Genomic DNA, 144,179 nt, shown 5'->3' on the forward strand with positions numbered 1-144,179 from the left:
AAACCAACATAGTGTTCCATCCAAGAGAATAGTGTTCGATGATGAGCCACGTACCAAGTCTTGTACTTATAAGTACTTTGTTTCCTGCAAACCCCGGGATTTCACTGGGGAGAAAGGAGCAATTGATTGTATGACCTGGTTAGATGAAATGGACACTGTTGTTGATATCAGCGGTTGTGCTGAAAGGGATATAGTGAAGTATGTATCCCAATCATTCAAGGGAGAGGCACTGGCATGGTGGAAGTCTCTCATTCAAGCTGCTGGGAAGATCCCGCTCTACAATATGTTGTGGGAGCAGTTTGTTGTTCTCATTAAGGAGAACTATTGTCCACAGCATGAGGTGGAAAGGATTGAATCGGATTTCTTATCATTGGTGATGCAGAATTTAGATTGTCAAACTTACCTCACCAGCTTCAACACCATGTCCAGATTAGTCCCTTACCTTGTGACACCAGAACCCAAAAGGATTGCTCGCTTCATTGGGGGATTAGCCCCAGAAATCAAAGCCAGTGTTAAGGCTTCGAGACCTGCTACTTTTAGATCAATTGTTGATCTATCTCTATCCCTCACCTTGGATGCGGTCAGGTTAAGATCGCTCAAGAACTCTGAAGAGAGTAAGAGGAAGCGTGAGGAGGATAGCTCACGAGGGTCGGAGAAGAAGCACAAGGGAAACCCTGAGTCCAAGAAGTTTGGGTCTGGAAAAGGTAGTCAGCGAGCAGAGGAAAAGCCAAAGTGCTCAACTTGCCAAAAACACCACTTTGGAAAATGCAGGCTTGAGACCAAGTCTCAATCAGGATCACCTGCATGTGGGTTATGCAAGTCTAAGGAGCATAAAACTATTGATTGCAAAAGGATCAAAGATGCTACCTGCTACGGCTGTAACGAGAAAGGGCACATTAAGACTAACTGCCCTAAATACGCCAAGAAGCCTGAGGAAGCCAAGAAGACCAATGCTAGGGTCTTCCAAATGAACGTGCAGGAGGCCATTCAGGACGACAATGTGATCACATGTACTTTCCTCATAAATGATGTATATGCTAGAGTATTGTTTGATTCTGGCGCTGATAAGTCGTTCATAGATAACAAGTTTTGTAAGTTGCTGAATATACCTGTTAAAACCTTAAGTGTGAAATATGAGGTGGAGTTAGCCGATGGAACCTTAGAAACCGCCTCAACCATGTTAGATGGATGCGTTATATCTTTTAGGAACCACTCTTTTCTTATGTCTTTGCTTCCTTTGAAGTTAGCCGGATTTGATATAGTATTGGGCATGGATTGGTTATCGCATAACCAAGCCCAGATCATCTGCAACAAGAAGCAAGTGGTGGTTAAGACTCCGTCTGGTGAGTCACTTACCATTCAAGGAGATACCCAACACGGATTGCCTGAGCAAGTGTCTATGCTCAAGGCATCTAGGTGCATGAAGAAGGGTTGTGTCATTTATATGGCACAAGTAACGGTCGACGAGCAAAAGCCCAAGATTGGAGATATTCCAGTCATTTCTGAATACCCTGAAGTTTTCCCTGAGGAACTACCTGGCTTGCCACCGGATAGGCAAGTGGAATTCAGAATTGATATCATCCCCGGAGCAGCGCCTGTTGCGAGAGCACCTTATAGGTTGGCACCAACAGAGATGAAGGAATTGAGGACGCAGCTAGATGATTTGCTAGCCAAGGGTTTTATAAGACCTAGTTCGTCTCCATGGGGAGCGCCAATTTTATTCGTCAAGAAGAAGGATGGATCAATGCGTCTATGCATTGATTACCGTGAGCTTAATAAGGTTACTATCAAGAATAGGTACCCTTTGCCCAGGATCGATGATCTATTCGATCAGCTTCAAGGGGCAAGCTACTTCTCCAAGATTGATTTGAGGTCGGGCTACCATCAATTGAAGGTTAAAGATGAAGACGTACACAAGACTGTGTTTAGGACTCGCTACGGTCATTATGAGTTCTTAGTGATGCCTTTTGGGCTCACTAACGCACCAGCCGCATTCATGGATCTCATGAATCGTGTATGCAAGCCTTATTTGGACAAATTTGTCATTGTTTTCATCGATGACATCCTCATCTACTCAAAGAGTCAAGCTGACCACGAGAAGCATCTCCGTTGTATTTTGAAACTGCTTCAACAGGAAAAGCTCTATGTCAAATTTTCAAAATGTGAGTTTTGGCTTCGCGAAGTCCAATTCCTTGGACATATTGTGAGTGAGCGTGGTATCCAAGTAGATCCCGCTAAAGTTGAAGCTGTCATGAACTGGCAAGAGCCAAAGACGCCCACGGAGATTCGCAGTTTCTTAGGATTGGCCGGGTACTACAGACGATTTATCGAGAACTTCTCAAGAATTGCAGCACCCCTGACTTTGCTGACTCGCAAGAATAGTAAGTTCAATTGGGGGCCTAAGCAGCAAGAATCCTTCGATATTTTGAAGCAAAAGTTGAGCAACGCTCCTGTTTTGACGTTGCCTGATGGAATTGATGAGTTTGTAGTATATTGTGATGCATCACACACCGGGGATGGGGTGTGTGCTTATGCAGAAAGGCAAGGTCATTGCCTATGCTTCACGTCAGTTAAAGGTGCACGAAAGGAATTACACCACCCATGACTTGGAGCTGGGTGCCGTTGTATTTGCACTAAAGATTTGGAGGCATTACCTGTATGGAACGAAGTGTGTAATCTACTCTGATCACAAGAGCCTTCAACATTTGTTTAATCAGAAGGACTTAAATATGAGGCAGCGACGTTGGATGGAAACTTTAAATGACTATGATTGTGAAATAAGATACCATCCAGGCAAGGCAAATGTGGTTGCTGATGCCTTAAGTCGAAAGGAAAGGATAAGGCCTATAAGAATCAATGCCAAGAGCATTGAGATAAAGAATAATTTGAATGAAAGATTGTTAGCAGCACAGAAGGAAGCAGTGCTGGAAGCTAACTATCCTGATGAGAAGCTAGGAGTAACTGAGGAGCAGTTATCCTACGGCAAGGACGGAATCCTAAGGTTGAATGGACGAATATGGGTTCCAATTTATGGAGGACTTCGGGATGTTATCCTTCAGGAAGCCCACAGTTCCAAATATTCCGTTCATCCTAGAGCTGATAAGATGTACCAGGATTTAAAGGCGAATTATTGGTGGATAGGCTTGAAGAAGTCTATAGCTGCCTATGTAGCTAAATGCTTGACGTGTGCTCAAGTCAAAGCTGAACATCAGAAACCGTCAGGTTTGCTACAACAGCCTGAAATTCCCACTTGGAAATGGGAAATGGTGACAATGGATTTCATCACCAAGTTTCCCAAGACTAATAAAGGAAATGATACTATTTGGGTGATAGTAGATAGACTGACTAAGTCAGCACATTTCCTACCCATTAAGGAAACCTACAGTTCTGACATGTTAGCCCAGTTGTATGTTGATAAGATTGTATCTCTATATGGAGTACCAGTGGCTATTATCTCTGACAGAGATACCAGATATACGTCACATTTTTGGAAAAGTTTCCAACAGTCTTTGGGCACGCATTTAAATTTCAGTACGGCTTACCATCCTCAGACGGATGGGCAAAGTGAGCGTACCATTCAAACCCTGGAAGACATGCTACGTGCGTGTGTGATTGATTTAGGCGGTAGCTGGGATAAGCACCTGCCATTGGTCGAGTTCTCCTACAATAATAGCTACCATACAAGCATTCAGGCTGCGCCTTTTGAGGCATTATATGGTAGGAAATGTAGAACGCCCATCTGTTGGGCAGAAATAGTAGACACTCAATTATCAGGACCTGAAATAGTTTTCGAGACGACGGAATCGCCTGAAAGCTGCCAGGGATAGGCAGAAAAGTTATGCTGATAAGAGGCGAAAACCTCTCAAGTTTGAGGTTGGTGATAAGGTCCTACTTAAAGTATCACCCTGGAAGGGAGTGATGCGATTTGGTAAGAAAGGTAAGCTAAGCCCAAGGTATATAGGACCATTCGAGATCATCGAATGTGTTGGGTCAGTGGCTTACAAGTTAAACTTACCTGAAGAGCTCAGTGGTATTCATAATGTATTCCACATCTGCAATCTGAAGAAATGCCTAGCTGATGAATCCCTAGTCATCCCACATACAGATGTGCATATAGATGAGAGCTTGAAATTTGTGGAGAAACCTTTGTCGATTGAGGATCGACAGGTTAAGAAGCTTCGGAGGAAGCATGTGCCTATTGTAAAGGTTAAATGGGATGCCCGTAGAGGTCCCGAGTACACGTGGGAGGTAGAATCCACAATGAAGGAAAAGTACCCTCATTTATTTCAGTAAATCTCGAGGTCGAGATTTCTTTTAAGGGGGTGAGGATGTAACACCTCAAAAATTTATGTCCAATAATGTATCGATACGTGTCATGGACTTAAAACGTGCAAAGGATTGATTTAGAAGGACTAAAGTTGACAAACAAGAAATCTATGTGCGTAAAAGGATTCAAAATGTCAACAATGAGTAAATATATCTTTCAATAACCCTACATGATGTTTATACCCTTAAACGAATAAATCATGGATCATACGAAGCTAATTGTGAAAGAAAGTGAGGAGTTACAAACTACAGGGGCTAAATGTGTCAACATGTTTAAAGTATACCTCTGAGTGATCTTTTAGCAAACCCAAAGCTTTGTAATGGTTAATTATACTCACAAGAATGTGTGATAAAAATTTCACAAGGTTTCGATGAAGTATGAGAAAGTTATGACAATATTCGTATGCGAGGGGTTAAAAGCGTCAAACCGCAAAAGTATGTCAATTCGTAAGGTATCGGACCTTCCGGAATATGACCATGAGTTTAGAATACTCAATTTAACCTTAATATAGCTTAGATATAGGCTTAGAGGTGTTTGGTGCGCAAAAATAAACTTTTATGTCATGCAGGGACTAAAAGTGTCAAAAAATGCACAAGTTTGCATTTTCGCGCATATCTTGCATTCTGAATATCCCCGGACACCCAAAAATTTATGTAAGCACTAAAATATTTTATTTTAGTGTTTGGCTTGATAAAATTCCATTCGTCGTGTAATTTGGTTCGTTTTTAGCGTCCGTCCGTGTTTCGTCGAAATTAGCCGAACAACGGGACCGTACAACCAAACGAACCGACATCCGGCATATTTTTTAGCATGTTTCATGTTCCCTATGCCTAGGCATCATTGTAGAGCCTTAAAAATGGTTTAACGGGCCTCAAATGTGTCGGAAATGACATTTGGGAGTGCAGGGGCCAAAACTGTCATTTGTTGAAAGTTCCCATGTGCAGCCAAGGCCCTTACGGTCCGTATAGAGGTGCCAGCAACCAGATTTTTGAAACCAGCTTTGGTTTTGCTCTTGTCTCTCAATCCTTGAATCTAGGGGTTGCCCATTGTTTTGTAAACTATGGGTAATAGGTGTATGACTCAGATTTGATCACGGTTTACGAGAAACGATCCTAACGGTTCTCAAAAACCTATAGATACCCCCCCCCCTTTGTTTTGGGTTTCACTTGCACCATTCATTCCTTTCTGAATTCTCTGCATTTCTTTGAGGGTCTTGAGCTTCTTGAGAACCTCTTTCAAGTCCTTTGGACTTTTGTAAGTGATTCCTTTCATGCTTAGTTATTTGTTTAGCGTTTAAACCGAAAAGTCAAGCGTTATCGATATACACTTTGACTTTTAATCGGTTGAGCCATTGTTCGCGTCAAACATGGCTACGTGATCGTAATTAGGTAGGTATTTAACCCTCTAAAGGGCACCTCCTAATTACCACGTTTACTTAGTTTAATTGTCGGGTCAATTAAAGTCAAATGGGTTAGTTCAAATAAAATTCATAACTAATGATATAAAAGTTATAAAAATCAGTTTTGTCACTTAATGACTTGGTAAATATTAGTTGAACATGTCTAAGCATGATTCAACCCGACAATTCGAAGTAGAGGCTCGGTTCGCAACCGAAAGTCGCAAAGTTTGACCTTTGCTTTGACTTTCAGTTCTGACCCGAATTAGCTTGAGTTTATTTATGCCTTAGGGTCCTTTGTGATCATGTTATATGATAGTATAACCTCCCAAAGTTATACTACTTGGTTCTTTAGAATTAAAGACCATCGCATGTTTCCATAATGCCTAAATGTGACCATAATGCCCTTTAAAAACAAGATTTTTTGAAGATGTGAAAGGACTAAAACCTTTATTACTGATCTATAAGCATGTCCATAAAATTTCACATCAGTTTGAGGTCTAGATTAGGAGATATGCTCATTAGCGTAATTAAGAAGCTTTTCGGTAAATTAACCGTATGATTAACATATAGCCTATCTAAACCCAATTTTTAATACCAAACTTATTACCCACTGATGTAATATAATATTTTGGGATTTTTAAGGATTTTTATTTATTTTTAGGCTGAGCATAACTTAGAGTTCTAAGCTTGGTTCGGGAGTTGCCGGTTTTGCCCTTTTAGGCTATAAAATGAGTTTTACAAATCCTTTTAACCCCAAACCTTTTTCTACTGATCTAATATGATAAATAAAGTATTTTGAGCCTTCTGGAATAATAAAATTATCGGCCTTCCTCTGAAAACCCGGAAATGGCTCCAAATCGTCTTTTTAAGCGTTTTTAACGCATAGTATGTATTAAAACCATTTTATAAATATAAGGTTTGATGCTTACTGATATTCTTAGTAAATATTTACATTCTAACAGTAAGCAAAGGTCTTAAGCTCAGATTTCCGATTTTGACCTTTTAGGCTTATGTGAAAATTACCAAAATGCCCTTAAGATGCATAGTTTGGTTATAAAGGATATATTTCACATATAAGTTATACCTTACTGATATAACTTAGTAAATTGAGTATTTTTACTGATTACGTCAGACCCGAAATTCAGAAACATATTTAAACCCTTTTATAACCTTTAAAATGACCAAAATGCCCCTACGAGGCATAAATTGGTTTTAAATTCGTGTTGGGCATAATAGAAGACATCCTACTAATGTCACAACATATTTAAGGCATATTAACTTGTGGAACATATTCATGACTCTTATGGTTACCCGTTACGCATGTTTCGCGTTCGGATCGGCCTATGTGACTAGTTTGCATATATTAGCCGTAACGGGTCAAACCATATCGTTTTTGTCTCAAAATCCAGAATGTGACTAAGTTACCCATATTAAACAAGCATACAAGCTTGTTGGGTCAAAACCACATTCTAAACCGGTCTTCGCTTTATCATGCGTTGAACCGTGTCTTTCTTTTGAAAACTAACCGGTCTAAGTATAAACTTAATTAAAGACCCGTTAGGATTCTAATAGGTTATTAAAACCTTCGTTCCAGATTAGGAGCCCAGTAAAAGCTACGTGCACTTGTTGTATTTGAATTATACTATTGCTCAGGTAAATACCCTTAACTTATTTTCCCTATACGGGCTTGGGATACGGTATTATAAAAGTACCGCTTGGTCGGGTGTATGTAGTCATTTAAATCGTATTGTGATTGATGTATTTACATAACCTGTTTGATATGTATTATTAGGTGTGTGGCCCTTGGGGGTTAAATGACCATGTCCCGGATATCCTTGGCATCATTTATGAAATGGCCACGACCTAAGCACGGGGTGTAGGCGTACACCTGACAGTTGCATTATGTAAAAACTGGTATCCCACTATAAGGAATCGACCTTGTGGGCATTATACTTGTGGCGTGTCAGTTAACTTAAGTCCGGCCCTACAAACCGGCCCTAATGGACGACAAATGAGTAAAACTGTATACAAGATTATTTTGAATAATTGTCCCAAGTTATAAAATATTTTTGGCCGAAGTGCATTTAAATCAATTTTCAAACTCTTTTCAAAATGAGTCAGTTAAGTTGTATTTACCAGTGCAAACTGACGTATTTTCCAAAAAGGCTAAGTGCAGGTGCTAGACGAAATAGGCTGGCTACTCCAGGCATCATTACTCAAGTCTCGCAAGCTTTAGATGTCAAAGTCTGTTGAGCAGTTTTCCTTTTTATTTGATCCGCCTGTGGATCTGTTTCGACTGTGTTGTAATACTTAAACATTACATTTTGTTCAGTTGAAATAAATCTATATCTTTGCTTCCGCTGTGCATTTTATATGTTGTGTTGTTTGACTATGATGATATCAATGACGTCACGATACTCCCCACCGGGCCCACCGGTGACACGTGGAAAAACTGGGGTGTGACATAATCAAATCAATCATCGAACTCGAACCTCGAATTATGCGAGTTTTGGTATTGCTATATGTGTGTGTGCCTTATGTGTTACTTGTGCATGTTTACTTTATGTTTAGTGTGGTATTCAAGCGAATCAATCGAAACTCGAATAGAAACTCGAAAGGCAATCAAACTCAATCGGAACCGACATCGAAACGTGACTTATAGATGATTGTATGTTAGATATAGTAGTTGGGACTGAAAGTAATTTGACTAGGAACTCTATCGTATTCGTATCATCGTCTACCGAAATCGAAATATCGAAAACCGTCGCGAAACATTCGAAAAGGGTTGCTGATCGAATAGGAAGCATCCTGATCGAACAGGCCAGCCGATCGGATAGCACCTTCCTGGCCGATCGAGCAGGCCATTCGATCGAAGATCCTGGCCGATCGGTTGACACTTTCCTCTTTGGGAGGCCTATAAATAGCCCTGTCATTATCACCCTTTCTATTTTTGGAAAACTCTGACCGAACCAGCCTTGTTCTTCACCTTTTCTCAGATTTCTCTCAACTCTAGTAAGTTTCACTCTAATTCTTGTCCGTTTTTGATCATTACATGATTCTACACCTTTCTATCTTTCAAAACTTGATTTCTAACCATGAAACCACCAAGATCTAAGTGTTCTTGAGTGATGTCATCATGGTGTTCTTGAAGAACATCATACTTTGGCCTCATTCAACCATGAATAGCTTAGATCTGACCGATTTCCACATAAACAAACTAAGATTTGTAAAAATCTTAACATTTTCATGGAAGGATTTCCAACTTTTCTTCAACATTTTACACTCAAAACCTTAAAAACCGATAGAAACGGAGCTCGAACCAACTAACTAATCATTCTAACGGTTAAAAGGTTCAAGATTCGGATACTATCTACAAGGTTCACCGATTTCGGGTTAAACATCAAACTACCGTTCCGAACAGTTCACCGGCCGGACTTGGGTGATTCCTGTCCGAACCGGTGAAGCAAATAAGAACCCACGTTCTATGATTTAACTCGCTGTCAGAATACCTTAAAATCATGACAAATAATCAAACAGCCAGGTGTTAGACGAAAGGCCGACCAGGTCAGAATTGCTGGCCGAACGGCTAGGCTGTTCGAACGAACAGCCCAGCCGATCGAACATACCAGCCGATCGGCCGGGCCAGCCGATCGGCTAGCACATGGTTCCACACTTTTCGAATTTCATGAAGTATGCTATTGACGAAGTGATGTTCGATCGAATATACTACTCGATTGGTAAACATTACTCTTCGGATCATGAGATACTATGCTTCAACACTTAATCGATTTTGCAACTCGTTCGTAGTAAGGAGTGCCAGCCGATCGAACAGGCTGTTCGATCGAGTGACATCCAGCTGAGAACTACTTCTGAAGTTCCTAACCAATCGGCTAAGCCGGCCGATCGAACAGACCGTTTTATCGATCGACCTGGAGGGTAAGGACACTTCAGTGTTCTCAAATACTGCAACGAAAACTTCAAAAGTTCAAACCATCATACACAAACACATCAGAGGAAGAAACAATCCACTCGAATGGTCCAGCCGATCGAGCCTACCGGCCGATCGAACAGGATTATTCAAACGTACTTTCAAGCCAAACGAACAGCCTGTTCGATCCATTCACACTTGTTTGCATTCCGCGTACTCATTGTTATGTTATCGAACTATTCAGGCTAACCCTACTCTCAGCGCTCCCTTCAATCCATAATCAATCACTATGAGTATACTCTAACCCTTTTTGCTTTAGCACTTTTGGGTGTTACATACGTTACTTATCAAAATCACAATCGAACACACTATTCAAACTATTTGAACGCTAACCGATTGCATGTATATGTATGCTTGTTGTTATGTTTACACGTGGAATGTTGTCTACCTGCCTTAGCAACATAGTACTATAGTTTGGACTCAGCACCCGTTCACACGGGGGTTGTTAAGGACAATTACTTGCATGGATTACGCTGTTAATCATGTATTGCGAACTGTCTCGGACAGTCAACCCGCAGTCGTTGGTATCGATAGGTCCATGTCGATAATTAACATGCATCATTTCCCTCTGTATACGTGCTGGTTATGCGTAAACTATTCGAACTCTATATGCTATTATTAAACTTGTATGCTCACCTTTACATTTTATGTATTGACTTTATTTTAACGTATGTGACAGGTGTTTAAGATATTTGCTTGCTAGGGAAGTGAAGCTAGAATAAAGCCTTAGAGGCCCCCAACAAATAGTTGTCTGTCAGGAACAAGCAACTAGGGCATAGTTGTCTGTAGATCTTGTCAGGTTGGGTCTTTAGGAGCATTTGAACAATATTTATGTTTTGTATTAATTTAAATCTGAGTTGTCGGAACAGAATTACTTGACTAGTGGTTAACTGTAATAATTTATTATATTATTTGGGATACGGTATGGGACGTGTCATTTTAAACTGGATAGTAATGATAGTTGTTATGGAAACTACTGGACAATCTATTTCGCTCAGTGTCGCGCCCCGATGATTCCGCCATCGGTTGGGGTGTGACAGTGTAACTGAAACTCTGATTCGAACCGTCATGGTATACCACTAAGTCACCTGCACCCTCGGGTAAAGACGATGCTCGGTGCATTGCAGAGTTGGATTTCAAAAGCTGTAAAGACGTCCTCCTGTTTGTCTCCCACGAATACACAGCACCCTGCTGTGCTGAAGAGATTAAAGCTGCGCAATCCTCAAAAATCCTATGATGAATCTGGAATAGTATCTAATGAGACCAAGAAATTGTTTTATCCTCGAAGGGATCTTTGGTGTCGGTCAGTTTCTAGCAAAATGGATCTTAGCGAGATCCACGTGTATTCCCGCTTCGTTGTTTATATGCCAAAAAATGTATCGCTCGAATCCAGAAATTACCTTTAACAAGACTTCGTGCGTAGTGGCTCCGCCCTCAGGATCTCTATAATAAGATACATCTGCCGCCCATGTTATTCCTTTCTCCTGGTAATGATTCCAAACGTCATCAATAAACACGGTCGATTCATGTGGTCCATAAAGCTGCTGGTGTATTGATTAACTCCAAGTCGCACTGGCCGCATTGCGTTCGATAAGGCATTCCAAGAACATTCTCCCTTGGACTTCCATTTGACAATAGCTTGTTCGTTAATCAATCCTCGAATGGGAGCTTAACCCTCGCAGCTGGTTAACAGGTTATCACCTGGTTGACTTCTCGATACTCAGTACACATACGAAAAGGCTTATCTTCACGGATATAACTGGGGCTCCCCAATGCGAGAAGAAATCACAAATGAAAGGTCTTCGGGTAGCTCACTAGAAGAAATCACAAACAGTTGTTGGATCCTCGATCCTCTCCTCCTTAGTCTTAATGTCCGTAACGGGTGTTAACGTAGCGGGGTAATCCCTCCGTAGACACTTCCAGACCTTCTTTGCTGGTATGATACTAACCTTTACACCACTCTGACACTTCAAAGCATAAAGTGACGCAAAATTTCCTTCCCACAGGGTATATCTACTCGGTATCCAGATAACCAATCTACACAACTACTGCCTCGAAACCACCAAGGATAACAGAAGGAAGTTCGATGTCGAACACTTGTCCCACAAGGTCGAGTTTACACCCCAACGTACATACGAGGCTTCAATTGACTTGCCATTAGCCGGTTTCACAACAGGTTCGGTTTCGTCAGGGTTAAACAGAACCGTGACGAAGCGATTTGCTACCCATATAAGCTACCATGTTGCTACTATCCTGGCGTCGCCCACGCCAATCCTAAATGCCCTTCCATGAGTTTCATTTCCGGTGTTGCTGTTTTCGTTACAGGAATTTCCAGTACTACCGTCGTTTCTTTGGTTGTTGTCGTCTTGATCTAACAACGGCTATTCTATGTCGTAGGCATCTTCTTTTCCATACTGTAGGCTACGATTTACAAGTACCTTGTTATTGCCGTGACTGTTGCCTCTAACGTCATTGCTTGAAACGGAGCCCTGCGATCTTTCCCCAACCAAGTCCATCCTTTCACATTCTGTGCCACGTCCAAAAACGCTAATCATGTGCTGGTAGTCACACATTCCACACTATAATCAATGGTCATTGCTTATGTCCCGATTATTTCGTAAGAGTTGACTCCCGTGAGTCGCTGACTAGGGTTAAGGATTTAATTGGAGTCAAATTGCTGATGTTCGTTGCCGGTAACCAGGGTTGTCCAAATACTGATGTCGGTAAGGTACTACGCTCATCCTCTAGGTCGTCGATCTTGCAAGTTGATTGGGTATTACACGGTATGTTGCTAGAGTGTTTGTAGAAGTGATCGCACTTCGGGATCTAAGGTATAAACCAATCATTCGACGTTGCGACATCCAACTCAGAGACTTCGTACAAGCACCTAACATTCTACCCAGTTTGCTAGGTGTTCAGATGGGTGTTTAGGTAATACTTGATAGCATCGAGATTCGTAAGGATTCAGAGAGGAGTGAAAAGATCACGTTCGAGTAGGAGAAAATCACTGCTATGACTCCTATAGATTGTTGTGTTTTAGATTGATCAATTTGCGGGACGGAACCCCTTTTTCACTTGTTAAGCCTCACAGGGACTCACATGCACCCCACATTATTATTATGTGTGCACCCACAATAATACTGTGATTTGCATGCTCGTCTCAGTTCCTCTTAACTCGTGTCAAATGGTTCCTCCAACTCGAGTAGCAAACAAAGGGCGTCACGAAACGTGAGTCATGCATGTTTAGGGAAATACCACCCTATCAGTAACATAACACATGCAAGTAATACATGAATTCATGTTGTTGTGCTAAACGCGCAATCACATGCAATATCATATGTAAGTGTTCACTAGTTATGCAGTACAATGAGTATACGAGAGATGAACCTTGCAGTCTGGAGCTGAGTGTCATGGTCGTATTCAGAACTTGTTCCGTTATAGTCTGGTTTTATAAAAATGTTTTAAAACCAAGTTCACTATAACCAGTGGCTCTGATACCAAACTGTCACACCCCCAAAATACCACCTAGGGAATGTCCCTGTTAGGCGTGTGACGTACCAACAACGAGCCACTAATTACATTGAACGCGTACAAGTTTCAAAATAAAATCCTTAATTATTAATGAAAAATACCATCAACGAGTTTAAATGAAAACCAACATGTTCAGCGGAAGCAAATAGTAAACCAATGTTAAACTGTTTCGAAAACCAATGTATGATATCAATAGTCCAATCACATTAATCTCTCCAGTCGACCCATGACCACTCCAGCTTCTCCAGACAGCAAGTTCCCAAATCAAGATATCTAACGACCTGCGAGCATGCAACAAGTGTATCAGACAACGCTGGTGAGTTCATAGTTTTATGAAAACGTTGGTTACCAAGTGTTTAGTTAATCCATTGAATTTAATTCCGAAAGTAATGTTGATAATACCCTGAATACAAGACGGCTTCTGATTATTTTGCCCTTTCTCCAATGCTCCTATCAAAGCATTGGTCATGACTAGGTCATTAGTTCAACACCCGTCCTCCCAGGTACAGGGTGAGGTTGCCAAACCGAAGTAGCGCTACTAAGTAATACCATGTTACCTCCCCGGTAATCAAACAACACAGAGGGACTTTAAAGGTGATAGGAAGAGTATATTATCCAACATTCCCGTTTTTACCCAAAAGACTTATCCCTCCCCGGGATACCCACTGACTGTCCTAACAACCGGGACGCATGCTCAAGAGAGATGAACTCACCTTTGATTTGCTCGGTAAGATTAGTTACTCTATTTAACAGGGATTAAGCACGTCCTAGCATGGTACAGATAACAATCAATTTCATGTGCATACATAATACGTATCTTACGTATGATCTATCTACTCATTACTCAATTACGTACCACACAATTCTAACATATGAGTAACACCCTTATGTTTCAAGTCATAGCAATTATCATACCGGCCTAGCATCATCGAGTAGACTTCTAACATGTAATCAGTTTATAAGTCAATTCACTCAACAAGTTCATATAAGCAAAACACATATTGGTTAATCCCTTAATGCCCGAGCATGTGTATCGGTCTATTTATTGACCCTCTTAGGCTATTGCGGCCCAATAACAAGTCATCAACAATTTAGTGAACAACACTTAACGAACAACACTCTTTATCATATAACACTTAAACGAACAGACGTATGGGCTCATCTACATGAAACTTCCTAGATGAAGCCGCTCGGCCCAACCGGTCACACGGCCCAACTGTGATAGATAACCCGGCCTCCTATATGCAAACAGTTAGGCTTGTGGCCCAACTTTAATGGAGCGGCCCAAGTTAAAACCAATTGTGTGTGGCCCAATATCTAATAGACTAATTTAAATGTGTGTGTTAAACAATTATGTGCGGCCCAAACGTATGAAACCCAGCTGAATGTACAGCCCATAGGGCTTGTGAGATTGACCAAACCCATCCCCTTTTTATGTTTTTCGTACCGTGATCCCCCCATCATTCCATAACAGTTACATGATCCATTTAATTACACATACGAGCTTGGCATAACCCTAATAATTATTTAAATCACTAACATCAATTAATCATAATTGTTCAATGAATACTCATCAGTTAATAATACTTCATTCGATACAATTAACACAATGCATCTCTACAATCAGGCGATCGAGAGATATAAGACTATCACTAACAAATCTGATTAAAATCACAATCACCACCATTTACATCGATTTTCTATAATCAAAGTTATTAAAGTATGTGAATCACCTATGCCACATTAATTGATCGATCATGTCATGCACAGCTTTTAATACAACCCATGATCAAGGTTAATAGCACAAACCCTTCCACTACATGTTTGATTCCCCATGCATCCATGTGACATATTACGTAACCCCAACATCACAGCCACCAGGGTTTGACTTAGCTACATGATAGGTATACTCACACACATGCAACCCTAAACTATTTACATAACAAGTTCACACAAAATAAGGAACAGTCAATCAAGAGTTACCAACCTCAGAATGGTGATGTCGAGTACTAGAATGGTGCTAGATAATGCTTGGGGAAACTCGGTTGAAGGAGATGATGTCTTCGAAGGATTACAGCCGTCAATCATTCCAAAGGAGTATAGGGTTTGCAACATTTTTTTAAAGAAACTGTGTGCCCCTCATACATTTACGCATACAAAGAAATAGGAAAAGATGGGCTGGGCTCGGTTGGGCTTAGGGGAAACCGGGCCCTGTTTGGGCTTCGCTTCAGCTCTAAGCAACTAGGCCGAGGACACCCCATAACCAATGAGGGAGGTGTGCGACATGGTCGAGGTTGTGTGACTGAGTTTTTCGTTGGTAGACAAGACACAACGACACTAGCTAAAAGGTTGCAAAAGTTCGGGTTGTCACAGGTTATAATAAGGCTATGGGGTGTGGGGCATTGGTTGCGACATTATTTGTCACATAGGACTATTAATCACCACTCTCCTCCTTTATTGATGGTGGTTCGTATGGATTGAACCACGTTTACCACGGCCCTCCCATTTGATGATTTTGAGACAAAAAAATAGATTAAAAAATAAAGGGGATATTGGTTTGTATCATGATCACACCCTTAGGGTAGTGGTGGTGGATAGTGGATTAGAGGTGGGTGACACCCTTAGGGTCAAGACCACACCCTTTAGCCTAAGTGTCATCTGCGAGTTAAGTGTTGATCAGTTATGTCAGTATGTAATGGAAAACATGTAAAAGTAATACCTGTTACAACATTAGGGTAACAGATAATCCAGAAACAGATGCAGCCATGGAGTTCGACATGTCAGTCAGCTTGATCTGATTCCCGTTTAGGATGTATATAATTGATGGTTGTTCTGAGTTCGTAAAGGTGAAGAACTTGTGATTATGGAAAGAGAGAAGGTCGAGATTGTGATGTTAATATGAGAGTCTAACCTAAAACCCTCTCTAGGCATCTACTTAAACACACCCAAGGGAAACCTTTATTACTTAGTTAATAAAGATAATATTGTCCATCAACAATATTGATAAGGAATAAGTATATTTAGATCCAATCTATATATATATATATAAACATGATAAATAAGGGCTTATGTGTCATGTTATGAGGACTTGGAAAATGAGGTGGCATCACCAGAGGGCTTCTTGAAATTGGTTTTGGCTCCAAAAACTTCCGTGTTAAATCTTTGGAGAAACGCGGGATCCGAACCCGACTTTGATGACCCGTTTGATTAATGTCGGGTCCTTTAAATACATTTCTATCCGACAAATTCCTCATTCCATCTTTCATTAGCTAGATCAAACCCTAATTGTTCTCTAGACCGAATGGTGATTTCCCGTGAAATCCATCAAGACCGTTCATCTTATTATCTTCTCCTATTTCTTAGATTTAGGGTTTTTAATGGAGATTTATATACCTGGAAATTCAGAAGATGTAGGAGGTGGATTCCATCTCTGACATGTATCGATCTAGGGTTTTTTTTCATTCACTGCTCTACAATATTTGATTGCTACCCAAATCGATTGGAGACAGTAAGGCTATTGAGATTCCGTAATCAGGTTTGCGATTTGCAAGATTTAGTTTATGTGTGTGCTTTAAATCTTGTCGATTTATGTTAATGATGTTAGGGTTTTCACGTGGAACAACGGTGGTGGCATTATTGTGGCTATTGTAACATTTGTGCCTATAATCATCATGAACAGTTCTATTATCAATAAAACAATGTTATTTGATCCCAATGTTTGTTTGGTTATGTTTTACATTTTTCATGTTTTGACTTTTATTCAATTCCAAACTCTACATCGCTTTCTAGAGAGTTATACGCTAACTAGTGCGTAAACGTACTTAGTTTAATGCGATAAATACTCCGGAACATCAACATATACTCAACATACCTTAAATAACCTTTACATAACTTAGAAATAAGTTTTGAAGGCTTTGGTATAGCGAAAACAAGTTAATTCGCTTACAGGGACTAAACTTGACAAACTGCGAAAGTATGCCAATTTGAACTGTAACGAACATTCCGGAACATGTCCATAAGTTAAACATACCATAAATATCCTTTACATAGCTTAGAAATAGGCTTTGAGAGGTTTGGTATGCTAAAACAAACTTTTGGATCATTCAGGGACTAAAAGTGTCAAAAAGTGCACAAGTTTGCACTTTCGTGCATAACTTACGTTCTGAATACATCCGGACATCCAAAAATTTATGTAAGCATCCTTATATTATGCCTTATTGTTTGGCATGAGAAAAATCCATTCGTCGCGTCATTTGGATCGTCTTTCACGCTTATGCGCATTTCGTCGTAATTAAGCGAACATCGCGATCATACGGCCAAACGAACCGACATCCGACATATTTTTGGGCATGTTTCATGTCCCCAATGTTTAGGCATCATTTTAGGGCCTTAAAGATGGCTTTACAGGTCTTAGAAGGGCTGGAAATAGCTTAAACACGCAACAGGGACCAAATGTGTAAATTCTGCAAGTGGTGCAGATCAGAGAGGGCCAGGCGGCCCGCGTGAGTTTTGCCCAAATGTGAGGCGGGCTGCGTGGGGATGTCTGACAGAAAGATTTTGCATTTAATGCAGAATCTGGCCTTTCGTTCGATCAAGGGGCGATGCCTTTTCACCCAAATGAAGGGCCAAGGGTCAAGTTCACTGAACTTATCCACTGGACACATGTACGCACGAGATCAAGGCACGATATTCGATAAAACGATCCTAACGGTTCCACTTTTCCTATAAATACCCCCCCCCCTTTAGTGTAAAAATCACAAAATCAGATCCTAAAGCTCTAAGTTGAAACCATTGTTTCATACCTGAGCTGTTTGGTCTTGATTTGCACTCGGGGACCCTCCGTAAGTCTTCTTTCGCACTTTTATTCGCTTTTCGAGTCCGAAAGTCAACGTTTTGTTGACTTTCTGCATTGACCAGCTTATGGTCGATGCGAAGTTCATGGAACTTCATAACGTGAGCGTGATCACGATGGTTATGGTCCATAGTGACCATACCTACTGATCACCACGTTATCTAGGCTCAGTGACGAGTCGTAGTTTCGGCCAAAATGTGCATTCTTGCATGTTTTGTAACCAAACTACTCGTGAGCATCAAAGCCGTTTGTTTTGATGCCAAACCTATTTTCTAAACTAAGTTAAGCATGTTCTAACATGCTTAGCTCGTCACGTTTAGTATAGTGCTTATATAGGGTCGTAAGGTAAGCGATCTAAACCATCGCTTATACTTCCGAACCCGACCCATTTGGTCGATCTTTAGGATCCGACCAAACATATTAGGTGACCATAGCTATAACCTTCCGAGGTTATACCTTGTGGTCGCAATGTTAGGCGTTCCGAACGCGTTCTACGCGAACGACGCGTAAGGTGGCATAAGCTACCTAAACGGGTCGTGCTGGACCGTAAGCACTTAGGTTAAGTTTCATTTTAGTATGTAGGCTTTGTTAAACCATATTACACGAGTCTCCATACTCGTTTGGTTTTCAAACCCGCGTACTGTCCGATCCTTCCGATTTGGTCCGGTATATTAACATAAGCTACCTATTAGGTGCCGTTGATATTCCGTGATCTTTAGCATTATCTGGTTATTATACAAGGAACTCAAAGCAATCTCAGGTGAGTACATAGAATCCCTCTTTTACTGTTTTCTAAACTGTTTTGGGGTGAAACACATGTGCCTATCTGTTACTTTCATGCTTTCCATGTTTTCACATCGTATATCTGCTATGCTCATTAGTACATTATAGTACATGATTTCATTACATTTTATGCTATGTATGCCCATTGTGTGCGTACTTAGTACATTGATTTACATAACATTTTTGCTGCATATGTTTACTCAGCATATGGGCACATCGATTTACATGAACATTTCTGTTGCATATGTTTACTCAGCATATGGACACATTGATTTACATAAACATTTCTGTTGCATATGTTTACTCAGCATATGGACACATTGATTTACATAAACATTTCGGTTGCATATGTTTACTCAGCATATGGACACATTGATTTACATAAACATTTCTGCTGCATATGCTTACTCAGCATATGGGCACATGCCTTCATTTTGTTATGACATTTGGTTTGTTTAACATGGGACAATACATTCATTAACATTAGCTACGCCGTTCGTTAGTAGGTAGTGGTACCATAGGAATTGACAACTCCCATTCCTGAAGTCCTGGGTTTGATAGGACTGGAAGGAATGACCGAATTCGATATACATAACTTAGATAAACCTTTAATTTGTTTAAGGGTTTATCGCCGCAGTCTCAAGGCTTGGATGTATGCATAGTTTACAATACCGCATAAATGTTAATATCAATAGAGCATGCATTTTCCGCAGAACATAACGTTGATTTAAACCACGTTTTACTTCAACGACTTGTTTTGTGCATATGGTTTAAGTTGATACATTTCGCTTACCATACATGATACATTTTGGGATGCACATTACATGATTTACATTGAACATAAACACGTCGACATTGACATACACATTTGGTGGTTTACATTTGAACATAAACATTTGACATGGTTTACAATAACACTTGACATTTGGTTTACACATGAACAATTTACATGGTGGATTGGTTTGGGTAAATGATTTAAGTAACGTGGCATATGTAATATGATACAAACATGGTGGATACGCCGCTGGTACTTCCTATATATAAATGTTTGTATAATGTTACATATTGTGGCGTTATTTAAGTCATTTCAGTTTAGACACATTACACTTTACATAAGTAACATATTCTTCACAAGACATTATTTTCACAAACAACTTAACTTATTCAACTCATTTTACTTGGTTATTCGTTTAACCTTGCACTTATCTATACATATCGTTTGATGTTATCGTTTTTCAAATGATTTACAAAGCAAAACAAATTACAAGGTTCATGACTGACTGTTATTAAACATTCTTTAAAACTCAAGTCATGAACCCCATTTTCACAAAACCTATGTATCTCACAGGCATTTTTATGCTGACGTACCTACTTTCACATGTGTTTTCAGGAGCTATTCCATAGGACGATGATCATGATTCTAGGGCGGACCTGTGCCTTAGAGCCTAAAAATGAAGTTTGAACTAGCTTAATTATGTTTTGATTTCCGTACTCTCTTTCCAAGACAATGTAACACCTTTGTTTATAAATAAAATACAACTTGTATGCCATGGTTATGAAACAATTTAATTCTGTCCACGACACTCCCCGGCGTTTCCGCCGCGGTTGCATGTTACACGCGGCCGGGGTGTGACAGCTATAGGGTTGGTATCAGAGCCATTGGTTATAGGGAATTAGGTTATTAGTAATGCTTTGACCTAGACTATAACTTTCTAGGACCCTAACACAAGTTATCTTGTGTTTAGAGTTTAAAACATGCACATCACCTATCCTTAGGTGATAACCACAACGGGAACTTCGGTTCCGAATCCGCTTCGAAAATTAATCATCTGTTCTAGGATGATTGATTACTAGGTTTTGAACCCTCTATTATAAGGTTTTGAACCCTCTGTTATATGGTTGCGAACCTCTTTGGATTTCAAAAATCCCGTCAAAGTTTTGGGTTAATAGTGTGAACATGTGCGAACTGGAAGAGTGAATGCCTGTACCCTGGGTTTTCTGTCTAAGGCTAGAGTGTTCGTACAAATCCACATAATCGGACCAGTCACTCTTACCTGGGAACTCTTGGGGTGAGTGTTCACTTATAGGCGAGCATGTCTTCGCGATACACTAATCCTGACCCATTTACTTTGACTAGACATTTCACGTCGCTTATTTGCTTTGCGATGCATAACCGCCATCTTTGCTTTTGATTGCTTTTGCTTCATCTCATTCTCTTCATCCAATCATCTCACTCGTTTCATTTCATGTTTTTCTCTTCTAGAATGCCTCCTCGACGCGACAACCAGATAGCTACTGCCGAGCTGGCGGAGATTATTGCGCAGCAGATGGCTGCTCAATTTCCGAATCTCTTTGCTCAATGGAACCAGGCCAACAACAACAATGGTACATGCAAATACAAGGATTTTAGCTCGGCTAAGCCACTCAAGTTTAGTGGTTCTGAGGGAGCAACTGGGCTTCTTCAGTGGTTCGAGAGCATCGAGAACACTTTCCGTCATGTGCAGTGTCCTGACAATCGCAAGGTCGAGTTTTCTTCAAGCGTGTTTTAGAAGAGGGCTCTTACATGGTGGAATGGGGTTATGAGAGATCAAGGTGCAGAAGTTGCTCTAGCTCAAACATGGGCTGAACTGAGAGCTCTTATGATGAGGGAGTTTTGTCCTCGTCATGAGCAACGAGCGTTGGAGAAAGAATTTGATGTGTTGAAGCAAGATAGTGGCGAGCACAGGGCTTATACAGATAGGTTTGAGGAGCTGAGTCTTCTTTGCCCAACTATGGTTACCCCACTCGATAAGGCCATCGAAAGGTACATCGACGGCCTACCTGACTCAGTACAAGACATCCTTACTGGTAGCAACCCTACCACACTCCGTCAGGCAATCGAGTTATCGGCGACGTTGACTGAGTCGCAGATCCGAAAGAATAAACTACACAGGAAGGGTGACAAGGGCAAGAAGCAGTCGGCTGACAAGGAGGATAGTAAGAAAGGTCAGAACAAGAAGGGAAAGGACTCTGGTTCCTCAAGGGGGTCAAGGAAGCGTAAGGCTTCCCAAAATTTTGCTGTGACTGCCCAAGCTAACCAGGCAGCTCCCAACCAGCCTCCAGCAAAGAAACCCTACTCAGGAAGTGCACCTTTGTGCAATCAATGCAACAGTCACCATCAGCCGCAATATCAGTGCCGTTTCTGTACTAACTGTGGGAAATCAGGTCATCTTGCCAATGTTTGTCGGTTTGCTCAGAATCACGCAGTCCAGAACCCTGCTCAACAGGTTGCTCAACAACAGGGTCAGGCTGCACGACCAAACTACCCACCAGGTGCATGTTATAATTGTGGGGATCTGACCCACTACAGAAATCGGTGTCCAAGACTAGTCAACCAGAACCAGAATGCAAACCAAAATCCGGCACCGGCTCGAGGTCGAGTCTTTAACATGAATGCACAAGAAGCACAAGCAGACAACGAGGTGGTGAACGGTACGTTCTTTATTAATAATCAGCCAGCATCTGTTCTTTTTGATTCGGGTGCCGACAAGAGCTTTGTGTCATTGTCTTTTGAGACAATGCTTCGCGTGTCTAGAACGAAACTAGGTAAACCTTTGACAGTAGAGGTTGCCAGTGGTGAACCCATTGTTCTAAATTCTGTTCTGCGCAACTGCCAGTTGAACCTTAACGACCATATTTTTCCTATTGACCTCACGCCAATGCAACTTGGAAGCTTCGATGTTATTGTGGGAATGGATTGGTTATCTAAGCATCGCGCAGAGATAGTATGTTCTGAGAAGATTGTTCGTATACCGCTGTCGACAGGCGAGATCCTACAAGTTCGTGGTGAGAAGCCTGCCGGAGGTCTCAAACTCATGTCTTGTTTTAAAGCACAGAAGTATCTGCGAAAGCACTATGTGGCTTTCTTAGCGCATGTTACAGCAGATAAAGGCAAGGGTAAGTCTATTTCAGATATTCCTGTCGTTCGGGATTATTCCGAAGTATTCCCTGAAGACTTACCTGGTCTACCTCCAGCACGCCAAGTCGAGTTCCGTATTGATCTCGTACCTGGTGCAAATCCCGTTGCCAGAGCTCCATATCGTCTTGCACCATCCGAGATGCAAGAGTTGTCTAAACAGCTTCAGGAGCTCTCCGACAAAGGTTTTATCCGTCCTAGCTTTTCACCTTGGGGTGCTCCCGTTCTTTTTGTAAAGAAGAAGGATGGATCTTTTAGGATGTGTATCGATTATCGTGAGCTTAACAAGCTCACCATCAAAAATCGATATCCCCTACCTCGCATTGATGATCTCTTTGATCAATTGCAAGGCGCTTCTTATTTTTCAAAGATCGATCTACGATCTGGATATCATCAGCTTCGTGTACATGAAGAAGATATTCCAAAGACAGCGTTCCGTACTCGTTATGGACATTACGAGTTCACAGTCATGCCATTCGGTTTGACTAATGCTCCTGCTGTTTTCATGGACTTAATGAATAGGGTCTGCAAGCCTTATTTAGATAAGTTCATCATCGTTTTCATTGACGACATTTTGATATATTCTAAGACGCGAGCTGATCACGAGCAACATCTTCGTCTTACATTGGAACTCCTAAAGAAAGAACAACTTTTCGCCAAATTCTCCAAGTGTGAATTCTGGCTTAAAGAGGTTCAATTCTTAGGACACATTGTCAACGAACAAGGTATTCATGTAGATCCCTCCAAGATCAGTGCGATTAAGGATTGGGATACACCTACTACCCCTACTGAAGTTCGTTCTTTTCTTGGTCTAGCGGGTTATTACCGCCGCTTCATAGAAAATTTCTCAAAGATTGCAGTTCCTCTAACTGCTCTAACTCAGAAGAACAAGCCATTTGATTGGGGAGTCAAACAAGAGGAAGCGTTTCAGACTTTGAAACAAAAGCTTTGCGACGCGCCTGTCCTAACATTGCCTGAGGGCAACGATGATTTCGTCGTTTATTGCGACGCATCTAAATTAGGTCTTGGCTGCGTCCTGATGCAAAGAAACAGAGTCATAGAATACGCATCAAGGCAGTTGAAGATACATGAGAAAAACTACACCACTCATGATCTTGAGTTGGGTGCAGTTGTCTTCGCTCTCAAAATCTGGAGACACTACTTGTATGGTACAAAATGTGTGGTTTTCACAGACCACAAAAGTCTTCAACACATCTTCAATCAGAAAGAACTTAACATGAGGCAAAGACGTTGGGTTGAACTTCTAAACGACTACGACTGCGAGATTCGCTACCATCCTGGTAAGGCGAATGTCGTAGCCGATGCATTGAGTCGCAAGGAACGTATTAAGCTTCATTGTGTACGTGTCCAATCTGTTATTCAAACCGATATCCAAGCCCGTATTTCTCAGGCTCAACAAGCTTGTGTTTCACAAGGTTTAATGGATAAGGAATTCCCTTATCACATAACACCTGCTCTTGAACTGAAAGACAATGGATCGTACTATTTCATGGACCATTTGTGGGTCCCAAGCCAAGATGATCTTCGTACCTTGCTTATGGATGAAGCCCATAAGTCTCGTTATTCCATTCATCCTGGCTCAGATAAGATGTATAAGGATCTTCGTATTCAGTATTGGTGGCCTGGTATGAAGAAAGACATTGCCTTATACGTATCCAAATGCCTTACTTGTCTTAAGGTTAAGGCTGAACATCAGCGTCCTTCCGGATTATTGGAGCAACCAGAGATCCCAGTTTGGAAATGGGAAAACATTACTATGGATCTCATTACTAAACTTCCGCGCACAAAGAAAGGTCACGATGCCATCTGGGTAGTCGTGGATCGTCTTACAAAGTCAGCGCATTTCTTACCAATCCGTGAGGATTTTTCGGCTGACAAACTTGCTCAAATCTACGTGGATGAAATTGTAGCTAGACATGGTGTTCCTTTGAGCATCATTTCTGACAGAGATGCTCGTTTCACTTCTCACTTTTGGAGAACCATGCAATCTGCTATGGGGTCTCAACTTAATCTGAGCACAGCTTATCATCCGCAAACGGATGGTCAATCTGAAAGAACAATCCAGACACTGGAGGATATGCTTAGAGCTTGTGTGATAGACTTTGGTGGTAGTTGGGATTCACATCTTCCATTGATTGAATTCTCCTACAACAACAGTTATCACTCCAGCATCAACATGGCTCCTTTCGAGACCCTCTATGGTCGAAAATGTCGTTCACCAGTCTGCTGGAATGAGATTGGCGAGGCTCAACTTACTGGACCTGCCCTCATTTTGGAGACAACAGAAAAGGTAAAGAAAGTTCGTGATAACCTTCAGACAGCTAGAAGCCGTCAGAAGAATTACGCGGACCTAAAACGCAAACCCTTGGATTTTCAAGTCGGTGATCATGTATTACTTAAGGTCTCACCTTGGAAAGGTGTGATCAGATTTGGAAAGAAAGGAAAACTTGCACCTAGATACGTTGGACCATTTAAGATCGTCGAAAGAATCGGCAAGGTTGCCTACAGACTTGAGTTACCTCCTGAACTTGGAAATGTTCATCCAACCTTTCACGTGTCCAATCTCAAGAGGTGTTTAGCTGATGAGAACCTCCACATACCGCTTGACGAAATTCGTGTTGATAAAACTCTGAAATTTGTCGAGAAACCAGTGGAAATCATGGAACGTGAAGTCAAGTGGCTCAAACGCAAGCGCATTCCTTTGGTCAAGGTTCGCTGGGAATCTAAGCGTGGACCCGAGTTTACTTGGGAACGTGAAGATCAAATGAAAGCAAAATATCCGCATCTTTTTCAATCAGTTTCCTCTAAATAAATTTCGGGACGAAATTTCCACAAGTAGGGGAGACTGTAACATTTGTGCCTGTAATCATCATGAACAGTTCTATTATCAATAAAACAATGTTATTTGATCCCAATGTTTGTTTGGTTATGTTTTACATTTTTCATGTTTTGACTTTTATTCAATTCCAAACTCTACATCGCTTTCTAGAGAGTTATACGCTAACTAGTGCGTAAACGTACTTAGTTTAATGCGATAAATACTCCGGAACATCAACATATACTCAACATACCTTAAATAACCTTTACATAACTTAGAAATAAGTTTTGAAGGCTTTGGTATAGCGAAAACAAGTTAATTCGCTTACAGGGACTAAACTTGACAAACTGCGAAAGTATGCCAATTTGAACTGTAACGAACATTCCGGAACATGTCCATAAGTTAAACATACCATAAATATCCTTTACATAGCTTAGAAATAGGCTTTGAGAGGTTTGGTATGCTAAAACAAACTTTTGGATCATTCAGGGACTAAAAGTGTCAAAAAGTGCACAAGTTTGCACTTTCGCGCATAACTTACGTTCTGAATACATCCGGACATCCAAAAATTTATGTAAGCATCCTTATATTATGCCTTAGTGTTTGGCATGAGAAAAATCCATTCGTCGCGTCATTTGGATCGTCTTTCACGCTTATGCGCATTTCGTCGTAATTAAGCGAACATCGCGATCGTACGGCCAAACGAACCGACATCCGACATATTTTTGGGCATGTTTCATGTCCCCAATGTTTAGGCATCATTTTAGGGCCTTAAAGATGGCTTTACAGGTCTTAGAAGGGCTGGAAATAGCTTAAACACGCAACAGGGACCAAATGTGTAAATTCTGCAAGTGGTGCAGATCAGAGAGGGCCAGGCGGCCCGCGTGAGTTTTGCCCAAATGTGAGGCGGGCCGCGTGGGGATGTCTGACAGAAAGATTTTGCATTTAATGCAGAATCTGGCCTTTCGTTCGATCAAGGGGCGATGCCTTTTCACCCAAATGAAGGGCCAAGGGTCAAGTTCACTGAACTTATCCACTGGACACATGTACGCACGAGATCAAGGCACGATATTCGATAAAACGATCCTAACGGTTCCACTTTTCCTATAAATACCCCCCCCCCTTTAGTGTAAAAATCACAAAATCAGATCCTAAAGCTCTAAGTTGAAACCATTGTTTCATACCTGAGCTGTTTGGTCTTGATTTGCACTCGGGGACCCTCCGTAAGTCTTCTTTCGCACTTTTATTCGCTTTTCGAGTCCGAAAGTCAACGTTTTGTTGACTTTCTGCATTGACCAGCTTATGGTCGATGCGAAGTTCATGGAACTTCATAACGTGAGCGTGATCACGATGGTTATGGTCCATAGTGACCATACCTACTGATCACCACGTTATCTAGGCTCAGTGACGAGTCGTAGTTTCGGCCAAAATGTGCATTCTTGCATGTTTTGTAACCAAACTACTCGTGAGCATCAAAGCCGTTTGTTTTGATGCCAAACCTATTTTCTAAACTAAGTTAAGCATGTTCTAACATGCTTAGCTCGTCACGTTTAGTATAGTGCTTATATAGGGTCGTAAGGTAAGCGATCTAAACCATCGCTTATACTTCCGAACCCGACCCATTTGGTCGATCTTTAGGATCCGACCAAACATATTAGGTGACCATAGCTATAACCTTCCGAGGTTATACCTTGTGGTCGCAATGTTAGGCGTTCCGAACGCGTTCTACGCGAACGACGCGTAAGGTGGCATAAGCTACCTAAACGGGTCGTGCTGGACCGTAAGCACTTAGGTTAAGTTTCATTTTAGTATGTAGGCTTTGTTAAACCATATTACACGAGTCTCCATACTCGTTTGGTTTTCAAACCCGCGTACTGTCCGATCCTTCCGATTTGGTCCGGTATATTAACATAAGCTACCTATTAGGTGCCGTTGATATTCCGTGATCTTTAGCATTATCTGGTTATTATACAAGGAACTCAAAGCAATCTCAGGTGAGTACATAGAATCCCTCTTTTACTGTTTTCTAAACTGTTTTGGGGTGAAACACATGTGCCTATCTGTTACTTTCATGCTTTCCATGTTTTCACATCGTATATCTGCTATGCTCATTAGTACATTATAGTACATGATTTCATTACATTTTATGCTATGTATGCCCATTGTGTGCGTACTTAGTACATTGATTTACATAACATTTTTGCTGCATATGTTTACTCAGCATATGGGCACATCGATTTACATGAACATTTCTGTTGCATATGTTTACTCAGCATATGGACACATTGATTTACATAAACATTTCTGTTGCATATGTTTACTCAGCATATGGACACATTGATTTACATAAACATTTCGGTTGCATATGTTTACTCAGCATATGGACACATTGATTTACATAAACATTTCTGCTGCATATGCTTACTCAGCATATGGGCACATGCCTTCATTTTGTTATGACATTTGGTTTGTTTAACATGGGACAATACATTCATTAACATTAGCTACGCCGTTCGTTAGTAGGTAGTGGTACCATAGGAATTGACAACTCCCATTCCTGAAGTCCTGGGTTTGATAGGACTGGAAGGAATGACCGAATTCGATATACATAACTTAGATAAACCTTTAATTTGTTTAAGGGTTTATCGCCGCAGTCTCAAGGCTTGGATGTATGCATAGTTTACAATACCGCATAAATGTTAATATCAATAGAGCATGCATTTTCCGCAGAACATAACGTTGATTTAAACCACGTTTTACTTCAACGACTTGTTTTGTGCATATGGTTTAAGTTGATACATTTCGCTTACCATACATGATACATTTTGGGATGCACATTACATGATTTACATTGAACATAAACACGTCGACATTGACATACACATTTGGTGGTTTACATTTGAACATAAACATTTGACATGGTTTACAATAACACTTGACATTTGGTTTACACATGAACAATTTACATGGTGGATTGGTTTGGGTAAATGATTTAAGTAACGTGGCATATGTAATATGATACAAACATGGTGGATACGCCGCTGGTACTTCCTATATATAAATGTTTGTATAATGTTACATATTGTGGCGTTATTTAAGTCATTTCAGTTTAGACACATTACACTTTACATAAGTAACATATTCTTCATAAGACATTATTTTCACAAACAACTTAACTTATTCAACTCATTTTACTTGGTTATTCGTTTAACCTTGCACTTATCTATACATATCGTTTGATGTTATCGTTTTTCAAATGATTTACAAAGCAAAACAAATTACAAGGTTCATGACTGACTGTTATTAAACATTCTTTAAAACTCAAGTCATGAACCCCATTTTCACAAAACCTATGTATCTCACAGGCATTTTTATGCTGACGTACCTACTTTCACATGTGTTTTCAGGAGCTATTCCATAGGACGATGATCATGATTCTAGGGCGGACCTGTGCCTTAGAGCCTAAAAATGAAGTTTGAACTAGCTTAATTATGTTTTGATTTCCGTACTCTCTTTCCAAGACAATGTAACACCTTTGTTTATAAATAAAATACAACTTGTATGCCATGGTTATGAAACAATTTAATTCTGTCCACGACACTCCCCGGCGTTTCCGCCGCGGTTGCATGTTACACGCGGCCGGGGTGTGACAGCTATAGGGTGGTTAGCGGCGGCCAGGATCCAAATCTCGATTTAAAAATATGTGAGTTCCGGCTACCGTTATTTTCTATTTTAGTGTTTTTGATGAATATTGATATTCAGATCTGTGGCTGTCATAAGTTTCTGGTTTATTTAAATTTTCCATGTCCATATGGGTAATGCATGTTCTTATGACACATGGGTATGCAAATAGGGACAATATGTCAAGTAACTTATTGGTTTGTTTATGTTTTGTTGATCGACTGCCAGAGCTAGAAGGTTCATTGTCTCTTAAAGAAGTATTCATTGTCTCATTGATTTGTTGATCTTAGATCTTAACGTTTTTGTTTTCTTGTGTGTCAATTAAGCATGTTCCCATTGAAGACGCCAATAAGGTGAGCCATCTTTCTACTGTATACACAATTCTACACATTCAAAGATAATAGGTATGCTAAAGGTGAAGTTTATTTTCCATATAATATAATCTAACTAAAATATAGAATGAAGCCTTAGTAGACAAGGGTTGATGAAAAACATAAAATATATAAAATAATTATGTATATGATTCGGGTATATGGTTCAGGTATATAGCTTTTGGTAATTGGGCAGGTATCACCCAATCCCATACCCGCGGAATATTTTTTTTTTCAAATCCCATACCCTGTCCCATACCCATCGGGTTTCAGATATACCCCTCTTGAATGTTTGGGGCTCGGGTTTTTTCACCATCCCTAAATGCTTGGATATTAGTTAATTATCTAAATACCCTTCAATAATGACAAAAAAGAGTCTTACAGACCACATGACCACCATAACTATCTAGGTGTGTTACCATATTCGACTTTAGTTAATATCATTTGATCCCGGTCTTTTGGTCTTTTTGCAGGAATTTTTTTCTAATTTAATGTTTCATCTTGGTCAATATTATTTGATTGCGGTTTTTGTTCTATTCGACTTCAGGAAATTTGTCGGTTCGGGTCTCAGCTAATAGTTCAGATGGAAATTTGACTGGTGGCTTGAAGCACTGCAGCATTGGTTTGTGGTTGATGAAAGGGTTTTTAGGTAATTTATGATGCTTTTAATTTACTGTTTGAGAGGAAATTTAGTGGGTTAGCTGTAGTTTTCCCTTTGATGTTCACATCAGATATGTAGTTGTTAAAGTGCATAGCTCGTGGGCTGATTTTCGTGACTATTTTAAGCAACAGGTGATTTGAATATTCAAGCTTTCGGTTTAAACATCTTTAGTAACATGTTATTTAATAACTTAAGTTATATGTAATGTACGGAGTAGGGAGAAAAGGTTACTCGCATTTACCATAAGGGGGACAAACATACATTTTGTAAGTCATCGAAATTCATTATTTATTTTTAAACTAATTATGAAAAATAATACTAAAAATGTGTTTGGTGCATGCAGGATTTTTCATACAAGAGAGGAGAGTGGCTCGTGTTTGGGTCCGAAACCAGTGAGCTACCACCCGAGGCTTTGAATGAGTGCAAAAATGAGCCGTTTGGTGGTAGGACGCTTAAAATTCCAAAGGTTGAAGTCGTGGAGGCGGGTTTCTTTTCTTTGGAGACGATATATATTATCCTTCACGTGTTGTATCAACTCCTATGTCACAAGCTTATAGGTATGAGGCACTCGTATGCAGATTTTGGTAGAAACTAGAAAGTTAATAGTTTTTTGATGAAAAAATTAATTCATTATGGTTTCAGAAAACACTACTCACCTGGGTATGGAGAAGTCATTTATGGTGGAAAACCAACTAGGCTTAAGAATCTACTTGTAATATTTGACAGTGGAAATTCATTTACATACCTAAGTTCTTAGGCTTATGAAGGCTTACTTTATTTGGTTAGTTTTCTATAATAAGAATAAGTAAAAATATCACCATTATTATTATTATTTTCATTTTCATTATTATTTTGGATGGCAGTCGGGTAACAGGTTGGAGATTATTCCGAACACAACTCAGACTTATTCGTGTCAAAACATCAACTCTGTCTCGCACAGACTTAAAATCATTAACTCGAACACCAAGTGTGTAGCCCATTTATCTAAACGAGTTGAGCACGTTAGTGGATTTTCGAGTTGTATTCAAATTCCAACTCATCCTCAAACAATGGCGGAGCATTTACCATCGCTTTTCGGCATAGAAAAGTATCAAGTGAATTGTCCGTTATATTTCAAGATCGGTTCGAGTAAATTTTAATGTTTTTTTTAATTTATGAAACTATTCTGAAACTTGAATGTTTTTTTTAGTTAGAAACAATTTGAGTAATTTTAGTAAAATATTACATATTCTGATGTTATTAGAGGGGTCTAATGTTCAAACTGTCTTACTTGTGTCAAAAGATGGTCAACGGGGATTCACATTCCTTAAGTACAAGTGGTAACAAAGATGTTTAATTCCTAAGGTGTATACATAACCGATATTTGTCTTTTTCTTGATGTTTTTGTACACGGCTTCTAAAAAAACTTTGTTACCATTTTATGTAATGTCATTTGATTTGCATTACTTTAACGACACACTTATCGAATGATCTTTTATTGATAGAATTATTTTTAGAGAAAGTGATTTGTTTTGACCCATACAGCCCAGTTTTTTTTATCATGTATCGAAGTGGATTAGTCGGGTTAGGTTGCCTTGACCCAAAACATTTTTTCTCCAGAGAAATAACTTAACATGAGTCGATCTATTCAAGGTCATGAACATACAATTCTGCTAAACAAGGCGTACACTGTGCTAATGAAAGGCGATTTAAGAAAAGATTATGATGCTTCGATCGGCCATGTAAGAGTTGGGTTCGGAGGAGATGAACTGAACAACGTTACAGCTATTGGAACGGCCCATTTCGACCCCAAGCACTCTTTGTTGATGAGGAAGCTTGCATAGGTAGTGTTTAGTAGCATCTTGAGTTAAACTGAAGCAAATTTTGTATAACATTTTATTTTTATTTTGTGGGACCTAAGTAAAAGATAAAGTGGCATAACTGAACACATCATAAGATGGTTTTATTCATTTCCTACTCTTAAGCTATGATCAGACTATAACAGATCAAAATTTGAGCTTACAATTTAAAAAAATATATATTTAGATATTAGAAGTTACTTAAAAGCTACTTTCAAAATAACAATCAAATACAAAATTAGGTTTTTGGTCAACCCACATACATGTTTAGCTTAACGGTTCGTGATCAGGTCGATGTGGTGAGTTTGCAGGTGGACAGGTTTAACCGGCTTATTTTTTTTTTTTATAGAAAATGTGTTTTGTGTCATAATTTTTTTACCAATGTTGTACTTTATGCCACACTTCAAGTCTTTAAGAGCATAAAGTTTCTATAAAATAAACGTAATTGTATACTTGTATAGATTATTATAATAATTTTTAATTTTAGAGTATTAATATACGATAAAAATTAAATTCGGGTTATACGGGTCGTGTTAGTGTTAGGGTTCGTGTCAAACTTTTTGACTTCGACATGCCAACCCGCAAACATTACATGACCCATTCAACACCCCTAGATGACCCGTTACGCTGGATGCAATTGTTACAGGCTGCAGAGAGTGTGCACAATACCAACCTAAATGCTATATCAATTCATCGCTTCAAATGTGTATCCAGAGAATGGCGAGACGGGCTATCATCCTTTCATCTTGGTCTGAATCATTCTACGTACGTAGAAAATTATCTGCTAATATTTTGAAAATTATATGGTAATTGTTCCCATTGAATCACTGTATAAATATCTTCACAAATTTTATAAAAAAAAACCCTTGTAATAAAATTAAAAAAATATTCATATCCTTAAAATAGAGCGACCCGTGGGTACCACGGGTTATAACCTAGTATTATATAAATGATTATAATAGCCATCTATATTAAATATAATAAATATATTTTATCTTACATTAAGAACACGATGCTTGAGACCAAGCTTGGCAAATTTGACTTGCCATCCAAAATTGGGTTGATATGGATCGATGTTTCTTATTGAACAGGTGAGAGTAGGTAATTGAGAGAACGCTAACTGGTCAGAATGGGTTGGTGTTATTTTTCAAAATTCAAACCAGTCAGCATGGTTTAGTGTTATTTTTCAAACCTGGGAGAATAGTGTATTTCATTATGCGTACATCAATTAATAAGTTGAGATAGAAGATAACAACATCCGTACAAATCTAATATCGCAACCCGGTACATACGTAACCTCATGCCCGGTCACTCGTGCAGAGACGATTATTTGTGTTGAACGTTGGATTAAGCGTGTAGCGAAGCTTGATTACTGTCGTTACGTGACGTACGTAGGACGGGTGTTTTCCGGTGTTGTCCTGCATTTAATAACGTGTAACCAAAACTGCGCCCATAACCAAAACTGTTGTTTGGTCGTCTATTTATTTAAATTGCTTTTTAGTTTAAAAATATTTTTTTTTCCAAAACAAAACCAAATTATTAGGCTAGGGGTTGATAAAGGTTTAGTATCAAGAGTCGCTAGATTGTGTCCACGGTTCGATACTGGGACTTACTTGTTTTACTATCTACGACCAGTACATTTGCCGGTGGTGTGTGGTTTACGGGTTTTTTTCCAATTTTAAAACTTGTTGAAGTTAATTAAGACATATTTCACACATCATTAAACAAAGTTACACCAGAAGCTGGAAGCCGGAAGCAAGAAGTTGTCACACCGACCATATTAAATATTTTATTCTAGTTCATTGACCTGTTCGTACAGGATCAACGTATGACCATATTAAATATTTCATTCTAGTTCGTTGACCCGTTCGTACCGGATTAATTGTATTACCATATTAAATATTTTATTCTTGAAAATTTTAATGTCTCTGTAAATTATTTTTCATACTACACTACTTAACATTTTTTAGACAAGAAGCATCATATATACACATTTTGGGGTGTTACACTGTGCAGCTCTTCGGCAGTGGTTATCGTGATGGTGCGAGCAACAGGTGATGGTGGGGGTGGTTTTCGGAGGTATATGTTGCGGTGATGATGCAGTGTTAAAGAGAGAGAGAGAGACACGAAGAAAACTAGACACAGAGAGAGAGAGAGAGTGGAAATGACTAGATGGAAATGGCGGTTGGTGGGTAGTGGCATCGGTGGGTATGGTCGTGGTGATGTAGAGAAGGGGAGAAAGTGAAAGAGACTGTGTGTGTATATATAATAATGATAATAATAAAAAGAAGTTTAAAATAATTAAAAGAAATCTAGAGTAGTCATTTTCGTCCCTGAGCTAACTAAGTTTTTTAACTCGGGCTATTTTTTAAGACTAAAATGCACGTTTTGAGAATGACAGGAAAGAAAATGATATAATTTTGAAATTTGACCTGAAATGACAAAAGTTGACAAACCATGAAAACGTAAACTACACTTAACTCTTGATTATACAACTATACAATCTAGCAAGGTATATACAGTACTAAATCATGATTAGTTCTTTTAGCCGTTTTGCCACGTGTATATATTTTTTTAACTTTCCTTTATAATTTTATTCTTTAAGAATCTATAAAATATATTAATTTGTGATAAATAATATACATAATATCATTATCCTCAAAATAATATTTGAAACATTTAAAAAGTTCAAAATTTTATAATATTAATCTTAATAAATAATTTTCTATTTCATAGCATATAAATATAAATAATGTAATAAAAATATATATATTCTAAAAAAATGTTTATTTTTCAAATAATAAAGCTACTAGAATAAAACATTACTAACAACAGCTAAGAGTAAGTAAATATAAAACTTAAAAGTTTTCGGGTATATAGCTTTGGACAGACGGGTGTAACCTAATCTTATAATCGTCTCATACCCACAAAATATTATTTTTTTCTAATCTCATGTCCGTCAGGTATCGGGTATACCCGTCCCAAATGCTTCGGATTTCACGATGCCTGTTGACATCGAACTTTTTTGTCATCCCTGACAACTCGCGTTCAAATATGGCGGTGTTGGTTTTTTAATTGCATTTTCTCCCTTCTTTGCTTATAACTATTTATATAATATAATATTGGAATATTGAATTTTTATAATCTCAACTATTCAACATTGGCTGCCAACAGTCTCAACTTCAAAAATAACAACTGGCAGTCCCAACTATTAACATATTGGCCTCCAATGGACCCTGACTAACAGAACCCTAACGCCGTTAGTCTCCGGTTGCCGGAAAAACGTTTTTGACCGGAAAATGGTTCCCAAAGGTTACAAAGAGGTTTAGGACAAAAATATTGAGTTTTACGGCCAAAAACTTGAGTTTTCTAGTCAAAAAGTTCTCTGGCAACAAAGGAGTTTTCCGGCGACAAAAAGGTTTGGGATGAAAAAGTTGAGTTTTCAAGCCAAAATGGAGTTTGTTGGCCAAAAACGTTTTTCTAACGACCGGAGACTAACGTCGTTAATGTTCTGTTAGTCAGGGTCTATTGGAGGCCAATATGTTAATAGTTGGGACTATCAGTGGTTATTTTTGAAATTATGACTGTTGGTGGCTAACGGCAAAGTGTTAGGATTATTAAAATTCAATATTCTAATGATATTTAACTTCTGTTTTAACCACAGGTCCATGTTATGGACCCGTATAATCATATGAACAAGCAAAACATCACAACCTAATGCCATCAAGCCATTCCACACATCTCTTCACCTTAACCTATCAAGCTTCCCAACAAGACATGAACAAAAGACAAAAAACCAAGAAACATGTGCATGATAAAACCTAAAACACACAAATCCCAGGATCATTCATCCCAAGTAATCAAATATATACGCATACAAATCCATCCATAAACAGAAAACACGAAATCATAATCATTCTAAACAAACGACGGTTAACAATCCTACATAAGAAAGCTAAAAACACTTACCCTCCCTACTACACACTCACCCAATTAAAGCCGCTGAAAGCCCGACATTTTTTTACTTTCTCTTCTTAGCAGGCGGTTCTTTCACCTCATCCTCGTCTTCCTCCTCTTCTTCTTCCTCCTCGTCATCATCATCACCGTTATCAGCATCGTCGTCATCATCATCATCATCGTCGTCATCATCATCCTCATCATCTTCATCACCGTTCACCTCCGGATTCTCATCGGGGTCTCCAACCACATCATCTTCTTCACCTTCTTCTCCTGAGAAATCATCATCTCCGGCATTATCTTCTTCTTCTTCTGGCTCTCCTGCATCATCTTCATTTTCATCATCGTTATCGTCCTCTGTGTCACTTCCGTCTTTCGCTTCGGGTTCGGTTTTGTTCTTTTTGTGAAGCTCAGATAAAAGAAACCTGCATCTGTCCAGTTAATTATATATATGTTGATTAGAATAGATAAAATATCTAAGTGCAAACTTTTAAATAAAAAAAACAGAAAATAAGAAAAACAAATCGATACCTCTGATCAGTTTCGACCAATGTTCCAGTCTGCATAAACAAGACATATATGAGATATAAGGGCTGAAAAAATGGGCATTCTAAGCTTGAATTGGGGCAAATACCTTTTGTATTTTTTTTCTTATTTTATTTAAATAAAAATGATTGGAAAATTAATATTATAATAATAGGGTCAAGTTAAAGGCTCATAATTATAAGAAGGATTTATAGAGTGACTAGTTTCCAATAACCTAAAGTTAAACCCACTACATCACCACCCAAAACCTAAACACCCACCCCACCCCACCACCACCACCACCACCCAAAAACCTAACCCACCCCCCCCCCCACCCACCCACCCACCCACACACACCACCCTGGCAAAAAAAAAAAAAAAAAAAGACTATACCTCACTAAAAAAACCCCCAAAAAACCTACCCCCCCCCCCACCCCCCAAAAACCTAAAAAAAATCTAAAATAAACTAAACACCCACCCCCCACCCAAAAACCTAAACCCCCACCTCCCACCCCCTAGGCAAAAAAAAAATTTTTTTTTTTTTGAGGGGGTGGGTGATGGGGGAGGGAGTGGGGGTTTAGGTTTTGGGTGGTGGTAGATGTTATGACTCAACCCATTTGACACCGATTTTACCCGTTTTCTTGGTCAGTTAAATATCGAAGTTTAACCTATTTGACCCATGAGCATAGTTGTCGTTAGCGAATAGCTGTAAATAGCGATAAGCTACCTATATGCTATGTAGCGATAGCGATGGAATAGTGTCCGCTACATGCCTACATGTTTAGTAATAAAGTAGTAAAATTTTAAGAAATATTTTACATGTATACTTTATCAAATATAACTAAAATACGCTATCATTAATCATCTAAACACGCTTCTTTTTCCAATCATGAAACAAAAAAAAAAAAAACCACCAAATGGGCATGGCTATATTTATTTATCAAAATAATATTTAAAAAAATACAGAAACGTCGCTATTTGTTGCTAAACACCCTATAGTGCCATATGGACGCATCGCTACGTAGAGCGCTATAGCTGCTATGGACAACTATGCGCGTGAGAGATAAATATAAACCCAAATCGACCATTTGTAAACAGGTCGAAATTGCAATCACTATGAAATATTCTAACAAGTCTTTTTAGAGATGTTAGCATCTGGATTTGTTTACCAATCCCACTAACCAAAAAGGTTGGTCAAATAAACAAATAGAAAAATCCAAATGGATGTACTTTTATATCTATACTATCAAAAGAGCACTAGAAGCCAAAATCGAACAAAGTATATCCTAATTAGGATACCTTATAATATTAAAAAAAAACTAAGATGTAACATTAACCATGGTTTTAAAAAACGTTAGAAACGTACGCCTCGAGACGCGCCTTGAGGTGAGGCGGTGAGAAACCGATTATGAGGCGGCGCCTCAAGGGTTACTTTGGTACGTACGCCTCTAACCACTGAGGTGGTTCGGTCGGGAACGTGTTTCACTGAATTATCTTTTTAAGTCTATTGTATTTTTCTTTTACTCCTCTTTATTAAATTAACCTTTACATATTTGTTTATCTATTTTAATTATCTTCTACTCTCATTATTAGTATAAATTTATTTATTTTATAAGATATATAACTTCATATTTATTTATTAATTCCACCTAGGGCTTACGCCTCATTAGGCGAATAGAAAACACCTCGAGGCGCGTTTCCATTCTTTTAAACCTTGACATTAACAACAATCTTTTGAATTAAATGCAGATGCATGATGGTAAGCACCTAGTAGTGTATTTTCAGTTTAAAAGTTAGCTAGTAGAATACATTAGCTCTCAAATTTGCAGAACAGAACCTAAAAGTTAAAAAGATTGAACACAAAGAAGAAGAAATTATCGTAGTAACTTAATTTCTAAGGTTTATACAATGATAAAAAAAACACACAGACATACAGCCTAAACTCGATAAATAAATGATTTTCTCTAGACCCAAATTCAATGTATTCAGGGTCGGACCGGACGTAAGAACCGGAAGGTATCGTAAATATTATAAAAATTAATAGGGTTAAATTTGAAAAGATATATAAAAAACCGGTCCAACCCTTCCAAAAACCGGCCGGTTTCCTGGTCCAACCGCCGGGTCGTCGGTTCAACTCCGGTTAATGCATTTCCGGCCCGATACCATGACCCGGACTGGCTCAACCTCCGGTTCCCTGTCCGACCGGTCCGACCGGCCGGTCCTGTCCGGATCTGAAAACACTGCCGCCAAATTGTTATTATTATCATCGTTATCGTTATCGACGAATAAATACCCACCAGAACATATCTTTCTTGTATTCCCAGTAATAATCTACCAAGGTTTTATCACAGAAACAATGCATTTACATGTACACAACAAGGAAAAACATATAAACAGATCAAAATTTGCATTACTATCCAACAGGAACAAAACATCAAACACCTGGTGAGCATATACACATATCAAAACCCCAAACTATTTCACATAAATTCAAGCACCAAAATATGCACAAAACAACCAAGCATCAAACTCTACAACCAAAAAGCCCAAATTTATAGCAAAGTAAGTCAAGAAACACAAACAAAAATTAGGGTTTATGATTAAAAATATATACCATCATGAGCAGAAACGTTATGGTTTCAGAAACCACAGCCTGAGTAACAAAAGACGCCATTTTTCTCTGCAAGAAAGTGAAATCAGAGGTGAAAGATTTGGCTACAGCTTCCATTGTGAAAACCCAGAAAAAGTATCTTGTAAAACCCACTAAAGATCAAGAATTTTGGGGAAATTAGTGAAATTGGGGTTAGAAAGAGAAACAAATGGAAAAAAAGAAGTGAAAATAATAATACTAGATTGGGAAAGTGGAGGGAGAGAGTGAGAGTTAGATTATGGGTATGGGTTAGGGTTTGGATGTGTGGATTTTTGGGGGTGTTGTCGGGACAAAGGGGATATTGTTTATTTGAAAAGAAACAAGATTGGTGTTTTAGGGTTTTGTGGGGTGTGAAGTGTAACTTTTTGTAAAATAAAGGGGTGAAACTTTTCAAAATTTAATTTTGACTTTAAAGTTTGAACGACCGTTGCATTAAATTAGAAGTTGACATATTCTGTTTGATTAGATGAATTTCAATTTTTTTTAACGGCAAGTAACGATTTGCCAACCACCGTTATATCATGTGATGTGGTCAAGGTCGACTGTTTGACCGCCGCCAGCTTCTTGGCTCTCCCTAGATGCGTGAAAACTCGACCTCCACCTGCCCAAAAGTACGACAGTGGAATAATCGGTAAAACTTTGCCTCCCATCCAAGTCAAAGCGGCACCACCCGTGTTCGCTCTTCACCTGGATACCACTGAAAATAATGAGAAGAGTGGGAATTGAATATGCGTCACAAGATACACCATTTTTTTCTCCAACCACTCCACCACTACCTCATTGGCAGAGAAATTTCAATCTAACCCGGACATTTTTTATATTTACCTACTTATTTTCGTTTACAACTCAATATCAAATTAAGCCATATTTATATAATACAACTTTATATGCACTTTTTTATTTATGTTGTTAAGAGGTGTATTCGTGTTGCATGTATTTTTGTATTTATGAAAATTTTATGAGAGTCGTAAACATTTGAAGGATACATTAAAAAGTGGGTTTTGCGTAAGTCGCTTAAAAATAATTGTGATGATGACATGTGACACTTCTTATACGTAAGAAGGAAATACATTTTGGTATTAAAACATTTTGTTCCTTATAAGACCACCCGTAGTGGGTTTTTTTGGCTTTTTCCCAAAAAAGACGCCCAAACACGCCATTCAACCGCCCCCATGGGCGTTTTTCTTGAAAAAATTGGTTGGGATGTTCCAAATAAAACGCCGGGTCAAGATATGTTGGACCAATCAGATCGTTTCAAATCAAATATCATTAGTTTTAAACTAAAAAACAAAAAAAAAATAATTGGGTAATCATTGATGGGCCATTATTGGGCATTATCCCACTACACTCATTTATGAAAAACGTCTCATAATGCTCCATTGTTGACTGGACTGCAACATGGTGCAAGACGCCAAAGGTGGGGGCATTATTTAAGTCTTCCACTACACATGGTCTAAGTAGAAGTGTGAAGATGACATGTGACACCTCTTTAGTTTTCTAAAAAAATACAGCAAAAAATCTAGTACAAAAGAATCTAGCACAAAAAATATCTGATACAAAAATTCCAGCACAAAAAATTCAGCAAAAAAATAATACAGAAAAAAATCAGCACAAAAACGTAGTATAAAAATCAAACACAAAAAAATGTTATACAAGATAGAAACACAACACATTTTTTTGGGTGTTTTTAGTTGTCATATTTTATATAGCAATATGGTACTCAAATGAAAAAATAAAAAAAACGCTTGATTTTATTGTGAAAATTTTATGAAAAATAATGTCGTATAAAAAAGTTATGAACATTTAAAAATGAGGTAGAACTAGAATTAAAACCCGCCGCAATGCGGCGGAGATTCTTTAGTGATAATTAAGTCGATTTAGTGCGCGCATGTTATGTTGAACATATCAAACAGGAAAAAATAGACGACGTAAAAACGTTCACCCGCAAAATTTAGAACGAAACGTAAAAACGTTAAACCAAAGACACACGTTGTGGTGTGTTAAGTCACAAAATTTAGAACGAATGATAAAGCTAAAAATTTGCGGAAAATAAAAAATATAAAGGACCAAAGTTGAAAGTAAAAAAAGTTGTGAGGATAAATTGCAACAGATTAAAAGTTTGTGTTAAAAGTAAAAAAAAATAGTTTTGGGTTAAAAGTAATTTATAAAATACTTTTGGGTGAAAAGTAAAAAATCAATTTTTTTTTAAAAACCCCCAAAGCCAAGGTTACAACAGCTATATGCATAACCATTTTTTCTTTGAAAAAACCCCAAAGCCAATATTACAACACATAAGTAAAAAAAATCAAAGTGGTTAAATCGCAAAAGATAGAAACTTTTGAATTAGAAGTGAAAAAATCAAATTAATTAAAGGGGTTAAATTACCAAAGATTAAAACTTTAAACTTAAATTGTCAAAGATTAAAACTTTAGGGTTAAAAAGGAAACAAAGATTAAAATTTTAAACTTAAATTGCCAAATATTAAAACTTTAGGGTAAATTGTCAAAGATTAAAACCTTAGGGTTTAAAAGGAAACAAAAATTAAAACTTTAAACTTAAATTGTCAAAAAATTAAAAGTTTAGGGTTAGAAAGGAAAATTTCTATTTTTTTTTTTTTTTTTTTGAAAGACTCCCAAAGCTAAAGTTACAAGATATATATGCACATATAAGTTGATTCTTTATAAGGTTTTAATATTCATATGTCTTTACATGTAGAAAGAAAAAGTCAATAAATAAGATTTTTCAAAGATACCCTTACAGTCTCTTTTTTCCTAACATTTTTATCTCAACCATTGATTTAAAAAATGAAAGGTTAAGATTTGTTCTTATCTTAGTTAGGCAAAATAAACTTTTTATTTGATGATACCCCAAGAAATACAATGAGACGTAAATTGCCATAACACTTATTGTATATAGGGTTAAGTTCACGTACAAAGTGCTTTATCGTACAAGACGCACGAAAGGCATGAAAAACCTAAAAAAACACAGTGACATTTTCGTAATTATTTGTTTGTAGGGTAATTATCAAAATTACTCTACAAGTGTATCTTGTAGAGTAATTTTGATCTTGTATGGTAATTATCAAAATTACTCTACAAGTGTATCAAAATTACTTTGCATTAAAATTACTCTACAAGTGTATCAAAGATTCAAAATGACTCTGCAAGTTTATCAAACAATATACAATTCAAAATTACTCTACAAAATCATTTGTAGAGTAATTATGATACAAAATTACCTTAAAAGATCGAAATTATCATACAAGATCATTTATAGAGTAATTATGATACTCTACAAAATTACTCTACAAGATCAAAAATTATCCTACAAGGACATTTTACAAAATTACTCTATAAGATCAAAATTACCCTACAAGATCATTTGTAGAGTAATTTTGATAATTACTCTACGAGTAAATAATTACGAAAATTTCAACGTGTTTTTTTTACATTTTTACTTTATCAAATGTATGATAAGAGTATTTGATAAGAGTTTTTTTGTATTTGATCTTTTGTTTTGTAGATAAACTACTTTATATCCTATCAATGTTTATGTTTAGATTATGAAAATTCATATAAAGTTCCATCATTTCTAACATATTCTCACCACTAGCCTCACGTGTATTTTACAATCAAGAGTCAAGATCACCAAAACTAGATATGTGTAACGTAGACAAATTTTCCATATAAATTTATTATATCACTAGCCTAAGACCCCGCGAGTTTTGCGGGTGGCTAAACACCAACTAAACACATAAAATAATTTAAACATAGAAGCGTTAAAGTGTGATTTGTTAAGCCTAATATTTTGAGAGATTTGAGCTCGTCCCAATAGTACATCTACATGATGTTCGTTACACATTAAGTATTTGTATATGAAACCTTCATTATTTTTTAAATATTACAAACCGACAAAAAAAGAAATGAAGTCAACACATAACTTCAAATGTTGTATTAAACCAATGAAAAAAGAAAATATAATAAGGTCTTTAGTTATTCAAGTTAAGAAGGATATAATATAAAAAAACTTGAAACAATAAAATAAAAATTTCTAAACTATAGGCGACATAGTGGTCTCGATAAATAAGGCTCCTTTCGGACCAGTGTAGTCATCAACATGTTCGAGGTACTTGAAAGATTCGTTGCAAAGGTCAACTTCAACAATACACCCCAAATGCTTGTTATGAGCCACTTGTTGTCTTGAATTATATTAGTCCTTCGACGCCTTTCAAGATAATCAACAATATGAGGCGTATTGAAAGAAAACACCTTGATCCAAGCCTCATCTTCAAATTTGAACAAATCAGCAAATAGCTTATTAGACCGTCCAACAACAATCACATGCAGCTTCATTGCAATGCTCAAAAAATGTCCTTGCCAAGGATTCACTTCCAAAACCTCGGGAAAAGGAAGAGTGCTGAAAGTTTCAGAAAGAACATCGAAAGCTACTATGTGTCTCTCACCTGGTGGAAACCAATAATTGGAAACCATGAAATATATGTTTTTCCCCGAATAAATTCCGGGAGACCATGAGTAATATGTTGAAGCAAAATTAGTTACGTTCAATGAATTTATCATTCTCCATGACCCACGACGACGTGAGTAAACTCGAGCATTAACAACATTACGGTAACGTCTGATGTGAAGAACTTTGAGATCGTTCGAGTCGTCAAAGTACATTCCACCAGTATCAGTGTTTCGCTCGAAATTGCGATCAAAGTAGTCATCGGCCAAAAATTTAAAGCGCCTTGTTGTTGGATTCCAAAGTATGAGCTCACAACAAAACATTTCATTGCAAATTAATAACAGACCTTTAAAGGACGCTATAACACGTAAGAAAGAAGGATGGACATTCAATGGAGAAATTATGGTTTTGGTTGTATTGGCTTGCAAATTCCCGCCTGCTATGTTGTCAACAACAATTGAGTTATCTTTTAAGGAGAGAAGCTTCTTTTGTAGCGAACTTAGAATTCGCTAAGAATGAAATTACGATCAAAGTAGTCATCAGCCAGAAATTTAAAGCGCCTTGTTGTTGGATTCCAAAGTATGAGCTCACAACAAAACATTTCATTGCAAATTAATAGCAGACCTTTAAAGGACGCTATAACACGTAAGAAAGAAGGATGGACATTCAATGGAGAAATTATGGTTTTGGTTGTATCAGCTTGCAAATTCCCGCCTACTATGTTGTCAACAACAATTGAGTTATCTTTTAAGGAGAGAAGCTTCTTTTGTAGCGAACTTAGAATTCGCTAAGAATGCATAATCTCAAAATTATCATTTGACAGTTCGTTACGATAAAATTTGGAAAGACCTTTGAAACGGCCTATAGCTTTTGCAGGCAGCCTTGTGAAAATTTCATCCACAATCAATTCAGACCCAAGCTTGTCCATTTTATGATATACTTTTGCTACAATGGAAGTAGGGGTGTTCAAAAAACTCGTTGCTCGCAGCTCGCTCGAAACTCGCTCGAAAAAAGCTCGAAGAAAGCTCGGCTCGAAATTGGCTCGGTTGTTGACGAGCCAGCTCGGCTCGGCTCGGTTTGTAAACGAGCCGAGCTCGAGCTTGGTCTGGCTCGGCTCGTGAGCTCGTGAGCTCGTGGGCTGGCTCGATAAGGTTTACATCCTTCATTTTTTTTGTCCCACATCGCTTAAAAAACAAAAAGTAAGGGAGTATTTCCCCTATAAAAGAAGGTAAAGACAATGTACAATGTGAATTAACTATTTATACTTGCATATTTAGCTTTATGGTTAAATTAAATGGCAATTATAGCCCTTAATCTATGAAGAAATTCATTTTAAGGGCTTTTAAAGTAGTAAATTTTGCGATTTTTTGTTAGTTCGAGCTAGATCGAGCCGAGCCGAGCTAGCTCGAATTCTAATCGAGCCGAGCTCGAGCCTCAAATCTCAGCTCGATTTGAAATTCGAGCTCGAGCCAAGCCAGCTCGAATCGAGTTCGAGCCGAGCTCGAGCTGGGTCTAGCTTGACTCGACTCGGCTCGTTTACAGCCCTAAATGGAAGATATAGAAAATGAAATAAAATAGTTTATATATATATATATATGTTAAAAAAATGTAATCAGAATTTATATCTGTGATGAGACTAAAAATTTATAATAGAAGTGATTATGTGTAACAATAAAGGCAATTAACCTTAATATTAGAAACACGTAACCATCTTAAAAATTGTATTAAAACATATAAGAACGTTAATTTTACTTGTTACTTTAAACCATACATATATGTATAATAATGTCATTATAACAATGAAAAAATGAACAACAAATACGAATTGTAATTGTAATATACATTAAAAGTTTATGTATATGTTACAATAGATATAACAATAGAAGATATAACAAATCAAATAAAATAGTTTATGTATATGTTAAAAAAGGGTTGATCAGAATTTCTATCTATGATTAGAGACAAAAAATTTACCAAAACCAAAAAAAAAAAAAAAACAGATGAAAAGAAAGCATAATATGTTAGGTCGATATTAATATAAATTGATGAATGATGAAATGGATAATACCCATACCTTTGATCGTAATTCGATTCACAAAAACTCCAAATGTTAGATGTGAATGAAAGAAAATGAAAGAGAAGTATTTATAATAGATGGTGGTTAAAAATTTTAGCAATGAAATTTGAAATTTAAATTCTGATTATGAACATTTACTAAATTAATCAAATCAAGGTAATCAAATTTATTTGATTAAGCAGTTCCCAAAAATAATGTTAATGTTAATAGTACTATAAAAGTGGTTTTTTAAACTATAAAAGTTAAACATATTAGGTAAAATCTTACTTCATAATAATACATTGTCAATTTGTAAACAAAATCATTAACTCAAATTAAAAAATAAATATATGTATCGACTATGGAGTATACATTGGTAAACATACACGAAATACTCAAAATTACAGAGACAAATTTCAATAGTTTGTTTGATTTACAAAATTTTATAAATTTATATTAACAAACGAAAAAAAATTAAAGATACAATATAAATTATTAATGTTAAGTTTTTTAACAAATTCGAAACCTTAAAGATATATATACTTTGATTTAAAAAATAAAAGAAAGTACTAAATTTTATGTTATTGTGGTTTTAAAATTCAAGTTGTCTGTTTCTAAGAATAAATTAATTTGGAAATTCAAATTGTTGGTGTAATAAAATATTCATGTGTCTTTATTGATCAAATAAAATAAAGCATTGTATCCAAATGACTTGTTTCTCAAATATCCTTTTAAAGTACGTTGTAAAGTTATTAGGTGGGTTGTATGTAAAATAATAGATGTTTACATTGCTTAGATTTATGCTTATAATTATAATGTCTTTACATAAATTAGGAAAAAAAATTTAAAAATAAAATGTACTGGATAGATTAAATTGATTTCCAAAACCAATTAAATTTAATTAATACCTCTAAATAACATGGCTTCATATCATGATTGAAACTTAATCTTTACTTTGATAGGTAACATTTAGAAGATATATATTAGTTATCATAACAAAATCCAATATCGCTTCATACAAACAAAATTGTATAATTAAGTTATAGACACACATATTGAAAACATCAATGAGTAGCATAGCAACGCATACGATAATAAACATAAACAAAAGTACTTGTTCAAAACACAAACGTTAACCAAAAAACAAAAGCTTAGTTCATATCAACCACCAGTTAACTACGAATTATAGATATATAAAGTTTTACTAACCGGATCGGACGTTTCTCAAGATTATGGTGTTTTTTGAAGTAACAAAGGTGAAATCAAGCATCACACCATCAATCAAGTTGTTGTCAGCCATAAATTTTTGCCAGTTGTCGACCGAATAACGTTTCGCACATCCGTTTTTTTTCAGTCTTGGCTGTGTAAACAACAACATGTCCTTCCAAGTTCTGAACTTTCAATGAATGTTTCTTCTTTGTAAACCCGGCTCGATTAGCAACCTCAGCAGGAAGACGCTGCATTTAACAATGTACATTAAAAATCAAAGCTGTTTAAAATTATTTAATAATTACTAAAATGTAAATCGAAAGTTTAAGAAACGAAAAATTATACCAGCCTATATTCTCCTTTACGTGTAAAGTCAAAATTTTTAGCATCTACGAGAAAATTCCATGTTTGACCTTTCTTCGGGAGGATATGTTTCTTCAAACTGGAAGTGCCAACCGAGGGTACATTTTGCTTTACCTATATGATTGGTTAAACATATAAGTAATATTATTCTAATGACAATCATTAGGATTAAAAGTTTAGATGATCACGTGGCATTAATAATACAATGTAAATCATTAACAAATCTTGTCTTCAGTTTGACAAAAATTTGAAACAATTGATGTTTTAGGGGGTGTTTGGGGTTGAGTTTTGAAAATAGATTATGCGTTTTGAATAATCAGAATCAGATAATTAGCTGTAACAAAACGTGCTGCAGAAAGACAGTATTTGGATTTGATTATGTTGTTTGATATCACAATAATCAGATAATTAACATTGTTTGGATTTGATTATGTTGTTTGATATCACGATAATCAGATAATCAACTATTTGAGTGTTTGGCAAGTATATATATTTTAAAAAAATAAATAAGTGAAAACGTAAAAAATCAGTTTTTGGATTATCACGTTTTCCTGCAGCAAGGGGTGACCTACTTATGGATTATCACGTTTTGAACTCTACAAAACGTAAAAAATCACTTTTTATTATTTTTTTACCAAACACTCAAAATAGATTTTTTACGATTTCAAAACACAATAATCAAATAATCAGGTTGAAAACGCAATCCCAAACACCCCCTTAAAGTTGATGTTTTAAACTTATAAATTAAAAGAGAATTGTTCACAAATTGAAGATATAGATTACCATTTCGGAGGCTTTTTTCGGTGCTTAGAACGCACACGACGACCATGAAAATAAGATTTAGCTTCTCGAATAAAAGAATTTTTCGAACCGAAGCACCTCTACATATCTTCAACTTAATATCCACCTACAAAATCCCAAAAAAGGAAAAATAGTCAAATATGGCAAAATTGTAATAAGTTAGAGTAAAATCCTCATAATTGTATCTATCAAAATCAAAGTCAAAATCAAATTCAAATTCAAATTATCTCAATTAAATGAGGTTTAATGCTCTTAATTGAGTAGCATTTGAAGTAAATCAATCAATTCTACCGATAAATTTCTTCAAAATTTGAAACAATTCCAAAAATAGCCCTACCAAGAGTCGTGTGTTGTAAGGCCATTCAGGTCATTTTGATTTTGAGAGCTGGCAAACATTTCCAACCAATGTACAAAAAACTAATGTACAAAAAACTGGATTAAAACATTTTCAATAAACTTGGATTGAAGATGATAAATATTAATCAATAACTCACTTGCAACCATACTGCAATCAAATGAAATTCCCCACCTGTATTATAAAGTAAAAACAACAATATGAATAAAAATAGATATGCAACTTGATACCATTTTTTTATTAATGTTGTTTAGAAGGTTGTTGTATGCAACAAAAATGAAACAGTTGACATTCTTTTCTAGCTATTTCTTTTACTTAAACAAATTTCCAATTACCTGATCTTGCAACTTGCACCAGCTCTGTAGAGATATCGAACTGAGATGAACAACGCCTAGCAACTTGCTCAGGATCAACTTGTCGGAACCATAACCTTCAACATAAAAAACTTATAAATTAAAAAAGAATTGTTCACAGATTGAAGATATAGATTACCATTTCGGAGGCTTTTTTCGGTGCTTAGAACACACACGACGACCATGAAAATAAGATTTAGCTTCTCGAATAAAAGAATTTTTCAAACCGAAGCACCTCTACATATCTTCAACTTAAGATCCACCTACAAAATCCCAAAAAAGGAAAAATAGTCAAATATGGCAAAATTGTAATAAATTAGAGTAAAATCCTCATAATTGTATCTATCAAAATCAAAGTCAAAATCAAATTCAAATTATCTCAATTAAATGAGGTTTAATGCTCTTAATTGAGTAGCATTTGAATTTGAAGTAAATCAATCAATTCTAACGATTAATTTCTTCAAAATTTGAAACAATTCCAAAAATAGCCCTACCAAGAGTCGTGTGTTGTAAGGCCATTCATGTCATTTTAATTTTGAGAGCTGGTAAACATTTCCAACCAATGTACAAAAGACTGGATTAAAACATGTTCAATAAACTTGGATTGAAGATGATAAATATACAAACCATAAGAACACTTGCAAAAAAACATTAATCAATAACTCACTTGCAACCAACTGCTGCAATCAAATGAAATTCCCCACCTGTATTATAAAGTAAAAACAACAATATGAATAAAAATAGATATGCAACTTGATACCGTTTTTTTATTAATGTTGTCTAGAAGGTTGTTGTATGCAACAAAAATGAAGCAGTTGACATTCTTTTCTAGCTATTTCTTTTATTTAAACAAATTTCCAATTACCTGATCTTGCAACTTGCACCAGCTCTGTAGAGATATCGAACTGAGATGAACAACGCCTAGCAACTTGCCCAGGATCAACTTTTCGGAACCATAGCCTTCAACATAAAAAACTTATAAATTAAAAAGAATTGTTCACAAATTGAAGATATAGATTACCATTTCGGAGGCTTTTTTCGGTGCTTAGAACGCACACGACGACCATGAAAATAAGATTTAGCTTCTCGAATAAAAGAATTTTTCGAACCGAAGCACCTCTACATATCTTCAACTTAAGATCCACCTACAAAATCCCAAAAAAGGAAAAATAGTCAAATATGGCAAAATTGTAGTAAAATAGAGTAAAATCCTCATAATTGTATCCATCAAAAGCAAAGTCAAAATCAAATTCAAATTCAAATTATGTCAATTAAATGAGGTTTAATGCTCTTAATTGAGTAGCATTTGAATTTGAAGTAAATCAATCAATTCTAACGATCAATTTCTTCAAAATTTGAAAAAATTCCAAAAATAGCCCTACCAAGAGTCGTGTGTTCGAAGGCCATTCAGGTCATTTTGATTTTGAGAGCTGGCAAACATTTCCAACCAATGTACAAAAGACTGGATTAAAACATGTTCAATAAACTTGGATTGAAGATGATAAATATACAAACCATAAGAACACTTGCAAAAAAACATTAATTAATAACTCACTTGCAACTAACTGCTGCAATCAAATCAAATTCCCCACCTGTATTATAAAGTAAAAATAACAATATGAATAAAAATAGATATGCAACTTGATACCATTTTTTTTTGTAAAATATAAGGGTTTTTTTTTCAAACAAATTTCCAATTATCTGATCTTGCAACTTGCACCAGCTCTGTAGAGATATCGAACTGAGATGAACAACGCCTAGCAACTTGCTCAAGATCAACTTGTCGGAACCATAACCTTCAACATAAAAAGACTTATAAATTAAAAAAGGATTGTTCACAAATTGAAGATATAGATTACCATTTCGGAGGCTTTTTTCGGTGCTTAGAACGCACACGACGACCATGAAAATACCTGTTGAATATTGACCAAACATGAGATAGAGTGATGAACAAAACGGCGATAGATTCTAGGGTTTCGAGAAGCAACTTATTAGGTCAAAATCCAATCAGAATTAAAATGCATGAATCAACTACAAAAAAAATGATTAAACAAAAATCAAACATACAGTACCATCGGTCTTCAACATTAGGGTTTCCGAATTTTAAAAACCCCCCAAAATCCACACTACGATTGAACAAAAACATTAATATAACCTTAATCGAACTATATTAGACAATAAGATGGATCGTATTTGTGGCTAAAAACTTACCGATTTAAGAATTCTTCGATTCACCAAGATACGACAGAGAATTGTGATTCAGAGTAACCTCAAAACTGGAGGATTGTGGCTAAAAACTTACCGATTTAAGAATTCTTCGACTCATCAAATAAGAGGATTGAAGAAATCAATTGAAGAAGATGAAATGTGCGGCGTTATAGATCTAGGGTTTTTGATCAGATGGAAACTCTTTTGTGGTTTGAGAGAAGATGAGAGAATGATTGTGTGGGATTTAGGAAATTATTTTGGTTTGAGAAACAAAGAATACAAAGCGTGTATTCAATTTGTCGCTCAAAAGAAAAATTGGGGAAACAATAGAAAGCCACGTGTCAACTGATAGGTTAAGCTAATGACAAGTGGCAAAAGATTATTTTGCTTTATTACAAGTAATAGATTAGAGCTAACTTGGTTCGGTTAATTACATAGCGGTATGGTATTGCAACCTAAAGATAAAATTCAAAAATAAAGTTATGATATGTTCAAAAGAATATCGACACGTTTTTTATATCAATCGAAAACCATGAAAGCGAATATCTTGTTAGGTCGGAATCGACGTGGTGTCGATATTGCTAGGACAATATTTGTTTTCACTATAGCTTATGATATAGAAAAGATTCTCTCTACCGCTATCGAAGTTGTTAAGATGGTGTTGGTTCGGTTCGTCGCAACAAAAAACAAAAAAAAATCAATTATATTTGACTCAAGGGCGGAACTACAGAGGGGTCAGGAAGGTCTGTTGACCCTCCGGCGACGCTCCCGACAACCCTTGTTCCATGATCTTTTCGGCTACAAGTGCCTCTTACTTAGTCGTTTTCTTTTGTTTTGACCCTTGTTGATATCCATAGAGTTGATTAAGTGAAGAAATATGATAAAAATATTTTTTTCGGTGTTCTCCTCGGCTTCGAGTTGAACCTGTTCTGGCCCTTTTGGCGAAGTGGTGGTGGAAAGCAAACAATGATAGCAATTGATGCAGTCTCGAGTACAATCAAATGGCTCAAAAACGATTGATAATGAAAGACGATAAATCGAACCAAAGGTTCCAAGAACAAAGTTCTTATATAATTAAATTCAATCAAAAACTACCTAAACAATAAACTTTGATCCCTTTTATGGTTAGGAATCTAAATTCAAATAGAAAACTAAATAAGATAAAATAAAAATTCAAAATATAAATAAATAAAAGATATGATCCATTGATCCTACATTAGTAATAGTATCTGGTTCCAGGTGATTTTGATTTCTGATATCCACTATTTCCAAAGAAGTTGGCCTTTCTGTTAAAAATATATCATAACATTCTCAATTCCATAGTATATACATAATATATATCATAATGCTTGTTTTACATATAATAATATTCATTTTTATGTTTTTGTGTTACATGTGGGCCAATAAGTTACTTTAGAGTTGGACAATGTTGCTGTTAGACTCTAGATGGACTTACTTGGGCTTCTACATAACAAACCCTAAGAAACCAGGTATGGATAGCTTATACCCGGGTGTATAAATCACTATCCATATGCTTTATTCATTCATCTGAGATATTTTGTACTTGGTTCTCTGTTTTCTCTCTCTAGTGGCGATTTAAGGTTTTCATCTGAGAATCACTTTGATTCTCAGTTGTTGTGAATCTTATTGGTCGTTTGATAAAGATCATCATGTTGATGATCTTCTGAGAGTATTGAGAGCTGTATTTGTCTTAGATCGTTTTCTGTATTTTGTTCAGATGATTCATTCTAGGGTTAATAACATTTGGTTTGGGCATTTCTGAGTTTGTATGGGTTTGATACCATAAATTTTACATGGTATCAGAGCTTGATTAGGTATTGTGTTTTATATGTGGTTAGGGTTTTTTTATCATATCTCCGTTGTGATTCTTGTTAGATCTGTTCTTTTTTGGTGTTTTCTTCTGGGATCTGGGTAGATCTTGAGTTACCTTTTTAAGATCTGAAAAAATCTTGTGATCACGATTTTTTTTTTTTTTGTGTTATTTGAAGATCCCTTCTTTTAGGGTATGGGTTTTGTGACAGATCAATCTGGATCTGAGGGGTTACAAGGAGATCTAAGGAGGCTGGGTTATTCTTAGTGTCTGTCTATTCCAGATCTTGGTGCTTGGATTTTGTACCTGTGAGAAGGCTGAAACCCTAGTTCTAGGGTTTGTGCATTTGAAGCTGTGAGGGTGGTTCTTGATGGTCTTTGTAGTTTTTCGGGATTATAAGAGCAAACTAACAGAATCTTGGTGTTTTTTTCTTCTGTTAGTTACCTGTAGCCTTAAGTGAAGGCTACAGGACTGATTGCTTGGAGTTATGCACATCAGGTTATGTTCTTCCTTTCTTAAGTTTTCCTTTTTTTTGTTGCATTAGGCATTGCTGTTGCCGGAGTAGTTGGGCCGATTTGTTGCTTAGGACACATAGAGGGTACACTATGTTGCATTCTTTGTGTGTTTCTTTGTTTGTTGTTTACTGTGCTTATCCTTTTGATAGTATAAGTAGTATTCGGCTTTTGTGCAAAGGCTTGGGTAGGCACCTTGAGTGATGAACCTACTGTTTGGTCCCTGACACAGTTTCGTAATGTAGGATTGTTTTTTTACTGGTTTGTGTTATGTATATTGTGGTTCTTTTTTGTTTGTTTACCATGGCTGATTTGCTTAACTTGTTTGGAGAAACACTAATTAGTAAACTTGAACCAGACAATCCTTTGCATTTACATGCAAGTGACTCAACATACTTAACTATTGTTAGTATTAAACTAAAAGGAACGGAAAACTATACTGTTTGGGCTAATCCAATGAGTCTTGCTTTAAGAGTAAAAAACAAAATAGGTTTTATTGATGGTACACTTGAAAAACCAGATGGTAATGCAATTCTTGAAACACAATGGGAAAGGTGTAATTCAGTAGTCCTTACTTGGATTCTGAATTTTGTTTCTGAAGAATTGTATTTAGCTCATGTGAGCTCCAAATCTGTTGTAGAGGTTTGGAAAAAATTAAGGGACACTTATGATAAGGTTGATGGGTCTGTTGTGTTTGATTTTTATCAAAAAATTAACTCATTTAGTCAAAGTGGTTTATCTGTGGCTGAGTATTATCACAGGTTAAATATTATGTGGAAAAAATTGGATCAAAATTTACAAATTCCCACCTGTACATGTGATGCTGCAACTCAGTATAATAATTTTAATCATTTGAGTAAACTCATGCAGTTTTTAATAGGGTTAGATAACATATATCAATCTGTTAGGACAAGTTTGCTTATTAGAGAGCCTCTTCCATCTGTGAAAGAGGCTTTCTCTATTATGTCTAGGGAAGAATCTCATAAGGGGCTAATGTGAGTGGGTCAAAAGAACAGAGTGTTGGTCTTTTTTTCAAAAGTCAACTCTGTGATTGAAAACAAGAAAAATTTTGTTAAAGTTCAAAATCAAAATCTAAAATGCTCACATTGCAATAAGATAGGACACACTATTGATAAGTGTTTTGAACTAATTGGTTACCCTTCTTGGATGAAACCACCCAGAAGGAATCAAGGGAAAAACAATGTTTCTAATACAAGTGTAGATGAGTCAAATATTCCTGGGACTTCATTAACTTCTGATTAGTTGGTCAAATAAGTCTGATAAAGGACAAAGCACCTGAAACACCACAAAGCTGCAATGTTTCAGGTGAGTTTTTTTTGTTCAAATGTGTTCACTAAACTTATATATTATTTTGGAAATAAAATATGGAATGGTACTGGCAGGGGCAAATAATCACATGGTTAAATCTTAAAAAGATTTGTCAGTGTTTGTGGATGTATCTAGTTTGAAAATACAGGTAAAACATCCTAATGGTATGGTGTGCTAAATGTGGTCAAATAAAAATAAACTAAGTTAACCTAAATTAGACACTCTAAGCTTTAAATTTATAAATTCAGACTCGATCTAAACCTAAACCACACAACCGGCAAGTGTACCGATCAATGTAGTAAAGCTAAAGTAAGTCCGAGTATCGAACCCACGAGACTCTCTAATTACGTTAACTAAACTCTATCTAGACCTAGACTGACACAGACACAAAACTAAACATTTTTTGTATTTAGGGGGGGGGGGTTTCTAAATATCCTAAAATTGCAAATTAAATTAAATTGATTAAAATAACGAAGCACGAATTAATTACGGTTTTACTCAATTGATGGAAACAACTGGCTAGACTGGATTCCTGATTTATTATAGTAGTGACTTTATTATGTTTATTAATTATTATGGAGCCAGGATCTTTATGTACTACACATACCGAGATACCGAACAAGACCCTCAACCCTTCTTAAGGAGACACTTATGGAACTCTAAATAAGCTACCGTTTACTAGACTCATTCACATGTTATCTAGGTTTACAAAAGTACCCTAATTTGATTGACTCCCTCACGGGTTATAAACCTAGGATAAGTTTGGAATTTCAGTTTAACTTGTTAGACAGCTATCACTAAGAAAACTATTTCAGACTCCTCACAAATATCTTGCCTAGCAATTTAATGACGAAGACCTAACAATAATTTCGCACCTCACAGCTATTGAAATTAGTAGAACACTTTAATTTATTAAATTACCAATTATTACTTCTAAGGTATATTGCACAATTAATCCTAAAGATTATAAATTTATTCCGTGATATAGACACTCGCCAAAACTTATAACCTAGTATGAATCTATTATGTGATATAGACACTCACCAAAATTCATACGAAGCAACAAAAGTCAATAAAACACTTTAAAGTATGCAAACACATTAAACCAAAATAACAAACCTGTGACAACCCTCACAAATCCAGGTATCCGTACAAATTAATTAGTGCTTAATTACTGTGCTTGATTACAATTATGATTAAACTGCTTTCTGATTCTGATACATACTTACTCATGCATCACATTCTATATTGTCACTTTATTATTACACGCAAACAATAGTGACAAACTTGATGCACAAAGCACAGTTAGCACAGTGAGCGGATAACCCAGTAAACATGCTGACATTGCCAGCACAAAACAGACATTGTTTTTGAGGCCAGAATGAGCCAGGAATAGAATACTACACTAGTAGTGAGTGTAGGGAAGTGAGGATCATAAAACTGCGTCACTAGGTGATAGTTATAATGACCGGAAGTGCCTAAAACATACTTTAATTACAAAATTCTGCACTACATACCAAAATTCAGCATTTAGCAATGCTAGTAAAGTGCAAAAACTTGGCAAAATAGTCCTAGATATTTTCCAAAGTGTTGGAAATTTAATGTGTCACTAAAAACAATATAAAAGATACTTTAAAGCTTTATTTAGCACTTTAACGGATTAACATCCAACCGAACAATCGGACTTTACCCGGAACATAAAAATATTGCCAAACACATAGTTTTTACTTTTCTGAGCTAGTTAGGGTCCCCGAACACCCTAACACCCTTTATATTAGTTAACACACTAATAACCTAACTAAAATCCTAACTAAAACTAACTAGATAATTACCATTCCATTACACCCCAACCATACCCCTCCCCCTCATTTTGACGGTTACAAGGGGTGGTACACCCCCTTGCTTTCTTTGATTATTTAATTATTGTTGTTGGGTATCTAGAAGACATAATACATGATGGTTAATCTTGCAATTGGTTTATAAATATACACACAAGACATCTCACTTCTCTCATCACAACACTTACAAAACTTTCTCTCCTCCCTCTACACCACCTCACGGCCGCCACCACCTCCCCATACTACCACCATCATCCACCTTTGTTCAACCATTTCTCATACATACAAAGGAGCAAGGAGTCCTACAAACAAGCTCGGTGCACTCGGAAGTTCAAGAACCACTCTAGTTTCTTTTTATCCACCACTTTTACTCCTTGTTTCTTCCCTAGCCTTGTGCTAGTAGTAAGTGCTTCTAATCTTCATCTTGTTCTTGATTTTAGTGGTTAATAGATGGTTGAATGATGGAAAGTTAAGAAACTCTAATGAACCTAATCTAAAGTCTTGAACATAAGTGTTAAAGGGTGGATAAAGAGAAGATATGTGTGTAAATCATGTGGATCTTGTGTAGTTATGATTATTTGATGTTGTTGGATAGTAAAAGTAGGATGGATCATCATCTAGACATGCTAGTTCATGTTCAAGAACATGAACTAGTAAGTTGTAAGTGTTAGAAATATGAAGGATGATGAAACCATCCATCCATGAACTTGAAACTTGAACAAATGTAATTTTTCTTGAAAAATAAGGTTACAAACTTGTAGATCTAAAGATCTACAAGTGGTTTTTCGGAAGAACCAAGCGAAAAATATTAGTTTTACTAAAACCCGGATCTTGTATGAACTAAAAGCATTTTTGGTAACTAAACAAATGTATAAACACTTGTGTAACAAGGAAATTTCATAAAGAAATATTTTTGTGAATCTTGACTAGAAGTTGTGAAACTTCAAATTCTTTAAAAATAAAGTTTTCAAGAAACTAATCATGTTTTAAAGATAACAAGACCTACTAAGTATGATACGTATAATGTCCTAGGATTGTGTGTGATTTATATATGTAATTGATATGCATATAAATTGTGAATAATTAACATGCATATGACTTGCTTATGGGTAGATATTACGGATTTCATTTGTTTAGCAATACTTCTGTTGGTCTCATTGTTTTAGATAACATATATGTTATATGTATTGCCTTTTGACAAGTTAAATGTGTTAAATAAATTAATACAAATTTCATTGGTAGCTGGTTACCAAAACAACTACGCTGAGATAAACATTGGTTATGCTTTAGTGATTTGATATTTCAGCTTTTTACAATGCTATGCATAGTCAACATAATTAATTGTATGGTTATTCTTCTAATTGCTTGTTGTTGCTAAACAAATATTAATAGGCATTGATATAGTCGTTAGAAATGTGCCCTCACATGAAAATGATGAAAAATAGCTATGAAAATAATTAGTGGACTTTAGCTTAAGTAAACTACTATGATGTTAGTTACTTAAATTGATGGATAATAATTCATTTGAGTTAGTGTTGATGCTCACATGAATACTAAATCAATGATGAGAACCCGAAGTTCTCCCAAATGTATACAAAGTCCCGTTTGTTTTTAATAATGATTTTTCAAGTTCAACCCAAACTTTAGTTCATCGCACTTGGCGTTTTTGGCTAACATATAGCCTAGTGATGGAAAACCTTATGAATAGTACATGTTTTCCCTCTAAACAAAGGCTAAAACTATAATATTTCACGTGGTAGAGACGCTATTGATACTATTTCACGTGTTAATAGCATATTAAATGCTCCAGAAGAGCATCGATAGGTTACCCGCTGATATCGAATTTTGTAATTCATAATGCATCATATTCTAATGTATACCGAAGAAATTTATTAAGTTTCCACTATGTTTGAATGAAAAGTCATCACCTTGGAATGGTGTAAAAGAAAATGTACTAATATCTAAAATATATCATATAGCAAATATGTCCAGAAGACTATATTAGAAGTTACTAGAAATGATACTAATTTTCCACAATATCCCATTAAATCAAATATGGTGAGTAACCAGAAGTTACTAGAATATTTATACGTTCACCACATGGCATGACCAAATAGGTCATCAAGATAGCATCATGATATGCTAAACAATCAAACATGCTAACCGGTACCTTAGCACCTCTAAGTTAGTTTTTTTTTTTTTTTTTTTTGTGGCAAATAAATTTTTATGCCCTTCCAAACAATAGACTCCTACAAACAATCCCTCTTATATGGGACCATTGAAATGTACAGTTGTGTGGATTGTGGCATTCATACATGGTTACATGTGAGTTTTTAGCTACCCGTATGTAGCATATGCCCAACACTATGGAACGTTGTTTTTTTTACATGGTTTAACACTGTTCTTTGACAACCCAATTGTAGGGACCATTGTTGGGCACAATGTGAAATATAGTGAGAGGCATACGTAGTCGAGACGGAATTCGTCGATTGATTATATCAATTCAAAACCAACTGCTTATCACAAATACTCCCCATTACAACTGGTCTCCTGAAGAGAACCAAGTTTCCCATTTTTTATATATTTTGTTATGCAACCTATCTACCAATAGCACCACCATAACATATAAAATGGGATATGTACATCGTATTCCCAGTCTTAGGGGGAGACAAGAAAATGAAAGACTGGTAACATAAAAAAAAATGCATCATATTATATACCGACCCCTGAAGTGGTCAATGCAAATCTGAAGTCCAAAAGAAAGAGCATGTATTTGCAAATAATAACAAATGAAATACAAGATGCATTCACTAAAACAAATAAGGTGACAAAGTCACATATACCAGCTTAAACTTATCTGCTCGAATGGAAGTACTCACAAAATGATTATCATATCAATAAATTGTGAGAGATAAATTGGTTCCAAAAAAGATAAAACCCACAAACACAAAAAGAGCAGAGTAACGCAGTTGGTGTAACCCCAAAAGATGTGGCACACAAAAAACCGTAAGTGGTTGCATACAAAACCCCAGAAGTGGTTGCATACTAAACCTTAAAGAAGGTTGTTGTCAAAACCCCAAAAGAGGCTAATGGAGTTCTAAAAGAAACTCTAGTACCAAACAAATATGAGATCGCGATGAATTATGTACAAAAATAAGTACAATATGGAACCGTAATGAAACACGTGTAAAATGATATATTTGATTATGCTATAGTAATAGATGTAATCGATGAAAAAAAAAGAGATTACGTATATAGAAAGTGTGCAAGAGTGTACACACACAAATAGCCAAAATGGCTACATGACTTAAGGTTGAACTAAATTTGCTCGACAAACTAAACGTTTTCGAACCAGCAGTTCGAACACCCATAGACGTCAAACCAGTAGGTTATAAATGGGTGTCTTCAAATAAAAGGAAATGTAAATAATGAGTTTTTGCGATGTAAGGCACGCATTTTAACATAAAGATTTTTCCCAAATCCCAGCAGTTGATTACGAGGAAACGTATACCCCTGTAGTGGATGCGATAATCTTTAGATGTTTAAGCGGCCTCGCAATCTCAGAATGACTTCAGATAAAACAACTTATGGATGTCATCATCGTATACATGTACGAGACAATTGCAAATGACATCTGTATGAAAACCCCTGAAGGATTAAAAATGCTCAAAGCATTATGAAATAATAACCCCATATGTGTTATATATATGAATTTTAAAGGAAACTACTCGTATGTGGTACAGTCGACTATATTCTGAAAAGAGAGATATAATTTTGATAAAATGAGCTACATCTATTTAACAAGATTTCACTCTTACAGTGATAATGTAAACATTATCGAGAGGGAACTCTCAAACTAAAGAGGAAAATTTTTGAATGACCTTGGCACGGTCTAATTATTACTCGAACTGCAGTTCGAGTATATATGTAATTATATTTTACTAATCCCTCAAGTACATCTAGAAGACGATGTTTGGATATTTTTAGTATGGACATAGTTGAACCTTAAAGTATGTTAAAGGTTGTTAAGTCATTTGTTATAAGAAATGCCTATTATCATCCCCTACCATACCATAGTAGAGATTCTCATTCTAGAAGTACCATCATTAAATGCATAAGTGCATTAATATGTTTTGCTAGTTATGTATGGTTATAATATTTTTCACTTGAGCTTATTGTCATGATATAACCTTTGTCAAGTGAAGAGACATTGGAATGAATTCAAAGAAATATTTCAGGTATAAACGATATTTGATTATATTTTACTAACCCATCAAAACAAGTTTGGTTAGTCTTGTAGATGCAGGAATGTAACAAAACACAGTCGTGCACATTAAGGGATCAAGCGACAAATCATTGGCTACAAAAGCTTTGTTCGACTTTCAAGGAAGATGGACACATGTCACTTAAGGATACATGTTAAAATGAGGGGGAGACTTACTCAAGTTGCACTATTTTTCCCTTGACTAAGTTTTATCCCATTGGGTTTTCTTAGTAAAGTTTTTAATGAGGCAACATACCTGATCCAGAAGTATTAGGGGGAGAAAATACGTGATGTACTCTTTTTCCTTAGTTATGGTTTTATCCCACTGGGTTTTCCTAGTAAGGTTTTTAACGATGTAGCATCACCTAGCGTATTAAAAGAATAGTAGACTATTATATTTCATCATGTGGATAGTCAAGGGGGAGTGTTATGAATGCACCATAATGTGGTGACTCTCCACATATGTAACCACCCTCTATTGATTACCTTTGTATTAATGTAAGAACATTATATATAGAGTTCTTTTGTATTGCATGTTTACATCACAATGAAAAGAATTCCTATTCACTTATTCTCTATAGTCTTGTTCTCTCATGTTTAGTATAGTTGTATGTGGATTGCTAATAGACCGTTGTTTTACAACAAATTTAATCTTAAAGTGGACTTATTTTTTCAGCTCTGTATATGAAAAAGTAATGGACGTCCAACAAATCGTTTCTATGCTTTTGCCGTTATATCTTATAAAAGGATAACGAAAATGATTTGTTGAATCCCCTAAAATAGTAAAATGATCAAAATTGTTTAGAGCAAAGTAACTTATAAGATTCGTTTTCAGGAATTTGTTTGGCAATAAGCTATTCGAGAAAACTGGAGAAAATCGGCACTAGACTTGTTTACACTATCACACCGATGATATTAATCTAAAGACCGGTTTGACAATTATTGACGTTACATGTAAACTAAAAAAAATGAATACGATGAGTGCTCAACAAAGATATAACCTTAAGACTAGTGCTAATACCCGCGAACATCGCGGTTTTGACTAAATGATATTTTTTATAGTTTGACCAAAAAGAATACGTTTATAATGATCATAAAAAATTGTATGATATGGAAATCTGAAGTTCATGATGTAAATACAACGAACCAATGTACTATTAATATAAATTAGCAGAAAAGATAAGTAAATGATGAAATTAACTTTCTGTAGTTTGAAATATCCAATAGAAAGCTTACTAATCTAATATTTCTGTTTTTTGGATCTTCGTAACCAATAACCTCCCATTCGTTGTTGGCCAATTAAAAAAAACAATCATCACCTAAGAAATATCTTCAATTTGAATCGTATCATACCATCCAATAACACTAAACCTATTGTAAATAACGTATATCAAAGAAAATATATTTGTAACAAATTGAAAATTGTAGTAAAAACTAAAATAAAATTAATCAATAATATGAGTATTGCATTGACAAACATTATTTGATCATCAATATTCTCTCTACGGAGCTTCATAGCCAAGTATTTCCATCAAGAACTTTATATTCATTTCAGAAAACTCATCTAATCCACATAATGTTAATACCCGTGAATTTCACAAGACAGAAAAAAATAATGTATTATGAACTAAAAAAATACTGAAATTATTTTAAAAAGTTTGAAACACTTTGCAGCAAGTTCGGTCCAAAAAGGCATTCATCGTCTCTTGTTAAGGTTAACCGATGAGTACTCATCTAACGCTCATGCACGATGGCGGTTGCCATCAACAGAATTACTCCCTCTTCTTTCCGACAACGCATATTATCATTTTATCCTTTTAACCGACAATAGTTGTCACTTTCGCAGTCCAGTCATCTCTAAAACATGAGAAAATCGTCTTCTATGTGATAATCGATAAAAAAAACTTATGCAGGCATGCAGTCATGGTATGCCTTAAATCCCATCTCCCACGCCATTGTTGAAGTCAAAAGTGTTCATCCGTTTAACTGGTTGACCCGAGACAATGTTCCAGTTCTTGAAGCTATGGAAAATCATAACAAAATTCGAAATTATTATCATGGAAATCATATATTAGGGGCCAATTATAGTGAGTTGAGTTTACGCCATACGGTCTATAGCCTCCAGGAATTCCAATATTAACTGTGTTTCATGTATAACTGGTTGTTTTGTATTGTAGAAGTGGGTATTTATGCTAGCCACTGGTGGAGCCGAGTTTATACTACCAGCTTGAGGAGGTTGTGGTCATGTATTATAACTAATGAATAGGTGGTGAAGGAACATAAAATACGGAGAAACATAGTCCATATGAGATATAAGTTGTAGGGCAATGTGGAAAACGGACCTGATTGGCTGCCTGAAAACGGGTAGTGGTTGCTGAGTCACAGCTATGGAGGTTTACTTAATCATCCAACAATGCCTAATACTTCGATACAAAATCTGCAGAACATTAATGAAATAAAAAATTCAAAGCTTGAATCTTTACGATCATAAAATTTCAAAACTTGAATCTTTATTATAAAAAAAATGATTATTCATATTTAGAACATGCCTCAACGAAACCCTAGTCAAATCGAGAGCTCCTTCACCAAGATTTCCTGCCCCTTGACCAATCTGGACGTTTGCTTCTTCACAGTGAGCGCAAGCGGCTGCTTGTTTTCACTTACCCTCGACCGACCGTAATAGTTATCGCCAATCTATAACAAAACATGATTGCAAATTCAAAGGACGAATTTCTGAGTTGAAATCGCTAAGGCGATTCAAATCATGAACAAAAAAGATGCATGAAAACACAATGAAAACACAATGGTACCAGAATGTGAAGATTCACCGGTCTATCAAACATCCACTTTTAGAATGCAAACATAAATCCCACCAATTAAAAACCAAAAAATTAATAACTTTAAACTTTGATTACTATTCCATTACCCAAATCATGACCCCACCCCCAATCCTTTTAACTTTCTATATTGTTACTTATGGCATATAGATATGGCACCCTATTCAAAATACAATTTAAATGTCATTTAGGGTATATTCGAATGAGATAATATAATACATATTGGCAATTGTCACTTGCTCATCAATAGTCAAATTCCTATGATATTTGGTGAAAAAAAATACAAAACATGTTAAGCGCTAACCTGGTAACCGTCACACTATGCCAATAGTGGTCCCCTTGTACACTTATTTAGCATGCTGAAAGCTGCCTTTGGTAAATCCAATGGAAGCATACGCCTAACATTATGAACCTATTATATATGCTAATGTCAAGTTTGACTTCCATAAGTTAAAAGCTAGTACGTCCCAATTCACACTTCTCGTAATTTCTCAGTTTAAATTTAATTTTAATTTTAATTCAAAATTACATACCCTTTAGTGAGATGAGAGAAGTACTGGGCCATGCCAGAGTCATTTTCTTCGACATCTTCAACACAGTAGTCCAGGTCCAATCCCAGGTCCATACATTTATCTCAAAAATAATCCTGCTCCCCTTCAACCCAATTTTCTTGATCATTAGCTTTAACCGCCTTGGTTTCCATATTGAGAAAATAAAGAATACATTTCTTTTGAGCATCCGTGATACATATTATGATCTAGTTACGCGGACCTCTATAAGACACGTTGCCCCTTCTCCATCCCAGGCTATTGATTTGGCAAGTCCTTGCATTACCCGAAGATCAGGCAACAAACGTAGATTTAAATTTAATATATTAACTGAAAGAAAATGTGAACTTTTAGATTAAAATTAACATTTAAACATACTGCATCAAGGCATGCTTGGGATTGTTTTACCTTGGGACTGTGTAGGGCAAATATCTTGTTTTATCCAGATAGACCACCAGCCAAATCAATGATGGTACATGTAATACATAGTTCCAAAATCTTTTGCCATTCCCCCTAAGGTTATATGGGTGCCACCAACCTAAAAGTATCATTAGAAAAAGGTATAGATAAGCAAATACAACTCATTTATTTTTCTGCGAATGTTATTGGTATGATCGATTTACAAATCTATCCCTATAATAGGATCATCAAGTGGATATTAGGTTAGAAAACACGTATTATATACAAAGGTGGCTATAATTTGAAAGTATCTACCAGCTTTGACTTTAGCTACAACTCCACACAATCGCCAGCTACAAAACATACGTAATCGATAACTTTTTAAAGAATGATGCTTCCTGAATTGTTTGTTTGTTTTTCATACTAAGATTATTATTGTGAAATTTTGATAACACTATTATAGGAATTATAACCAAAAAATTAATTATTTATAAAGGACAAATATATTGTGACACACACTAAGCTCGCATAGCACCGACTAACACCAAGGCTGAACCTTTGCCTGTTAAGAAACAAAGTACCAAAATAAGACACGTTTAATAATTTAAGCAACCTCTCTTTGGCGCAATGCAGCTTCCTTCCTGCAAGACATCGGAAATTCAAGGCAACAATAAAGAAAACTAGAACAGATTGTCTTTATATATATATATATATATATATATATATATATATATATATATATATATATAAGTACCAAAATAAGACACGTTTAATAATTTAAGCAACCTCTCTTTGGCGCAATGCAGCTTCCTTCCTGCAAGACATCGGAAATTCAAGGCAACAATAAAGAAAACTAGAACAGATTGTCTTTATATATATATATATATATATATATATATATATATATATATATATATATAACATGCATTTTGGTAGGAGAAATATTAACCTGCTTATCAATTTTGCTTCCAACGAAATTCCTTCGCCAAGAGAAGCCACCTAAATAAAAAAAAATACAAATGAGTACTTATGGAAGAATTTAAAGCCCGTAAAGTAAAGGCGTGAAGCATATGAGATGCATAACTCTTGCAATCTTACTAAATGATATCAAGTTAAAAATATATTCCTACCAAGTACATATGTCGAACATATAAAAACAATTGTAGAATATGGTTATTAGGAATTAATGTGCCTTTTTCATACTGATTTCCTTCATTTTTCGGTTTTTTTAATCATTTTAGAAACCAATATACAACAGAAAATAAGAAGGATATGACCTGCTTCTCAAGCTCCTCAACCCTTTTCTCTGCATCTTGACAACCTTCTTCAGCAATTCTAAGCTGCACAAGTAGATTGATTATTATTTATTAGAGATTATATAAACCAAGGGTATCACAATTATATGAAACATAGTACTTTGAAAGTAGGGTAAATGTATAGATTACAAACTCACCTTCTCAAGGGCATTCTCATTCTCTTCTTGTAGCATATCAAGCTGTATTAAATTGCAAAATTTAAAAATCATAAATATATATAATTATACTTCATCAGTAGTAACATCATACTTTTACATATCTAATATGTAACACACAAGATATGGTCACATGTGCTGATCAAGAAAGAGAAAGCAAGTTAAAAAGAGAAACTTATTACATACTTCATCACGAAGTGCAGAAGCCTCTTGCCCATCTGCATTTTTCGAGTTATTTTCACCCAGTTCCATAGGGAACCTGAAATTTATGCCAAATACAAACAGTCACATAAATTTATTAATCATGAAGAATTGAACTGATGCAACTTTTTTGTTTTCTCTTTTACATTTTGTTTGTTTGTTTCTTGCTTGGAGGATCAATTGGAGGAATAACCATTGGGGTTCTCAAAGATGCTTTGCTTGGCAGTAACGATGGCAGCATGCTATTTGATTTTGATGGCACTCCACTCAATGCGGATGTAACCCGCGATGGCTGAGTTTCCTCTGATCTGGTCCTAGCTAGCTAACCAAAACAAAACATACAATATTCAGCTTGTTATGCTTATTAATCAAAAAGGACGAAATTCCAATTTCCAAATTCCAACTGGCAAAAGAATTTCAGTGACAATAAACATGAGCTATTATTAACATAACCATCACATTACGTGTAGCAAAGACTGTTAGATTCATCTAATAGAGCCAAAATTAACCATTAAAAAAACAATTAGAGTATATCATTCACTAAATGTGTAACAAAAGAATACAGCTGACAACTCTAGGGCAACATAAACTAAATCAGCCAACTAGCCAACTGAAAGTTAAAATTAACATCAACCTATATATCACCTTATTTGTAACAAACTGTTAGATTCATCTAATAGAGTCCCATCAAACACTAATTAAACAACAATTATAGCATATTATTCACTAATGTCTAACTAATCAATGCAGCTGATAACTCTCGAGCAACATACACTAAATCAACCAACTGGACTTGTATAAACGTGTTTGAAGGACCGTTTTACTAATTCGGGTAAAAAAAGATCTAATTATTTAATTAGGAAATAGAGAGCAAAAATTAGGTTTCAAAAGCTTTAGGTGGCAATTTAAATATAAAATATAATGGAAGTGTGGATCTTAGTAATCAAACATGCTTCAATCTATACTTCAATAACTTGTATAAAAGGAATCGGGTCTGCAAAAATATTTAACCGGAAAAATAACAGACTCCAAAGTCCAGAAAGCCAAAGTCTCATATTCGAAACTTGAAATTAAAACAGATCATAGAAGATAATCAAATCAAATGAATCAAAATACAAAACCTAATATCGACAAAACCAAATAGATTCGGGTCGCACACTACTAAACTTGATAAATTGAAACTAATTGAAGAGTAAAGACTTACCAGAATTGATTGATTAACCGGATGCAGAGAAAGAGAGGGTTGTACCCATTCGATTTGCGACTTCATTGAGGACACAAATAAATCTTGATTAGAATAAGGAATTAGGTCAGAAGCACCACTTGGAATATGAAAATAGAATGAAGAGCAAACCTTCAACCATTAACTTTAGGGTTTTCATATGAGAAATGGAGTGGGTAAGGATTAGCGTGTATAGAAAGATGGAGGCTAGATTGAATGAGGGAAGAAGAATAAGAATCAGAGAAGAGGGAGGAAGAGAAACCCTAATCGGCGTTGCCGTATGAGAGAATAGGATGAACGGGGAAAGAAAAGTCCCGGGTTGTGTGTTTATATATGCGATGTATTTCGACCCGAAAGATGGTAAATGGATCCCGCGTATGCGTTCACCATAGGGAAATCAAGGAATGCTAGTTTTGGCGGGAAAATGAGGAATAGAGCCTCTAGATGATGGACACGTGTCCCCTAATTAAGGCTTTTATTAGGTTGTATAGATTGTTAATCTTATTGACTATGTTTACATAGTTAAAAATTCCACATAGTTGTTAAGTTTCTATTTAGAATATGTTTGAGATTGAGTTTGAAAATGACTTATTTTTTAAAAATGTTTAGTTTTAACAAAAATGCCTTTTATTTTAACTTTTTGAGAATGAATAAAACGTTGTTTTTCAAAAGCCACAAAAATTTGGCTTTTAAATGGTTTTTGGCTTTTTGAATATAAATTTACAAATCTAACTTCACCCTTTAAAATAACAATTAAATATGAAAATTTACCGTATCATTTTTCGTCATTTTACTATTTCCCACCACAAAATTTAATCTAAACAATTTTTTAAAAGATCATTTTGAAAAATAAATAAGTACTTTTGATTAAAAAACATTTTTTTTTAATTTGAGTCCTATAAATCTTAATCAGCTCGTATCAAACTGCTATAAATTCAATTAATAACTCTTTTTAGGCATTAGTTTCTTTTCTTTTGTCCGATATTATACATAATCAAGATAATTAAATAGTTTTATTGATATATACAAAAAGAAAATATCATATTTGGTTTGTACAGAAAATATCATATTTGGTTTGTAAAGAAGTACGGGGATGAATTATGAGAAAACTAGTTTAAATGAAAAAAAAAAAAAAAAAACTAACTAAAAGAGCCTAAAAAACATACCAATTTTTTTACAATTTTATTATTTTTTTCGCTGGTTTTTATATATAAAAAAAATAAAAAATAATTTTTTTTGTACTGCACATGTGCACTAATACGAAAAGCCTAAACCACTTAACCCACCCCCACCGACACCCCAAAAACCTAACCCCCCCCCCCCACCCCCTCCCCCCAAAAACCTAAATTCACCCTCCCACCAAAAACCTAAACCCCCCCAACCCCCTCCCGAAAACCTAAAACTAAGCCCTAAACATAAACAAACAAAAAAACCTAACCCCCCCCCCCACACACACACCTAAAAACCTAATCCTAATCCTAAACCTCCAAAAAACATGGTCATGACCCTCCACATAGGTCACATGTCATCTATCCTTAATCCACTATTCAAAACCACTACCCTAAGGGTGTGGTCATGACCCAAACCACTACCCCCTTTAATTTTTTAATTTATTTTTGTCTTAAAATTATCAAATGGGAGGGTCGTGGTAATCGTGGTTTAATCCACGGGAACCACCATCAAGCAAGGAGGGGGGTGGTGTACCATTTAATTAATGATCCTATGTGGAAATAATGTTCCAATCCATGCCCCCCCACACCCCATAGCCTAACCCTAAAAGCTAAACAAAACTCAAAACTAATTTTATGCATGTAATGCATATGTGTAGTACACATATAATGCACATGTGCAATACAAGTTTTTTTTTTTTTTTTTTTTGCAAATTTTTTTTATATATAAAAACGAGCAATTTTTTATAAAAAAAGTTGTAAAAAAACAAAATTTAGTATGTTTTTAGATTCTTTTAGGTTTTTTTTTTTCTAATTTTCTAATTTATATGTACTTTTCACGTAATCTTTTCCCCATATATAAGAGCCCAAATACTTATTTGGGTTTAAAATTTTCTTATTCATAGAATCAAAAGCCCATGAGCAACACGTCACACTCTCCTAATGATATGTCACTTTTTAATTGGCTGAGATGACTTATTTCTTTAACTTTCATTTCACCCCCTTCAAAATCACTTTTTGACTCTCAGCCCCCTCAACCATCACAACAACAAATCAAATACTTTCTTTCTCAAAATTTCATCTATCCATGTTCTTGGTGACCAACCCACACACTTTGACGTAACAAATGGGTTCCAATTTGTCGTGGGTTTTGGTTCTTTTCACCATTTCCTTCAATTACGACGTCGTAGCCGATCAGATCTTCCCAACTCATTCAGGTAACTGAAGAACAAATTCAATTTGGGTATTATACGAACAATTAGTTTATTGGGTTTGTTTCTTTTGTTATTATTTTGAAGTATATGGTGAAAATTTTGGATTTTTTTACTGGGTAATTAGTTATTTTGTGCAGAGGGTAGGTATAAAGAGGTTTTATGAACTTGTAATTTTAACCTATTTGTTGTAGGATGTTAGGCACAAGTTTAATTGGTTAAAGTTAGGGATTCTTTTGTTGAGTTATATGCTTACAGGAATAGATATCAAATGGATATTCGCATCGTTCTTAATTAGCGAATATAAAGCAAGGTATTAAAACCGGGTTAATAAGTTGATCCGAACCAGGTATGTAAAATTGAGCAACTCATCATTTAGAACTTGAAGTTCTATGGGAGTTAGGCAAAGTAAAAAGGGACATTCGGTTATCTTAAAAGGTAAACCGAAGGATTTAGATTATAGACAGAGTGTTTTGAAAACTAGATTTGGTAGCCCTTCGTTGTGAAAGAAGGGTTAAAAACGACCAAAACGCCCTCGTAAGCGAAATTAAGCAAACAACTCTTAGAAGTCGCTTGAAAACGAGTTTTATAATCAAGTTAATACTTAGAACAAGTATAAAAGTGAAAGATGTAAATTCTTGGCCAAAAGACTCTATATGAGTCTTTGTCATAAAATAATAATCCGAGGGGTAAAACTCGGATTATATAGATCGCCACATTTAATCCATCACAAATATAGTTGTGATGGAAGATCATTGATAAATAATGTGGAAATAAGATGCTAGGAATAATCTAGTGTGAATTATGCGTAAAAGTGTTTAAAATGCCCTTAACGGGTCAATTAAACATCTAAGTAAAAACGGGTTTAAGAATGTATATAAACCCGTGATTTGAATCTAATATGATAACAACATGGAAATGATGAGAATTTAGAATCAAACAACATGTTTGTTTGATAAAATCATGAACGGGTCAAAGTTTGGTAAAAAGGGTATTAAGCCGAAAACTTAAAAGACTTAGATTTTGTTAATCCGGATGTTGGATTTTAACCCCATATGATGGAGAATCAAATTACAAACACGTAGGAAGAAACGGTAGGCCAAACGGAAAAGCGGATTAAAAGTTGTGAAGGTTTCCGTTTTAGAAAACGGCAAACTTGGAAAATCCTGCAGAGGCCACCGTAAGTTACGGTGGCTACTGTAACTTACGGTAGCCTATATATCTTTACGCCATGAACCCCCTGTTTTACGGTGGAAGAATCAACATTCAGGGGCTACCGTAAATTACGGTAGCCACCGTAATTTACGGTGGACCCTGAACAAAAATATATTTTTAATTAGTTTCGCTTCGTGGACTTGTTTAGACATGTTTTTAAACCCCGAATGACTAAAGCATTTCATGTTTATGAAATGTAGGTACTTTTGGATGCCGGAAGACGGTCAAGCTCAACGAGGAACCGAACACGATAAAGATACACGCTTCCGCACTTTGCATCGTCATTAATTTTAAACGACGAATCTGATCACGTTATGTCAAATGACTTTTGATTTGTAAAAGTTTTAATAAACCCGTATTTCCGACGTATATGTAATCTAAATTACATGGTTGTTTTTCGTATATTTTACGTTAAAACTTGATTTTTAAGAACGAGTGTTACATATGTCAATAAAAAAGAATCTCATGATGAAAACTTACACCAATCAAATCAATAACTAATACCAATATATTCAACTTGAAATTTTGACGGTATGTGTTTTAACACTCATCTTATATAAATACGAATATTTTATCAATTTCCATCTATCATTTTGTTATGTATATGCTTTTTTAATATAGAAAATCAATTAGACAATATACATTAGGCTAGAGGGTATCGTGCCCATCTTCTCTTGGAGGATGATCCGCCACGTAGGGGGCGACGCGGTGTGTGGTTCGTCACCGGTCCTCGACGGGTGAGGGACGGACTCCATACCCACCAGCCTTAGAAAATTTTGTGTTTTGACATTACCATACGTATGATTAATTAACAAATTTAAGCCTTACTAACTAAATAATTATGCCTTCCTTTATTATATCATACCATTTCTAAATTAAAATTCTTCATTCAACCAGTATATAAAGTGATGTCAATACTTTGCCTAAATACCATAACAAACTAAACTTACAATCACGATTCAAATACAACACTTTGCCTCCCTCAATATATAACGAATTTTATTGATTTCTACAACAATTCCAATATAACCATTAAATCAATTGTTGGAGGTTAATGGGAATTGAAGATTTCTTAAGACGAATGGGATTTCCAAATTAAAGTTTTTAACTTATTGTTACTCTTTGTCACAACTTTATGTATTAACAAAAAGTTCCGTTAGGGTTATCGTTAGCTGCATTTGATATTGAAATGTAACCAGTTCTTGATTTCGTTGAAGTCATGAAGTTTTCATTCTTCATGTTTTATCTATAATGAAATCTCAAATTTTGTCGTTGTATGTACTATTAGGCTTTCGCTCATATGAATTGAAGTGTTTATTGATAGATTGATGATGGTTCTGCAGGTTATTTCTTGAATTTGCTTAAATAGAAGTACTAATTCCAAAGAAGGTTTGGATTCTGATTCATTCTTTTTCCAATTTCTATAAAAAGTTCAAAGTTAGTCACTGAACCCTTAGATGTGAAGCCTAAGTTTGGAAAGGGCTAGAACAAAAATGATGATCTACATGAGCTTTAATACCGATAGATATTATATGCTTTGAAACATCCGACGAAATATGGAAAAAATAGCCCCTAAATAAGGCTGAAATCAACTTAAATAAGCATTGAACTAACTCGGATACAAACCAAGCCAACTCGGTTAGGCTCGGGTCACCTTAGCTCGATTGACAAGGATCATTTATACATTATAAGGAAGGGTATTTGGTGCAGGGTGTGATCATTTAGGTAGTTAATGCGGTAAAATATCAGATATCGGTCAATGACCGATATTTTCGGTTGTCGCGGTTGGATATCGGTAATTTTAATATCATGCTAAATTTATATATATAACGCTTTTATGTTAATTTATGCTTTCATTAATTTAATTGTAGGAGCACCTGTATAAATATATACAAGATACACGTTACATCCGTGTCGAACAAGTGATTGGATGAAGCTACGTCTTGCTGGTAAGAGTTGAACTTAGAAATCATTGTACTATTTGTGTTGTTTACTGATACATTAAAAATTGATCTAATTTTGTTTCTTAAAAAGACATGTTTGGGTTTACACATATGTAAGTAAAGTTTTATATGAACTAATATGAATCTAAATAAGAATTTAGTTATTGAAGTTTATATAAACTTGATGTCAATCAAAAGATGAAAACCATGACCTTTCGTTGATCTATTAAAGGTTCGCTGGTATGTAACAGGTTTTTGGAGAGGGAAGTGATCACTCTGTTCGGTTTTGGGTTTGTACCGGTTAGGGTCGTGTATTATATGTTTAGGACCTGTTTCAACCCTTAGACATGAAGCCTAAGTTTGGAAAGGCCTAGAACAAAAGTGATGATCTACATGGGTTTCAATTCCAGTAGATATTATATGTTTGTCTTAAGCCACCCGCGAAACTCGCGGGATCTTAGGCTAGTCTCACTATATATACACCCAAAAGAAAAACCTAATTAGTTAATAAGGGTAATACAGTCCATCAACAATTACAAACTAGTTATATAATAGGTATAATATATTTTGATCTATATATTATATAAATGATTATATGGCTACATAATTAAATATATTTAATCTTACAGCGGACTTATTTTTTCAGCTCTGTATATGAAAAAGTAATGGAAGTCCAACAAATCGTTTCTATGCTTTTGCTGTTATATCTTATAAAAGGATAACGAAAATGATTTGTTGAAACCCCTAAAATAGTAAGATGATCAAACTTGTTTAGAGCAAAGTAACTTATATGATTCATTTTCAGGAATTTGTTTGGCAATAAACTGGAGAAAATCGGCACTAGACTTGTTTACATTATCACACCGATGATATTAATCTAAAGACCGGTTTGACAATTATTGACGTTACATGTAAACTAAAAAAAAAGAGTGAATTTCAAGGATTGTCCTTTATCTTTATACCCATTTTTAGACGTTGTCCTTTATGTTCAAAATTGACGAGTTTTGTACTTTATGTTTTCAAATCATACACGTTTTGTCATTTAAGCCAAACTCAGTTAATTTTTTCTGTTAAATCTGATTACTCAAGGGTAATTTGGTCTTTTTACCAATTACTTCAAAAATAATTTAATAATTAAAACAAATTAAAAAATAATATAATATATAATATAATATGTGTGTATATATATTTATATATAAAGAAACAACCCTCCTCTCTCTAGCTCTCTCTCTCTCTACCTCTCCTCAGCCACCAACAACAACCACTTCTGGCCACCACTACACAACCAACAACCACCTCCGGCCAGCACCCTCAACCACCTCCGACCATCACTACACCATTGTGAAAACCCACTGCACAACCAACAACCACCTCCAGCCACCACCCTCAAACACTTTCAAGTTTTGTCCTTTATCTTTAGGCCACTTTGCAAGTTTTGTCCTTTATGTTTAAACTTGACGAGTTTTGTCCTTTATGTTTAAAAATCAAGCACGTTTTGTCCTTTATGCTTGATTTTTAAGGACAAAACGTGCTTGATTTTTTAAACATAAAGGACAAAACGTGTTTGAATTTTAAACATAAAGGGTAAAACGTGCTTGATTTTTAAACATAAAGGACAAAACTCATCAAATTTAAACATAAAGGACAAAACTCATCAAATTTAAACATAAAGGACAAAACTTGCAAAGTGGCCTAAAGATAAAGGACAAAACTTGAAATTCACTCATCAAATAATAAATGTATTAATCATAATGATTTAGATTAAATAATGATTTAGTGAAGTAAAAACATTTATGCAGCTGTAAGTGATTTAAAATTAAACAATGATACTTGATTATTATAATCAAAGCTCACTTTAATTGGCCTACTGGTAACTAACAAAAACAAAAGTATCCCACAAACCTGAGCTTTCAATAACCATCATCAACTGAAACCTACAGTTTTTGACAATTAATTGGCAAAGCTTCTCCATTTCATTTGTAACCGGCCGTAGGAGAATCAAACGATTTCGTTCCAATTAGATCAGATATGAACCCATTGAAACCAAAAGTATCGCTACATACATCTTTCTCTCCATAGCCGTAGCGAAATACCCGATTGATAGCCACGACGTTTGCAATATTTGAGCCTGAGTCGGAAACAACCGACGCTACCACCGATAATCATCTCACCTTCGTTTTTGTTTGTCAAATCTTTCTTTGGTCCGAAAAACGTTTAGTTTTAACAAAAGTGCCTTTTATTTTAGCTTTTGAGAATGAATAAAAGGTTGTTTTTCAAAAGCCACAAAAATTTGGCTTTTACATGGTTTTTGGCTTTTTGAATATAAATTTACAATTCTAACCTCGCCCTTTAAAATAACAATTAAATATGAAAATTTACCGTATCATTTTAGTCATTTTACTATTTCCCACAACAAAATTTAATTTAAACAATTTTTTAAAAACTCATTTTGAAAAAGTAATAAGTGAATAAGTACTTTTGATTTAAAAAAAACACCTTTTTAGTTTGAGTCCTATAAATCTTAATCAGCTCGTATCAAACTGTTGTAAGTTCAATTAATAACTCTTTTTAGGAATTAGTTTCTTTTCTTTTGTCTGATATTATACATAGATAATCAAGATAAATAAATAGTTTTATTGATATATACAAAAAGAAAATATCATTGTATAGTTAAAATCCCATTTATTTGTTTGACCTCCAAAAGTCAACCGTGAATATATATAAAGCCCAAATACTTATTGGGTCTAAAATTTTCTTATTCATAGAATCAAAAGCCCATGAGCAACACGTCACACTCTCCTAATGATATGTCACTTTTTAATTGGCTGAGATGACTTATTTCTTTAACTTTCATTTCACCCCCTTTAAAATCACTTTTTGACTCTCAGCCCCCTCAACCATCACAACAACAAATCAAATACTTTCTTTCTCAAAATTTCATCTATCCATGTTCTTGGTGACCAACCCACACACTTTGACGTAACAAATGGGTTCCAATTTGTCGTGGGTTTTGGTTCTTTTCACCATTTCCTTCAATTACGACGTCGTAGCCGATCAGATCTTCCCAACTCATTCAGGTAACTGAAGAACAAATTCAATTTGGGTATTATACGAACAATTAGTTTATTGGGTTTGTTTCTTTTGTTATTATTTTGAAGTATATGGTGAAAATTTTGGATTTTTTTTTACTGGGTAATTAGTTATTTTGTGCAGAGGGTAGGTATAAAGAGGTTTTATGAACTTGTAATTTTAACCTATTTGTTGTAGGATGTTAGGCACAAGTTTAATTGGTTAAAGTTAGGGATTGGTTGAGATTTATAGGGTTAATGATTTGAGTATATGATTGATGGTTTTGGGAATGTTGTTTGGTTGAGTGATCTGATTGAAGGAGTATATATTGTGTATGATGAGAAAGGATGTTGGGCTTATTGAGATTTTGAAAAGGTGAAAAACTCGTTTTTTTTCCGGCTTATGAGCTTATCGACTTAAGTTTATGTGCTTGAATTAGACATAAGTTGATCAGCTCGTAAGCCGGAAATGTAAATTTTGGAGAAAAAGAAGGATATGATTAGAGTGAATACATATTCATTTCATATCTAAAACATTACTAAACCTAATGACCCATTAACTAAACCACTAACAATTAATGGCACCATTCGGGATCATCGTATTTCTTTGACTTGATGTGTTGGTATGCTGTTTGTTTTGGAGCCTGGGGTCTCTCTGGAAGCAGCCTCTCTATCCCTAGGGATAGAGGAAAGGTCTGTCTACATCCCACTCTCCCTAGACCCTATAAGTAGCTTTGCTATTTGTGGGATTTACCGGGTATGGTTGATTAATTGATTGATTGATTCGGGATCATCGTATGCACCTTCGATCGGTGCTTCGTACCTCAACTTCGAAGGCTTAACGATATGCGACGGTAGCTGCAACTTGGTTCCCTAATCCTCGATGGCATTTTCGAAAGGTGTCATTTTCTTTTCTGCCCGCTCTGAGTTGTCAGCCTTTTTAACTGATGTCCACCAGTGGTGATGGGAACAGTAGCCACTGCGGCGGCTCTTTCTGTCGGGAACCGAGATGGGCCATTGACTCATGTCATGGGTTGGAAGTATGGACTCGGTTGGTGGTATTGTTGAGCTCTATAGGATGGACCGTCATGGGTCCAGACACCAGGAGAAGTTATTATGTGCCTATGGGAGGCCTCGATAGATTGAGCTTTGGTGAGTGGGTCTGCAGAACTTGATCGAAATGGGACTCGTGTCATGTCAAGGCTTCATTCACCCACTGGCGAAATAGATCCAGCTCTAATAGAAATTGTTATGTACCAAATCGGGATTTTGATGAAAAAGAAGGATATGGAGGATCAGAAGATAACGAGACTCGATTTATATTCATTTCATATCCAAAACATTAACATACAAGGAAACAAAGGAAGTACCTACCAACCCATTACTACCATTACCAAAATTAATGACCCACGAACTAAACAAATGGTTTGATAACGCTTTTTATTATCTTTAGGGACACTAGTAGTGTATAACTTATGACCGATGACTTGGTCATACATAAGTCACTTGATATGGATTTTGAATGTTTATAAATTAATTATCAGGTGGCTTAAGTCGTAGCTCTCGAGAACCAAAATATGACATTGAGTTCCACACAGAAGATTCACCATTTATTCCTGTAAGTGAGCATTTGGTACCAGTACCATACCATACCAATCATTTTTGGTACCGGTACTGGTACCCATGTTTTTAATTTTTCGGGACCAGTACCGGTTTTTTGGTCGTTTTACCTTCAGTTACCGGTACCGTGCTGTACTAATTATTTTTGGTACCAGTATCCATTTTCCCCGTTTTTCGGGACACGGTACTTTCGATACCGGTACCGGTCCTGTACCGAGCTCATCCCTGTTTTTCAACCGTGTAAAATGTGTTGATTTGGGTTGTATTTTATCTCCAATGGGTCAACTCTTGGGTCAAATTGGTGAACAGGGGGGTCAAACACGTTGAAAGTTGCCCAAAGTAAATGCATAAAACTTCTAAATCTCTTCATTAAAGATTTAAACGATTATTTTAGCAATAAAGTTTTTATAAATATTGTTATTTAATTAATTTTATTAAAGATTTCAACGATTATTTTAGCAATAAAGTTTTTATAAATATTGTTATTTAATTAATAGATTTATTATGTATAAATTTGAACAATACGGTGTAGATGGGCTGGCCCGAACCGTTTGAACCGTCAGTAAAAACTGCAAGTTTGACCTGAAACTGTACTGACCCGTTACTCAACCCACCTAACTGTCCCAAACTGACATTAGTACATAACATATATGTGAATCATTTGTTATGCAGGATGATGATCAAGAATCGGTGGTCATGCCAAAGAAAAACGGCGATAAATTTCTTTGTTTCTTGCCTAAAGTGGAGAAAACCAAGACTGAGAAGCCAGCCGTACATGAAAACACAACAAGTTTAATTTTGGAAACTGAAAAACGAACTAAATTAAAGACACCAGATGAACTACTTGAAGCACTTCAAGACCGATGCTTTATTAGGGTTAGATCTTTCACCAAAAACTAAAAAAAAAATCATCAAATTAATTGTGGATCGTGTTATATGATAAAATGAGAAAAATGGCAAAATTAATAAAATGAATGCACTTAATTGTTGGGGATGTTTTTTTTTTCTTTTTGCAGCAAGAGGGCTGGTGGTCGTATGAATTTTGTTATAACAAGAAGCTGCGTCAAATTCATGTGGAGGATGACAAGGTATACGTTATAGAGGTTGAAATATGGTGGGTCAGACGGGTTGGGTTACGGGTCAAAATCAATCTGGGTAAAAACTTGTGATTTTGGGGATGAGTTTTGTCTCTCTCTCTCTCTCTCTCTATATATATATATATATATATAGGTTAGGATCGTGTGAAAATCACTAGGGTAATAGAGAACCGTGAGAACAACTCTGGACCACACATTTTTCCTAAGCAAAAATGCAAAAAAGTGCGAAAAAATGCATTTTTTTTCCGGAATCTCGCAGCCTTTTCTTTTAGGTTTTTTTTTATATTTACACATGCGTATATTGTCAATCTTTTACATATATGTATATATGTGTGTAAACACATATGTATAATTAAAAAAATGACACTATACATATATATATAAAAAAAACTCTTAAAACGTGTGATTAGAAGTAAAAAAATAGTTTTTTTGGCTTAGAGAAAATGTGTGGTCCAGAATCGTTCTTAGGGATCTCAATTAGCATGTATTTCTCTTAGGATCCGTACTATATATAGATCTTTTGTAGATAATTAGTTTGTCAAATATAATCACAAAGTCTATACTATTTTAATAATAATCTATTTTTTTAATTAAATTATTTGGAGGCTTATGCATTGAAAATACACTTTGGGTGTCTTTTGGCCCCTTTCCTCTTTAGCTCACTTTTTTTTTTCCTGATTTCACCGGTTTAGCCCGTTAGAGATAAAACATAACCTGAATCGAGACCCATTTATAAGTGAATCGGTGGAAACTGGCACCTGTAATATATCTTCTTAAAGTATTTTTGGGCACATTTTCAGGTTGTTCAAGAGTTTGTATTGGGTGAATATGATGCTGAAGCTACAGCTGCTTATAACCGTAACCTTTCTGACATATCAACTTTGAAAGATCCCCGCTCTAAAGATGCATCACAAAGGTAACTGCTGTCAAATTGAGTCATGTAATATTGTTATAAATGTATCGAATGGCTGCTTCTAATATATTTATATACAGAAACATAATTCTTTTTAAAAAAAAATTATATGATCAATGCAGGTATCATGCGCATCAATACACAAATGGAACTACCTGTGATCTTACAAACGAGCCTCGAGAAACCGAGGTTTGACGGGCTCCAACGTTTTCACTCATTTCTTATATAAATTTCACTTGACCTTAATAAAAAGTTTTGTTTATGTGATTTGCAGGTAAGATTTGTTTGTTCGGAACCTAGAGCGATGATTAGTTCTATAACTGAATTATCAACATGCAAATACGCTCTCACAATCCAATGCCCAACACTTTGCAAGCACCCGTAAGTGTCCATCTCATTCAGTTATTTCTTTTTTTTTTACACTTTTTCACGTTGTAACACGTAGAGGGTATTATCGTCTTTTCAGGTTGTTCCAAGAAGAAAGACCAGTTTGGTATACAATCAACTGTAACCCGCTTCCAAAAGACTACAAACAACCAAAAATGGAAGATGACGTTGTACATGAACACGATATTGCTATGGTAACCGATAAGTCATCATCATCTGTTTCAGAAGAATATGCAACTTAAAGATATGTGCACATTGTGTATCGTCTCATCAAATTTACTAATAGAGATTTATTGACGTTTAGAGGTACACAGTTTTCGAATGATATAGTAAACCCATGGGAAGTTACACAACCTATGTGGTTTGATTTTCGTTCAATCCTTTCGCGCCTTTTATTTGCATAAAAGTATGCGATTTGGTGTTTTATAGTGTATTGTATGCTTTGGTGTTCTGCTTTTTTGTTAAATGTAGTAGTGTTTACCTGTGTGTTCTTATGAAGTCTAGTTATCATGATAAAAATACTTGAAACTTTTGGTATGTTTGCGACGAGCCTGAGCTTGCTTAGCCCGTCTAGACATTTGTTGAAACTAAAAACCGAACTGAACCTAAAAAAAATCGGGCCTAAATGTTTAACTGTATATAAATGTTACGGAACAAGTCAGTTAGTAATAGTTGAGGGTAATAATTGTAATATTTGATAGTTGAAGGATTGAATTGTAATGTGTGTAAGAAGTTAGTTGTGATGGTTGAAGGATTGAATTGTAATATTTGTTGAAAATAGCCAAAATGGCCAAGAATGGGTCAACTTTTTCAAACTAGTCAACTGAAACGTCTCATAGAGGGGTTTCACGAATTCCCACACGTCTCAAAGACGTTTCCTCGTCAGCCATCCACCGAAAGACACGTGTCCAATCCCATCATTTTTTTTGAACGGCGTCCAATCCCATCATAATCAGCTTTTGTTTTTTGTTGTCAGTCAACTTTCTCAAAGACGTTTCCTCCCCTTTCTCTCTCTACAAATCCACCCACCCCTCCCCTTTCTCTCTCTACAATCCCACCCCACTCCCTTTCTCTCTCTATAAATCCACCTGAACCTCCGTTGCATGTTAACACCAGAACTCCCTACAACACCCCCCTCTCCTGTCAACCTTCGATTCCGGCGACCAGCGGCGGCGCTGGGTGACGACTGCCAGCCCCCCTCCGATGATCTCCAGCGACGACAGGCGGAGCCGCCGCCTCTCACGACGGTGGCGTTGGTGAGATTTCTTGGTGGTGTCGGTGATGAGATCCGATGACGACCAAGACAGTGAGACAAATCGAGGAGAGATAGAGATCGGAGAGAGTTGGAAGAGAGATAGGAAGAACGGCGGAGAAGGAGCGGCCCCGCCACTCACGGCGGCGGCCACGCCGCGCACGGCGGCGGCCACGGTAATACATCATCCCCGAAATGAGACCTCTTCTCTCTATCTCTCCACCCGCCGCCGAGTCCCAGTCATCTTTTTCCCATCTTCGCCGGAAAACGAGCGGAACAGAAGACGTTTCACCTGACGTTTCAGGTTCTGAGACGTTTCACCTAAGACGTTTCAGGTTCTGAGACGTTTCAGTGTTCTGAGACGTTTCAGCACTTGTGGACACGTGGCTTTCGGTGGATAGCTGATGAGGAAACGTCTTTGAGACGGGTGGGAATTCATGAAACCCCTCTATGAGACGTTTCAGTTGGCTAGTTTGGAAAAGTTGACCCATTCTTGGCCATTTTAGCAATTTTCCCTTTATATTATGATTGATATGGTATCTCTTGTTTTATATCGGAGTATGTTATTGCATCTCTTGTTCACACACAATCATCTTCCTCTTCCTCTCTCTCCTAGCCGCCATGTAATACATTAACAATAAATAACTAACATGCAACGATTTTCGGATATTTCGGATATCGGATAATTCGGATCGGATTTTCGGGTACGGATAGTTTTGAACACCCATAGTTGGGTTAATTGTTATTTTGAAGAATTCCGTGTACATTGGTTGGATGTGGTTAGGTGATGGCAATTTGAAGTAGGTTGTAGGCATTTAAGATACCATTTTATAACTATTTTCTTTTTAAGTTAAATGCCTAATTAGTCTCTGTGGTTTGCAGATATTACAGACTTGGTCTACAGAGTTGGTCCAGTGGTTGCAATTTTTACACTCGGGTGGTCCTTATCACTAACCTAGGTTAGATTTGTTAGTTAAGTGTGTATAAAATGACTAGATTACCCCTAAATTAAAATAAAACAATTTAAAAATATTAACAGCATAAAATAGAGGGCCCACAAAACCCCTAAATTCCGAATCTCTCTCTAAACCATTCCATATCTAAATTGCAGCCATGGAAAACTCCAACTTATTTTGTCATTGGGCTTGGTTTTGGGTTTTAGTAGTTTAAGGAGTGCGATTACAAAATTTTATTGGGGGCGTCCGGGATTTTTCACTCGTATTTAACACTAATTTTTTTCCTTGGAAGGTGCCCGTCCACCCATGAATGTAAGTCCACCCCTACACCAGATTATTGGCATTTCTCTTTCTCTTTCCTCGTCTAATGAATATATCAAACATTCTTATTGTACGTACATTCCACCTTTCTCTATCCTTGATACATCATACACTTTAACTGATTCGTTCGTTGGAGTATTATTAGGGCTCTCACTCAAGGATATTTTAACGGGTTGTTAATGTCCGGAGCTTGATCATGGGCTTGCGAAGACAAGGTACTACCCAACATCACCATCAAGACCACTTCCACCGTAATGGTACTCATGTTAATATCTTATGGTCTTGTTGAGGCCCGAGTCCATTTAAAGTCTCTGGTTGATAGTAAATAAGTGATATTCTGTTAATGAGCCCAACAAATGAAAAAAAAACCTTTCGAAGAATCATAATCTAAATACCTTAAACTGAAATTTACTCTTGAACTAGACCTTAATAACTTGTATAGGTTTTCATTTTACCCTAACCCTATATATATTTGAAAATAATAAAAATAGTATTGATTGAACTTTCAAGTTTAAGAAATATCTTTAAGTTTTAATTAACAAACAATTTTTTACTTAAAAATACCACATACCAATTTGAACCCATTATTGTTTTCTAATGACCAACAGAATCAATCCTGAGCACTCTCAGGGTACCCATTGAAACAAACGGAGTAACCTGAGTCCAACACAATTATGGGGAAACTTAGTAACCCACCCGATCGTAGGCATGGCGGTGAAATTACCGGTAAAACCTGCTTGGCTTAAGGATCGAACCCATGTTTCCTTGTGTCTCCTATTATTGCCCACCAATGTCTTACCCTGCACCAAGTGAGAGTTAAACCTGCATCTCCCAAGAAAAATGCAAGTCTTCCACCACTTAATCCAAAGATCATTGGCAATTTGAACCCATTATGGCATAACATATTTGTGGGACACAGTCACCAATATCACCAGATTACAATGTGGACCCATAACTTTCTCTGCATACAAACTACAATCACCGAGGTCACTAGATTACAAACCCACAACTTTCTCTGTAAATGCAATGCTACGAGTGATCGAGATAATTTATCATGCAAATTTTGACTAGTTAATAAATTAAAATAGCCTTTACAGCTGAAAATTATATGTAATTATTAAATTTTACACAATTTTTATAAAAAACAATAACAAATTGAAACTAGGTGTTTCGATTACGTGCGTTGCACGATAGACATTAGTGTATTCACATAGCGTAAGTTCCTGGTTAACTGTGTTAACACCAATTTATAAACCGCCAGGGTTATCAAAATGGTCAGTTTCCTAATCAGAGTATGGACAAGAAAATTATTTTGACAACAATCTGCTATTAAAACAACCATAATAATGAAGATTTACATACAACAAATATAGTTGACTTGAAATAAAATAACATACATTTTCAATAAGCTCCATTGTCAGGTCCTTAACAGATTCATCATCAGGGTAATACAAAGTAAAGAAAACTTTAATTCACCCTATCTAGTTAAAAAGTTCCACTAAGAACAAATAACCAAGACATTACTTACATCTCTGTTTAGCACACGAATCTCAGTAAAATGTAGGGCCGTCTCCGAAAATGTTCGAAAATCTTTAGGCCCTATGCGAACAGAAAATACATGCCCCTTAAATATAAATTACTAAAAAGAATATATATAAAAAATATTTAAATATATGAAAATGAATTAATGTCAATTGAATCAATACCAATCATTTAATGTAACTTGACAAAATTAGGCAAATAATGTCATTTGCATTTAATAAAAAGATAAGAGACAAAACGAAAAACAAAACTGAGAACGCCGGGATTAGAACCCGTGTCTTCTTATTATTAAAGTGACTTTCAAACCACCAAACCAAGTGCTTCAGGAAGGTATTTTTTCTGATTCATTACGTATATATTCTAACTTTACAGTGTAAAACTAATACATAAACAAAAAAAATTTGGCCCCCCGATAGGTTTGGGCCCTGAGCCGTCGTCCATCCGGCACACCTTCGGGCCGGCCGTGGTAAAATGTTTAGCTTCCCTCCCAAATGCATCAGGGGAAACTTCATTAAAGGCTGGTGAGGATGTAACTCTTTAAGCTGAGGTTAAGGCCAAGAAACTCGCCATTAGTTTCTCCATTTGGTTCATCAAATGGTATTTTAGTTACTATGGTAGGTTCTTGGGTTGTTCTCCTTCCCATTGAAGGGCCCTAATTAGGGGTGGCAATAAAAACCCAACCATGATATTTTGGGTTATTTTGGGCCTCTTTAAAAAAGGAAATAAGTCAGAATGGGCTGATGATTTAGTTAATATGGGTTAAGATGGGTTTTAAAATACCTATCTAAAGTTTAACATGGGTCAGGATGGGTTTTAACTATCTAACCCTAAAATTTAGCCCATCTTACTACTTCTAGCACAAAATGAATGCATATTTTCATTAACAGACCACCCATCTTACACATTACCATCACCACCGTTAATTTTCTTGATCTCCAAAGACCATGGTCCACATTACGAATTCCGCTTTTTCTCCAGGAAGGATCGACTCAACTATAATCATGATTCTTGAATTTGTTCTTCAAGTGTTCAATTTTGGCTTTCCATCCACCTGCATCATCAAACGGGTAAACCCCATTCTTCTTGTGATATTCGATAAGATCCTTCAACACCACAATATCTAGCAGTTAAACTTTTATATCATCTTCTTCTTTTCTCGGTTCACTAGTGGCTGTATCATCGATTTGTGTTGAGATGGGGGGTCTGTTTGTGCTGACTGTTTTATGCACGCCAAATGCTTGATGAAATGTCTGAGTGGTTGTGGTCGTGAAATTTTGTGTTTTGAATGGAAATAGGAGTCGGGATGGTGATTAAATTAGTTGTTTTGATAGATTCTGGGTGATTTCATAGTTAAATGAGATAAAAATGAATTTCAGTTTGGAACTAGAAGGTTTATTTGCGTTACTTGTTTATACACAGTGTTTGAAAATGTCTTAGTGGGTGTGGTCATGAAATTTTCTTATTTTTTTTAGGTTTTTGAATTTTTCTGTTTTTTTTTTAATTTTTCTTATTTTTTTTAATTTTTAAGATTTTTTTTTATTTTTTTGATTTTTCTGATTTTTTATAAAATTTTTTATTTTTTTTCTGATTTTTTTTTAATTTTTTTGAATTGTTTTTATTTTTCCTGATTTTTTAAATTTTTTTTCAATTTTTCAGATTTTTTTAAAATTTTTCTGATTTTTTTTAAATTTTTAGCCTATCATGACCGAAACCCATTGTGACCTAAACCCATTCTAACCCATCTCTTAATAAACCCATCTTAACCCAAACCCATTCTAACCCATACCTATCCTAACCCATTACCCAAACCTACCCAACCCACCCATTTTGCCACCTCTAGCCCTAATTATTGAAAAATAACATAGAAACCGAGCGCGGTAAACTTTACATTGATGAAGTTAAATATATATCCAAATAAACTTTTCATCAATTGGGTGAATCCAAATGAGATACAGAGAGAGAAACTGGAAAGATTATATAGAGTCAATTGGCCTGGTTTTTATGCACTCAATTGGGCAATGCAGTTTTTACTTGGTCACCATAGTGTCACGGAGTAACTTCTGACTCACGTGTATCGACTTAGACTTGATCTAAGTTAAGCTTTTGTGCCCAACGATGATAAGGTTTTGTGGGAATCAAGTGATGATTGCAAGTGTTGCTTACAAAGAAACAACTTAGTATTGATTACACGATGTTTACAAGGGAGAGTTTACAAGTACAAGTGTGGTAACTTGTTAAGATGTTGGGTGATCTCCAAATGAGACCCTTTCACCTATTTATACTAGTTAGCTATTCTAGAGAATTCTCTAACTAGAGAATTCTATACAAAATATCTTGGATTTTTATAAGCTGCATTCTAGAATGTTCCTTCAAAATATCTATGCTTTCTAAGTGATTTCATGGGTTTTCTAGAGGATTCTTGGATGCGGAAATATCAGCCCTTTCTAGATCCTTAAAGGCTGTTCTAGAACCTTCCGATGGTGCCAGATCGTTCCAGCAACTTGTAGGCTGTTCCGGAAACTTCCGGGCAGCCCTAGACACCTCCTTAGTGTTCCGGAATCTTTCGGAACTCACGAAAAAAGTTTTGTATTTAGGCGGATCGTGACATTCTCCCCCACCTAAATTCACGACGTCCTCGTCGTGGTACTTGCGTGGCTGATGCCTTGTTCTCACGATCCGCATGGCGGATAATGCTTTGTGTTGGTACCTTATATCCGTCTCCAAGGGTGCCGTGTGAACTTCTTTGCCCTTAATGATGTACATGGTGTTGAGAAAGGGTGCTGGAATGGCGTTGGATCTCCGGAAGAATGCCATCCCGAGCACGATCTTGTAGTCATCCATGGGAACGACCGAGAAAGTGACCTTTCCGTTCCATGTCCCGACCTTGGCCTTAGCGTTATAGGTGACTCCTTCGATTACTTTGGGGTCTCCGCCAACAGCCTTCATCATTAGTCCCCCTTGCGTGCTGATCCGTAAACCAAGTCTTTTGGCCTCGTCCCTAGTAATGAAATTGTGACTGGCTCCGGTATCAACTAAGGCTTTTGCGTGTTGCCCGTTAATCTCGAGTGTTATGAATCGAAGGCCTTTTGGGTCCTCATTTGTAGAATTTTCCTTAGTCTTACTCGAGCGTTCATGGGCTATTCTTAGCGGCTTTGTTTGTTGTGTCCTTAAAGCATTAAGGACTTGGAGTTGCATCGCTCCTAGACGAGCCTCCCCGCTATCTTCGGCTTCATCGTCTTCAGCCCTGATAAGGGCTGTTAACTTAGACTTCTTTGGACAATCGCGTGCATCGTGCGGCCCTTCGCAAATGAAGCATCCTCTTCTCGCAGGTTGGTTGTTGTTGTATCTTGGGGGTTTTGGACCTTCTATCCTCCGAGTGTAACTTTGTTTTGCTCCCCCACCAATGTCGTCATCAGGTTCTTCGACTACGGGTTTGTTTGGGCGTTTTTCTTTAAGATCGATCAAGCTTTCAGCTACGGCGATGGCAGTAGCTAAATCTTGAACATTGCGACGATCCAATTCTGTTCTAGCCCAATATTGTAACCCGTCGAGGAAGTAGAAAAGGGAATCCTTTTCCGACAGATCGGGGATTTCAAGGACAAGTGTTGTGAATTCTTTGACATAGTCCTTGAGGGTTCCGGTATGCTTGAGCTTTCTCAATTTGCTCCTAGCTTCGTGCTCAGCATTGACCGGGTAGAATTGTTTCTTTAGTTCTTGGACAAATTCAGCCCAAGTGTTAATAGTGCACGTACCTTTGGTGATGTCCGTGTAGCGACGTCTCCACCATAGTGCTGCTGTGTCTTTTAGGTACATGCTGGCCGTCTTGATTTTGGTGGCATCGTCCTTGATTTGCACTCCACCCAAGTATTGTTCCATCTCCCATACGAAGTCGTCAACCGCTCGTGCTTCTCTTTTGCCAAGGAACGGAGATGGTTTTGGGATCTCCACCCTAGGAGTGAAGAGATCGGTGTTGGCTGAATGCACAACTACTTGTTTATTTTCCTTCACTTTTGCTTCTAGGTCCAAGAAGCTGTGGTGACAATCTCGAATATTATTCTCCACCTCATTTCGTAGCTTCGACATTTCCTCCTTGAACAATGTCGTAAGCTCGTGACGCCAAACTCCCATGAGAGACTTGACGTCGTCTTTGAAAGTTTCGAAATCAGTTTCCAACGCTTGTACTCGTTGGAATGCAAGATCGAGTTGCGCACCCAATTCAGTGACTGCCACCTCGGTGTCACCAATGCGCTTGTCATATGTTGCCTCTCGTTCTTTCTTAGTGGTGCGTCTTTCATCGCCTTTTGTTTCGGTTGCCATCCCGAATGAATCGTCCCGCTCTGATACCACTTGTCACGGAGTAACTTCTGACTCACGTGTATCGACTTAGACTTGATCTAAGTTAAGCTTTTGTGCCCAACGATGATAAGGTTTTGTGGGAATCAAGTGATGATTGCAAGTGTTGCTTACAAAGAAACAACTTAGTATTGATTACACGATGTTTACAAGGGAGAGTTTACAAGTACAAGTGTGGTAACTTGTTAAGATGTTGGGTGATCTCCAAATGAGACCCTTTCACCTATTTATACTAGTTAGCTATTCTAGAGAATTCTCTAACTAGAGAATTCTATACAAAATATCTTGGATTTTTATAAGCTGCATTCTAGAATGTTCCTTCAAAATATCTATGCTTTCTAAGTGATTTCATGGGTTTTCTAGAGGATTCTTGGATGCGGAAATATCAGCCCTTTCTAGATCCTTAAAGGCTGTTCTAGAACCTTCCGATGGTGCCAGATCGTTCCAGCAACTTGTAGGCTGTTCCGGAAACTTCCGGGCAGCCCTAGACACCTCCTTAGTGTTCCGGAATCTTCCGGAACTCACGAAAAAAGTTTTGTATTTAGGCGGATCGTGACAATAGGCATTTCAGCAGTTCAATTGACCCGGTAAGATCTATAAGAAAGAAACCCTAACCTTAGATAGGGGGTGACCACTCTATCAAAGAAAATATGTGTTTTGAGAAGGCGGTCTATAGACCAGATTTCAGAGCTTTGGGTTTCCATGAAAAGTTTACCGCGCTTGGTTGGGAGGCGGTGATTGATTTCGGGGGTAATGCAAAAGGAGAGATTTATGTTAAAAGCATTATGGAGTGGCTGAGTACATTGAAGAAAGATGATGGAAGCAACCCGCCGAAGACCGTCACTCTTACAGGAACAGTCAACAAAAAGTCGGCTACCTTGTCTTTAGCCACTTTGAGACAAGTAGCCAAGTTTGATTCGAACCGGGCATTTTCTACAAGTTGGTAGACGAAAATGATTATTTCATTGATCCAAAGAAGATAGCTGAGTAAAATATAATGCTCTCCGAGCTGTTCATGTTGGAGAAAGGGGTGGAAATGAAAAGAGATAACTTGAAGCCATTGGTGCGGGTGCTACTCAGATAATCCTTAAGGTTACATATTATGACCAAAAGAGTGATGCCACAACTAACTCTGGCATACTCTTTTAGGTTAGATACTATGACCAAAATGGTGATGCCACAACATTTAGAAGTGGGTGCTCATACCGTACTTCATTCGTGTTGGATTTCGTGTTGGATGGCAAGAATACTCGAGCCCGACGGGTATACCCGAAACCCGACACAAATGGGACGGGTATACCCGATACCCAATTGGTATTGGGCCGGGTATGAGATTAGTTTTAAAAAATTTCGCGGGTATGGGTCGGGTATGGGATTAGGTGATACCTGACTTAATTACCCGAAACCACACACCTGTTTACCCAAACTATATACCCGATCATATACCCGAATTTTTTAATTTACATTTTTTTCCAGTAACCCTTGTTCATTAGTGATTTATTTTTATATGTTCATAAATATAAATTTTCTTTAAGTATACATATTTGATAATAGTATTTATATTTCGTATGTTGTGAAGTATATCTATACTACCTTATTAAGCAAACTAGGTTTTCTACCCTTATAGTAATTTTACATTGTGTATACATCTTCAAACAACATGAACAAGAGAGCCAAGTTTTTTTTAGAAGGGATAAACTTGTACATTTTCCAAAAATTTAAGACACTTTAGGTGTATTTTAGGAAAGATGGCTTAGAATAGTAAATTGTCATCAAATTTTAAATGGCATGTGAAGAGTCCTGTTCAAATGCCAAACATTTTTTTTCATTTTCTTCCATTCATATCCCTAAAAACTTCATACTACTAGAGATTCATACTACTAGAGATAAGATAAATTAAATTAGATAAAATATTAAAATATACGACTGTTTTGCAATTCAAGAATCAAGGACTTATGTTCTTCCGTAACTTACAAGCCCATTAATTAAGTACTTTAATGCCACTATGAACTATTAAAATGGTAGTGGCCTGAGTTATGAGTTATAAATGTGAAAATCAATTCATGAAGGTGACGTGAATATCAATTTCGCCTACATTCAATTCAAGAACGTAATGGGAGGAGTGTTGTTGAACACAAAATGCCTGCAAAATCTTTCTCTAAATTTCAATGAAGAATTTGATCAGTTTACTAAAAAAAAATGCAAAGAGCATGTACAACATCAGGTGATCATGGTAAAGCAACTTCATTGCCTACTCTTTGGGACTCTTTGCCCTCCATTGATGTTGTTGGTGGTCAGTTTATTCCATCATTCATTCTTTTGTTTTCCTTTTCTTTTTTGTTAATTTCATCACATACCCAAATTTACATCTTTAATTTTGCTCTTTGATGCATAATATAGATTAAAGATTATTGCTTTCTACTGAAATAAATCCATGCGCCTATGATAGTAGAATCACCTTTCAAAAAGAGAAAGAAAAAGACTTATGTTTTTTTTTTTTTAATTTTAATGTTCGTATTTAAAATCTTTGCTTATGAAACTAGAGATTAATCTTTTGAGTTAGGTTTGAACGATAATCAAAAACCGTCTTTCATTTATTTAAATGTTTATGTTTAGGGAGTGGAATCTGTTCTTTATATGATAAATTATAGGTATTATCCATTAGGTTGGACGGTATGGTACCGTCGCAGCTCCGTCCTCACTCGGCGACGGCCGGCAAACCACGCCGCCCCCACCCCGTCGAGCTCCGGCCCCGTCCTCTCCGTCGGGGTCTTGACGTTGGAGACGGTCCTCCAATGATGGCCCCCCCTTTGATTGTTACCGTTAAATAAAAAAAATTAATTTACCAAATTTATTTCTACCATCCATTTCTTTAGATCTGCACATACACAAATTCATCATCACAAAAGTAGCAACCTGATTGAAGATCTGATTGAAGGAATCTGAGTTTTGGGAGAAATTACTTGATTGAAGATCTGCTGCATACACAATGGAAGAAGAAGAAGAAGACGAAGATGTATAGAACTTAGGGCATGTTTGGCTAAGCTTTTCAAAACAACTTATTGGCTTATTGACTTATCAAAAAGCCAATAAGTTGTTTTTGTGTTTGGCTAAGCCAAAAGTCCTTTTAGAAATGGCTTTTTGCAAAGAAGAAAAATGAGGTTTCAAGAAGTCACAATATTGTGACTTCTTAGCCAGCTTTTAACTTTTCAAACTACAAATTACCAATATACCCCTTCTTTACCCCCTTATATCTAAAAGAATGCCCATTTTAGTCATTTTACATCAATAAGCTAATCCAAACACTTTTTTTAAAAACTCCTTTTCAAAAAGTCATTTTCCAAAAAGTCCTTTTCCAAAAGTCATTTTTAACTATAATAAGCTTAGCCAAACATACCCTTACAGTGATGGAAGATAGAAGCAAGAACAATAACATGAAGTAGAAGACGTTAATTTTGACTGTTTTGTCCATCTTGATTTGTCTCTGTGTGTAGAATGTGAGTGTTTGGTTTGGTTGGTGTATGGTGATGGTGAGATTTATGGAGGAGAGTGCCAGAGTGGGAATCCTATAAATTAATATGTTCTTTTCAATATATATTAAATAACTAGGTTATCACCCGGGATTGCTTCCCGGGTTGGGAAATTTAATTTTAAAATACTCACAAGTGTATAATTAAAATAAACTTAAATAATGTGACGTATTAGATAAGTTAATGATAAAGTGTATACTTTGTTTTGGAGCATTTTATAAGACAAACACAGGATAGGATAGTAATCAGACACTTTCAAGAATGTTTCTTACTCAACAGCTTAATCAAATCATCAAAATCAAATCGAAGACATATACCCATGCCCAATACAATCAGAACAATATGCCCAATACAATCAGAAAAGTAAAAACCATGAAACCTTCAACAATAACCAATCCAAAAAGCCTCGGTCTAATCGCGCACCCTCCCTTCATTCCCGACTAACAATTTATCCTTCTTGTAATTAATCTACTTCAATCATAGTATAATTCCATTCATATATATAAAACTTCCTTTCAAAAAAAGAAGCGGGCAGTCAGTTAGTAACACATATCCGAAAACATGTAAAAAATTTACGCGGTTGAAACAACAGCAGCATCCTCCCGTCCTTCAATCCGCCACCTGCTTCTTCCACAAGCTTCTTCTTATTCTTCTCAATCGCATTCGCCACTTCCGCCGACATATACCCGTTTACCATTGTTGAGTAAATGGGTTAAACAACTCTGTTTATTTCAGAAGTTGGTACTCCTTTTGCAATTCACATTTTGTAGCACTTGCCAAGATTCCAACGTCACAATTTCAAACACAAAAATAAAATAAAATGAAACAAAAAAAATACATACAATCCAATTTCTTCGGATTATTATTTTTCTTTAAATGATTGCACAACCATGGAATCTATCTAATTGTAATACAAAAAAGGTTTATCATTGTTTTATAACCTGAACAAAAGCCGATGTTGTTCCTATATGTTCCTTCACAACCAAATTCAGTTGTCTGTAACTTGTTGCAGCACACACTTACTTCAACACACAAGTAGAAATCATTTCTTCACTAAGAACCAGGTTTTTGGTTTTCAATGACCTAAACATATATAAGGGGTATTTATGTTATATCCAAAATGGTTAATTATAATAACCTATGTCGAAGAAAGGTAAAGAGGAACCAACATACCAGGTCATTGTTACAACTTTTTTCCAAATCAAGAACCCTGCTGGCAACCGTCTGGTTCAAAGGAACACAAAGAGCTCAATACATGAGGCACTAACTCATTCAACAATTTCCTCATATAGCTTGAAATCCTTTGCATCAAGAGTAAACTTCTCTTTTAAGGGGCACTGACCCGAAAGTAAAAACCTACAACATGAGAAATTGAGAACAATTACGGACAAACAAAATAACTAAAATACAAAATTATTTTGGGTGGTTTTGCGTCAGTTGATTAAAGCTTGCTCGCAATAATCTGAATTCGACTAAAATTTATATATTTTTTATTATTTTTTGGGCTTTGCATGGCTTTTAGTTTTAGCCACTATTGGGCTTTGTGTGCCACTATGGGCCTCGTTTTCGTAGTTGGTTAGAAAAAAACATGAGGCACTCCCAGTGCTTAGAGACTACGAAAATAGCTTCAATCTTATATAAGCCAAATGCTAGTGTTTGTTTAACCACAACTAAAAAGACCAGTCTCATCTCTTGCGTGCTTATGATCACCTGCATCGACCAACACAGCTTGGATATGAGGGAACGTAATTCTCCATTTGCTGAGCTCAGAATAAATTCCTGCAGATCCAAACCAACCTAATCAAGTCACCAGGGGCCACCTTCTAAAATACAATGTTTAGTATATAACGAATCTTCATATGTGTAAAAATAAATAAAATTGATGTGTTTAAAACAGCAACTTCATCTAATACCAAGACCTTTCATCGGCCTATTATAATTTATAAGTAGCAATATCATGTATAAACTCCTTATCCAACATCTCATCCACTATAACTTTCCCCTCTTTCACTTTCTTTTCTTTTGAATATCCAGATGCTAATATGTTATAACTTACCTCATTAAGCCATACCCCTTTTCCAGAAGCCAACATCCTTAGCTTATTCGTCTGCAATATTTTTTTTCCCGATTACAAAGATCGCTAAGAAGACAATTAAAAGTCACCCTATCACCAAAACATAACTCAAAATCAAGACACAAACTTACCAATCAATTCTTGGTGTTAGGGCAGTGGTAAGTGCATTCAGATTTCTGTGTATTCTCATGTGTCCAAAAACTATGTAATCTATATCATATATGCGTCTATTTTTGTATATAAAGGAACACACGAAATGGAACGGATATCATATCCAGACTCCTCATAATTCACAAAGAAATTTGATTTTTCATTGCACATTATTCAATTATAAGATTTACATATACATAAACACCAACCAACCCTTGGGCTGCATAAAATTAGCTTCTTGGATATCTAGTTAGCTAATTAAGGCACATGTCATTAATCAGGATCCTCATAGTACCTTCCTATCCGAATGATAAAAAACCCAATTACCGATTACCACTGACCCGTTTACATCTGATCCATATGATCTGAATGCTAGTCAACAGAAAGCTACCATGGATTGTTATTCGTTTATGATTTCTCCTGTTCAAAAACCTGAGGAATCCAAAGCCTAAATAGTATATGAGGAAATAAAATATTCCATCCTAGGATAACAGGGATAAATTGCATAATTTTTTAATGTATGGGAAATTTATGTTAACCTGTTGGCATCTGGTACTTTTGGTAATCTTAAAGTTTTAGACTCTAAACCTTCTCAAGAATCTGCAAAAAAGGAAAAAAAATAACTTTAGAAATACATCTTAATTTTTTTCTATTTTTCACACATATTAAACCAATTAGACAAAATAGATAAAGAACTATCATAGGCAACATCAGAGGTCATGATACACATTTACTTGAGTAGGCGGTTTCTAGTCCGCTTAGGTTCCAATAACATTGACCCTAATTAATAGTGCATATTTGTGTCATGAGTAGTTGCGGACATATTCATAACTTTGGCATTCATGTTACATTTAGCATACCCGTTCTAATAACCAACCACATTTTTATAAAACTAATGTTAGCCTATATAAAAAAACATGAAAACTGGCATTAAAATTTTTATCTTAAAAACAATCTATCGCTAGTTACTTACTTGAATGGGTCGATTCAAGTTTGTATATTATATATCTAGTGGCTCAAATAGCTAAAAAAAGTAATACTCAACTAAAAGAATGTGTCGAATGTCATATGATTCATTATGTATTTCTATAACAAAGTATATAAATACTCATTAAGAAAGGCTAATAGAAAAAAATAAACAAATGTAGCCAACAATACACTACCATTTGCCGCTAAGAACGTGATAGCTTGAGCCTGTCTTAAATAGTCAAAAATATAATAAAGTCTCAAGCTTTTTACATCAAGATTTCATTAGTCACAAGAAATATTATATACCTTCTCGGGGGAGATATCATCACACACATTCACCATTCCACCATAAAAGATGCTTATCATCACACACATTCACCATTCCACCATAAAATATGAAATACCCGTAAACCAAAACAGATAAAACTTAACCACAACAAAATTCATCTCACGAAATCATTAAAATCTCTATAATAATCAGATCCAGATCAGAATAATCATTCAAAAAATTAGATCAAACTTAAGCACTACACAATTCATCACAGAAAATCGTTAAAAACGCTATTAATCTGAGCCAGTTTAGAACAATGGTTAAAAAAGTAGATTATATTAGATAACTATATGCGTATAAACAGATTTACAATTTAAAGCAGAGAATACCTCAATTAAATTGTTAGTTGAAATCAATGTTGATTAACGGATCCAGAAACATACCTTGAAGATAATCGTAGAGCACAAAAGCAGAATATCTAATGTGGCGGCGTCGATTATCGGAACCAAAACATACCTTGAAGAGAATGGCGCCGATAGAAGATTGAGGTTTGAAAGAGTATGGTTATAAATCGTGAAAAGTGAGTAATAATAAAGGTGTACCTGATGGTTGAATCGATTTGAGGTTGATGGATTCCAGAGCTTGAAGGAGAAGAAGGATGAACAAATAGAAATCTAGGGTTTTGTTAAAGAAGCGTACGTGAGAAGAGAAGAGGGGTACAGGAAGGAGATACAAATCTAGGGTTTTACAAATGAAACTTATATGTGTACGGGTAATAAAAACATACGGATCCCGTGTCAACCCATTTACCAAAATCTTTGACCCATCCAGTTTCCCGCCAAAACCAATTCTAAGAAGCCCTAATATTGCGCCATGTGTCCCAAATTTTATTCGTTTATTATATATAAAGATGTATTAGTAACTCACTAACTCTTTGTTTTTTTTTAAATAAAATAAAGCATGAGAAATATAGTGTCACTAGAACAAGCAAGGATATCACTCATTTTTTCAAATAGTTAGTTAAATCTTGTAATCATTTTTTACTTATGTTTTTTTTTTTAAGTTTATGTAATATTTTTTAATATTAATGAAAATATTGTGTTAGTTTATTTGTTAAATGTTAAAAAAAAGTAGAAGATTAAAAAAAACATAAAAGTGGTGGGGAGGACTATGACTAGGACCATCCTCCATACCCTCTAGTTTTGGGGAATGGAGCATCCTTGTGAGGACTATGACGTGGCGCCTACGTGGCGGATCATCCTCCCTTGAAAGACCATCACCATACCCTCTAGCCTTAAAGATTTTTTATAGGATGGTGAGATTGACTTAATTTGTTGTTTAATACTAGCAGAGTTCAGGGATATCTTCATTCTTTGGTAAGTGTCACGGCTGGCCCTGAGAATTTATGTACCCTGTTCGAGCTAGAAAAAACGTGCCCTTAGGTCTTATCTAAATAAAAAATTTAAACTAGTTTTGAACCGTTGACAAAAATATAGCATTCGATAAACAATGCAATTAACAAAATACAAAATATAGTATTCGAATGAATGACATACCGTAAAAAATTTTGCATAGCACCCTTTTGTGACTTCACCAATTCATCAACTCGTTTCCTCTTTTGACGTTTTTGCCATCCGGATGCTTGTTTAGGAGCCATTAACGCCTAAATAATCATTAATCGACAAAGTTTGTATCAAATTAAGTTAGCGCCTAATTAATGATCGACAACATAAATTAACTGAATTCGACATAACTTAACTGAATTCGACATAACTACATAAGTTAACTGAAATTGTAAATAACTTAAATTAACTGATTGACAACATAAATTAACTGAAAATCTGAAATCGACATAACTTAACTGAATAACTGAATTCGACATAATAACTGAAATCGTAAAGCATCAATCCTAAATCATAAGTTACCTGTGAACTGTGAACTGATCCGACTCCGTGATCGCAGACGAAGGCTGTGACTGTGATTCTGTGAAATCAAAGGCCTGCTGCTGTGTGAAAACTGCAGAATGATGAATTGATGATGATTGAAGGCCAGGGCCTGCTCTATCTCGATTAATCGATTAGCCTTCCTGTTCCTGCGACATTTCAGTTTCACGTTTCATTACCTTACCCAGTCCCAGTTGCCGCCCAGATTTCTTTTTTTATTAGTTTTTATAATTATTTGGGTATTGAGCTCACTAACCTAATGGGCTAAATAGTTTAAACAACATGATTTTTTTAAGTGGGCCTATCTTAGTATTTGTTTGGTTATACCCTATTAAATTTTTTTTACATATATAATATCGGATTTTTTTTTAAATTACGTGCCCTACGAAATCACGGGCCCTGTCCGGTTGTCCTCCCCACCCTCCTTCAGGACCGGCTCTGGTAAGTGTTCTTGGCAAAGACTTCTTACCGAAATCCTGCACAAAGAATATTCAGAATTCATGCACCTTCCATCACAAAAGTTTTATGATTTCGGTATAAGCTTACTTCATAAACAACGACCATTATCTTTCATTAAACTGGTAATGGGTCAAAATGGGTATGGGTTATAGCAGGTTATTTTTGTGCCAGATGAAATGGGTTGGTTTAGGTTTTTTAAATCTTTGAATACAATGATTTAGGAGGTTGTATGCACATAGTTTTAAACATCACCTAAATCAACCCATTTATAAGCAAATGGATCGAATTTCCACCTTCATCTTATATGTTCATAATTTGTATGTCCCTTTGCTTTGTTTCAGAAGTGGTGATATAATGTTGGTGATTCTGAAATGTGTAGTTGTTGTGAGAAAAGAGATTTCAGATGAGGCTGAGTCTGATTGTTCAAACCAAACAAAATTTCAAGTGTCCTGATCCATGTTACAAGTATTCCCCAAATTGTAAATTTTGAAAAAAAAAAAAAAAAAAATCAACACTGTTGCAATATATCTTTACCTACCAATCTAACATACGCCTACAAATAATTTAGAAAGAATTTTGATGAAATTTTTTTTCCTCACAGTGGTCAACTTGACTTTAGTTGATCTTCCTAGCCTTGCAAAATTTGAAGGGATTGTGCAAGATATTGAGTATATGGTGCGTACCGACTCTCAAGAATTTACACTTTGACAAGAAATTATCAATGGAAAATATCAAGAAACTGATCACCCAAGCTGATGGATATCAACCACATCTTATAGCTCCTGAACAAGGATATCATCACATTATTGAATCTTCATTGGTTCCATCAAAGCGCCCGCTGAGGCCTCTGTGAATGCGGTAACTCAAAAAACAAATCTTTTATGTTGAAGTAGCATGATGGGTATTTTGAGTAATGGGTCAAAACTATTCTCGATTGAAACGGGCCATTTCTGGTACCACTCAAAACGGGCCAGCCCGCATTGGGTCAGGTTGTGCGTAGGGGTACAAACGAGCCGAGCCGAGCCCGAGCTTAACTAGGCTCGAGCTCGGCTCGATTCGAGCTTTGTTTTCAAGGCTCGAGCTCGGCTCGTTTGTATTTTCTTAAGCTGGGGCTCGGCTCGTTTATTATCTATTAATTAATATATTAAATAAAAATAATATAAATAATAGACTTTTTAGGCTCGCGAGCTCGATAAGTGAAGCTCGGGCTCGGGCTCGTTTACTAAATAAACTTATTTTTAGGTTCGAGGTCGGCTTGCAAACAAGTTTGAATAAGCTCGACTCGGCTCGGCTCGTTTACACTAAGGCTCGACGAGTCTAACGAGCTTAAACGAGCTTTATTTTAGGCTCAAGCTTGGCTCGGGCTCGATAAGGCTCGGCTCGTTTCAAACTTTTTCTTGAGCCGATCTCGAGTAGCTCGCGAGCCGCTCGGCTCATTTGCACCCCTACTTATGCGCACTAACCATAGTTTTATAATCAACTCGTTTAACAGGTTCAAAAATTAAACCATTTGGGCCATGTTCTGTTTAGCTACATAGTTTCACCAGATAACTGAAGTCCAAAAGTATCAAAACTGTACACTTAACACACTCGGTCAATAACAACTTGATGTAACAATATAAAAGTTGTTATATTTTTGTTACAACTTATAAAATTATATCCATGCAACTTGAATTACTAGAAATATTGAAGGACTGGGACTGTAATTATTGAAGTTAAAGACTATCCGTTGCAATTCAGTACAAACATAAAGGATGAAAAGTGTAATTTACCCTATCTTCTAACAGTAATAATGGGCGAAAATGGAAATTCCCATCTCAACCAATGTTGTTGAATCAACGGAGTGTATGCTAATGCAATTACGAATGATGATTCTCAGTACAGATTTATATTAACTATTATATCCCACAAATTAGAGTTCACTTTCATCAGTACAGATTTATATTTAACTATTATATCCCACATATTAGAGTTCACTTTTAATATGTCTAACTTTTAAAAGTCATCTTTAAATATAAAAAAAGAGAACATAAAAAATTAGCTTCAACATATTTTTGTGACATAAGTTTCGATTTTAGGATGTAACGAGTCAAGTCACTTATGAGCAAGTTAAGATGGACTTGCTAAAACCTTGAACCGAGTCGGACTCAAATTTAATTCGAGCCTAGATTGAAGCTCACTCTAGGTTTTGTTTTTATTTATACAAAATTTTCTTTGAGTAGTAATTCTTTCTATCTATATTTAAAAAAAATTGTTAAAAATCATCTTTTTTTCCTGCCGCATAGCGCGGGTTCTCCCACTATACATATAAGTGTATAAGTGTTATAACGTTATCATTAATTTATGATAAAACTTATATGTATGTAATGTATATTTTTAATTTATAATAGTTCTTGTATAAATAAAATTATATAATAATTATATTGTAAAAGATGTATTTGAAAATCTCAACGTACATCTTTTAACAAACTAACGGGTACACCCGAAATCCGCGGGTATACCTGATACCCGACGGGTACTGGGTCGGGTATGGGACACAATTTTATAACCAGGTATGGGTATGAGATCACCAATACCTGACCCGAACCCGACCCATTGCCATCCCTGTTTTGTTTAGAAGAAAGAAAATAAATTTAATGGAAAACAATAAGAAATGAAAAGTTGAAATTTTAAACACTAGATCGGATTATCCCCAAATCAAGAATATAAACCCTAGATCCCCAAATCAAGAACATAAACCTTAGATTCTAATCGGTTAAATTGGTGGATAATTCAAGTTTGTTAACCGAAATCGCAAATGGAGAAGAAAAATAACTGCCACCGGTGGAACAATTTCATGTAAGTTTGTTTATCCCATTTAAATTTTCAATTTGTATGTTATACAACTGCATATTTTACATTTGCATACTTGTGAATTGTGATGTTCATATCGATTTAACTATTCTTGTGGCCTCATTTTCCACTTCATATCGATTTACTGCCGAGCATCGACGAGAAATGTGGAATAAGATGAGTGAGGCTGAAAAGAGAGAATATGGAGAACTAGCAACGAAGAAGCAGGGTACTAACATAAGGCGCTGCCTTTCACCCGTAAAGTTTGATGAGGTGAGTGTTTTACAATTAAGTTTGTGTTTTGTAGCCAATGATCTCTAGATCAAGTGGTGGAGAGCTTGCATTTCTCTTGAGAGATGCAGGTTTGACTCCCACTTGGTGCAGAGTGAGGCACTGGTGGGTAATGATAGGAGACCCAGGGAAACCTGGGTTGGATCCTTAAGCCAAACGGGTTTTACCGGTAATTTCACTGTCGTGCCTACGGGCGGGTGGATTACCGAGTTTTCCACGGAATTGGTGGTGGACTCGGGGTTACTCTCGAAGTACTCCGTTTGTCCAGTGGGTGCCCTAAGAGTGCTCGGGATTGAGTTTGTTGACCGTTCAAAAAAAAAGTTTGTGTTTTGTACATAGTCACGGAATTCGCCCAAAATAACACGAATTTCGAATTGGTACGTTTTGTACCATACAAAATTCGCACACGAATTTCACATGTGGTTGTCAATTCACATCACTTTTAGTCCCTACCACAAATTGCGGTTAACTTATGCCCTCATCTAACAGCAGTATCTAAAGACACGAATTCTTGAAAATAACAATGAAACATGAAACGAGGAATTCAGGTGCAAGAGATAGATTACATGTACATGAGTTCTTTAGAAGCACATGCTCATGATGTTGGCTTGATTTTTTTTAATCTAGTACACCTACAACACTTTAAAGTCACGAAATCCCTTGTAGATGTCTGTGATTTTCATCTGGATAGATCCTCCTTGTTTAAAAACCCACTCTCTCAAGTCTCACCAAAAATCCACGACACCACTGCCGATGAAATCATCACAACCTGCAACTCCATTTCCCTCCTCCACACACCACCACCTCCGGATCTGAAGCACCTTGTTGTACCGTGACCATCAACCACCACCACAGTCACCATCGTCACCCTCTCTTGTTTGCATTTCGGTTTTATTGCTTCGATAGACCGGTAAGTGTGTTCATCCCTTCTTATTTTTATGCGGGTTTGATTCGACCTGATTCATGTAAAACGATTACAAGGAGTTCTGGGTTTGTTGGTAGGCTAACCCACGAATTTCACGTTCATCCGGCGGAGGTGCCGGAGTTACAGTCAACTGGTGGCCCTCAAGATCAAAACCTAGTATGAGAACAACAATGAACCAAAAAGTAGGGGCGTGAATTTCTGACACGACCTGAAAACCCGACACGAACCTAACACGAAATTCGCGGGTTTAGGTTTAGTCTAAACGGGTTCGGGTCAGTTTCTGGTTGAACCTGCGAACCCGTTTAGGTTAACGGGTCGGGTTCGGGTTAACCTGGTCGGGTTGGCGGGTTGACCTGTTTAACACATTTATACTATATTATATTTTTTTTACAATATAGTTTATGTCATAAATTAGAGTTAACTGCCATTTTCGTCCCTGTGGTTTGGTCACTTTGGCCATTTCAGTCCATTTTTCAAAAATGCGCCATTTTCCTCCCCGACGTTCTGGAAAGGTGCCATTTCAGTCCAAAAATCATAACCCAGTTAAGTCGGTTTGTAATAAGGACTGATTGTGTAAATTTGTTAATAAAAGGACCATTTAAGTAAAATATATAAATATTTATATAATTATAAAATCTATATTATACAAAATATACACACATTTAGTAACCTGTAACCACACAATCACCGCCACTCTCTCTCTTTCTACTCTCTCTCTCTCTAAACCACCACCACCACCTCCACCTCCACCGCCACCGCCACACCAGACCCCACCCACATCCCCTTCCAACACCACCACCATCCACCAAAACCAAACCTGTTCTATCTCTACACTCTTCACCACCTGCATCACCAGTTCCCACCACCGCCACCACAGCTACTGCCACCACCACCACTCCGATCTGCCACCAACATCTCATACCACCATCTCCACCTCATTCACCACTAACACACCACCACCACCACCACACCTGCCGCCTCCCTTTCTCTCCCTACTCTATATAAAAACACCACCACCACTAGCCCTGGCCGCCATCAACATCTCAGGCCACCGTTACCGCCTCGTTCACCACCGTCACCATCCAATCCATAACCACCATCCCACCACATTACCCTTTGTCTTTCTACTCTCTCTCTCTCTCTAACTCCAGTAACAACAACATCTCAGACAACCATCACCAATTCACCACCCTCATTCACCACAGTCAACATCCCATCCATAACCACCATCACCATCACCAAAACAGCCAAACAAACCTAACACCTAAAACATTTCATTTCACACAGACATTTCATCAAACACCTTACCTGCATACTCACCACCGCCGCCGGAACCGGAGCTCCGGTGGTTACCACCGCCGCCGCCGAAACCACCACCATCAACGTCATCATCTGTTATCATCATCGCGATCTTCATCATCATCATCATCATCAGACCTTCATCATCGACCTTCATCATCATCATCGCGATCTTTATCATCATCATCAGACCTTCATCACCACTGCCGCCGCCTGCAACTCACCGGAAAAACGGCACCCCCACCGTCGTCGGTTCTCTCTCCCGCCTCCTTCTCTCTCTCTCTCTCGTCGTTATCTCTCTCTCTCTCCGACTTTCTCCCTCTCTCGTCTAATCTGTGAGATGTGGAGGGGTGTGTGGTTAGTTTGGTTCGTGGGGGTGTGGGGTGTCGGAAAGATGGCCGGATTTACTCCGGTCACCGGAGTAGAGAGGTAAAGGTGATGGTGGTGGTGATTGCAGAGCATAGAGAGAGAGAGTAGAGAGAGAGTGTGTGTGTGAACTGAACAGAGTGTGTGTATACATTATATATATATATATTATATTTTATAATTATATTAATATTTATACATTTTACTTAAATGGTCCTTTATGTTACAAATTTACACAATCAGTCCTTATTTACAAACCGACTTAACTGAGTTATGATTTTTGGACTGAAATGGCACCTTTCCAGAACATCGGGGAGGAAAATGGCGCATTTTTGAAAAATGGACTGAAATGGCCAAAGTGACCAAACCATAGGGACGAAAATGGCAGTTAACTCCATAAATTAAATGGGGTGTGTATTTTATGCAATGATTATAACTTAAAAAGAGAAATTAACATAGATTTTATAATTTAAATATGATATTATTATTATATACATTTGTGTTTTTAAGTAAATTTTAATTTTAATATATTAATTTTAGAAAAAAATAAAAAAATTCGGGTTAAACGTGTCGTGTTCGGGTTCTTATGTATGATACGATTTCCGGGTTCGGGTTTGTGTAAAATTTTCGGGTTCGGGTCAGGTTGAACCCGCCAACACGACCCGTTTAGCACCCCTACCAAAAAGGCTGGGTTTTTCTGGCTTCTACGGTAATGGATTGTTAAGTGGATTTTTTTTTGTGAGAGATTGGAAAATAGAGAGAGAGATTAGTGATGTGTGTTTTTTTAGATTTTTTAAGATTTTTTAGTTTTTTGTTTTTTTTTTTAGCTTTATGGTTTAGTTTTTAGCATTTAGTTTAGGTGGGGAGGGGGTGTTGGGGGGGGGGGGTTAGTTTTTTGGTGGTGTAGTGGGTTTATTTTGTTGTCTTCACATTAGTTCTCGCGGTTCTCACAATAAAGGTGCTTCTCGCATGAACCCAACGCTATATATATATTACTAGACTAATACAAGGGGTATTATCCTGTATATGCTTGAAGTGGTCCAAGGTTGATGAAGCATAGTGCGGGCATGGGAGTGTTCTAATTGATTCAGGGGCTGTTTGACAACTTCTGAATGGTTAAGTGCTGAACCAGTAAAATGTCTGAACCATTAAGAGCAAGTATAATGCTTAACCCTTCAGAGGCAAATGTCTGACCAATTCAGATTAGAGGTCTTAACCATTCAGACTCTATATAATACTTAACCATTCAGAGGCAAATGTCTGAACCATTCAGACATCTGCTCATGAAACAAACAGTCTGAACCATTAAGTGTTGAACCAGTATGAGGTTTGAACCATTAAGAGCCTCATTAAGAGGTAAACAAACAGCCCTTAATTGTTTTATAAAAAAAAGCAATAATAGGTAGCAAAATGATCAAATTTTCAAATGTTAAGTTTCATATTGCAAAACTCAAACATCAAACAAACACGTAATCAAACTAAACATAGCAGTCAGTTTTTGTGTTCCAAGCTCCTATAACAGGGTATGGAGGATTTGACAAGAGAAAAGGATTCTTCCTCTAGTGAGCAGATGATTGCTCAGTCCCAGATGCGTTTACGAGGAGTGAAACATTTAAACATCATCAATGGACAATGATCAAAGTATCAATTATCAAACTATCAAACACTGAAACATCTAAACCCAAGGTCAATTTTGTCATACTAGAATGCAAAATTATAAGTTTGCACATCAAAATAAGCAATTACATACAAACCATACCTATTGCTTGTTCCTTGAGGAGGTGGACTTGAGGTTGCTCTCATCATAGCGGGGCGTTCGAGCCTAATTTCGCAAGAACCTACTATAATTGTTCAGGAGTTTTTTCCTGCCGCTTTTTAATGGACTTACTTTTGGACTAAATATCTTTTTTGGTATTTTATTTCAACGACTCCTTGATAATTTTGTTCATTCACTAGTCCATATGATAAACAGGGGTCTGGCCTCTTCGTGTTCTTCTTCCTCGGGATTCTAGACAGGTATGCACTGAAAGATTCATGATCACCAAAGGAGGATGGGGGAATCATCTTCATAAACAATCTTTCTTCTGGTATCAATCACCAAAGGAGGCGAAATAACCAGTTTGGTAAGACGGTTCGTCATCCTTGTTTTGGGTACCTTTCTCTACCCTTTCCGTGTGGTTGTCTACACATGCAAAGTATAAAAATGTCAAATATGCTTGCAAATATCTGAGATGCGTTTCACCGATAAAAATGTATTTATATGAATATTACAAGCCGCGTCATCTACATAAACAATGGAATTGTTTTGGTCAGGTTCAAGTGGAAAAAGCATATTCAGCAGCATCATCTTGTATTTTCCTCTTCGTGTTCTTCTTCCTCGGGATTCTGGACATGTATGCACTGATAGATTCATGATCACCAAAGGAGGCGATGAGGGAATCATCTTCATAAACAATCTTTCTTCTGGTATCACCAAAGGAGGCAAAATTACCAATTTTGTAAGACGGTTCGTCATCCTTGTTTTGGGTACCTTCCTCCACCCTTTCCGTGTGGTTGTCTACACATGCAAAGTATAAAAATGTCAAATATGCTTGCAAATATCATAGATGCGTTTGACCGGAAAAAAAATGTATTTATATGAATATTACCAGCAGCATCATCTTCATAAACAATGGGATTGTTTTGGTCGGGTTCAAGTGGAAGTGCAAAAGCAGAACTGGTGTCCCTAATACATAAGGTTTCTAGATGCCTCTCTTCCCACATTTTTATGTAATCTGCATATCTTTGGCAGTAATTTCTCTGCGTGTTCCTCTAGACGCCTTCTTTTTCAGTTGTTCATACTCAGCCACTTCTTGTAGATTTATGATTGCAAGCTGTCGGGGGGCCCTTTCCGGCTCATGATACTGTAATTTATCAAAGTTGATCAAACCCACCCGCAAAAAAAGATTCTTTGACTCTTATATGCCAGGTAATCCTCATACGGTATCCAGACTATATCCTGAAATATTACCCAAATATTAGCTAATGACTTAAACCGTCTAAAGTTGAAAAAGGTATTGGCTCTATGGGTGAAGAAAATGGGGATTTGTAAAAACACATCTCATGCGTCATGTTGCGCCTAATTCCTCCAACTTACTTTTCAAACTAGACTTGTTATTCGTTCTTTTGCCTGATCCGACCATAAGTAGGCTGTAGTAAGTATGAAGATGGATGTTCTTCTATGACTCGTCAGATAATTGTGACCCTAAGAAAGCTTATTTTATTTGGGAATTTTGTCTAAAAAAAATCTAAAGATAGTTTATAATATGAAGTCAGAATAATCATAAAAATAGGACATAATATGAAGTCAGAATAATCATTAAAATAGGACAAAATTGCATAAAACATCATTTATGTTTGAGTAAACTGTCAAAATCATACTTCACGTTTCTATTTACTACCAAACTCGTCCCTAAAGTTTCAATTTCGCCAAAATCATCCCTCAGATTTGCTATTTATTGTCAAAATCATCCCTGGTAGCTTTAAATTTCAGGGCCGATTTTGGCAATATGTGGCAAACCCCAGGGATGATTTTGGCAGAAATCAGAAACCACATGGACAATTTTGGCGAAATTGAAACTTCAGGGACGATTTTGGCAGTAAACATGGATGTTTTCTACAGTTTTGTCTAAAAATAGTTTATAAAATAAAGTCAAGTCCAAGTTTACCGAATACCTCATACAGCCACGATGGTCCCAAGAAACCATCGGCAGTGTTGCTGGTGATTGTTGATGTCAAAAGGCAATAGGCAGCAACACCCCATGCAACACTATTTAAAGCTTTAGGATTCACATCTTTTAAGAATTGTAACTAGTAGACAGGGAAAAAGCGAGAATTATCACTGTTGGGAAGAATCTTAGTTCCAATGATGTAAAGTAGTTACGTCCGTACATGATGAAGAAGCTTCAGCTGTTAGGTCTTTTGGAACTTCTTCAATTTTTTCTCTCAGCCAAAGTTTAGACAGTTGCATTATTTTCCTAGACAAAGTTTATAAGCTCCAAGCATATCATTGTAAAGCACCCCAGCAGATATATCATCACAAATAACTGTTTTCCATAAACTGGGATCATTGATATGGCGTAAACATCTTCTAAGCCAAAATACAACTGAATATCTCCGTTCGGGCAAAATGTGAATGTTTTTTTTTGTCGTTGTCATAGCAATCTTTGATGAAGATTTGAAATACGTGACATTGTTTGGAAGGTTTCATAGTCGCAATTGAATGAAAAAAAAAAAGATCCTTTGAGTTTTTCTAGGATCCACCTTTCCTAGGGTCCTAGAAAAACTCAAAGGATCTTTTTTTCATTCAATTGCGACTATGAAACCTTACAAACAATGTCACGTATTTCAAACCTTTATCAAAGACTGCTATGACAACGACAAAAAAAAATATTCACATTTGGCTCGAACGGAGATATTCAGTTATATTTTGGCTTAGAAGATGTTTACGCCATATCAACGATCCCTGTTGATGGGAAAACAGTTATTTGTGATGATATATCTGCTGAGGTGCTTTGCAATGATATGCTTGGAGCTTATAAACTTTGTCCAGGAAAAATAATGCAAGTGTCTAAACTTTGGCTAAGAGAAAAATTTGAAGAAGTTCTAAAAGACCTAACAGAGCCGAAGCTTCTTCATAATGTACGGGCGTATCTACTTTACGTCATTGGAACTAAGATTCTTCCCAACAGTGATAATTCTCGCTTTTTCCCTGTCTACTGGTTACAATTCTTAAAAGATGTGAATCCTAAAGCTTTAAATAGTGTTGCACGGGGTGCTACTGCCCATTGCCTTTTGGCTTCAACAATCACCAGCAACACCGCCGATGGTTTCTTGGGACCATCGTGGCTGTATGAGGTATTCAATAAACTTTGACTTGACTTTATTTTATAAACTATTTTTAGAGAAGATTGAAGAAAACATACATGTTTACTGCCCAAATCGTCCCTAAAGTTTCAATTTTGCCAAAATTGTCAATGTGGTTTCTGCTTTCTGTCAAAAATGTCCCTAAGGTTTGCCACTTAATGCCAAAATCGTCCCTGAAATTTAAAGCTACCAGGGATGATTTTGACAATAAATAGCAAACCTGAGGGATGATTTTGGCGAAATTGAAACTTCAGGGACGAGTTTGGTAGTAAATAGAATCGTGAAGGATGATTTTGGCAGTTTACCTAAGCATAATTGATGTTTTATGCAATTTTGTCATATTTTTATGATTATTCTGACATCATATTATGTCCTATTTTTATGATTATTCTGACTTCAAATTATAAACTATCCTTAGATGTTTTTTAGAAAGAATTCCCAAAGAAAAAGAAGCTTTCTTGGCGTCACAATTATTTGATGAGTCACAGAAGAACATCCCACTTCATACTTACTACAGCCCACTTATGGTCGGACGAGGCAAACGAACGAATAATAAGTCTCGTTTGAAGAGTAAGTTGGAGGAAATTCGGCGCAACATGATGCATGAGGTGTTTTATTACATATCCCCATTTTCATCACCCATAGAGCCAATACCTTTTTCAACTTTAGGCGGTTTAAGTCATTAAACTAATATTTGGGTAATATTTCAAGATATAGTCTGGACACCGTATGAGGATTACCTGGCATATAAGAGTCAAAGAATTTTTTTTTGCGGGTGGGTTTGATCAACTTTGATAAATTAAAGTATCATGAGCCGGAAAGGGCCTCCCACCAGCTCGCAATCATAAATCTACAAGAAGTGGCTGAGCAGGAACAACTGAAAAGGAAGGCGTCTAGGGGAACAACGCAGAGAAATTACTGCCAAAGATATGCAGACTAAATAAAAATGTGGGAAGAGAGGTGTGACACTCTAGGTTTTTCCGAACGAACACCTTGTAATATTTTTGTGTATACATATGATATTAAATGAAAACGTGATCTTTGTGCATGATATGTGTGATATGTATGTAATATATATATATATATATATATGAGAGCCGAGACCACGACTCGAGACCATGACTCGCAACCACTCGGTTGCGAGTGGGCCACTCGGTCTCGAGTGGGCCTCTTGAGCCGAAACCGTTTGGGCCGAAACCCCCAAGCCCAACCCGAGCTCCCTTGTATATAAACCCAACCTCCCCCTCATTCTTCATTCTTTAGTTACCAAACACATCCACACACTCCTTCTATTCTCTCTCACTAGAAACCTTCAACAACATCCCACCTCTTCCAACTTTCGGACCAAGCTCGGATCGCACAAGGATCTCGGACAAGAAACTCGGTCAAGATCATCACTCGGACACTCCATCTTCTCGGTTCCTTTTCTTTGTTTTCGGCTCCTCCTTCTCAACCGGTTAGTGTTGTTATTATGTGCATAGGATTTATGTGGGTTAAATGAACTAGAAATGCTTGGTTAGTAGTGTCATACATGATTTTTGGGTGATTTGTGAAGTTGGACTATGTGTGTTAAACCTTATGTATGAATACTTGCTAACATGCTTAAAGATGGCTAGATAATGGTAGTTTAAGAGTATTCATGGCTAACCATACTATGCTTCATTGTTTCTTGCAAAATGATGATGTTAAACTTAAGATTTCGGATATATATTGTATGTTTCTTTATTCTTACATGTTGATCTTGATGAAATATGTGATTTTCGGTCCAAAAATGTATGGCTATGTTGACATGAAAACCCTAGAAAAAAAAACTATGAACTTGTGATGAACTTGTTTGATGAACTTGTTTGAATATGGTTTGAAGATTTCAAAAATGGCAAAGTTTGATCTATTTTTATTAATGGTCAGATTAGGAAAAATGTTAGTAAAACCTTATTGGCTATTACTTGATTTGGGCCTGATTACATAGTACAATGTGGACTGATGTATCTGAATCTACACGTGAACATGAAAGAGACAGCATTACGACTCGCAACCGCACCGTTGCGACTCGCAACCATGGCATGACAACTCGAAACCACACGATTGCGACTCGAGACTACGACGGTTGCGACTCGCAACCACAACGTGACAACTCGAGACCACACGGTTGCGACTCGCAACCACAGCGTGACAAGCCGAGACCTCCTGGTTGCGACTCGAGACCATCTGGTTGCGACTGGGCTGTCCACTTTGGTTATTGGGCCATAGTATGCTTGATATGGGCTACCTGTTGACTGATCTGCGTGTTACTGTTTGACTGCTTAAATGCTAGGGCCGGCCCAATAACCCACTGTCTATATTTTTATGCATGTTACGTGCCAGTTATGTGTATAGATTATACGTGAATGCTTGTACACCAAACCTGACCTATACCGGTAACCATGTTAGGACGTGGTGACCAACGTGTTTGACAAGTAACCCAATCTGCCGAGCAACCCAAGGTGAGTTCACACACTAAAAGCATGCGTCCCGCGGAGGGACACGAACAAACTACCAACTTTGGAAAAAAAAATACTTTTGACCCATTACTCCGGGGGAAAACAGAATGGGTAATTACTATCTCCGGGGGAGATACGTTTGGATACTATTTATAAATCACAACTAGCCATACTAAACGAAACTCTATCACTCTAAGTCCCTGCTTACAATACCGATTAATCGCCGGGGGCGAACGGGTTATTAGTTGATAGCGCTATTAGGTTTGACAACCTCACACCGTGACCGGGGGAGATCGGGCGTGAACTAGTAGACCTTGCAACATGGTCAATGACGATAGACATTGACTCGGGGCACGAATTTATATTCCGTCAATAGTTTCGGTATCTACAGTTTAGTGAGCTTACAGATGGGGTAGCTCCCCACAACGTGATTATAAATGCTTTATCTAAACAACTTAAGTTTTTGGTAAACTAAAACTGGACAATTAGTGAACTCACTCAGCATTATTGTTGACCCCTTACTGCATGCTTTGCAGGTAACCAGTGACTCAGAAGCTGCTGCTTGGGGATGTGTAGTGTTCGTCAAACCCGTGTGTTGGGTTAATTATTTTGAACTAAGAACTATCTTTAAAAACTACTTTGGTTTATGCTTCCGCTGTTTTGTTAAACTAATTATCGAACTTAAACTACGATGTTGCTAACTACTTTGGATAATAAATATTTCTACTATTAATTCAATGCTCAGTATAATTGGTGGCTGGATCCTGGTCAGTCACGCCCTCAAAGCGGGTGTTATCCGCAGGTGGATTTTGGGGGTGTGACAAGAGGCATCTAGAAACCTTTTGTATTAGGGACACCAGTTCTGCTTTTGCACTTCCACTTGAAACCAACGAAAACAATCTCATTGTTTATGAAGATGATGCTGCTGGTAATAGTCATATAAATACATTTTTTATCGGTCAAACGCATCTTAGATATTTGCAAGCATATTTGACATTTTTATACTTTGCATGTGTAGACAACCACACGGAAAGGGTGGAGGAAGGTACCCAAAACAAGGATGACGAATCGTCTTACCAAACTGGTAATTTCGCCTCCTTTGGTGATACCAAAAGATAAATTATTTATGAAGATGTTTCCCCCATCGCCTCCATTGGTGATCATGAATCTATTAGTGCATACCTGTCCAGAATCCCGAGGAAGAAGAACACGAAGAGGAAAATACCAGATGATGCTGCTAATTATGCTTTTGCACTTCCACTTGAACCCGACCAAAACAATTCCATTGTTTATGAAGATGATGCCGCTGGTAATATTCATATAAATAAAATTTTTATCGGTCAAAACCACACGGAAAGGGTGGAGGAAGGTACCCAAAACAAGGATGACGAATCGTCTTACCAAACTGGTAATTTCGCCTCCTTTGGTGATACCAAAAGATAAATTATTTATGAAGATGTTTCCCCCATCGCCTCCATTGGTGATCATGAATCTATTAGTGCATACCTATCTAGAATCCCGAGGAAGAAGAACACAAAGAGGAAAATACCAGATGATGCTGCTAATTATGCTTTTGCACTTCCACTTGAACCCGACCAAAACAATTCCATTGTTTATGAAGATGATGCCGCTGGTAATATTCATATAAATAAAATTTTTATCGGTCAAACGCATCTAAGATATTTACAAGCATATTTGACATTTTTATACTTTGTATGTGTAGACAACCACACGGAAAGGGTGGAGGAAAGTACCCAAAACAAGGATATGACGAACCGTCTTACCAAACCGATAATTTCGCCTCCTTTGATTATACCAGAAGAAAGATTGTTTATGAAGATGATTCCCCCATCGCCTCCTTTGGTGATCATGAATCAATCAGTGCATACCTGTCCAGAATCCCGAAAAAGAAGAACACGAAGAGGCCAGACCCCTGTTTATCATATGGACTAGTGAATGAACAAAAATTATCAAGGAGTCGTCGAAATAAAATACCAAAAAAGATATTAGTCCAAAATTAAGTCCATTAAAAAAGCGTCAGGAAAAAAATCCTGAACAATTATAGTATGTTCTTGCGAAATTAGGCTCGAACGCCCCGCTATGAGGAGAGCAACCTCAAGTCCACCTCCTCGAGGAACAAGCAATAGGTATGGTTTGTATGTAATTGCTTATTTTGATGTTCAAACTTATAATTTTGCATTCTAGTATGACAAAATCGACCTAGGGTTTAGTTGTTTCAGTGTTTGATAATTGATACTTTGATCATTGTCCATTGATGATTGTTTAAATATTTCACTCCTCGTAACCGCATCCGGGACCGAGCAATCATCTGCTCACCAGAGGAAAAATCCTCTTCTCTTGTCAAATCCTCCATACCTGTTATAGGGGCTTGGAACACAAAAATTGATTGCTATGTTTAGTTTGATTACGTGTTTGTTTGAGTTTTGCAAGATGAAACTTAACATTTGAAAATTTGATCATTTTGCTACGTATTATTGTTTTTTTTTATAAAACAATTAGGGGTTGTTTGTTTATCTATTAATGAGGCTCTTAATGCTTCAGACCTCTTACTGGTTCAGCACTTAACCATTAAAAAGTTGTCAAACAGCCCCTGAATCAACTAAAAGAAAACCTAACCTCCCCCCCCCAACACCCCCCACCCAAGACAAATGCTAAAAACTAAACCATAAAGCTAACCCCCCCCCCCCTTTGTGATACCAGAGAAAGATTGTTTATGAAGATGATTCCCCTATCGCCTCCTTTGGTGATCATGAATCTATCAGTGCATACCTGTCCAGAATCCCGAGGAAGAAGAACACGAAGAGGCCAAACCCCTGTTTATCATATGGACTAGTGAATGAACAAAAATTATCAAGGAGTCGTCGAAAGAAAATACCAAAAAAGATATTTAGTCCAAAAGTAAGTCCATTTGAAAAGTGGCAGGAAAAAAATCCTGAACAATTATAGTAGGTTCTTGCGAAATTAGGCTCACACCCCCCGCTATGTGGAGAGCAACCTCAAGTCCACCTCATCAAGCACAAAACATAGCTCTTTATTCCGCTTGGTTAGGACGCGGGAAACATGCTTGTGTCGATCTCACAGGTGTATCCCCCATAGCCTGGTTCCGGGAAATGGGTTTGTGACGGGGCAAGCGGTACCTAAAAAAGACCAATTTTTTTAATAATTTTTTAAATCACTATATTTCATCCATAAAAAAACATTTTTTTTCGAGTAACAATTATGCATGCACATGTGCATATGTATCATTTCTTTGATAAATTCCGTAATACATTATCACTATTATACAATTGCACTTTCATTTACATTACCATATGTAATACATTACTTTTTACTATTATACAATTGCACTTTCTTTTTCATTACCATATGTATGAACATGATATAACGTGTTTTGGTACAAAAAATTTGTGATTTTGAATGATGAAGTAGACCCATATACATGTTTTTGGTTAGTTATATCTAGTGGTTGATGATTTGATGTACATGTGCATAAACTGAAAAATATTATACATATTGGTAATGGTAGTGTATTATGGATAGTAGGAGGCAATAGTGGTATATTATGGATACTAGGAGGTAATGGTATTGTATTATGGATGGTATGATAGATGAAAAGAAAAGTGTATTCAAAGTAGTGTACCAAAAACACGTTATATTCATGTTCATACATATAGATGCACATGTGCATTTCCAATATTGGTAATGTAAAAAGTATTGTATTACGGATGGTAGTGTACATGAAAATGCAACTGTCTAATACTGTTAATGTCACACCCCAACCGATGGCGGAATCATCGGGGCGCGGCACTGAGCGAAACAGATTGTTCAGAAGTTTCCACAACAACTATCATACAATTCAGTTATATAACACGTCCCATACCGTGTCCCAAACAGTAACAAGTTATCATAGAAATCAACTAAACAATATGGGAACTGTTCCGACAACTCGGATTCTTAGTTATTACAGACCGAATTTAAATATTGTTTTAAGACTTCTAGACGGCTAACTATAGATCTTACTGACTACAGGTGCCAGTACAAGATCTACAGATAATTATGGCCCTGGAGCAGGTATGTGGACACTGTCCTAAGGTCACAGGCTCCTAGAAGCTTATTATTGCCTCGCTTCCCTAGCACGCTAGTAGCTTAAACACCTGTCACATACGTTAAAATAAAAGTCAATACATATAATGTAAAGGTGAGTACACAAGTTTGATATAGCATATAAAGTTCGAAAAGTTTACGCATAACCAAGCACGTACACAAGGGCAAACGATGCATGTAAATTATCAACATGGGACCATCGATACCAACGACTTCGAGTTGACTGTCCGAGACAGTTCGCAATACATGATTACCACTGTAATCCATGCAAGTAATTGTCCTTAGCAACCCCCGTGTGAACGGGTGCTGAGTCCAAACTATAGTACTACGTTGCTAAAGCAGGTAGATAGCACTCCACGTGTAAACATAATAAACAGCAATCATTTAGTCAAGTAATACATGCAAGTAGGTTAGCGTTTAAATAGTTGTGTCATTTGTGAATTTGATAGATTACGTATGTAACACCCAAAAGTGCTGAAAGCAAAAAGGGATCGAGTATACTCACAGTGGTTGGTTGTGGATTGAGAGGAGCACTGAGAATAGGTTAGCCTGAATGGTTCGATAACAATACAATGAGTAATGCGGAAAAAGTAAACAGTGGAAACTGGATCGGATAGACCATTCGATCGGACAGCTGTTCGATCGAGTGGGCTGTTCGATTGGGTTAAAGTCCGTTCGAACGTCCCGTTCGATCGGCCGGCTGGCTCGATCGGCTGGTTCTTTCAAGTGGATTGTTTCTTCCTTTGATGTGAAGGATGTGTTTGTGTATGATGGCTTGTATTACCTTTCAAGTTGGCCGATCGAACAGTCCGTTCGATCGGTTAGCCCAACCGATCGGTTAGCAGCTGAGGTTTGGCAACGTGTCACTCGATCGGGTGGCATGCTCGATCGGGTGACATTCCAATGTTTCGAAAAGGTTAAGTGTTGAAGTATAGTATCTCATGATTCGAGCAGTAATGTTCAATCGAGTGGCGTAGTCGATCGAACAGTACCTCGTCAATACTACACTTTTGTGAGTTGGTGGGTCTAAGTGCTAGTCGATCGGTTAGCCTAACCGATCGGCTGGCGTAGTCGTTCGACTAGCTGTTCGATCGAGTAGCCTAGTCGTTCGGCCAGCTGTTCGACTTGGTTAACCTATCGGTTAACACTTGGTTATTCCTGTTTCTTGGAGTGATTTAAAGATAGTTTGACCACAAGTTGAACCACAAAAACTGAAGTCCCCACTTAGCCCACTGACTCGAGCAGGAATCACCCAAACTCGGTCAGAGACGGTTTGGAACCTAAGTTTAACGTTTAACCCGAAATCGGTATATCTCTCGGTAGAACCCGAATCTTGAACCATGTGTTTGTTTAGATTGGTTTATAAATCGGTTCAAGCTTCGTTTTCACCTTTTTGAGTGTAAAAGAGTTGAAAGATAGATGAAAACCCATCTTCCAATCCTTTTCCACCGTGAAATGTTAAGATCTTTGGTAGATTTTAGGTTATTTATGTGGAAATCGGTTAGATCTAAGCTATTCATGGTGGAATGATGTCAAAACTTAGTGTTCTTGAAGAACACCATGATGACATCACCCAAGAACACCTAGATCTTGGTGATTTCACGGTTGGAATTCAGATTTTGAAAGATAGAAAGATGGAGAATCGATTAATGAACAAAAACGTACAAGGATTAGAGCGAAATACTTACCGGTTTGAGAGAAATCTGAGATTTAGTGAGAAGAAGAGGCTGGTCGGTCAGAGCTTTTCCAAAAGTGGAAAGCTTGACAAGGACAGCCCTATTTATAGGCTTCCAAAAGTGGAAAGGGTTGGCTGATCGAACAGCATCCCTGATCGAGCGGCTGCCCGATCGAACAGCCAGTTCGATCGGCTAGCCTGTTCGATCAGGTTGCCCTGTTCGATCGGCTTGCCTGTTCGATCAGGTTGCCCTGTTCGATCGGCTTGCCTGTTTTTGAGTGTTTCGCGACGATTTTTGATATTTCGAGTTCGATAATTGAGGAGTAGAGTAGGATAGAGTTCCTATTCAAATTACTTTCAGTAGTCGGGACTATATTTAACATACAAGCATCCTTACAACCTTTTCGGGTTCGATTTCCATTGAGTTTGATTCACCTTTGAGTCTTGATTGATTTGATTGATTCACCACACACTTTAACATAAAAGTAAACATGCACAAGTAACACATAAGGCACACACACACGTATAAAAAGTACTAAAATCCCCACACTTGAGTTTGATGATTGGTTCGATTCACCTTGGTTATTGATTGATTAGCTTTATTGCATTGTTACTTCCTATCATTCACAGTCGGTCGTTGATTCACAGTTCGATTATCGGTCGATCAGTTTGGTTATACAACACTTACTCCAAATAATATGAAAATCAAAATGAAACTAAAATAAAATTAATCTTTATTGATCTTTAATTCCAATAACAGTCAACTCTTGACTTTGACTTTTGGGAAACACGGGGTGTTACAGTCTCCCCTCCTTTAGGGAATTTCGTCCCGAAATTAGGCCGAGAACCGTACATCGCCGTGTGATTTTACCAATTTGATGCTTCAGATCTATCTGAACAACTGCGGGTACTTGGCCTTCATGTCACTTTCGAGTTCCCAAGTGAACTCCGCGCCTCGTTTGCCTTCCCATCGTACTTTTACAATAGGAATGCGAGAGCGTCTGAGTTGCTTGGTCTGTCGGTCCATGATTTCGACAGGCTTTTCCACGAAGTGTAGCGTCTCATTGACCTGAAGATCGTCGAGTGGTATTATTGCGTCGTGGTCGGCTACGCATTTTCGAAGGTTTGAAATATGGAAAGTCGGGTGGACATTGCTGAGTTCCTCCGGTAATTCGAGTTTGTAGGCAACTTTACCGATCCTTTCCAGAATCTTAAAAGGTCCAACAAATCGAGGCGCAAGTTTCCCTCTTTTGCCGAATCGGACTACTCCCTTCCAAGGTGATACCTTTAGGAGCACGTAGTCGCCAACTGCAAATTCGCGGGGCCTGCGTCGTTTATCGGCGTACATCTTTTGTCTGTCCCGGGCCTTCACCAAGTTTTCCCTTATCTGGTGGATCTTGTCAGTCGTTTCTTGCAGAATCTCGGGCCCAGTCAATTGTGAATGACCGACCTCGTGCCATACAATAGGCGAGCGACATCTCCTACCATACAAGGCTTCGAAAGGTGCCATTTCGATGCTGGAGTGATAGCTATTATTGTACGAAAATTCGACCAACGGTAGGTGTTTGCTCCAACTACCACCAAAATCGATAACACACGCACGGAGCATGTCTTCAATAGTACGAATCGTTCTTTCAGTCTGCCCGTCGGTTTGCGGGTGGAATGCGGTACTCAAATTCAGCGTCGTACCAAGAGCTGCTTGAAAAGTTTCCCACAATCTCGATGTAAACCGAGCATCGCGATCAGAAATGATGTCTCGAGGCGTACCATGATTCTTAATGATCTCGTCGGTGTAGATTTGGGCTAGCTTGGCCACCTTATAGTCTTCTCGTATTGGCAAAAAGTGGGCTGATTTGGTTAGACGGTCGACTATAACCCAAATACTGTCGTGACCTGATGGCGTGGTCGGAAGCTTAGTTATGAAATCCATAGCTATGCTTTCCCACTTCCATACGGGTATCGGCGGTTGTTCGAGTAAGCCTGAAGGTCTTTGGTGTTCAGCCTTGACTCTTGCACAAGTTAAACATCTACCAACATATAGAGCAATATCCCTTTTCATCCCAGGCCACCAGTACTTGTAGCGAAGGTCCTGGTACATTTTGTCCGCACCGGGATGAATGGAATATCGGGATTTGTGGGCTTCGTTCATGATGATCTTTCGCAAATCTGTCCTCCTCGGAACCCAGATTCGGTCCAGATAATAGAATATCCCGTCGGCTTTGCTCACGAGCTGAGTTCCATCGTGATAGATTCGTTCTTTCTTCAATGTACGCTCGTTAAAGCAAGCGTGTTGTGTTTCGCGGATGAGAGCTTCGAGGTTATACTGAGCCTGGATGTTTCGAACACCTATCACGTAATTCTTTCTGCTGAGGGCGTCTGCAACTACATTCGCCTTGCCTGGGTGATAACGGATCTCACAGTCGTAATCGTTGAGAAGTTCTACCCATCGGCGTTGACGCATATTGAGTTCTCTCTGGTTAAAGATGTGTTGTAGGCTCTTGTGATCGGTGAAGATCGTACACCTTGTACCATACAGGTAGTGTCGCCAAATCTTTAAGGCAAAGACAACTGCGCCTAGCTCAAGGTCATGGGTTGTATAGTTCTTCTCGTGGATTTTGAGCTGTCGAGATGCGTAAGCTATAACCTTGTCTCGTTGCATGAGAACACAGCCAAGTCCAAGGTTTGAAGCATCACAATAGACAACGAAGTCATCGCTTCCGTCCGGCAGTGTAAGAACTGGTGCATGGCACAGCATGTGTTTGAGGGTTTGGAAAGCAGTCTCCTGCGCGGTTCCCCACACAAAGGGCTTGTCTTTATGAGTAAGGGAGGTAAGCGGTACAGCAATCTTTGAGAACCCTTCGATGAATCGCCGGTAGTAACCGGCTAATCCGAGAAAAGAGCGAACTTCTGACGGATTCTTTGGCGTAACCCATCCCTTGACTGCCTCAATCTTTGCAGGATCAACGTGTATACCCCGACTATTCACAATATGACCCAGAAATTGAACCTCCTCCAACCAGAACTCACACTTGGAGAATTTGGCGTAGAGTTGGTTTCCCTGAAGCAACTCGAGAACCAATCGCAAATGCTGCGCATGTTCGGCCCTTGATCTGGAATAGATCAGGACATCGTCGATAAATACAATGACGAAACGGTCTAAGAACGGTTTACACACGCGATTCATCAGATCCATAAAGACCGCGGGTGCGTTGGTCAAACCAAAAGGCATGACAACAAATTCGTAGTGGCCGTATCGGGTTCGAAAAGCGGTTTTGGGTATGTCTTCCTCTTGAATCCGCAACTGATGGTAGCCTGAACGTAGATCAATCTTGGAGAAACACTGAGCACCTTGTAGTTGGTCGAACAGATCATCGATTCTTGGTAAGGGGTATCGGTTCTTGATGGTCAGCTTGTTCAATTCCCGGTAATCGATGCACATTCGGAACGACCCGTCCTTCTTTTTGACGAAAAGGACTGGTGCGCCCCATGGAGAAGTGCTCGGGCGAATGAAGCCTTTTTCAAGTAACTCTTGGAGTTGGTTTGAGAGTTCTCGCATCTCAGATGGAGCGAGTCGATACGGAGCTTTGGCCACTGGGTTGGCTCCTGGAATAAGGTCGATTCGAAAGTCGATATCACGACTGGGAGGTAATCCAGGAAGATCATCAGGGAACACCTGAGGAAATTCTCGGACAACGGGAACATCCTTGACTTCAACTTTCCTTTTCTTGTCCGTCTCAGCTACAACAATGTTGGCTAAGAAGGCTCGATATTCCTTGCGGAGATATTTGCGAGCTTGAAGACATGACATGAGCTTGAGATCTTTTGCAGTAGTTTCACCATAAACACATAGAATATCACCACTAGCTAGCACAAAACGAATCATCTTATCGGAACACACAACTTCAGCATGGTTTTCACGAAGAAAGTCCATGCCTACTATGACATCGAAACTTCCGAGCTGCATTGGAATGAGATTAATCGGGAATATATGATTGTTGAGCTCGAGAGTACAATCACGGAGCACAGAATTGACAGCAATGGTTCTTCCGGTAGCGACTTCTACTTCGAAGGGTGACGAAAGATAAGAGCGCTTACGTCTAAGAAGCTTCTCAAATTCAAATGACACAAAGCAGTTATCGGCTCCAGTATCAAACAAACATGATGCATATATACCATTCACAAGGAACGTACCATTGACCACGTTGTTATCAGCTTGAGCCTGGCGTGCGTTGATGTTGAAAGTTCTGGCGTGAGCGGCTTGTTGTTGAGGCTGCTGTTGTGGTTGCTGGGGTTGTTGGGCTTCTTGTTTCACCACCCTGTTCGGGCACCGGTTTGCGAAGTGGTTAGGGTCACCACATGCAAAGCAGGTCCGAACATTGTTTGCCGGGGCCTGAGCAGCTTGAGGAGCTTGAGGAGCAGGTAGCAGGGCTTGGTTAACAGCGGCTTGAGCTTGCGTTTGACGAGGACCATAGCGGCAATTCGCAGTGAAATGCCCGTAAACGTTGCAGTGGGCACAGTAACGGCAGGCCACACCCACCGGGTGATGATAAGAACATGTAGCACAGAGTGGGTGGGGGCCGGTGTACGCACGCTTAGCCGGCGGCGCATTGATCACTGGCGCAGTGCGCTGTGGTTGTTGCTGTTGTGGCGGTACTGACTGAAGAGGAGCAGCATTGGTTGCGGCGGCGCAACTCTTGTTCTTCTTTCTTCTTCTCGAGGACTTGGAGGCTTGAGCAGTAGGGTTGTCGGTTGATGCGGCAGTAACTTGATGCAACGACTTGGATGGCTTATCCCAGACACCAGCCTTAACTCGCTTGTCGTTAATCTCGGCAGCGAGTAGGTAGGTTTCCTCGATTGATGCGGGTTTGGCGGCGAACACAAAATCTGCAACACAATCCGGAAGAGCACGGATGTATTTCTTGATGGTCATCTCGGGAGTCTTGACCTGGTCTGGACAGATAATGCTCAGTTGTTTGAAACGGGCGGTGAGACCAGCGTTGTCGCCCTCCTTCTGCTTGATGGTCCAGAACTCATCCTCCAACTTTTGGCGTTCGTGGGGAGGACAGAACTCGTCCAGCATGATAGCCTTCAGTTCCTCCCACGTCAGCTCGTAGGCAGCGTCGTTCCCGCGCTTATTCCTTTCGGCTGTCCACCAGTCCAATGCCCGCGACTGGAAGACACCGGTAGCATTGAGAGTTCGAAGATGATCCGGGCATCCGCTTTGACGAAGGGTAACTTCCACAGAGTCAAACCAGTGAAATAAGCCTGTAGGGCCCTCTTCACCGGTGAACTCCTTCGGTCCACACGCCTTAAATTGCTTGAAACTGAACGGAGCTTTGCTGGATTCAGTGAGGGTTCGGGATTCTTCCGACGACTTGCTGGTGTTTTCGTACACCTCGCTGACAGCTTTCGCTACAGACCTTGAGATGAGCTTGGCGAGGCGTCGGTCTCTCTTTTCCTGACGGGAAAGGTTTTGGCGAGTTCTCGATGATGACGACATGGTCTGCAATAGACATCGCCATAGGGCTCAACACAACGAATTCGAATCTCGCACGTCTTAGTTTACTAAAGCTTAGAATCACGTCGCATCTCACGTCACGTAACACATATAAGCACATAAGCACATCATCATAGAGGCACATAAGCACAGAAGCAATTAGGGCACATAGCAATTAAGCAAATAGAGCACTTAATTCCCTAAACACGTACGAAATTTTTATCACAGAGGCTGTCAGAAAACAGAAACCTATAACCACAAGTCGAGTGTCGTTCGTTTTGCATATCGGATAGCATCACATTGTATCGTTTAACTTAGTCGTATAGCGTAGCTTAGCACACTGGTTTCGTTTAGATCACATCAACAGAGATTTGAATCGAGATAGGATAGCAACAAAGGTTACGCAGATTGATAACAAATGGAGCAATCAACGAATCTTAAAACACGTAAACAGGTAAATCATATAAAATCAACGAAGCAACACTCAAAATCGGAAAATGGATTGTCTGCGGCTACTAGACTTTGACTAACCATGGCAATTTAACTATTCACAGTTGACTTGTCGTCACTTTCGACTCTAGGGGACATGTTTCTGCCTCGATTCTTGGGCATTATGCACGCGCATTCTAGGCCATACTCGTGAGTTCAGGTCGTTGGAGTCCGTCAATTGCCTTGGCGAGATAAAATAAAGTCGGAATAACTGCCAAGGTTAGGGTTTTACCCCTAGCTCAGCAATTTCTTCCTTGTTTTAAGAAAATTTTAGAGGAAAGTTTTCATCAAATTACGGGTTTCAGCCCTGATTTGGTATAATTCTCCCCCGTTTGTTGATAGAAATTTGCACAAAGTAATTGGCAAAATTTGTAATTTAAGCAGGAATTCGCGGGTTTCACTCCTAATCCCGTCCAAATTACAAAATTTGGCTCGGAGTTCGGATGTAATGATAGAATAGAAGGAAACAACATAAAATAAGCACATAAACTTGGTCTCTTGGTTCCTAACTATAGTCTAGGTCTCTAAGACAGCGATCCGGACTAGATCGTGTCTAACCTAATTCCCTATAGTTATGGCTCTGATACCAATCTGTCACACCCCAACCGATGGCGGAATCATCGGGGCGCGGCACTGAGCGAAACAGATTGTTCAGAAGTTTCCACAACAACTATCATACAATTCAGTTATATAACACGTCCCATACCGTGTCCCAAACAGTAACAAGTTATCATAGAAATCAACTAAACAATATGGGAACTGTTCCGACAACTCGGATTCTTAGTTATTACAGACCGAATTTAAATATTGTTTTAAGACTTCTAGACGGCTAACTATAGATCTTACTGACTACAGGTGCCAGTACAAGATCTACAGATAATTATGGCCCTGGAGCAGGTATGTGGACACTGTCCTAAGGTCACAGGCTCCTAGAAGCTTATTATTGCCTCGCTTCCCTAGCACGCTAGTAGCTTAAACACCTGTCACATACGTTAAAATAAAAGTCAATACATATAATGTAAAGGTGAGTACACAAGTTTGATATAGCATATAAAGTTCGAAAAGTTTACGCATAACCAAGCACGTACACAAGGGCAAACGATGCATGTAAATTATCAACATGGGACCATCGATACCAACGACTTCGAGTTGACTGTCCGAGACAGTTCGCAATACATGATTACCACTGTAATCCATGCAAGTAATTGTCCTTAGCAACCCCCGTGTGAACGGGTGCTGAGTCCAAACTATAGTACTACGTTGCTAAAGCAGGTAGATAGCACTCCACGTGTAAACATAATAAACAGCAATCATTTAGTCAAGTAATACATGCAAGTAGGTTAGCGTTTAAATAGTTGTGTCATTTGTGAATTTGATAGATTACGTATGTAACACCCAAAAGTGCTGAAAGCAAAAAGGGATCGAGTATACTCACAGTGGTTGGTTGTGGATTGAGAGGAGCACTGAGAATAGGTTAGCCTGAATGGTTCGATAACAATACAATGAGTAATGCGGAAAAAGTAAACAGTGGAAACTGGATCGGATAGACCATTCGATCGGACAGCTGTTCGATCGAGTGGGCTGTTCGATTGGGTTAAAGTCCGTTCGAACGTCCCGTTCGATCGGCCGGCTGGCTCGATCGGCTGGTTCTTTCAAGTGGATTGTTTCTTCCTTTGATGTGAAGGATGTGTTTGTGTATGATGGCTTGTATTACCTTTCAAGTTGGCCGATCGAACAGTCCGTTCGATCGGTTAGCCCAACCGATCGGTTAGCAGCTGAGGTTTGGCAACGTGTCACTCGATCGGGTGGCATGCTCGATCGGGTGACATTCCAATGTTTCGAAAAGGTTAAGTGTTGAAGTATAGTATCTCATGATTCGAGCAGTAATGTTCAATCGAGTGGCGTAGTCGATCGAACAGTACCTCGTCAATACTACACTTTTGTGAGTTGGTGGGTCTAAGTGCTAGTCGATCGGTTAGCCTAACCGATCGGCTGGCGTAGTCGTTCGACTAGCTGTTCGATCGAGTAGCCTAGTCGTTCGGCCAGCTGTTCGACTTGGTTAACCTATCGGTTAACACTTGGTTATTCCTGTTTCTTGGAGTGATTTAAAGATAGTTTGACCACAAGTTGAACCACAAAAACTGAAGTCCCCACTTAGCCCACTGACTCGAGCAGGAATCACCCAAACTCGGTCAGAGACGGTTTGGAACCTAAGTTTAACGTTTAACCCGAAATCGGTATATCTCTCGGTAGAACCCGAATCTTGAACCATGTGTTTGTTTAGATTGGTTTATAAATCGGTTCAAGCTTCGTTTTCACCTTTTTGAGTGTAAAAGAGTTGAAAGATAGATGAAAACCCATCTTCCAATCCTTTTCCACCGTGAAATGTTAAGATCTTTGGTAGATTTTAGGTTATTTATGTGGAAATCGGTTAGATCTAAGCTATTCATGGTGGAATGATGTCAAAACTTAGTGTTCTTGAAGAACACCATGATGACATCACCCAAGAACACCTAGATCTTGGTGATTTCACGGTTGGAATTCAGATTTTGAAAGATAGAAAGATGGAGAATCGATTAATGAACAAAAACGTACAAGGATTAGAGCGAAATACTTACCGGTTTGAGAGAAATCTGAGATTTAGTGAGAAGAAGAGGCTGGTCGGTCAGAGCTTTTCCAAAAGTGGAAAGCTTGACAAGGACAGCCCTATTTATAGGCTTCCAAAAGTGGAAAGGGTTGGCTGATCGAACAGCATCCCTGATCGAGCGGCTGCCCGATCGAACAGCCAGTTCGATCGGCTAGCCTGTTCGATCAGGTTGCCCTGTTCGATCGGCTTGCCTGTTCGATCAGGTTGCCCTGTTCGATCGGCTTGCCTGTTTTTGAGTGTTTCGCGACGATTTTTGATATTTCGAGTTCGATAATTGAGGAGTAGAGTAGGATAGAGTTCCTATTCAAATTACTTTCAGTAGTCGGGACTATATTTAACATACAAGCATCCTTACAACCTTTTCGGGTTCGATTTCCATTGAGTTTGATTCACCTTTGAGTCTTGATTGATTTGATTGATTCACCACACACTTTAACATAAAAGTAAACATGCACAAGTAACACATAAGGCACACACACACGTATAAAAAGTACTAAAATCCCCACACTTGAGTTTGATGATTGGTTCGATTCACCTTGGTTATTGATTGATTAGCTTTATTGCATTGTTACTTCCTATCATTCACAGTCGGTCGCTGATTCACAGTTCGATTATCGGTCGATCAGTTTGGTTATACAACACTTACTCCAAATAATATGAAAATCAAAATGAAACTAAAATAAAATTAATCTTTATTGATCTTTAATTCCAATAACAGTCAACTCTTGACTTTGACTTTTGGGAAACACGGGGTGTTACAGTTAATGTATTACGGAATTTGTCAAATAAATGATACATATGCACATGTGCATAGATAAATTGTTACTGGAAATTTAGAGTGAGTTAACTGACATTTTAACGGAGTTAGTGGGTTGGACTAAAATGACAACAAATGTGAAAAGTCAGGGGCCCAATGGAGAAAAAACTATTTGGACTAAAATGGTAAACTAGGACAAACCTCAGGGACTAAAATGACGATTTACTCTTACAAAAATTAAAAAGTGCAAAATAGTACCAAACGAGTTTTGATTCAATACGTCCTTTTGTATCCAATTCTATCACTCTTGACCTTCAGTTTATAAACACAAACCCTAAAACTACAATGATGAAACAGTAACCTTACTAGGCTAAAAATTACCTCCCGATCGGAGATTGCTACAGATTCGAAGCAATAAAAAGATGGAGGTAAGGCCAATAAGAAAGTGATAACCACCAGCAAACACAGAACGAAGAACTTACGACAGTCATTGAAACCTAACTCTCTCTCGCATATACACACCTCTAGCATCTCGGTCTCTTTCTCCCTCTCAGATAGGGTTTTATTTTCTCTATGTTGATAGCACATTTTAGCGGTGGTGGGAAGACCTGTGAAACTAAACAAAACGTGGCAACAAATTAAAACGTGATGCAAGAGCAACTTGTACATTAGGCTTTAATTTTTGCATCATACACAATAAAAATCTATAGCACACCCCTCATAAATATGCCCAATGTATCATTTGAAACTTTATCACAACAATCGTAATCTACTATCTACAAAAAGATCTTATTACAACTTTCTGTTGATACCATTGCAGTTAATAATCAAAAGAATTATCCTTATGCATTGATTGACATAGATAAATAAACTACACTTATAAACAGCTACAACTTACATAATGATTAAATTATACTATGTATTTCTTTTCAACATCAATATTCATTTGCAAACATTTCAAACATTCACACCCTAACAATTTTCTAACAAAATTCGTCATCAGGCTCTACCGATTAAACTTTAATGAAGTAGAGATTAAAGATAACGCAAGCAATCGATACAAACCTCCAAAGAAGCTGCAGTAGAGAGAGACGCAATCGAAACGAATTTCAGCCCAAACTTCTTATCCCAAAATCGCACAACAGAAAAATTGCCAAAAAACAAATTGTTGCTATATTTCAAGTTTATGTAGAAGATGAAGAAGCAAAGAAAAATAAAATCGCTATTGCTCACATCATCCGGAGAAACAAACCCTCGTTCAGAACTCTAGCCGTCACCCAAAGGTGTGACCGCTGACCATCGTGAACCATCATCACCATCGTCGCTATGTCACCCTTGACCGGTGTCGTTATCCCCATCACCCCTGGTCGCTGGGTGCATTGGTTGTTGTCTTCGTTAATAGAGGGTCGTTGGAAGTGTATCAGGTGGCCGCCCACTGTTTCTCTCTCTCTAACCCTAGATCTAACCTTCTCTTTTTCTGCGAATGAAAGGAGTGAGAGGAAGTATAGGAAAAGAAGGTCGCTGCTTAAAAAGTGAAGACATGGGCCTATGACATTACGCCACGTGGACAAAACAACGTCAGCACCTACTGTGCATGCAAGTTCGAAAATGTTATAGAGTTAATAATTAAGGGGTGTGATAAATATAACCAAGATAGATTAATATACTCGAAAGTCAAATTTAGTAATGATTTAGTAATGATTAACTACTTTATTATATTATTTTGTAAAAGGGCCATCTTACTGAATCCGAAAGGTCGACTACGACAAAAACGTAGTGATTCCCCCCTTGAATTTAAGAGATAGGGCAATCTGAATCGGCTGAAGGAGAGTGAGAGTTCGAAGTTGCCTAAAGTTAAAAGTAATAATTATGTTTTATTATAAAGTCAAAAGTAATAATTATGTTTTTTATCTTGTTTTATTTTATAATACTTTTGTTACTTTTTGATATTTTGTTATACTATTATTAGTATTAATATCAATATTAATAAATAAATAATCAAGACACTTTATTATAAATACGAAAGTGAAAAAGTTAATCATAAATAAATAACGAGTCTCTAATAAAACAGTAAACGTGCAAACATTAAAACAATTAATCACCTAGATCGACAAAACCACTTTCATGACGATAAAGTTGGGTATATAATTCTAGACGCCACCTATACATGGTCTCCCATCCAGCCGAAGACATGCTAATGTTGCGAAAATTCCAATAAGGCGTGATTGTAGGCATTGGGTACCCTCCTTGTAATTCCACCATGACATAATGGTTCTCGTCATTTACTAGGGCAATTGTAAGAGAACTGTGATGTTGAATATCTTCTGGACCACTCCAAAACAGGAAAATAGTGAAACTGCCTGACATGCTTAAAGAATTGACGATTACACCAAACTTATTGGCAATCAGAACACCTGCTTCAGGCATTTTCATCCAGTGTTCTTCTGGACAAGGTGACCCAAAGAAACACAAGTCACCGGAGAAACCAGCCATCATTACCGAGTTGTTTCAATTTTCCGGCGACTTCACTGGAGAAACCAGCCATCATCCGCCGGTTACCGGCGGCTAGACCAGTCTCCAACATCCATATCAAAGAGAGAAACTCCGGCAAACTAAGACGGTTCCGGCGAAAAGACAAGAAAGAACTCCGGTAAAAAGCTTGTTTTTTTATAGATCTGGTTGAAAAAAAGCTTGTTTTTAAAGATCTAGTTGTAAAAAACTTGTTCCATTGAGTTTTTTTTTGTACCTAATTAGTGAAAAATTGAGGTGTCCTCATGATAAAATCATCTTCTTCCATTGACCGGATATGTGCGGTAGGTGGTGGTGGCCGGAGGTGTGCGGTGGGTGTTGGTGGCCGGAGCCGTACGGCAGGTGGTGGAATATTTGGGTTAAAATCTTGTTCCCTGTTAGCAAGTTTTGGTGTAGTTAAGGGTTTATGATCTCGCTTAAAAAAAGGTTTATGATCTGGTGCAGGTTAAAGTTTATGGAAATTGTTGCATTGACCATATAAAAGTTACTTTATAGAAAATTGAGATAAACAAAAAAAGTTGACTGAAAGGGGCAGCTAAGTTATGGGAAAAATAAAAAAAGTTGACTTTTTTGGTGTATTTAACAATACAAAAAAAAATGTTTTTTTTTTTTTTTTTTTTTTTTTTTTTTTTTTTGAACGGCAGCAACTATATTTAAATATAGCAAGCAGCAAGAAGCTGATAGTACAGAGAAAAACGAAACAACATCAAACAATCAAAGAGATATCAAAGTCTACCCAGGCTTTCCAGTCTAAACACACACCCCTGACCCGATTATTGATCCATAAAAAGGTGTCCTCTTTTATTTCTTCAATGATCTTCCACACCGGCACCATAATTCCGTTAAACTCTTTGTTATTTCTGGCAAGCCAAAGCCTCCAAAGACAACCCAACGCTACGAGATACACGACCCGTTTCCACCTCTTGGAGCCAATTTGCGACTGAAAATGATTGAGTATCTGAGTAACCGAGAGCCCATCATTTAGAATAGGAATCTTCACCCAGCGACACACATTCCACCAAACGCTTTTTGCCCATAAACACTCGGCAAAAATATGGTCACTCGTTTCATCCCGAAGGGTACATCGGCTGCATTTTACATCAGAGATGGTGACACCTCTATTCCGTAAACTGACCTTGGCCGCCAATCTCCCCGACTCCGCCCGCCACGCGAGATAATTAACTTTTAACGGCGCCCATGTGTTCCAGTGAAAACTGCACCCGTCGGTGAACACGGACTCCTTTAACTCCAACTCGTACCGGATACTTTTAGCTGCGAAATGCACACCAAAATCATTCGCCCAGGTCCATTTGTCTTCACCAGCCATATACTCCAGCCCCTGTAACAATCCCATCAGGTTTCCAAGCTCGGTCCATTCCACATTAGAGTTAGGAGTATTAATCCACCCCCAACGCCACTGTCGAATTGAACCAATGATGTCATAACAAGCTGAAACCAAAGCTCCCTTATCAGATGCTAATTTAAAAACATTTGGGAACATCATGCTCAAAGGACCACATCCTGCCCAATCATCAAACCACATTTTCGACTTCATGCCATTGCGAGTTTGCACTTTGAGCTTATCTTTAATGTTAATACCCATCTTCATAAGACTCCTCTCTATGTCTGTTATATCCTTCCACCAGCCTGTGATATTTTTATTAATTGGCACCAATTTATTACATTTATCCGACCCATGTATGGCTGCTATAACGCGGGCCCACAGTTGGTTCGGGTCCTCCCGAATACGCCACCACCATTTGGCCACCATAGCCAGATTAAACGACTCCAGCCCACCTATCCCAAGCCCTCCTTGCCTCTTCGAACGCAACATTTTTCCCCACCTAAACCAACAAATCTTGTTCTTATTTCCCACTTGCCCCCACACGAACTTCCTCCTAATACCCTCAAGAGTTTTAAGCACCACCTTTGGCACCTTAAAAATCCCTAGGAAATAAGACGAGAGGCTTCCCAAAACGGACTTGGCAAGCGTAACACGACCTGCAAATGACAATGTTTTGGCTTTCCACCCATTTAATCTTTTCTGAAATCGTTTTATTACTGGCTCCCAATGTTTCGCTCGCTTCATGTTAGCTCCGATAGGGAGCCCCAAATAGGTAAACGGAAAAGTGCCGACCTCACATTTGAAAATACCAGCCACTTCGTTGATATCGGAATCGGACACCCCAATGCCATACACCTTACTTTTTTGCAAATTCACATTCAACCCGGTAAGGAGGCTAAAACACCGAAGCATCCTGTGAATATTAACAGCGTTTTGAATAGACCATTCGCACAAAAACATCACATCATCTGCATAGCTAAGATGCGTGATGGTTGGGCCGTGATTAGGCAGCTTTATCCCCGTAATTAGACCCGCTTCTTCGGCCCGGTGCATGATCATATCCAAGACTTCAAGAGCCAAAATAAAAAGGGAAGGCGAAAGAGGGTCACCCTGTCGAAGTCCCCTTTTATAACAGAATTCTCCAGTCGGAGACCCATTAATGATAACCGAGCCTTTCCCCGATTTCAGACACGCAGCGATCCAATCATTCCATTGACCCGGAAATTTCATGTACTCAAGAACCCTTAACAAAAATTTCCAGTTCAAACAGTCGTAAGCTTTCGCGAAGTCCACTTTGAATAGAAAAATTCTTGTTTTACTCTTCTTAGCCCAAGAGACCACCTCACTAACCACTAGTGGCCCGTCTAGAATATTTCGACTCCCCACAAACGCCGATTGAGATGGCGAGATTAACTTGCATAAAAGTGGTTTTAAACGGTTAGCCAAGACTTTAGCCACAATCTTATACAGCAAACCTATAAGGGATATTGGTCGGAAATCACCTAAATCGGTCGGGTCACTGACCTTGGGCAATAAAACAATAAAAGATGGATTACATCCCACCTTTATTTCCTTTTTATCATGAAAATCCTCCATTAGAGACAAGACGTGCGATTTCATTTTATCCCAGAACCGTTTTAAAAAACAAACTGTAAAGCCGTCCGGTCCAGGTGCTTTGTTCCCTTCACAACTCCAGATTGCATCTTTAATCTCAGATTCAGAAAAAGGCGCGACGAGGGCAGCCGCTTGTGACGCATCCAAGCACTTCAAGCCTAAGTTCTGAAAGGACGGTCTTCTTCGAATAGGTTCGGCAAACACTTTTCTGAAGTGGTTTTTTATCGCCTCTTTCAGCGCTGACGGATCCTCCACCCACACGCCATTAATGAACAACCCGGTTATTCGACCCCTCCCTTTATGCGAATTACAAACCGCATGAAAATAAGAAGAGTTTTCATCCCCGTCACGAATCCAACGATCCCGTGCCTTTTGCTGTAAATCCTTCGCCACGTTGACGCGAAAGCTTTTAACAAGGGACCTGAGGTTTACCCGAATCTCTTTTTCCTGATTTGTCAACGGTCGATGCTCGGCAACCGTTTCCAATTCTTCAATGGCCTCACCCCACTTCTTAAAATCTTCCTCTTCCTTGTCTTTTAACTTGACTCGCCACTTTTTAATGCCGATTTTAAGGGCTTTGAGCAAATTTGCAAACCCTGTCACCCCTTCCCCCAAACCTACTGAAGTGTTAACCACAGATTCAACACAACCATCGAGGCCTCCTTTCTCGAACCAACTGTTAAAGAACCTGAAGGCGACAGGTCCAAAATCTAAACCGTCACATCTGAGGAGTAAAGGGGTGTGGTCAGATAATCCTCTGGGAAGCGCAATCAGCGCCGCCGAAGACCATTTAGACATAAATTCAATGTTCACCAAGGCTCGATCCAATTTACTGAGGTTACAGCCGCTATCGGACATAAAAGTAAATTTTCTACCTTGCATTCTATATTCCAAAAACCCGATTTCGCTAATAAAATTGTTGAAGCAAAGCGCACGATTATGATGAAACACAGAATACAACCTTTCCTCTGTCGCCCTGACTTCATTAAAGTCCCCAATCGCCAACCATAAACCATCATGGTCCTGCACTAACGCAGTCACCTCCCCCCAAAGGGCCCGTCTAAGCGGGAAATCATTCGGAGCATAAACGTTTAACACAAAAAAAAAAAAAAAAAAAAAAAAAAAATGTTTATGATCTGGTGCAGGTTAAAGTTTATGGAAATTTTTCCATTGACCATATAAAAGTTACTTTATAGAAAATTGAAATAAACTAGAAAAGTTGACTGAAAGGGGCAGCTAAGTTATGAAAAAAATAAAAAAAAGTTGACTTTTTGGGTGTATTTAACAATACCCATAATTAATTGCAAATAACGAAACGTGGAAAACTACAAGTGGCAAAATGATACCAAAACTGCGAATTACGAAAACTACAAAAGGCAAAATCTTATCAAAATTGCGAATCACAAAAAGAGAAGGGGTTGCCAAAACACAAAATTGATTAATCCCCTAAAATTGCATAAGCAATATACAAATGTTATTTTACTATTTTAGTATACTAGATTTTGAACCTTGCCGCCGCAACCGCGGCAACGTCACATTTATGATTTCGTCATGCGCGTTACGATGATGACATTAACGCAATGCGTGACGTGGCGCGTTGTTGACTTTGTTACACATGTTACAATAGTGACATTAACGTAACAATTAGACATAGATTTAAAAGAGCATAGTGTCTACCCAAAAACCAAACCAATTTAAAAAAATATAAACGACTTCAAAACCAAAACCTTTTTTTTATTCAGCCATTTTCTTTATTGAAATAGCCTGATAATAACAAAAACAAAACCAAAACCAAAATCGTTTTCTATTCGGTAATGATATGCCTACTTAATAGTAAAACATCATTGAAACCATAATATGCATATTTAATAGTAAAACATCATTAAAACATTTGGGTTTCTATGGATAAAAAACAGGCAAGGTGCAGCGCTTTAACGCGGAACGACTGGACTGGAGTAAGTTTGACTTTAGCATGTATGGGGTGTGATGTAATTGTATGGTTTCTTTTGGTGAACTCTGTATGAATTCTGCATTAACGGTTGTTGATCGGGTTTCTAATAAAATGATTTGTTGGCCTTTAAAAAAAACATGTAGCCTTTTTTTTATTGAAACCATCAGACAAAACCATCTTCGGTTTTATAAACCCATCAACATTAGGGCAAAGTTGTCTCCGAAAACTTTCAAAATAATTTAGGTCTCAGACAAAATAAAAATCCGGGCCCAAAATTGTAGTAAGTGGAAATAAATTAAAAAAAAATTAGACCTTTGTGGTGGAGCCAAGGCTTGAACTTGAGACATTTACATTATCTTAAGATGGTACTTTTCACTCCACCACCAACAATTTTATGTACAATAAATGAATGCGTGTATTAAATACATAATTTACTATATATATAAAAGCTTATAAAAACTTTTCAGGCCCTTTAAAAATTCGGGCCTCGAGCGACGACACGGATTGGCCGGCCCAAGAGCCGGCCCTAATTAGGGGTGTGAATTTCTGACACGACCCGAAAACATGACACGAATCTAACATGGAATTCACGGGTTTAGGTTTAGCCTAAACGGGTCCGGGTCAGTTTCAGGTTGAACCCGCGAACCCTTTTAGCTAAACGGGTCGGGTTCAGGTCAACCTGGTCAGGTTGACAGGTTGACCCGTTTAACCCATTCACATTATATTTTATGTTTTTACGATATGTTTTATGTTATAAATTAATTTGGTTGTGTATTTTATGCATAATTATAACTTAAAAAAAGAGATTCACATAAAGTTTTATAATTAAAATGCAATTGTATTATACACATTTGAGTTTTTTTCGTAAAATTTCAACTTAATATATTAATTTGCAAAAAAAATTAAAAGTTTGAAAATTCGGGTTAAACGGATCGTGTTCGGGCCAACCCGCTGATATTCGGGTCGTGTTCAGGTTCACATGTTTGACAAGATTTTCGGGTTCGGATTCATATAAAATTTTCGGATTCGGGTCGGGTTGGACCTGTTAACCCGCGAACCCGACCTGTTTAACACCCCTAATCAACATGTATAAAACCATTTTAAGTTACTTAACTTACTCATTCACACGCGCATGGATTAGAGGGAGAGAGACAGAGTAATGGTAGAGGGGGGGGGGGGGGAGGAAAACCCATGGGTTTCAGGCCACCGGAGACGACAAGCGTGCTGCCGGCAAAGGCGACAGTCCGACAATGGCGGTACCACAATGGGTTTCATGTAGGGCTGTAAACGAACCGAACGTTCAGCGAACAGTTCGTGAACTATTCGGTGGGAAGTTCGTTTATGTTCGTTTGTTTCATAAATGAACGAACACGAACAAGAAATTCCGTTCGTTAAGTTAAACGAACGAACATGAACAAAGGTTGTGTTCGTTCGTTTATGTTCGTGAACGTTCGGTAATGTATTCATTTATGTTCGTGAGCGTTCGGTAATGAGTTCATTTATGTTTGCTCGTTTATATTTATATCTTTTAATTCGTTTAAAGGTTTTTATATGTTGTATTTTGTTTTATTATTTCTAGTTTTTAAATTTTGAAACCCTAGTTGTCTTATATGCCTCTTCTTACAACATCCCTCAGTTCAGTATTTCGATTTTAGTATGTGTTAAAGCTTCACAAACTCTTAATTTTTTGTTTATCATGTTTTTTATAATCACGCTAACTGTGCTCAGATAATTATCTTAAGTGTTTATTTATTTTTTGTCGATTCTTCGTAATGTTTGTGATGAAAATGCAGATTTTATTCTAAAATGAATATTGTGTTCATAAACGCCGTTTGCGTTCATTTGTGTTCATGAACATTTGTTAGAGTTCATTAGCATATGGTAAGTGTTCGCGAACAGTTCACGAACATGTTCGTTTCCTTAATGAACGAACACGAACAAGAAATCTCGTTCGGTAAGCGTTCGTGAACAGTTCATGAACAAGCTTGTTCCTTAACGAACGAACACGAACAAGGCCTTGTTCGTGTTCGTTTGGTTCGTTTACAACCCTAGTTTCATGCCATGGCGGGTTGTGTTGCAAAGACGGGAGATGCCGGTGAGGAGCCATCAGATCAGATCGGTTCTTCAGATGTCTATTCAAGGATTGTAGACAAAGCTGTTTTATGTTGCTCCGACAGATACTCCCTCAACTATCGCTAGGGGTGTTTAGAATTCGATTCGGATTCGAAAAATTCGAAATTCGATTCGATTCGAATTCGATTAAAAAGGTTTGAATTCGAGTTGATTCGTATTCGAATTTAGTAATCGAATTAGAATCGAATACGAATTTATGATTTTTAGTTCGATTCGATTCGAAATTCGAATTTAATATATATATATATATATTAAATATATGTATACACACACGTAACACACACAAACATATATATACACACACACAATAACTTCTAAACTTGGCTAAAGTACGAACTATCTCAATAATAAGTAATAATAAGTGATAAGTTTATTATTCATAACATTACCAAACTCACTGACAAATAGTCCATACTACTTATTTCTAAATTTTACCTAACTTAAATTACTACCAGTAACCAACCTATCTTCTAAATTTTAGTGTTTGGCATACTGATAGTTAGTTAATTTTGCAGATTATTATATTTTATGTTGAATATAATTATTTGTAGTAATTTTAAAAAATGAAAGTAAAATAATTTATTATTTTGGGTGAATTTCAATTAAATCGAATTTATTCGAATTCAATTTGAATTCGATTCGAATTTTGAGTTTCAAATACTAATCGAACTGAATCAAATACGGATTCAGGTAAATAAAATAAAAATTCAAATAATTCGAGTCGAATAATTCGAAAATTTGTTATTCGATTCGATAAACACCCCTAACTATCGCTACCTTGATGCATGTACCATGAGCTTTCTTGATTGTACGTTATTACAAAAAAAAAAAAAAAGAAACGGTAAAGAAGGGTAATAGCATAATTTTAAACCGATGATAAAGTTGCAATTTCGTCTTTGACTGGCTGTTGTGTCTTTTGTCGGTGGCATATTATAGTAATTGGTTTCATAATAGAAATCATATGAAGTCAAAGTTGTTATCATCATTATACTTAGTAAATCCTATCAATAACAAAGCTAAGGCATGGTCTAAGGATGGTAAGATGTAGATAACCTTAACTCTACCCTGGAGGAATAGAGAGGCTACTTCCAGTAAGACCCCCGGCTCGATAGTAATTTTGCATCAAGCCTTGGACATAAGGCACATAACACTCAGCACTTAAGACAAAGGCTAATTAATGCATGTACTCCATTGTCTTTCAGCTATCAACACCACCATGTGATGCATGATTAACCATCCCCCTCTTTTAACGTTATTTTCACGAAATTAGTAAAATAACGCTAAAATTAGTGCACTTTCACTTTTGCCCTCTCTCGTGCCCACACAAAGTATGGATCGTTAATTTTTTTAAAATAAATTTAAGTGATTTAAATGTAAGATATTAAATGGTGATTACTATTTAGTTATTATTTTTGTAGTTAAACCTAAACCATGAGATAAAGTGAACAAAAAAATTCACTAAATAATTTTATAAAGATATGACACATGGTAGTTCTATAAGATGCTTCTATAAATAACTTAACTATCCGTCAAACATTTGAAATATCTTCACGTATTATGAATAAACTTGTAGTCACCAAGTAAAATCTCAAAAAACATGATACACTAATCTTGTTCCAATAAACCGAAACCCAAAGAACAAAAACAACATGGGAAATGAGCGAGTACTAAGTTTGATCGTGAAATGAGATCATAAAACTTATCTACAGATCACGTTTTAGGTACATCTTAACTCGACTCAACTGTACATCTTTGTTTAAAACAAAGTCTAGAAAAGCATCCTTGGTGAGGAACAATTATTTCTCGTGCATTGCAACCAACACGAGAATAAACCTACGAGCCCCATCTCCCTTGGTTCTAATTTGTCTTCCTCTCGCCTTTGCAAGACTCGTAGAAACTCGTCTGAGCTTAAGTTTCCATCCCGATTCGCATCAAACATGTAGTATATAATATCAATCACATTATCGCTCAAAGCAATCCCACAAACCTAGTACAATAAAAAAATAAGTTTGTTATTAGCTTCATATTACACCACTCCTGTAGACAGGACCGGTTTACACCCTGTGCAGGGTGGGCTAGCTCACAGGGTCCATCAATTTTAGGGGCCCAATTATTTAAAAAAAACCGTTTATACTATGTAGTCTACTAGTCCAATCCAATTTGATTAGTTTTTGGGGATCCATTTTTATAAGTTGAACAGGACCCTTGAGAACCCAAGAGTTCTCGGAGACGGGCCTGCCTGTAGAGAATTGTAGGGGGTACTCGTTTGAGTAGTCCCCTACAAATAGAAACGAAAGAAAATCATGGAGACCGCTTATATGTGGTCTCCTCAACATGTATATATCTATAGAGGTGTTGGTTCTACCTGTTTTGTTGCTCTTTGGAAATCATTCTTCGTAAGGAGCCCGTTCACTTTTCCATAACTAAAAATGGCGAGAGATAATTGTCGTAATTGTGTCCGTAACTCAGCAAACTTCTTGAAATCGTCGAATGAAATGCAGATGTTGTTAAGAGTTGGTTCATCATTTAGTTTCTCAACTAGATCAAGAAACTTGTTGATGTGTATCATATCGGCAGATGCCACCATTGATAACGCAAAGTCCTTAGCGGATATTGTGCCTCTTGATTTGTAGTCGTAGTGAGCAAATTCGAGTAACAAAATCTAAAGAAAATGAAGAGTCCTTATATTAGTACAAAATCACGGGCCAAGCGGATGCAAAAATAAATAAATAAATGAGTTAAAGGAAAATGTCAAACAGGTTGAAAGCCGCATAAAATGTGCTTTAATGCAAAGCAATCATTTTATCCGGAATATATATTATTGAAATACTAATTATAGTTGGTACTAAGACATTCATAGAAAAATGATTTTTTGGGGCAAAATGTGTTTCGGTTACCCAACCTGACCCGTTACTTAACTCGACCCAACAAGAGGAAATGCGGACCTCATTCTTCAGGTCTTTCAAGAACTTAACAAATTTCTCGATAGAAAGACACGGTTTCCCATCTTTCCCGAAAAAATGCTCAAGAAGGCCACCATTATCGACAGGAGTCGAAATTTTAAGCCCGTTACGCTTCCCATCCCTATGTCGAGACCCTTGTCTATGTTGAGCGCGCATCATCGCCATTACTTTCTTGAACTCCTCCTTGTCAATCTCACTATTCACCAATTATAACACGATTACCCGAGTCAAAATCAAACATAACAACAAACTCTTAGTACCAAATCTATGAAAACTCACCCGCTGTTATCGAGATCAAACATCTTAAAAGCTATCGAAAAGCTCGATTCAGGAATGCTCAAGAGCGTAACGAAAAATATATATCTGTTTCAAAAAATGTAACCGAATTTAGCGTCCACGAAACCTGTTACATATTTCAGTTAAAATTTGGGTTGTCATACTTACTCAGCAAAGGATATAAGCCCATCATTATTGGTATCAAAAAGCATGAAGAATTTTGAAGGGGGGCAATGTAACTCAGTTGGGGCCAACTCCCCCTTCAAACTTCCCCCACGAACGCGAGTTGCTTCAGAAGGCGGAAACACGGGTACCACCGCCCTCATCAAGTCTGCCGGAGTCATGAATGGCTCGCCGGTTGGAGATCGATAAGATGCAAAATACTCGAACACCTAAGATTCAACACAGATAGATAAAACTTACTTCTAGACAATTATCCAAGGGGTGTATACAAGCCAGCTGAGCCCAAAACTCGACTAGGCCCGAGCTCGGCTCATTTCGAGGTCTAGGTCTAAAGATTGAGCTCAGCTCATTTTGAGCTTTGTTTCTAAAGATCCAGCTTGGCTCGTTTTGAGCTATGATTCTAAAGATCTAGCTTGGCTCGTTCCGAGCCCTATCTCTAATAATTGAGTTGGGCTCGTGAGTAGTTTTTCAAGCTAGAGTTTGGATTGAGCTCAGCCCATTTCGAGCTGAGCCTGTTTCAAGTTCAGCCCGTTTCAAGCTATAAATTCTAAGGATCAAGTTCAGCTCGTTTCAAGCTCAGAGCCTCTATTTCTAAAGATCGAGTTCGGCTCGTTTCGTTTTTTTTTTTTGAACGGCAAATTTCTTTATTCCATGCTCTCTATATGAGAAATGAACCCAAGACCTCCCCCTCCCAAAATGTTTAAAGGTTTTCCCTTTGCCAATGGACCACCACCCCATTGGTGGCTCGTTTCGTGTTTATTTCTAATAACCGAGCTCGGCTTCATGAGTAGTTTTTCAAGCTCGAATTCTGCTCAGACTCGGCTTGTTTATTATTTGTTAAATCATGGGCTCAAAGCATTTATTATTCATTAAATCCAAGAATACGTAAAGAATATATTATAAACAGGGGCGGACCCATGTATAATCCTGGGTTAGCGGGCGCACCCCTTGAAAAAAAAAAATAAAGTATTTTCTAGGAAAAAAACCCGACCGCACCCCAGCAAATAATAATTGTGGGTCCGCCACTGATTATAAATACCTTTTCCGGTGGACTCTGTGTCCGGATTCTCTTCTCATACTTGAAGAAAACTTTCCTCCGGTACGAATCCGCAACAATATACTTCGGTTTCTTCTCAGTTTCCAACGATTGCTCAACAGAATCCGCATACGCAAACTGCGAGTTCACTTGAGGCACAGAACTGAAGTAACACAACCCCATGCTCATTCCCACAACAACCGCACCAGATGTTAGCAATTCAAAAACCGACTGGACTCTATTTTCCCGATCTTTTAATCTCGAAGATTGGGTATTAGAATTTGTTGAGACGAATCGACGGTGGCATTGAGAGGCAGTTAATATAGACCGGGTTTTTCTGAATAATGCAGAGGAAAAATGATGATGCATAGTAACTAACGTAAGGAATGAAGATGGAGGAATGAAGGAATGAATGGTATTTATGTGAGTGAATGAGAGTGTTAGAAGAGAGGAGTGGTGGTAAGATAAGCTTCAGCGGGAAACATGGTGGTTCACTCGTTGACTCAGATTGGGTCAAGGTGGTAGTTAATTGTTTGTTATATGTATATTGGGCTTGGTGGTGTTAGGTTAGGCCCAAAGGGATGTTTTTTGGGCTTTAGGAATTGTTTATCATGTTTGATCTTGAAGGCCCATTACAACAAAAACCAAACCGTTTTTAATGTTAAAAGAAAGAGTTAATTAGTTAAATGTAATTTTAGTCCCTATGGTTTGGCTTATTTTGTTAGTTTAGTCAAAAGGTTTTATCCGTAGTTTCAAAAAGGTTTCACCGTTGCCATTTTAGTCCACTGGGTTAACTTTATCCATTTTTTCTGTTAACGAGAAGGGCAATTCGGTCATTTTATATGACCGAATTGCCCTTCTAGTTAACAGATTTACATATAAAATGATCGAATTGCCCTTCTCGTTAACAAAAAGATGGATGAAGTTAACCCAGTGGACTAAAATTGCAACGGTGAAACTTTTTTGGACCCACAGGAGAAAAATGAAATCTTTAGACTAAACTAGCAAAATAGCCCAAACCATAGCAGTCAACTCTAAAAGAAAAAAATGTCTACTACAAAATCTTTTCATGAATTGTACGAATCAAACCATGTGAATGTTAATTTTGTTATATCTAATACTGTTAATACTATGTATTTTTTTTGTTACTACTAATTTACATCAAATTAATCTTACTTTTGCTATTTAAAAAGAGGCAGCGGCGCAGTTTATTGCTCGTTTACCTTTTATCTTGATGTAATTTCCATTTTGTATTACGCCTTCACATAAAAAAATATTAATCTACTCTTGTTTGGGACTCAACCCATGACCTACTATTAAGAAACAAGAGTCACTACTAAGTGAACTTGTCCAACATTTGCAAATAATATGTATTTTTAACTTATTCAATTTTTTAGTTAATTTTTTCGAAAAAAAAATTTAATACCTGTTGTGGTTAATTTTTTTCTTACATTTCGATAAAATTTTTAATGAAATTAAAGTTGTATTCAAAATAAGATATTTTCTTGGTATCGTAAGTTATCAGCAGCGTAGCGAACTGAATCGATATCAACTGAACGATATCAATACCGGCATAGGTATTATCGGAACCCTTATTAGTATTCGTTTTAAGTTTTTTATCAATGTAAAACACGTGTGTATATCCTTTTAGTATATCATAACTTTATTTTTTAAGTTTTTTTCTTTTTATTACACATGGGCTGAAATGCTGAATATGTCTAATTGAATGAGTATACATTTTTCATGCATGTGATCACGGGTGAAACTTACTAATGATTTAACTTTCAAATGAAATATATTAAAACTAGGTTATAACCCCGTGTATTACACGGGTTGAATAAATAAATTTTATATACTAAATAATAAAACAATATATTTTTAAAAATCTCATTTATTGCACGGGTTGAATAAATATAATTTTATTTATTAAATAATAAAAAGTTATATCTATAAGAACAATATTGTACGGATTGAATAAATGTAATTTTATATACTAAATAAAAAAGTTATATCTTTAAAACCACGTGTATTACACGGGTTGATTAAATAAATTTTATATACTAAAAAATAAAACAATATATCTTTAAAAATCCCATTTATTGCACGGGATGTAATTTTATATATCAAATAATAAAAAAAATTACATCTTTAAAAATGTGTGTATTACACGGTTTGAATAAATGTAATTTTCTGTACTAAATAATATATATATATATATATATATAGTAAGAGGATCCTGTAAAAAGTGCTCAAAGTGTGAGAAGTGTAAGAAGTGTATTATAACACTATATATAATACTATATAACACCATATAAACACCGTATAACAATATATAACACCATATAATACCATATAACACTATGTAAAACTATATATCATTATATAACAAATATAACACTATAGGTTGTCTGATAGCATGTCTATTATAGATGTATAGTGTTATATTTGTTATATAATGATATATAGTGTTACATAGTGTTATATGGTATTATATGGTGTTACATATTGTTATACGATGTTTATATGGTGTTATATAGTATTATATATAGTGTTATAATACACTTCTTACACTTCTCACACTTTGAGCACTTTTTACACTATCCTTACCCTATATATATATATATATATATATATATATATATATATATCCTTAAAAAACTCCGTGTATTGTACGAATTGAATAAATCTAATTTTATACATCAAATAATAAAAAGTTATATATTAAACATGTATTACATAGGTCGAGTAAATGTAATTTTGTATAGTGAAAATAAAAATATTTAATATATTAACACAAAGTTTGATTTTCGTAATAAAAATAGATTATTCTGTTGTTGCAAAATTTGTTAACGAAATCCCAATAAATTTAACCCTTTATTTAAAACTCCGTAAATGTATAAATGATAAATAATATTAGTTAATTTTATTTTAAGTTTCGTAAAATCGATTTGATACCAAACTAAACAAAATGTTCAAATATATAGTTAAGATCAAATTAGATAATTAAGTTTGAATTTGAAGTAAATAGATAAATATAAAAGTAATAATTAATTCGAATAAATAATATTATAAATTAGAAGAAGATTAAACTAAATAATAAGGGGAAAGTGAATACGGTGCTGATAGACGTCTAAGCTTACACGAAAAACCAATCAAAACTACGTCGTTTTGATTATAAATCATCTAATTCATTTAAAATCACTTCCATATTGATACGAGGATTCATAAAATCACATGCTTCAATGTTCGCCAAATTTTTAAAATTTGTATAGCTTCTTCTTCGACCCTTCCACCCTTCCACCCTTCCACCTTCATCGTTTCTTTCAAGAGTATATAACAAACAAAAGTCTTTATGCAACTCTATTTCAAAGACTTAATGTTAATAGAAATTTTGTTTATTAAGGTGTAAATCATAAAAAAAAACTATTATTTCGATAGGAATAACAAACAAAATTCTTTATGCAACTCCATTTCAAAGACTTAATGTTAACAGAAGTTTTGTTTATTAAGGCGTAAATCATACAAAAAAAAGAGTATTATTTCAACATGAAAAGAAATTAAATGTTATTTATATAAAATTGATATTTAGAGTCCTTTTTCATTTTGATTCAAACACCCTATAAACAACAAACAAATCAGCAATACTGAGGATTTATGTTTCAGACTTTCAGTTTCACAACAACTCTCCCAATAACTACACTCACATACAAGATATGATAGTTGCATAAGTTTATTGGCCTTTTGTGGAGACTCATAAGATTTGAGACTCAAGTTTGTAAAGGGTGTTCTTTTTTATGCTA

At 37.1% G+C, this 144,179-nt stretch overlaps 4 protein-coding genes and 5 long non-coding RNA genes across 17 annotated transcripts; 4 read left to right on the forward strand and 5 right to left on the reverse strand.

The window, feature by feature from the left end:
- The first annotated feature begins 16,574 nt into the window (after positions 1-16,574).
- LOC118490145 lies at positions 16,575-29,756 on the forward strand. The gene is made up of 3 exons (XR_004888328.1): positions 16,575-16,780; positions 29,334-29,377; positions 29,682-29,756. It is a non-coding gene; the product is annotated as an uncharacterized LOC118490145 (long non-coding RNA).
- Positions 29,757-30,121: 365 nt separating this feature from the next.
- LOC110928703 lies at positions 30,122-31,834 on the forward strand. Of its 2 annotated transcripts, XR_002586580.2 has the most exons (4): positions 30,122-30,653; positions 30,731-30,944; positions 31,030-31,168; positions 31,251-31,378. It is a non-coding gene; the product is annotated as an uncharacterized LOC110928703 (long non-coding RNA). The 2 variants fall into 2 exon arrangements; XR_002586582.2 differs by lacking the exons at positions 31,030-31,168; positions 31,251-31,378 and adding an exon at positions 31,633-31,834.
- A 4,206-nt stretch (positions 31,835-36,040) lies between these two features.
- On the reverse strand, positions 36,041-39,664 carry LOC110928702 (phosphopantothenoylcysteine decarboxylase subunit VHS3). 2 transcript variants are annotated; one of them, XM_022171738.2, is made up of 3 exons: positions 39,322-39,664; positions 36,714-36,742; positions 36,041-36,607 (listed from the first exon to the last, which is right to left on the reverse strand). In XM_022171738.2, the coding sequence occupies exons 1-3, from the start codon at positions 39,433-39,435 to the stop codon at positions 36,247-36,249; spliced, it is 504 nt and encodes a 167-aa protein (XP_022027430.1). In that variant the 5' UTR covers positions 39,436-39,664; the 3' UTR covers positions 36,041-36,246. The 2 variants fall into 2 exon arrangements, with proteins under 2 accessions (XP_022027430.1, XP_022027428.1); XM_022171736.2 differs by having other exon boundaries at positions 36,041-36,613; positions 39,322-39,663.
- A 23,831-nt stretch (positions 39,665-63,495) lies between these two features.
- Positions 63,496-64,857, reverse strand: LOC118490146. The gene is made up of 4 exons (XR_004888329.1): positions 64,734-64,857; positions 64,311-64,601; positions 64,082-64,189; positions 63,496-63,634 (listed from the first exon to the last, which is right to left on the reverse strand). It is a non-coding gene; the product is annotated as an uncharacterized LOC118490146 (long non-coding RNA).
- A 615-nt stretch (positions 64,858-65,472) lies between these two features.
- On the reverse strand, positions 65,473-67,886 carry LOC110928701 (coiled-coil domain-containing protein SCD2). Of its 2 annotated transcripts, XM_035987435.1 has the most exons (8): positions 67,751-67,886; positions 67,601-67,660; positions 66,543-66,718; positions 66,382-66,454; positions 66,178-66,219; positions 66,002-66,064; positions 65,674-65,723; positions 65,473-65,538 (listed from the first exon to the last, which is right to left on the reverse strand). In XM_035987435.1, the coding sequence occupies exons 3-8, from the start codon at positions 66,635-66,637 to the stop codon at positions 65,502-65,504; spliced, it is 360 nt and encodes a 119-aa protein (XP_035843328.1). In that variant the 5' UTR covers positions 66,638-66,718; positions 67,601-67,660; positions 67,751-67,886; the 3' UTR covers positions 65,473-65,501. The 2 variants fall into 2 exon arrangements, with proteins under 2 accessions (XP_035843328.1, XP_022027427.2); XM_022171735.2 differs by having other exon boundaries at positions 67,601-67,885.
- An 8,166-nt stretch (positions 67,887-76,052) lies between these two features.
- On the forward strand, positions 76,053-80,739 carry LOC110928700 (protein OS-9 homolog). The gene is made up of 8 exons (XM_022171734.2): positions 76,053-76,233; positions 77,769-77,842; positions 78,517-78,720; positions 78,861-78,932; positions 79,742-79,857; positions 79,977-80,043; positions 80,129-80,235; positions 80,321-80,739. Exons 1-8 carry the CDS (start codon positions 76,143-76,145, stop codon positions 80,481-80,483), a joined length of 894 nt encoding a protein of 297 aa, XP_022027426.1. The 5' UTR covers positions 76,053-76,142; the 3' UTR covers positions 80,484-80,739.
- An 11,919-nt stretch (positions 80,740-92,658) lies between these two features.
- On the reverse strand, positions 92,659-96,410 carry LOC110928698. 6 transcript variants are annotated; one of them, XR_002586575.2, is made up of 7 exons: positions 96,262-96,410; positions 96,103-96,175; positions 94,252-95,019; positions 93,906-93,974; positions 93,369-93,551; positions 93,137-93,278; positions 92,659-92,967 (listed from the first exon to the last, which is right to left on the reverse strand). It is a non-coding gene; the product is annotated as an uncharacterized LOC110928698 (long non-coding RNA). The 6 variants fall into 6 exon arrangements; XR_002586576.2 differs by having other exon boundaries at positions 92,695-93,278; positions 94,252-94,851; positions 94,959-95,019; XR_002586574.2 differs by having other exon boundaries at positions 92,695-93,278; positions 94,252-94,867; positions 94,959-95,019.
- A 15,561-nt stretch (positions 96,411-111,971) lies between these two features.
- LOC118490147 lies at positions 111,972-113,464 on the forward strand. Its single transcript, XR_004888330.1, has 3 exons — positions 111,972-112,087; positions 112,178-112,792; positions 112,883-113,464. It is a non-coding gene; the product is annotated as an uncharacterized LOC118490147 (long non-coding RNA).
- A 24,000-nt stretch (positions 113,465-137,464) lies between these two features.
- Positions 137,465-140,871, reverse strand: LOC110928697 (calcium uptake protein, mitochondrial). Its single transcript, XM_022171733.2, has 6 exons — positions 140,383-140,871; positions 139,329-139,552; positions 139,164-139,247; positions 138,867-139,080; positions 138,287-138,583; positions 137,465-137,908 (listed from the first exon to the last, which is right to left on the reverse strand). Exons 1-6 carry the CDS (start codon positions 140,746-140,748, stop codon positions 137,690-137,692), a joined length of 1,404 nt encoding a protein of 467 aa, XP_022027425.1. The 5' UTR covers positions 140,749-140,871; the 3' UTR covers positions 137,465-137,689.
- Between the last annotated feature and the right edge of the window lie 3,308 nt (positions 140,872-144,179).

The sequence above is a fragment of the Helianthus annuus genome, chromosome 3 (genome assembly GCF_002127325.2).
Source record: "Helianthus annuus cultivar XRQ/B chromosome 3, HanXRQr2.0-SUNRISE, whole genome shotgun sequence".
Taxonomy (NCBI): Eukaryota; Viridiplantae; Streptophyta; class Magnoliopsida; order Asterales; family Asteraceae; genus Helianthus; species Helianthus annuus.

What these genes read in the sequence shown, in the direction of transcription:
- LOC110928700 (XM_022171734.2), top strand. Translation starts at nt 76,143, where the DNA reads ATGGGTTCCAATTTGTCGTGGGTTTTGGTTCTTTTCACCATTTCCTTC. An exon ending in AAGACCGATGCTTTATTAGG is followed by an intron (nt 78,721 to 78,860) that starts GTTAGATCTTTC and finishes TTCTTTTTGCAG; the next exon opens with CAAGAGGGCTGGTGGTCGTA. An exon ending in TCTAAAGATGCATCACAAAG is followed by an intron (nt 79,858 to 79,976) that starts GTAACTGCTGTC and finishes TGATCAATGCAG; the next exon opens with GTATCATGCGCATCAATACA.
- LOC110928701 (XM_022171735.2), bottom strand. Translation starts at nt 67,666, where the DNA reads ATGAAGTCGCAAATCGAATGGGTACAACCCTCTCTTTCTCTGCATCCG. An exon ending in AAGAAACAAACAAACAAAAT is followed by an intron (nt 66,455 to 66,542) that starts GTAAAAGAGAAA and finishes CATAAATTTCAG; the next exon opens with GTTCCCTATGGAACTGGGTG. An exon ending in GAAGCAAAATTGATAAGCAG is followed by an intron (nt 65,539 to 65,673) that starts GTTAATATTTCT and finishes GATGTCTTGCAG; the next exon opens with GAAGGAAGCTGCATTGCGCC.
- LOC110928702 (XM_022171736.2), bottom strand. Translation starts at nt 39,435, where the DNA reads ATGGAAGCTGTAGCCAAATCTTTCACCTCTGATTTCACTTTCTTGCAG. An exon ending in TAACGTTTCTGCTCATGATG is followed by an intron (nt 36,743 to 39,321) that starts GTATATATTTTT and finishes TTGTTTATGCAG; the next exon opens with ACTGGAACATTGGTCGAAAC. An exon ending in TTGGTCGAAACTGATCAGAG is followed by an intron (nt 36,614 to 36,713) that starts GTATCGATTTGT and finishes TTAACTGGACAG; the next exon opens with ATGCAGGTTTCTTTTATCTG.
- LOC110928697 (XM_022171733.2), bottom strand. Translation starts at nt 140,748, where the DNA reads ATGCATCATCATTTTTCCTCTGCATTATTCAGAAAAACCCGGTCTATA. An exon ending in CACAGAGTCCACCGGAAAAG is followed by an intron (nt 139,553 to 140,382) that starts GTATTTATAATC and finishes GTTGAATCTTAG; the next exon opens with GTGTTCGAGTATTTTGCATC. An exon ending in TTTGATCTCGATAACAGCGG is followed by an intron (nt 139,081 to 139,163) that starts GTGAGTTTTCAT and finishes ATTGGTGAATAG; the next exon opens with TGAGATTGACAAGGAGGAGT.